The sequence below is a fragment of the Rosa rugosa genome, chromosome 5 (assembly GCF_958449725.1).
Source record: "Rosa rugosa chromosome 5, drRosRugo1.1, whole genome shotgun sequence".
Taxonomy (NCBI): Eukaryota; Viridiplantae; Streptophyta; class Magnoliopsida; order Rosales; family Rosaceae; genus Rosa; species Rosa rugosa.
Genome location: NC_084824.1, coordinates 1,288,707 through 1,427,512, shown reverse-complemented (window position 1 = coordinate 1,427,512; position 138,806 = coordinate 1,288,707). Strand labels below are relative to the sequence as shown.

General features: G+C 38.7%; 9 protein-coding genes, 3 long non-coding RNA genes and 4 pseudogenes across 15 annotated transcripts; 10 read left to right on the top strand and 6 right to left on the bottom strand.

The window, feature by feature from the left end:
• The first annotated feature begins 1,423 nt into the window (after window positions 1–1,423).
• Window positions 1,424–4,180, top strand: LOC133708943 (PHD finger protein MALE STERILITY 1). Its single transcript, XM_062134535.1, has 3 exons — window positions 1,424–1,736; window positions 1,838–2,147; window positions 2,725–4,180. The coding sequence occupies exons 1-3, from the start codon at window positions 1,424–1,426 to the stop codon at window positions 4,178–4,180; spliced, it is 2,079 nt and encodes a 692-aa protein (XP_061990519.1).
• Window positions 4,181–7,082: 2,902 nt separating this feature from the next.
• On the top strand, window positions 7,083–15,255 carry LOC133712037 (uncharacterized). 2 transcript variants are annotated; one of them, XM_062138114.1, is made up of 10 exons: window positions 7,083–7,220; window positions 9,157–9,214; window positions 9,831–9,884; window positions 10,358–10,417; window positions 11,514–11,656; window positions 12,445–12,992; window positions 13,065–13,295; window positions 13,375–13,473; window positions 14,483–14,575; window positions 14,663–15,255. In XM_062138114.1, the coding sequence occupies exons 5-10, from the start codon at window positions 11,515–11,517 to the stop codon at window positions 15,089–15,091; spliced, it is 1,542 nt and encodes a 513-aa protein (XP_061994098.1). In that variant the 5' UTR covers window positions 7,083–7,220; window positions 9,157–9,214; window positions 9,831–9,884; window positions 10,358–10,417; window position 11,514; the 3' UTR covers window positions 15,092–15,255. The 2 variants fall into 2 exon arrangements, with proteins under 2 accessions (XP_061994098.1, XP_061994099.1); XM_062138115.1 differs by lacking the exons at window positions 9,831–9,884; window positions 10,358–10,417; window positions 11,514–11,656.
• Window positions 15,256–18,002: 2,747 nt separating this feature from the next.
• Window positions 18,003–20,860, top strand: LOC133710403 (zinc finger protein SHOOT GRAVITROPISM 5-like). Its single transcript, XM_062136472.1, has 3 exons — window positions 18,003–18,626; window positions 18,699–19,101; window positions 19,876–20,860. Exons 1-3 carry the CDS (start codon window positions 18,467–18,469, stop codon window positions 20,732–20,734), a joined length of 1,422 nt encoding a protein of 473 aa, XP_061992456.1. The 5' UTR covers window positions 18,003–18,466; the 3' UTR covers window positions 20,735–20,860.
• A 13,232-nt stretch (window positions 20,861–34,092) lies between these two features.
• On the top strand, window positions 34,093–35,865 carry LOC133713193 (non-functional NADPH-dependent codeinone reductase 2-like; annotated as a pseudogene).
• Window positions 35,866–37,070: 1,205 nt separating this feature from the next.
• On the top strand, window positions 37,071–38,910 carry LOC133713194 (non-functional NADPH-dependent codeinone reductase 2-like; annotated as a pseudogene).
• A 121-nt stretch (window positions 38,911–39,031) lies between these two features.
• Window positions 39,032–39,836, bottom strand: LOC133713066 (uncharacterized). The gene is made up of 3 exons (XR_009847751.1): window positions 39,656–39,836; window positions 39,445–39,568; window positions 39,032–39,288 (listed from the first exon to the last, which is right to left on the bottom strand). It is a non-coding gene; the product is annotated as an uncharacterized LOC133713066 (long non-coding RNA).
• A 1,558-nt stretch (window positions 39,837–41,394) lies between these two features.
• Window positions 41,395–43,548, bottom strand: LOC133708584 (uncharacterized). The gene is made up of 8 exons (XM_062134057.1): window positions 43,436–43,548; window positions 43,015–43,311; window positions 42,650–42,927; window positions 42,377–42,550; window positions 42,170–42,277; window positions 41,959–42,028; window positions 41,752–41,850; window positions 41,395–41,625 (listed from the first exon to the last, which is right to left on the bottom strand). Exons 1-8 carry the CDS (start codon window positions 43,544–43,546, stop codon window positions 41,530–41,532), a joined length of 1,233 nt encoding a protein of 410 aa, XP_061990041.1. The 5' UTR covers window positions 43,547–43,548; the 3' UTR covers window positions 41,395–41,529.
• A 17,023-nt stretch (window positions 43,549–60,571) lies between these two features.
• LOC133713172 (non-functional NADPH-dependent codeinone reductase 2-like) lies at window positions 60,572–73,366 on the top strand (annotated as a pseudogene).
• LOC133713173 (uncharacterized) lies at window positions 61,889–64,377 on the top strand. Of its 2 annotated transcripts, XR_009847851.1 has the most exons (3): window positions 61,983–62,434; window positions 63,047–63,180; window positions 63,543–64,377. It is a non-coding gene; the product is annotated as an uncharacterized LOC133713173 (long non-coding RNA). The 2 variants fall into 2 exon arrangements; XR_009847850.1 differs by having other exon boundaries at window positions 61,889–62,434; window positions 63,047–64,377.
• Window positions 64,975–66,261, bottom strand: LOC133708440 (uncharacterized). The gene is made up of 3 exons (XR_009845838.1): window positions 66,167–66,261; window positions 65,905–66,003; window positions 64,975–65,201 (listed from the first exon to the last, which is right to left on the bottom strand). It is a non-coding gene; the product is annotated as an uncharacterized LOC133708440 (long non-coding RNA).
• A 6,346-nt stretch (window positions 73,367–79,712) lies between the features above and the next one.
• LOC133710524 (D-galacturonate reductase) lies at window positions 79,713–81,588 on the top strand. Its single transcript, XM_062136612.1, has 4 exons — window positions 79,713–80,202; window positions 80,439–80,682; window positions 80,774–80,953; window positions 81,060–81,588. Exons 1-4 carry the CDS (start codon window positions 79,880–79,882, stop codon window positions 81,270–81,272), a joined length of 960 nt encoding a protein of 319 aa, XP_061992596.1. The 5' UTR covers window positions 79,713–79,879; the 3' UTR covers window positions 81,273–81,588.
• A 2,840-nt stretch (window positions 81,589–84,428) lies between these two features.
• LOC133709071 (agamous-like MADS-box protein AGL62) lies at window positions 84,429–85,097 on the bottom strand. The gene has a single exon (XM_062134676.1). It carries the CDS (start codon window positions 85,095–85,097, stop codon window positions 84,429–84,431), a length of 669 nt encoding a protein of 222 aa, XP_061990660.1.
• Window positions 85,098–85,662: 565 nt separating this feature from the next.
• LOC133709181 (D-galacturonate reductase-like) lies at window positions 85,663–87,863 on the top strand (annotated as a pseudogene).
• Window positions 87,864–88,023: 160 nt separating this feature from the next.
• Window positions 88,024–91,598, bottom strand: LOC133709180 (transmembrane 9 superfamily member 2). Its single transcript, XM_062134846.1, has 7 exons — window positions 91,396–91,598; window positions 91,200–91,240; window positions 90,186–90,771; window positions 89,941–90,078; window positions 89,695–89,851; window positions 89,132–89,616; window positions 88,024–88,606 (listed from the first exon to the last, which is right to left on the bottom strand). Exons 1-7 carry the CDS (start codon window positions 91,542–91,544, stop codon window positions 88,387–88,389), a joined length of 1,776 nt encoding a protein of 591 aa, XP_061990830.1. The 5' UTR covers window positions 91,545–91,598; the 3' UTR covers window positions 88,024–88,386.
• A 10,373-nt stretch (window positions 91,599–101,971) lies between these two features.
• Window positions 101,972–111,500, top strand: LOC133709521 (sodium/hydrogen exchanger 8-like). Of its 2 annotated transcripts, XM_062135295.1 has the most exons (23): window positions 101,972–102,400; window positions 103,157–103,207; window positions 103,373–103,464; window positions 103,733–103,810; window positions 103,877–104,034; window positions 104,215–104,316; window positions 104,390–104,507; window positions 104,938–104,990; window positions 105,065–105,130; window positions 105,526–105,570; window positions 105,707–105,759; window positions 106,534–106,718; window positions 106,870–106,917; window positions 107,086–107,193; window positions 107,787–108,018; window positions 108,175–108,477; window positions 108,770–108,867; window positions 109,042–109,173; window positions 109,266–109,484; window positions 109,562–109,768; window positions 110,029–110,293; window positions 110,458–110,789; window positions 110,999–111,500. In XM_062135295.1, the coding sequence occupies exons 1-23, from the start codon at window positions 102,202–102,204 to the stop codon at window positions 111,314–111,316; spliced, it is 3,462 nt and encodes a 1,153-aa protein (XP_061991279.1). In that variant the 5' UTR covers window positions 101,972–102,201; the 3' UTR covers window positions 111,317–111,500. The 2 variants fall into 2 exon arrangements, with proteins under 2 accessions (XP_061991279.1, XP_061991280.1); XM_062135296.1 differs by lacking the exons at window positions 101,972–102,400; window positions 103,157–103,207; window positions 103,373–103,464; window positions 103,733–103,810 and having other exon boundaries at window positions 103,894–104,034; window positions 104,220–104,316.
• A 467-nt stretch (window positions 111,501–111,967) lies between these two features.
• Window positions 111,968–130,842, bottom strand: LOC133710041 (probable potassium transporter 17). Its single transcript, XM_062136014.1, is given in 10 exon segments — window positions 111,968–112,195; window positions 126,665–127,724; window positions 127,811–128,180; window positions 128,261–128,313; window positions 128,542–128,713; window positions 128,715–128,806; window positions 129,130–129,180; window positions 129,268–129,510; window positions 129,620–129,842; window positions 130,669–130,842. Coding segments are annotated over 9 exon segments (2,079 nt in total). The 5' UTR covers window positions 130,690–130,842; the 3' UTR covers window positions 111,968–112,195; window positions 126,665–126,870.
• Between the last annotated feature and the right edge of the window lie 7,964 nt (window positions 130,843–138,806).

The following is a 138,806-nucleotide window of genomic DNA, read 5'->3' as shown; positions in this document are numbered from 1 at the left end:
ATTGTGGTCTCAAAAAATACTATAAACCTAAAAAATAATGGTTTAGAGGAACATACCTAACTAATTAACTTTCAGAGCATCACTAAGAAGAATTGAGGTGAGTTGTGAAGTTTGGACTCCGTATAAAGCACACGATATCACCACTATAACACTGTCATCAAGTACACTATAGACAATTTTATTACAAACTCAAGGCGCAATCACCACATCATGTTAAAGTCTCAAAACTACCCATTCATTTCAAAGGTAGAGGCTTCAAAAGCATGGGATAATATTTAGAACTGCACCTTTGATAAAGGCTTGGACTTTAATATGACTTTCAAGGTCAAACCACTAATCTAGAAGAATTGGTCATCTGTTTAATCACAAAATGACGCAGGAAAAACTCGACACATGTTTGGGCCTAGCCACCCCAGTCGAACCTCAATTAGAAGCCGCAGTAAACTTAGCCCCAAGTCCCGAGCAGGCTTGGTTCAAACATGGTTGGGCCTATTTGTTCTATCATTGGGTCGGGCTAGGGCTCAATGCTTGAGTTTAATAATTGATTGATTACTCAGGGTTGTTTCTAACCGCTTGATCAAGGTGACTGATTATGATCATGTAAACTATAAGTAAATAAATAAAAAGAGACATGTTTAATTTTTGGTCTCTATTTATTCTCTGCTGATTTTGATAATGTTCGAAACTTTTTGAGCAAGCAATCTACTTGTGGTAATGTTGCCCATTCAAGCTATTGGAATGAAGCAAATTTTCACCACAAGAAAGAAAATAAGAAAGCCAAGTTATCTCATGCATTGAAAAAGGTTGTAATTCTGTTTTTGAATAATAATAATATTGGCTACTCCAATTAAGAAAAGCAGACAAGTTCTCTGAAGCATGGGAAAATGCTTCCGATAAATTAAGAAGAATTGTCTGTATGTCGTAAGGGGTAGTTGGCCAAGCAAATTTTGCGTCGTCCACCTTGGTCCCTAATTAAGCTATTAAGATAAAATGAGCAAACATATCAATCCTAGAAGCTGACCAAAGAAATTGGCGGAGCACAAGTCATTCACCAATGGTGAAACACTTGCCTTATCGAATGCATGCCCATGCTACCTGCTTTAATTTACTGCTCCAAACCTCCTTTTATTCCATCTGTTGCCGCGATAGAATTGCGACCCTATATTGATCCACCCTATTTTTGAAACACAGCACTGAGCTTGTGAACTATATGCTGATGAAGAGTCTCTTTCGGGTGCTCCCCAATTTTATTTACAGGCACAATTCGCGTGGCGATCAGGGACTATATCTAAGCCTCGTTTAGACATGCATTTTGTCTTAGTAAATTATTAAACATGCATACATGCTGATCTTCTAGCTTCTTCTTCTTGTATATATAACAGCCCAAACTACCTTCCTTTCTCTCCATTCTTGCTCGGTTTCGATGTCGTCACATAATCTGGACCTGAGTGGGAGCAAGAAGAGGAAGAGAGGCGAGAGGGTTTTCAGGTTCAAGACTTTTGGAGAAAACGGTTATCCAGTCGGGTTCGTTGCCTCGTCGCTTAGGGAAAACGTGAAAGCGCTTCTCGAATATGGGCATCTGGAGAGTACCCTATGCAATAGTGCTACTGGAATAAAGAGCTGGTCGTTCCATCTCCAGCTTCATCGTAATGCTCTTGTGCATCTCGTTCTCTTCGTCGTCGAAGAACCTATTGAGGCCTCACTGAACCGTCATTGCAAGCAGTGCCAATACGTCGGTAAAGTTCTATTTAACTAGTTCTAGCAATTCTCTTATTGATACATTGCTTTAACTGTTCGTGTTGAACTTGATCATGATTTTATGTTATATATAGCTCAGGCTGGGGGCAGCATATGGTTTGCAATAAGAAGTATCACTTTGTGTTGCCTTCGACCGACACGTTGGTGGCGGTGGCTTGTTTGAACAACTGCAAAGTTGCCGGAGGCAATAACAACTACGATGATATTCCGGCGGGTAAGTCATCGTCGTTGAATTTACTGGAATTAGAGGGGCATATCATGCATGGTGTATTTCACTCTAACGGGTTCGGGCATTTGCTTTGTGTCAATGGGGCGGAAACGGGTTCGGACTTGCCTGGACATCAGATACTTGAGTTTTGGGATCGATTGTGCACGGGATTACGAGCAAGGTAAGAATAGATTAGCCAAACAACTAACCTTCGAATTTTGAAAACCTGATTAATATATTGACAGAAGAAAGATGGTAATTAACTAGATAATTACTGGTGCATATATGCATGTGTTAGTGTGTTTTGCCAAGTAATATATTAATTTGTTATTTCATACATGTTTTGATTAGACTATAGCTAGCAGATTTCTGTAATGTCTCATGTGCGTGTGGATGAGCTTCATATAAGGTTGTAGAATGTATAGGGGAAAAAAATTGAAGCCAATGATCATTTAACAATTTACATCTTTATTATATACGAGTCCGCCAATTACAAATGCCATCCTTATTACTTTTTTTTTTTTAAAGGGCCATCCTTATTACTTAGAAAAGTGAATGTATATTGTCAGCATCAAACCAAAAGGTTGAATTGCAAAGGCTTAATTGGTGTATATATGTAAATGTACTTTTATATCTAAACAATAAACTAGATCTTTAGACCATGATATTTTCCTTTGTTTTGGAATGTCTTAACTGATTAAGTAAGTTACGAAAGACTAATGATCCATGTGAAATTGTGGGCTACTATGTTTTGGTAGGAAAGTGAGTTTAAACGACGTTTCACATAAGAAAGGCATGGAGTTGAGGCTCATCCATGGAGTAGCATACAGTGAGCCCTGGTTTGGTCGTTGGGGTTACAAATTTGGCCGTGGAACATTTTGTGTCACTCAACAAATGTACCAAAGCGCCATTGAAGCATTACAAGGCATGCCCTTGTGCTTACTCATCCACCATCTTGCTGACATTACTTGCAATCAATTAGGCCACGATATTTCCCTCATCTTCTCAAGGTATCACGCATTGTCGGATCATTCATTGGCGACTCTCGGTGACCTATTCCATTTCATGCTAGAGCTCAAGTCCCGGTTACCCACTGACGATCAAAACTCGTGCATTGATTCCTATAACCCGGGAATGCTGGTGGAGACATCTTGCAGATGGTCTCCTAAAAGAGTTGAAATGGCGTCTCGGGTGATTGTGGAAGCCTTAAAGAGGGCTCATTTCAGATGGGTCTCTAGGCAGGAAGTAAGGGATGCTGCTCGCTCGTATATAGGGGACACGGGCTTGCTAGACTTCGTGTTGAAGTCGTTGGGCAACCAAATTGTCGGGAATTACTTGGTTCGTCGCAGCTTGAATCCGGTGACCAAAGTTCTCGAGTATTGCTTAGAAGACCTTTCTAATGTGTCCCCTAACCAAGATGGCAATGTCATGACCAACTCCAAAGTGAAGGGATGGTACAAGATTTCGAGGTTCCAGCTAATGAAGGACATGTTCTACTTGTACAAGTACATCCTCAAAGACCAAAAGCTAAGCACCGGTACTACTACAGGGATCCTTTCAGCAATTCCGATGGCTGTTAGGATCATTCTTGATTCCAAGTACCTTGTCAAAGATTACTGCGGCGAGTTACCGCATGTGAAACTCGAATTAGGACCTGAAGGAAAATCAAATCTCTATTGTACCGTAATGCTAAGAAACAGTACACAAGTGCTTGATTATAACAAGATGATTAACAACAACGAATTATTATTGCCGCCATACGAGTGTGTGACACTGAAAAACAATGCTACCACCAATGATCTTAAGCTCGAAGTGGAGAGGAACTTCAAAGAGATCTACTGGGGATTGAAAAGCTTCGTCGTGGAAACGATTGCGAATTTGAGTATCGATGCAAAGGGAACAGATATGGTTTTTGGGCTGGTTGAGGTGGGTGGAAAGATTGTGCTTAAAGGAAGCAACAAAGATATGAGAGGTGGTGGACTTGGACTTGTTAGAGAGCATGAAGGACCCATATTAGAATGCGGGTCGGTTAACTGCATTGTGGACTGTCCATGTGGTGCCAAAGATGACGACGGGGAAAGAATGGTGTGCTGCGACATATGTGAAGTGTGGCAGCATACTGTGTGTGTTAGAATTCCAAACAATGAACAAGTTCCTCATATATTTATCTGCAATCGATGCGAGAGAGAGATCGTACTTTTACCTTCTCCATAGTTTCTTACACTTTGTGGTCGCATGATGATTTATGTGTTCTATTAATTTGAGAAGTTCTCTGGTAGTATTGAATGAAGAATAGAGATCGTCTTAGTAGTATTGTAATATGTTCATTAGCAACATGGTATCTAGTCATGCTTGAGCTATTATTTTCATTTCAAAAAGTAATAGGCCTTAGATGCAGACACTAAACCGATTGATTAAGCTTTTAACATCATTGGAAACCTTTATATATCAAATCTCTTTCCTCTGTCGACAAAGAAAAGAAAGGAAGAAAATGTGAAAACATGATTTTGTGATCAAATTTATGATTAATATATGGATGGGCTAACCAGGTAGCTTAAGGTCGGAACGATCGAGTAACGTAGTTTAATAGTTTGAAGATGATCGGCACCAAATTTATGTTTGTTGATTGCACGCCTAAAAGTAGAAAGTTTCATATCCCTTCAAATGTAAGGATCAATTTCAAACGGCAACAACTTTATATTGACTTCTACACCTACACTCGACAGAAAAAAGGTGAAAAGCTCTACACTACCAAACTTTAGCTTTTGAAATGTTAATCTGAGATGGCATTGATGCCCTATATGCCAAACCTTGTAGTATGAACACATCAACGTTAATTATCTTTTTCAACTAAAAAAAAAAACAATTAGAGACTGATTTATATAGATTTATACAACTTTGGAAGAGATTTATACAACTTTTTGGGCCTCTTCTAGTGAGTTCCACATGCATAATAATGATGAAATACATGCCATTTGAATATGGTGACCAAATTTTATGAGTCCTCTTCATGTATCATCTGTGTACTCATTATTTACCTCATTTTGAAAGATCCAACAATTAATGTTTTGACAAAACATGAAATAATTATATCCGATAAAAGATAGATTCACTGTAAGATGATCTCTATTTAGATCAAAAATGCCGAAAAGGACTAGAATGGTTATTACATCACTCGATTTAGATATTTAAAATTTTAAATGTTTGGTTTTCTTTAAGATCTTGACTCAGATACAAGTAGGTGGCGTGAAAACCACAACAAACAAGTCGATAAGAGACAGATAGTTGTAACTACACGTCGAATAATTGGAGACGGATAAATTAAAATCTTTACTATTTGAAAGAATAATTTGTAGGGTCTAAAATAGAATATTAGCCCGTCACTAGTGAAGTTGGCTTGATATTATTGGTCTCTAGATAATCACAGAAAGAATTGATGCAGAATATTGCATACTATGCATGCATTAATTGTTGATTGGTTAGATGGAGAGGACTGTATTGGTTGGCAACTTGGCGTAGACAATAGTTTTATGACTGTGGCACTGCTTAGAAACAACTTAAAACTGGTTCAGTCCCTGCTTATATTAAGGTATGAGGTATATTTGTCTCTGCGTACGTCGGGTTAAACTTCCAACACTACCACATCCAGTCCGTGGTCATTTTCTGTCTTTACTTGGTTTTCTTTATCATCTGCACGTATTTTCTTGGGGTTTGAGTTAACTATTTCACTCTCTCCGTGGTAATAACATACAAAAATGTCATCTACTTCAACAGAAAAATAGACGGCAAGTAACAATGACGGAATACGAAGTTAATATATCAAAGCGATAGTTTTAAAAATAGAATTACCAAAATATCGATCCATCGATCCAAAATTTGAATGCTCTTCGAACTTTTTCCCTTTTGCTTATTACACAGGTAACTTTTCCAGTCCCCTGACATTACCCACTAAACAATACAATAAGTCACTCTCTGTCTCTCCCACACTCATTGCAGTTCCATCTGTATTATTTCAGAAAATTAATGAAGAAAAAGAAGGAAAACAAAAAAAGATGAAAGTTCCATGAAGGAGAGGGTTAGAGAAAACAGACAAATCTCTCTGTTCTTCTCTATGCACTGGGAGACTAATTAGGGAATGAAATGATGGATACAGATGGGGCCATGATAGCTTAGCAGGATTCTAACTTGAACAATATATTTCAAAACACCAATTTCTTTATACTTTTTTCCTCTTTCTGGTTTTCAGTGTAACAGTAAAAAAAGGAATAGATGCCAAATTTGGCTTCACTTCTTTGGATACCAACAAGACTAAACAAGACAAATTAAGACCTCTCAGATATCAGTGTAATCACAGAGAGCTCATTTGCCCTGCCCCTACCCACCCCCCATGCCCAATTCCTTCCATCATCAAATTATTGAACGTACTCAATCATACCATATAAACCTGCATACTTCTAAATAATTCATTCCAGATTTTTCTCATCCAAGGAATACTCTACAATGTACTGCATACGTGTCTTGGAATTATATTCAAAATTACACAGGTAATTTGGATGCCCTTTGTCATTTTCTGTTAATCTCAGTGGGTGTTTAAGTAATTTATTTTTATTAATTCAGGAAAGATACTAAGTTAGACTATATTCCACTACAAGGGAAAACCCCTTTAGAGACAAAAGTATAGGTGACACAAGTCATTTGCGTCACTAATAACTATTATGGGTGGCACAATTTTTTAGTTTGTCACCTATAAATTGTCATCTTAAATTAAATTTGCATTAATGTTTGCGTGACAAAATAATAGACAGAGGAGACAAAATCTTTTTGTCTCAACTTTTTATTAGAGACAAAATATAATTTTGCCTCCTATTCTTTTTATAATTTAGGCAGTTGGCCTTCATTCCGCCAGCGGGAAATCAAAATTTTAATTGAGAGGAAAAAACACTAAGGCTTAAAATTTCCAAAACGGCGTAGTATTAAGAAAAAGAGGATGAGGTATAAATACCTTTTTTTTTTCTTTCTTTCATCCTATCCACCGTGAAATTCATAGTTTCCCTACACAACCTCAAACCTCAAACTGCCAGCAACATGAACTCCACCTTCGATCGATAACTACTTCATCTCCTCAAACCTCAAACTACTACATCATCATCTCTCTAATCTCTTCTTTTCACTTCTCTACCCCAGCAGCCCAGTCTCAAAATCATCCTAAATTACGAGCACCAAACTCCTTCATCTTGGGTTTTCAATCGATCAGGTAAAGTTTTAATTTTTCTCTTCTTTTCTTTTTATAATTTGATTTGTTTCAATGGGTATTCTCAATTTTCAATTGTAATTGTGTTTTCTTATCCATTGGTTCTCAATTATCCATTGTTGAGACGATGGGTTCTTATACTGGTAAGAAAACAATGGATAATTAAGAATTAAACATGATGCTTTAGCAGTAGCTGTCTCTGATGGCAAGACCTGTGTTTTTTGTTTCATCTGTTGCTAACAGGGAGGTTTATCAACCGTATATCTGTGCAATGAACCTTTATTCAAATGGTATTTTAGTTTGCGGGGGTTTGTAATAGTGATAAGAAGTGAAGAAGATTTAAAGCTGCAGGATCCCTTCTCAAAGGGAGCTTGCAGATCTATGAAAACTATGTTTTTTGTTTTTTTCCAGCAAAAGGAAGATATTTCTGTGTTCTCATAATGTGTTGCATTGTTTATGATATGGAATGCCTATCTTCTCTCATCTTAAAAAAAAAAAAAATTGTTTGAGATATGAATTCTTGATTTCTGTTGACTTTTCAATTTTAGTGTTGTTAATTTTTTATGATATCATCTCTCCGATTTTGGTTTTATATTAATTGGGTTTTTGTTTTTGTTTTCTCACCCAATTCATAGAAGCTTTGAAGCTTACTGCACCTTTGTTTTGTTCAGTTTCCATTAAAATACATTGACTACAAATGAATCTGTAACTTGATGACTCCATCTATGTTTGTCTGTCTAAATTCTGTGCTGCAATGTATAGATCTTCACAACCGCGACCATGTGCTTAAGAAGTGTATACTGATACTCATTCTTGATTTGATTTTCTGAGTTATGCTAATCTTTGGCAACTGATTTATATAGAAGAATTGAAATAGAGAAAGACCTGCAGCGTATGAATTTGGTGATTATTGGAGTTAGTCCTTACACCGCTTCTTTAAAAATAAAATAAAAAAACATTTGGAGGTCCAACAGATCCATGTTTTATTACTGATTTAGAAATCAATTTGCTGTCTTTGAATTCTATTTGACAGTTAATCTTAATTCATAACCAATAGAGAAATTGGACTTATTACAAATTTAAACGGTTTGTTTTTGTATCTGGGACTAATTAAGCTTATGCTTTATCTACTGTTTGGCTAACTTTGAAGAATCAATTTTTGTCAATTTTGATGAGATTTGATTAAATGGATCAAATATTTTTGTATGTTTGATATGGTTATTAGTTCATGATCATCGCGAAACAAGTAGCATATTGTTTTCTTTGTTGTTTGAATATAGCAGTACGATGTCCTTCTGAAGGGAGAGCACATTTAACTTTAATATATTTGGGGGTAGGGGGCTTGGGATTTTAACACTACCAGTTGAGAACTGAATGTGGTAACAGCGATGGGTAGGGTGCTTATAGCAGTTGAGTATGGATATTTTGTATGCCTAATGTTTTTGATAGAATTCTTTTCTCTTATGGAATTTGATCCATAATGTGGATAATCATATGCTTTTCAAAGCTGTTGCCCTTTTTTGAAACTCCATTGTGATACTTATATATGAATTCTATAGTATGTTCACCACATAATAGGAATGTTTTCTTAAACTCCATTTTGAATATATGAATTCTATAGTATGTTCACCACATAGGAATGTTTTCTTAATCATTTTTTTTTTGTTTGGGTTGTTGTGTTTTGATCTTATTGTTCAAAGTTCGTTCTTTTATACCTCTAACTTATTTTAAGTGTATGATTGATTTGCTGTTGCTTAGCCCCAAGTGAACATACTATGTTCACATTTCTTTTGGCATCTGATATATTTTTGTTGTGTGAGAAAGCGTTAACAACCTTTAATCACAGCTCACTTATATCTTTACTAATTTTCTACAGACCATATCTTTTGGCCTTGATAAGCTGAAATTTTATTTAGCTTTTGTCTTGATTTGTTTTTAGGTTTTGTTGAGCTCACTTCAATCCAAAGTTGCTTTAGTATTACACAAAAGGTGTCGAGGTATGCTCTAAAGTTCCACGTAGTCTATTAATATCTTCCTCTCTCATTTTTTATTTTTCTATGGTTTATGTGAGCTAAGACCACTCTTGAAACACGATGGTAATGGACATGTATATAATAGAAAAATAAGGAAAGACATTATATGATTTTGGATGTATAAAGTGTTTGTTAAATTGCATATTTGTTGGTTGAATAAGGATTATTTTGGTAATATGGATCAAGAGGCAAGCACACACACGTCACTGTTATAATTCTTTGCAAAAAAATTATACCAGATACTCATACCTACTTATACATGTATAAGTTCATGATGTATTTACATAGGTACATCGATACATTTTGATGGGAAGAGAATAATGTGATCTGTACATGTCTATATATAAGCTATACTTGAACCAAAACACTTTTAATCTCTTCCACAGCTAACAAACAAGGCTTTAACCCTTTTTGTTGTTGTCTATTCTACTACATCTGCAACTTTTTCTTTTTCTAGCTTCTCAGATGACTTCTAACTTCTTCTTCAATTTTATTTTGGTAGGGTCTGTAGCATTATAACAATGTTTCCAGGTTCATTTGGATAACCTTTAAACTGGATGTTTGACTATTTTAATTTCAGGTTTTGTTGATCTCCAGACTTCAACCCAGAAATTGCTCTAGTATCATTAAAAAGGTGTCCAGTTATACTCTAAACCTCCACATATAGTATATTCTTTTTATACTTTTTCTTCAATCTTATTTTGAAAGGTCGGTAGCATTATAATGATGTTTCCAGGTTCACTTGGATAACCTTTAAACTAGATGTTTGACTATTTTAATTTCAGGTTTTGTTGATCTCTAAACTTCTACTTGGAAATTGCTCTAGTATCATAAAAAAGGTGTCTAGTTATACTCTAAAGCTCCACATATAGTATATAGATGTATATGTGTGTGTGTATATATATATATATATTTTTTGTAACATAATATATTGGTTAATACTCGCTCCATCTTCTTCTTCTTTTTCCTTTTTCTTTTGTCTTTTTTTTTTTTCCCTTTTGTCACACAGCAGCAGATGAGTCAATAACACTTCATTTTCAGGTTTTGGTCTTTTTCATTTAACAACAAGCTGAATGTTATTTTGCTTTTGTCTTCATTTGTTTCCAGGTTGTGTTCATCGCCACACTTCAACCAGAATTGCTTAAGTAGTACTGAAAAAGTGTCCAGGTATGCTCTAAAGTTCCACATAGAGTCTATTATTTCTTCCCTTTTCTTTTCTCTTGTTGATGCATGGTTTTAAGACTAGTAGTGTATGTAATAGACATGTATATATAATAAGCAAAACATGATATGATTGTGGATATACAAAGTCTCATTAAATTGCATCTTTGTTAGTTGAATAAGAATTATTTTGCTACATGGATCAAGAAGCAAGCACACACCACTGTTATAATTCTTTGCTAGCTATTTTAAGTTGGAAGTGATTTCATTTGGTTGTCTAGTGCTTATCTTAAGGTTGTCTAGTCGTTGCTTAACAGGATACAGATGGATAGAAATTGGATTCGTAATAGACATATTAGACACCGTCAGGAATACATAGATGGTATTGAATCATTCATTGAAGTTGCTACACAACACGTGAATGAACAAAACAAGACAGTATGTCCGTGTGTTAAGTGTCAAAATAAAAAAGACCAAATCATACCTGTTATCCGGATGCATTTAGCCAAAGATGGTATGTTAGAGACATATGAGATATGGCATAAACATGGTGAGAAATTAGATGCTCCACCTCCTCCAATTGTTCAAGATGATCTTGAACCTAATGCTGTCATTCAGAATATTTTGAATGATGCCTTCCCAATTGTTCAAGGGGCTAAAGATGTTGACATGAATGAGGATGTAGAATTAGCAGATGATGCATTGGGTGAGATGGCAGATGCTATGGGGAATCAGGGAGCCAATGTACATAGGCTACAAGCTGATAAGTATGACGAATTGCTTGCTGAAGCCCAACGCGAATTTTTTCCTGGTTGTGATAGTAGTGTTTTGACAGCTATGGTCAAACTCATGCACTGCAAGGTGCTTAATCATTGGACAAATAAGTCCTTTGATACAATGTTGGAGACTTTGAATCAGCTTTGTCCTAAACCTAATAACATTCCTATGTCATTCTATGAAGCGAATAAGATGTTAAAAAAATTGGGTCTGGGTTATGAAAAGATCCATGTGTGTAAGAATGCTTTTATTTAAATTCTTATGATACTCTGTCAGTGTGTGTGTTAATATTTCACATGTTCTCTTCTTAAATGCTTATGCTCAGGATGTTTAAAGCAACTCTGAACAAGACCAAGGAAAACAATAAGCGTGCGTACCAGCCACCAACGCGTCCTCTATCATGCCCTCAACCTCAACCAACCATACAACAGTCATTGCTCACTCGAACTAGGGAGAGCCGGTCTGCAGGTAAGTGTTAACTTCAGGATATCTGAAATTTAATAAGGGTGGAACATTTGGTGGATAAAGGCTTGTGTTAAAATCTCAGTTCGACACTCAACCTTTATCATATGCTGGTTATTGTGTGATTAAGCAATCAGCATCCTGATCAGATAAAGTAACTTTCTTTTTTTGGTTGGAAACCTTAATTACTGTTTTTTTTCTTCTATTTTTGACAGCTACATATTTCAGATTTTGAATGAACAAAAACAGATGAATTTTGCATGGCTTTTAACCAAAGAATTGACCAGTACGGTCTGAACATATAAGTAGATGTATTTGTTTTAGCACCTAGCAGAAATACCAAGGTTTCATGTGCATGATAATAAAAGTTGTTTTTCCTAAATGATAATTTCTGGAACTGGTTGTGTAGTTGCCTAAACAACTTGTAGGTTTATGTAGTTATCTCTCAAGGACAGAGTATAGTTGGATTGAGAAGTTTGCATCTTTCAGAGTTGGAAAGACTCTATATTTAGGATACATAATAGATAGTATTTCAGTTCGACCGTACTTGCTATCTTTATATTATAATAGATAGTTCATTGCCTTGTTGAGAAGAATCCAGAAACAATAGTAGTTATGTTTTAGAGACATACAATAATCTATTACCAATTTTGCAGGTGAATAATGTGCTAATTTCCAGCTCCACCAATTATAGATTTTGGCTTTAAATAAAGTTATTTTTATCTCATATTGTAACCCTTGGAAGGTGCATGATCATTTCGTTTTTAAAAAACTAGCTTCCTTGTTTATCATAGGTGGAGTTGGCCATTCTGTGCCTGTTTCATCTCGACGACATATGAAGAAAACTTATGGCAATATTCTACGGTTGGGAACTCATGCTGCAACCAATGCCACAAAGAAGATAAATCAAATTCCGATGGATGATGAGCAATCCAGTCCAAATGAGAACTGTCATGAACCTGTGAAGAAGGCGCGTGGCATTACAAAGAATAAGTTAGGAACTCCTAGTGTGATCAATCCAAAACTAAAGAGAGTTCAAATCCCAATGGACAATGAGGAGTGTATTCCAAATGAGAATTCTAACCCTCCTTTAGATCCAGAACCTGTAAAGAAGACCCGTGGCATTACAGTAGGGTTGAAAGCTCATGCTATTGTTAGTGCGACCAAAAAGAGAATTCCAATCAAGATGGACAAGGATCAAAAGCTCCCTGAGACCATTCAAGCCAATGCTATGTTTGTTAATGAGATTGGGTCATTCACACGCAAATTAGCTCCACTCAAATTCAAATGGTGGAGAAAAGTACCCAAGGATGCCAAGAATGACATCAAAGAGGCTCTGACAGTGAGTTATATAATATATCTTTTTTGTTTAGTTCTTGTCTAATATAGTAACTTCTTTTTCACTTTATTGTAGACTAATTTCGAGTTTGATTGGACCGACCCGGAGCTGAGGCTATTTGTGGAGAAGAAGATGGCCAAGGCATTTGGATCTTGGAGATCCAAGTTGCATGGACATTTTAAAAAGTATGCTCATGATTTAGAATATGCTCGAGCACACCCACCCGGAGAAAAGCTCTTTGGTGAAAGATCAATAGATGAATGGGAGTGGCTTTGTGACGAGCTGTTCATAGATGAAACCTATGTGGTATATGAATTCATCTTTATTGATATTGTTTAAAGTTCTTTTATTATATTAACTGTACATTAATGTCCTGTTATTGCAGAAACGAAGTCAAGTTAATGCTGCAAATCGAAATCAGAAAGAGTATAATCATTGTGGAGGTTCACGGCCTTACCAAAAACATATGGAAGCTGCACTTAAGGTAATGAATTATTTATAGTCTTTATTAGAATAAATCTGTTGGTAACTAGACTTGGTGGTGACTTGCTTGTTGATGGTTAAGCTCTTGGTTTAACTTCATGTGTGGATGTTGATTTATTCTTTGAGAATAACAGAAACTAGGATAAACACATACATGTAGGTAACTCTGAATTCTGAACTGATTGATTGCAGATTGTGCAGTTTTTCTTTCAAATTTATTGGTAATTAAGTAATTTCTTCCCATGTTCTTTGTTTATTTGACTTTTCTTTCACCTCATGTCAAACTCGATTCTTATAGTTTAGTGTGTTAAATAAATGGGGTATCTCCGTACATTTATCACTGCTCGTATATTGAGAAGCAAAATTATGAGTTTTAAAATGCGCTGTGAACCTGCTATGTGTTCATAAGTATTATATCTTGTTTGATCAAATAATTAGTATTGCTTTTTCTATAGGTTTCAGTCATTGATTCTTCTATATGTTTCAAATGAGACAGCTTAAGGGTCCAACCTGAACATTGAAGTTGTCACTTCTCTAGAATTATGAAAGGCTAGTTTTAGATATTGCATCCAGCGAGGTGCACTTCAACTGAACCAAATGGTTAGAGTTAAGGAGGTTACTACTGCCTATTGAAAATATATTGTAACATGAACTATCAGCAAAAAGAAGGGGCATGTCCTTGGTCCTTATTTTGATGTTTTGGTTGGAAAATTAATTGTTAGTACGCTTCAGTCATGTTAGGTTTTATTGTGATTTACTTTTACGAATCACTAATGAGTTATATATTCTCACTGTCTGAGTGGTTTTCTGCTTGGTCGTAATCTTACTTGAGCCTGAAATCTGCATGTGCCCTTGCTCTTGCAGTCTGTTTAATTATTAATCTGCTCATGTGTTTATGGTCTTTATTGGCATAAATCTGCAGGTTTGAGGTCTAGTGCTTATAATTGAATATTTATAACATGTACTATATGCATACTGATCATATAACTTTTTATTTTGGGCACAAACAGAAAGGTAAAAATGTGTCTTTTGTTGAGAATTGGAGCACTATGCATCAACATCATGACGGTCAGTGGATCAACGAAGCAGCTGAACAAACTGGGGTTAGCTTTTGTTATAAAGATTTTCAATTGGTAATCTTATTTTTATCACTTTTTAATTAGTTAATTTTTTCTTCTTCAATTATGTAGAAGAAAATGTTAGCAGAATTGAATCAAACAAAGGAGAAGTTAGCTGAAGTCCTTGGGGCTGCCTCACTTGATGAAATAGAAGTTCCCGTCTCTATGCAGTTGGATATCTTGGCAAATGGCATTGGGGTTGCAAAGGGTAGAGGCATTCGCGGTCTGGGCTATGGTCCACGGAAGGAACCCGTCCGTTATTCTGAGAGTGAAAAATCTGCAAATGCTTCTGTGACAGAACAAAAGGTGATTGAGCTGACAGCCACGGTGGAAAAGCTTTTGAGGCATATCAATCACATAGAAGAGCAACTTGCTACTGTTGAAGGGTATACTATTCATCATTCCAGTGATGATGATGATGATGGTGATTATGATGATGGGGATGATGGAGATGATGATGATGTGAATATCTATGGGGATGAAGAAGAGGGTGCAGACTAGCTATTAGGACCTTAATGTTGTTTTCTGATGGAACTTTAGTTTTATATTATTAAACTAGAAAACTTGATTTCGCTAGCTATTGTCTATGTAGAAGTGTAGAAACGCAAAACTCCCTTTCTCAGTTATACGATCTTTCATTTATTCAATGCAATTAAATACATTTTTATTAAGTTTTATTCAGTGCTGAAATTTGTTATATGAAATTGATAATTAGATATTATGTCGCCAAGAATGGGTGTCAAGGTGACATTTTGTCACAAATAATATATAATCAATTAAATATGAAAATAAAAATTTAATTAATTTCAAAATATTCAAAGTATGGGTGACAAACTTAGTTTGTCATCCATTCCGAACAGTTTGTCACCCATTCCCAACAATCCCGCCATCTTATTCAAATTACCCGCCATTACCCGCCATTTATTGAATTTCTGCCCAATTGTGAAATGTTTTAGGTGACAAAATATAGGCGTATAGGAGACGAAAAATATTTTGTCCCCTTTATTTTTGGGTGACAAAATTTAGCTTTTGTCACTAATAAGAATCTGTCACCCACTATTAGGGACAAAATTAGAGACAAAATGATTTTGTCACCCATACCAATGGGTGACAAATTTGTATGAATGGGAGACAAAATAGGTTTGTCACCAAAGGGGTTTTCTCCTGTAGTGTTCGTTTGTCATATTAGTTCAGTAATCCGTCCTTTTGACAAGATATTTTTCTTAAATTTAAATCTCATACATAGACATACGGTTTGTTTTTGAATAACAATAGTGCAAGCGGATAATTTGTTCCAAATCTAAGAAACTTCAAACCTTGTTTCTTCCCAGGATTAAATTCCACAATGTGACAAAGAGTTGGTCACTAGCTGAGAAATGAACTTTCTTTTTTCCTGCAAGTACTCCGGTGTAATTCATTAATGCATCTTATAAAGTAAATTTCCAAGCTTTATACTAATGCTAAACTATGCTTAATTAAATAATTAATTGGACTTTTTGGCTTAAGTCAACAGAGTTTTTTAAAGCATGGGGGCGTTACCACGTTGGATACATATATAAATGGGATTAGTTTTAAGAAAAAGTGATTAGATTTGGAATCCGCGACACTTGGGAGAGATGATTGCTTTGTATCTTCGCCTTTTATTTTTTTTATTTTTTATTTTTTTGCATCCTAGCATGTGATAGGAATCCTTCTTCCATCACCCTCCCACTCTTTCCAACTCATCGACACAAAGTATAAGCATCTTCCCCTTTTCCTCTAATATTCATTTCATCCTTAATTAAAACATTATTTTGATGTTCGCTTTCTGAAGTTTTCTGTAAAAGTAGTTCCAAAAGATCATTTGATGTTTTTGCCTTTTATTTTTACTGTTTTGAAGAACCTAAAATCATTGGAGACGAACGCGTTTTGGTCTATTATTTGTTCGATCGGTTCAGACTATAGTTATTGTACATTTGTTTGAATTTTGTAACTCTAGTTTATATGTTAGTTTTGTTTTCTAATTATGTATCCACTATTCTATGTAATGTTGATTATTTTCGTCATTTCAACATTACATACTAAAGTACTATTTCAAACAAATTAGATTGTAATTTATTTTTAGATGAGACATATATTGAAGTCACATGAAATAGCGTAATCAACAAAAAGAATGTTTTGCATTACCTAAAAACTAAAAAGAATGTTTTTGTTTATATTGATACATGGTCTAAATTATAGAAATCATAGAATCTAAACACAATTGTTCAAAATATTCACCAAATTGTATTTCTTTTTATGGTGTTCATAAATGTGTAGGGTAAGTATTAATAATGAGATGATCTCAATTTTCTTGCAAGGGTTGGTGTCTTGGTGATATTTATGTGGTGGGTTTGCACTTTAATCACCACAAATTTTGAAGACGTAAAAAAGGACAAAGCTTGGTCTGCGTTTATGTGGATGCTTAAGAGCGGCAAATATATTTGTCTTGATCCAACTAATTAAGATGGCTAAATAGAAGTTAGAGAATGATTATTGCAGCCCGTCCTCGTTGAAAATGACTAAACGTGTCACCACCTTTCACCTTTTCAAAAGCTAACTAGTTGAATTAAGAAGAATCATGTCAATCTAGATTAGCTCGCCATGCCATCATGAATCACCCGGTTCAAATTAACCAAGCTTAAACTTTTCCAGCATTTTTTGTTCTTAACAGACAGAGCATGCAACTTTTATTTAAATAAAAGAAAATGATAACCTCTTGGCAATATCAGTAGAAGCAGAAAGTAAGAAGATATATTCGGTCCCAATTATAAAAATCTATAAATGAAATGTAACCAAATTCAACGAAACTAATTAGAAGTAGTAGTTTAAAAATCTGTTAACATATGCATCAATAGCTTGAATACTTTGACAAAATATATGAGTAATTTTACATTTTGAAAATACCATACAAGTGGCACACGCGGAATTGGCAAGATAAAGTGAGGAGAATGAAAAACATTTAGAACAAGCGCAGTCAGAGTCCGCCTCTAACTACAAGAACTCTCCGGCTTCTAAAACCCTCGTAAATGTTTTTTTTCTCGTTACTGTTTAGAGTTTTGACCCTCAAAATTTACGGTTGGTGGTTTTGAGAGAGGGTGAGCAGGTCATGTGAGGAGGGATATGATGTCACGTGCAAGAGGAGGTGGTCTGGCCTGCATTGCATTTATTCATGCAAACAAGTAAGTTACTAGTGTGACGAATAATGACTGTTTGTTTTCTTATGGGAAGGATGTTCTTTTGTTTCTGTCTAATTCTGCCTCTCTGTGGGCCTCCCTATAGTTTCAAGTGTGCGACTCTTTCCTTCTCTCTCTTTTTTTTTTTTTTTTTTCTCCCCCTCCTTCTTCTATTACACACAACACACATGTACACCCACACACCTCTTTCTCTCTCCCTCTCTCCATTCTATATATCCATCATCAGTCTAATTCTCTCTCTGTAGGAAAAAAAAAAGTAAGGAGCTTTCTAAACAAGACTGGCCACAACCTTACCTGCTCAAGGGTGGTCAATGAAAAAACAAACCTACAAAGAAAGAAAAAGCTCCATGAGAGAAAAGGAAAAAGCTTAGCTAGCTATAAAGCTCTCCCTCCTCAAAAGCCTCTTAAAGCTTAAAGAAAGTTGATTGCAGAAAGCAAGAGCTTTCCCCCCTCCAACCTCTCTCTCTTTCTTTCTCTCTCCATTATCTCCTCTCCTCCTCCTCCTCTTCTGAATCTCTCTCTCTCTCTCTCTCTCTCTAAAGCTGAAACCCACCCACTAGCTTATTCCAACTGCTGGCTGTACAAGTGTAGGGATTGATTTGCTTCTCATCCCTTGGTTAGTTTCATATAGTGGACTTTCACAACAAACTCATTCCACCCTATGTTGGCCAACAACAACCACACCAACACTACTTGTGCCTCCTCTGCTGCTCCTTATTCTTCCTCTGATCATCATCATGCCTTCACTCCCTTAGAAAATGGAGCAGCAGCAGCAGCGACAGCCACAAACAAAAGAAAACGCCGACCGGCCGGCACCCCAGGTACGTACCTAATTGATCAATTTGATGAATCAGCTAGACACATGCATCCCTAACTAATCGATTAAATTTCAGATCCGGATGCGGAAGTGGTGTCTCTCTCCCCGAAAACGTTACTGGAGTCAGACCGTTACGTGTGCGAGATCTGTAACCAGGGGTTCCAGAGAGACCAGAATCTGCAGATGCACAGAAGAAGGCACAAGGTGCCGTGGAAGTTGCTGAAGCGGGAAATACAGGATCAGGTGAAGAAGAGGGTGTTTGTGTGCCCGGAGCCGAGCTGCCTCCACCACGACCCTTGCCATGCGCTCGGCGATCTCGTCGGAATCAAGAAGCACTTCCGGCGAAAGCACAGCAACCACAAGCAATGGGTGTGCGACAAGTGCTCCAAAGGTTACGCCGTACAATCCGATTACAAGGCCCATCTCAAAACCTGTGGCACCAGAGGACATTCCTGCGACTGTGGCCGTGTGTTTTCCAGGTTTCAAAATTAATTTCTCATTCATTACAGATTAAATTCTATTAATTTCGTTCCCAAAACGCCAAAATTATATAATTATTATGTAGTTGGTGTTGGTCAGGTTAATTTGTATTTTTCAATTATTTACAAAACGCCATTACTCCATATTGTAGGTTTGATATGTTAGCTTGAAATGGCTATATAGTCTTGTCCTTCATTGAAACCCTAAACCCCCCCCCCATAAAAAGCAGGTGTGCGAATAAGAACAAATCTTGAAAACCCCCATAAACTACTGTAGTAGCTTGTTGGTTGGTTTTCCTCGAAAATTGCAGCAGTATGCAGAAGGTGACCTCATCCTCATGGTTTGGCTCTGTATATGATCTGGGCTACCCAATGGAAGCTCAATGACTCTGCAGCAGCATTACTGTGCAGTTCCCAAGAACAGTTTCCATAGATTGGCTAAAATTCAAAATTCCTTATCAAAACCTTCATAACAGTATTTAGTATTTTAGTTAATATTTTATTTAGGTGAGTAATTAATTAAACCTAGTCATTTATAATCCATACCTGAGAATGTGAGATCCTCTTTCATTTTATATAGATTTGCTTGTTGGTAACCCTGCATGAAGAGGCTATGTTCTTTCTTTGAGATTATGGGCGGAGGTCTTGTTGCTCGTAATTAATTAGTATTTAAAAAACACCAAGATATGGCTATACATTATACCATGTTTAGTTTTAAGGATGATCTATATAGCCAGTTTTATCATTCTAATTGTTTGTCGTTTGTTTCGACAGAGTGGAGAGTTTCATTGAGCACCAAGATACTTGCAGCGTGCGACATGTTGTCCGGCCAGAATTGCAGGCACTTCAGCCGGCGGCGGCCTGCTCATCACGAACAGCGTCGAGCACCAGCCCCTCCAGCGACGGCCATTTCAGCATTAATAATAACAACAATGCAGCTCCTCCATTGCCCGGATTACGAGTAATCCCAAAGCCAAATGACCAACCTGTTGTGTTTATTAGCTCTCATGAGGGGCATGATGGTAATCCTTCCACTTCTAACCACCAACAGCCACGAGAACAAGAACAAGAGCATATGCTGGAACTTAAACTCCTTCCATCGTCGGACACACAAACCTCCCCTCGAAACGAAGACGAAAACTATGCAACGCATTTGAAGCTTTCCATAGGCGGCTCATCACGCGGTGGTGATCAAAAGAATGATTCGCCACGAAGCTCATCAAGAGAAATGAACACAAACATTGGTTTTGGTGGTAGAGCAAGTCGGGAAGTGGCGAGGTTGAAAGACTTTGCCTCCGAGGAGTTGAAGTTGGCCATGGCGGAAAAGGCCTACGCCGAAGACGCCAGACGAGAAGCCAAGCGGCAAATAGAGATGGCCGAGCTGGAGTTCGCAAACGCAAAGAGGATCAGGCAACAAGCGCAGGCGGAGCTTCAAAAGGCTCAGCTACTAAAAGAGCAATCCACCAAGAAAATCAGCTCCGCCATTATGCAAATCACTTGTCCATCTTGCAAGCAACACTTCCATGCGAGTAATCCTATTAACGCAGTCGGAGTGGGACCCTCCGACGAGACGACCTCCCTCGGCATGAGTTACATGTCCTCCGCCACAACCGAAGGAGAAGGAGAACAATGAATCAGTGATGATTACCACCACAACATGCACTAGCTGTTAATTGAGGGCATTCAATTTGTTTGTTTTTTTGTTTTTGTTTTCACATGCAGCAAGGCTTATCTAAGCAGATCTCATTATCTTTTTTCCTCTACTTTTTGTCAGTTAATTATTGTTGCTGTAGCAGAGTAGGGGAAGGGGGTCTTTATTTTCTGACCAAGGTTGGGGGACTCCGTTAAAGTGTTTGTAATTGGGTCCTCTTGTATTTAATATTTTTCAAAAATTCAGATAAAAAAAAGGGAAGCGGGTGACTTTTACAGGGTTAATTTGCTTCACGTACGTACGTTGAGGAAAACTAATGCTTAGTTATGTACGTAGACTAAGAATGATCGAAAACAAAGGAAAGTAGCTAGTAAATGCTCATGGGTCCATCCAAAAATAGAGTGAATCATAGGATTGAGATCATGTAGCTAGCTCAAGAAATTTGAAATGTATAGTAGCCATGTGGCTCTCTACTGCTTCTTATATACATTCCAAAAATTAACCATACATGCACAACCACCCTAATTATAGCCCTATGACCTAATCTCACTGGTTTTAGACCCTCACTACTTTTAATCGGTGTTCTGAATCCGTTCCCAATCATTGCATGGTTAAAATGTCTTGATATTTTCAATCCGTCCAATATCGTGAATCGCTCGGGAGTGTATTCCATGCACCGATGGTGCATGGGTACTTACAATATGAATGGATGTAATTTTTTTGATATTAAAATATATAAAGGAGTGGATTAGATGAGTGGCTGTTATTTTTTTAGAGATTAAAATAACTGACAGTGCACTTGCACTGTCGGTGCATATAATCCTCTTCCGAATCGCTTCCGCTATTATGTTTAGTTTGTCGTTGACAGAGACTATATATATATATATATGCATGTCATAGTTAGCTGGGTAATTACCGGCCCAGCTTACTTGGAGTTGAAAATTAGGAAGACGAGATTATAGAATGACTGTTGGATTAATGGGGAATTTTGTTGCGTTAGTTAACTGATTAAATTGTTTGTTGGGACCATTTTTGCCAAATGAAAGGGAAAGCCGGAAAGGAAGCAGCTTTCAACGATTGCTGACCTACATACACATACACATAAAACCAAATTGAATTGAATTGAATAGAGAGAAAGAGAGAAAGCAGGGTAGTACTGCAAGTGTGTGAGAGTGAGAAAGATGGAAGGTCGTTTTCTGAGCATTTGTAATCCTTATAAATGCTTATAAAAAGGTAACCATGTTTTTCAGTGCCACTGTTGGACTTGTTCCTCTCAGGCACTCGTCCCTCTCAACCTAATTAAAACAATTCACACTCAAACTCCCTCCTTCACTCACTCCATATATCTCCCTCGACTGGATCATGTGCATCTGTATTATCATACACTACGTACGTACAACTTCACCCGAGAGAGAGAGAGAGAGAGAGAGAGAGTTACTTCTACTTTATCAGATCAATCAGTAGAGGAGGAGGGTCGTGCAAGTGAGCAGCTAGCTAGAACAGTACGTTCTAAACAAAGTTGAATGATATACATGGCTAGGTCAATAACAGAGCCATAGACCAGTTGACCCAATTCAATGATATAGAGGAAATGAAAACTGACTGTATGTGGTTAATTACTGGTTTTCCTTACACGATTGAAAGCAAAGCAAAAGCGAAACAAATTAAGACGAAGGTGCAGAAAAAGGGTACTCTTTTCAGCTTATGCATATCTTCTTTCTTTGGTTTTCTTCTGCCTTGGCTAGTATAGCTAGCTTTCTGCCAAAAATTTCAACTTTGGGTTGGAGCTTTTGTTCTCCCTGGGATCGCAATGTTAGGACTTAGGACCACGTGCACTTCATCTCAGCTTTGCTAGCTTAGGTTGGTGTTGGTTTCTTTCCCACCTTTTAATGTTGGCTTCCTTTTTTGTCTAGTGGATTAGCACCTACAACAGTTACCGGTACGGTACATATATGGTAACTTAGCACGCAGTTAATTAGGAGCAGGACTAGCTTGGAGCCTTGGATGGATATGGGCTTTGCTTTGCAATTGCCCTGCTTTTGAAATTACCCTCCTGGCTCTTTGCGTGTACCTGCTTCCACTTTGCCTTTTATCGCCTTTCAACAGTAAAGTGAATGCAGCTAGAGACAGGAATAATTACAAAAAAAAACAAGATATGTGCTTTAACTTGGGTGAATAAAGGTGTCATGCTTACCTCATATATACTACATGCACACCATTTGTGGATTACAAATATAATTAAAGCAATATGTGTGTTGAGATAAAGTCATAAGATGTCAAAGACATACAGTGCAAAGAGATTATTCAACGAATTGCTTCAAATAAACGAAAATTTTAACAATTAAAGAATTTAAAATAAGTTAAGGAAATTCTCTTTCATTTAACATGTAGGGAAGAAATATCTAAAGAAAAATTCACATCTATGAATTTGACTCTTGTCGGCTTGTATCAAGGACTGAAAAATCAATAATATCCTCGATATTTCCGTTTTTTTAAGATCGATATTTCTAGAAATATTCAAAATTTTCACGATATTTCCGAAAATCTTCGAAAATTTCTTGAAGTTCCTGATATTCTCTCGAAATTCTGAGATTATTGTCTCATCTCGCGATATGTGAGTTGGTTAGAAAGTACTTTGACTAAAATTGAAGCCAAATTTTAACGAGGTTGGGGTTCGAACCTGATACCTCGTGAAAACTAGCTCTTGTCCTTATCCAATCCGACTAAACTGTATAAATTTTTAGGGTCTTCTTTGACTCTTTTCCCTCCATGCTTATAAATCTTTTGATTATCTAATTTGCTAACTAGTGAACATTTGGCTCTATTAAAAAAAAACTTTTATATGTATTTCTATGGACCATTTTCTATTTTTTTTTTCTGTTTGTATGAAGACCGATGTTTATTTTAACATATCTATATTAAATGTATAATATTATTATAATTAATAATTAACTCTCCTAATCTCCTATTTAAGAACCATGTGGTGTGGTGTGCTGGTCGAGCGGCCTAGTCTGGAACCCCCAGCTCTAGCGTTCGAATCCCAGTTCCATCCTGTGGCCAACAGATTTGAGGGACCCTTTGAGTTCGTGCGTCTGCGGTGCAGTAGATTAGTCTGGCTTTCGCCGCAATGACGGTGTAGGTGCTGGAATACCACTGCATGAGTGTGTGCGTTACTAACCTAACTTCCCGATAAAAAAAAAAATCTCCTATTTAAGTCATTTTGAAATTTCTCATTTAGAATTTCATTTCCTTGTCATGTCGGTTTATCTTATTATACTCTAAATTACTACAATCATTATATAATTAAGTTTATCAAACATTATTTTTGAAATACTATAGGGAACTGATCATGTAAACATTTCATGAAAATTCATTGATGATTTCCATGTTACTTTCTAAATTTCCATCATTGTTTTCGAAAATTTACTTAGATTGAAATTTCCTCGACATTTCCATCGAAATTTTCATTTTTTGAACTATCGATATTTTCTCGATATTCGATATTTTAGTCTTTGGCTTGTATAGAAAATAGGGTTCTTGACCCAAAGCACCAAAATTGGCTAAAATTATCTCACTTACCCCACCAACAGATTTTTATTCCCACATACCCAATTTAAAACGAAATGACAACTTTGCCCTTAAACTAATTACGAAATCACAGCCACTACCACTTATATATCTCTCTCTCTCATCCCGCCGGCCGGAGCCCCTCTCTCTCTCTCTCTCTGAGCATGCAGCAGTCGGCACAAACCTAGCTAGCAAGCTCCCAACATACAAATCGAAAAGACTATATTCCTTCCTTCTTCGATCTTTTGCAGAGTAGCACAACAACAACATTGAAATCGGCGATCGATCGGCGACTCGTTGACGTCGTAGCAGCAGAAGGAGGCTTCCGGCAATGGCGTCTGATCAGATTTTCGATCACCGCCCTCTCCGCTCGCGAAACGCTGTCGTTGGACATCGATCCCTCCAAGCTCAAGGTCGGTACTCTATTCCGTCCTCATCATAGTCAAGTTCGGCTTCGCGGTGGCGATGATAATGTTGCAGAGCTCCGTGACTTTGGTCTTCAAGAGTCAAGACGGTTGGTTTTCAGGACGGTTGGATCCAAGAACTGTTTTCACTATGGGATTCCATCTACTGCATCAATTCTCGCACTTGATTGCACACATAGCTTGCTGGCAATTGGAACCCTCTGAGTTTCCAATTCACCATCCCTAGTAAAAAATTTCCGAATTTCGTATATTATAAATTTCCAGAATGCGCTTTATTTGCCACATTATCTTGTGCACTTTAGTTGAAGCGTTCATTGATCAAATAGTAGTTCTCGAATGATGAGGTGGTTTCGCAATTTATTGGAAACTTTTGAGTGTATGGACTGTGTAGAAAAGCTAATGAGTCAGGCAGTATTATCCAAAAGATAGAAGTTTTTTAACTTTGTCGACTTTATTCTGGACTGAATGCAGAGATAGCATGATAAAAGTTATCCAGCGGTATTATATTGAAGGGCTTCTGATATCTCCTTAGTCGTTGCCATTTAAATACTTAGTGGTTAGTGTTATAATTGCAGTTAGTATAGCATGTTGTTTTCTTCCTCCCAGTAATCTCTGTTCAGTGTACCATTGTTGTCTTCTATGTGACTATGTCTTGCTGCCCATTAATTTTGGCTTGGTTAGTGGTGGTGCAGTATTTGCTGCAATTTTGAGTTTAATCTTGAGCTTTCAGTTATTTTTGCCATTTATGTGTACGCATCTTTATGAATTGGAGGTAGAGTTTTAATTTGGAGTTTAATTAACTCTCAATAAAAGTTTTATTAGAGGGCAGTAAAGGGCTATTGGAGGGCAATAGAGATCTGTTAAAGGTTTATTGGGGGGCAATATACGTCTATTGGAGGGCAATAGAGGTTTTGAATTGACGTAATCTCCTTGTTTTTTTTTTGTAATCAAACTTTTATTTGTCTAAATTTAGGGAGATTAGTTCCCATTCTAGCGACTGAAAGTCCTATTGGGGGGCAATAGACGTCTATTGGGGGGCAATACATGGCTGATAGTCGTCTATTGGGGGGCAATACATGGCTGATAGTCATCTATTGGGGGGCAATACATGGTTGATAGTAGTCTATTGGGGGGCAATAGACTATTGGGGCAATAGACGTCTATTGGGGGGCAATAGAGGCCTCTATTAGGGGGCAATAGATGTCTATTGGGGGCAAAAAAACTTTCCGGTGAGATTTTCAGCAAATTCCGGTGGCCGGTAGCCGGTGACCGGAATCCGGCGAAAGTTGACCGGAATCCGGTGGCCGGTCACCGGATTCCGGCGGCCGGTGACCGGACTCCGGCGAAGTCTCCCATGGTTTCTCTCTCTCTCTAAGTAACAAAGGGGTAAGGGTAAAATGGTATTAAAAAAAATTAAAAAACAAAAAAAAAATCTTAATGGTGTATTAGGGAAGACCTCCTTAGAGTGTTTTGGGTAAGAGAGAATTAAAAAAACTTAATGGGGTAAGTGGGAAAAAAATCTCTAAAAATGGTGTAAATGGACAAAACCCCTAGAAAATATGGTTTATGGAAAAGCCAGTAGCCTTGATTTTACTCTTTCTATTCCTTTTCACATAGCAGTTATGATTTTTCCACTCATTTGTTTATCTTTCACCAAGCTAGGGTAATCCCTTTTCTTTCTTTGAGAAAAGAAATAAAAGAAGGCCACCACACACATGTTATCTTGTTTAAAGAGGCATGGCATCTTTTTCACACAAATGGAGACAAAAACTTTTCTCTGGTTTTCCAACATGTAGCGAGTGGATGGAACTTTCCATTTCACCCATGCCACCTTACATGGATCGATCGAGTCAGGTATAATACGAGTCGTTCTTCCTTTTTCCCAGTATCCAAAAAGCACACTACCAAAAAATGTTGGCTTAGTCAGCTCCATGAAATTCAAGATTCATGGAAGGTTGAAAAAACCGGAAGATGGAGATAAAAAGATAAGAGCTAGTGATAATGTGTAAAACCACTAATTTTGTGTGGAGAGTGGCCCATTCTGCACTGTGCTCTGTGCTCTTTGCTCTCTGTATATAGATAGATAGAGGCACTATGTAGAATGGTAGATGTAAGATGGGGGATCGTGGGGTCTTGTGACTCTAGTCGTCTCAGCTAGCTGACTGCTCCTAGAGCTACCAGTTATAATGCAGCTCTCAGAATTATGATTCTGATTTCTGGGGAATACAGTACTTGCTCAGATTCTTACAGATTTGTCCGATTCTGAAACTCTCATTCTCAAATCTAACCCAACTAATAATTTTCTTTAAAAAGAAAGACCTAGCCCAAGAAAAAAGAATACTCGAAGACCCAACACTATACCATTGGTATGGGCTAGGCTTATTTAGGTGGGTTCCGGATTGGGCCTTCCTCGTTAGGAAGGATTAGCCCATTGGATGCGGTCATAAGACATATGATACTTGTAAATAGTTATATGGCCTCGTGAGTAATTTTTATTAAAAAAAAAAAAAAAAGGTTAACCCCTTCCGATCTTTTTTAAAAAGAAAATAGGTGTTGTAAATATTATTATCTATGTGGAATTGTGGATATCCATGTAAATACTCATTAGTTATGTACTTTGATGTAAACCTTACCTCTATATAAAAGAGGCTAATGAGACTGAATGAGAACATTTCTACTTCCTCCCAACTATTCTCTCTCCATACTTTCTCAACTTTATTACACGTTATCAGCACGTTTTGCTCTGTTTTCTTGAGTGCTTTATTTATTTATTTTTTTAACTCTATGATGATCCATGAGTCATATGGTGCAACGTTGTTGCTTGACCCTAAATCTTGATCTATGAGTTTTGTTTGATTGATATTTATCATCAGCCCTATGATCCTTTTTTTGAAGTAAAATGATTTTCGATACAATTGAACGATTATCGTTTGCTCTTACCTATATAGCTTCATCAGCTATTTGGTTCTCTTATTTGTTGTTATCTATTGATTAACGTGCAGGTATTTCAGATTGGTCAAGATTTAAAGGATCATGGTATGATCAACCCGATGATTCTATCCAGCCTTCATCAAATAAATGCTTTTATTACTTATTTGACTCCAAAAGTCGTTATCATATAAAATATGATCTTGATATGCAGTCTAATTCAATTATAGTTTAAATGTATATCAATATTGATGCTGGTATTAACACTTACGTTGCTTGCTTTACCAATTTTTTTAATGAAATTTTATGGCTCATGTTTTACAGATCTGATTGTTTATAGATGATATATATATACCGATTCGAAACAGATTTGTTTTTTTTTTTTCTGTATCATAGATATATGCTTTGTTACGGCTAGACCACCGTTCACATATGCAAGATTTGCAGTGAGGAAATAAATTTGTTTGGTTTGTATCAAAGCAATTGATTTCCTTTGGTCTACAAACCGTATGGGTGAACTTAACTGATCGAACAAGGTAATTTTTATTTTGGCCTCTATTTTATTGATTTATTGTTTGATCTGACCACCTTATTATGGTAATTAAAATTGATCGAGACCTAAAGTCTCTTGATCTGATTACAAGACGACTTGATTGATGTTCTTCAGAGATTGCGACATGAAGTCTCTCAAATTTATACAATTACGAGGGCCAGAAGATCCTCAGAATTATATAATCGAGTATATGAACTCACATATTTTTGATCCCCAATAATTATAAGAGGGCCAGAAGTTCCTCAATTTTTTTTTTTGGTATTGGGGTTCCCTCCTCCGTACGACAATGTGAATTTGAAGTTCAATTTTGAGCACTTGGCTAAAGCTAGCAGCTACGTTCTCCACAAGATAAAATTATGTTCTTGTGTGATTAGAGGAGAGAAAAAAGATTATCATTTTGTGAAGTTAAGCAGACCAGAAGTTCTGTGTATTTTCTTCATTAATGGAACCAGAAGTTTCCACAGTTAATTTTATTGCATAGTTTATCTATTTATTTTTCTTCCCTGCAATTTTTCTATTTTGTTATGTACTTTCGTTACAATACTTATCTTTTAAATTAATTTTTTTTACTCATACGGACCAGTAGACTTATACCTCGAACATATGAATTTCGAATGTAATTTTTTTTGAACCAGAAGTTCAAAATTTCATAGTAGAACCTGAAGTTCTAACAGTAAAACTCAAACCCGAAGCTTTGAGTATAAAGTATAAATTAGTTCAAAGTGAACTTGAAGCTTCACTTTAGTCACCTCGAGCCTGAAGTTTCGAGCACCAAATTTATTTGAACCCGAAGTTCAAATTACAAAATCTTAGAACTTGCAGTTCATAGAAAAAAAATTCGAACCTGAAGCTTCGATTACACATATTCATAGTTTATTTGACTTTATGTCAACTCGAACTAGAAGTTTCGAGTAAATTTTCATATGTCGATTGATACATTCTTCTTTATGCCTGCTTAAAGCATTCCTCCTTAGAACTTGAAGTTCTAATTGTGCAGACTCGAGCCTTAAGCTTCGAGTGGATATATGGACAATTTATCGAAGAGTTTTAATCTCGGTCAACCTCAAACTGAAGTTTTGAGGGAATTATATTGACACCAATTTAAAAGTAAGCAGATATTTAACAGTTGGTTTATGACGAATGAGTATGAGTATACCCCAAATTTGTGATCGTGAATTTTGTAATTAAAAGAGATCAGAACCTGTAGTTCCTTGATCCTTAATTACATGAGGACTTGAAGTTCCTCAATGATCAACCTAACTAGAGATGACCATCTAAAGTCCTTCACTCATAAGTTATGGTCATAAAGTTTAAACTCGGTATTTCGAATAATCATTTTGGCCAGAAGTTCAAAATGCATTTGTTGTTATTAATCTACATCAAACAACAATACAATAATTGAACGTCATGTTTTACATGTATAACACGAACCAGAAGCTTCGTGTATATCCTATGAGATCCACTGTTCAATTCTTGCAAATTTGATTTGTGTCATCTTCAAACTTTATGTTTTGAGTGACTTTCAGGCAATGCAATTTTATTCATGGTGTCCAGAAAACATTACTAAGGCTTATGCTTATGAGGCTAATATAACAATCATCTCAGATCTTACATATCTGATTGATGGCTCCAGAAGAGCACACATTATTGTCCCTTTGCATTCTGTGCCTCCAATATTACTAGAGATGTATGATCTCCCCGTCTCATAGATCTCATTGTATAGTAAGAAAACCGATTGACATGGCTATACCATGAAATGCCACAAGAAGTGGATCATGGCAAGAGAGAAATCAGGAGTCAATGTAAATACTGCCCTAACACCCAGACATGTGAGGAAATTGTAAATTAGGCGTGTGTCGCCTATGGTACACTATATGGTGGATGATTATCAAGCCACTTTCGAAAGGGCACTGGTCAAATTAAATTGCATTCACTAATAAGAAGATTGCGATTCATCACATATGTCTTATGTCTTTTGCTTACAATAAGCAAATTGAAAGCACTATTGTGTTACTCCACTGATTTATTGTAACCTCTTGATTTTCCACTGAAACTAAATGTTTCTTAATCCGATTATCTAGGAACCTGATGTTCCTTAAGAGGTTTTTATAAATTGAAAAATTGAAACCTCAAGTTTCTTGGATCTCCAATTCTATGAGGGCCTAAAGTCCCTCCTCTTTATGACTACACATTTATATGTGTGAGGTTCTCCACATGATAAAGTTTTATGAATTGTAGTCTTTAACTCGAAATTTTGAGTATATCATTCTGGCCAGCAGTTCAAAATAAATTTGGTCCATTGCAATTGTTGATATTTCACAATTGATGTTTACTAAATTTAAGGTAACACTCATATCAGGAATTGTAGATCTTGTTTTGTGGCTCTGAATGAACTACTATCATGTTACCTAATTTGAAGTATTGTCGCACTAAGTTCCTCCAATGTGGTTAGAGAATACTATTTGCTCTCTCATGTCAAATTTGTATAGTAAATTGAGGCATATAATGTCATGAACCAGAAGTTCATTAAATCAAATACACTATTTTGGCATGTAAAGTTGCGTCATCTTTTATCTACCATGTTGCGTGGAATCACTTACAAGTTTTGATGACTGCTAACCTTACACATAAGGAAATTGTTTATTTATCGCATATTTGCGAGTTGTCACTTTAATGAGACAATCCTCCTGCCATGAGGGAGAGAAAGATTGTTCCTGAAGAACGACATGAATTGGTGTGAGATATTTATCCACCGTCTCATTTTGATTTTGGGAAATATCTAAGCTAGTGATTTGATAAAAGATAGTGACAAAATTATATGCTAAATGCAAAGGCATCTGCCTGAGTTAAAGTCCCAGAGACCAACCATATTAATACAAACAATGTAGACTCCATTTGATTTGTGGGATGCAAGTGTATCCAATTGACATGATTCTCCTGAAGAGAATGTCATTAAACAATATCACAGCTCCTAATATGGCTACACATACAAATGGTGTAGGTACGCCATTAGGAAATGATGTCTTGGTGATACAATAATAAATCAATATGGTTGATGCTAATGAACAAAGCATGTTTTGACCTAAATCTTGGTTTGAGTTCGCCACCAACCAATGAACATCTTCACTCCAAAGAAAGTGATAGATTTTTGAACGCATTTTTTTAGCATGATCCAAATAAGACAGTCTTCCCGCCGTTAGGGGAAGGAAAGACTACTGTCATTTGAATAACGGCGTGAATTTGTGTGGATTATATCCACAAGGTCTAAAGTTTTAACCTCCCAAAAAGGGAAGATCATACAAGCCCTATAGTGCTCTATATGAGATTATAAGTAAAAATATCCACATTCGCTACATAATTCATCTATGAGAGATGATTGTCCTAGAAGCGACAATGTATGCCCCAGAAGTGGCATGGGTACCCAATATCAATAAGCTTATAGCTAATGCATGCATATAAGAATGTGTAGGATCTATGATTGTTGATCATCGATGATAATTTACATTTGGTAGCTACCAAAAATCTTTAAGGGCTGTATGGATGCTATACCACGTTTCACCATGAATGTCGACAAAGTATATTATTGGCCAAATTGGAAATAGGCAATTCCAATGAAATTGAATATTTGAAACGTGATGAAATACTTGGACCTTTTAACCCTACATGGTACAAAAAGATATTTATCAAAAGTGAAGATAAATCACTATGACACAATGTCTATTTATAGAGACATGAGATTGTGAACATCTTTCCTTATACGAATGACAATTTTCTATAAATACAGTGTTACATATAGCTGTTATATTGACGAGAGATTTATGGCACATTGTCATCGTATATTATGAAGATCTTAAAGACACATTGCTAAAAGCAAAATCTCAAAAGTAAAGTGTCATTGTAAGCGTATTGCTTATCAAATCCTCAAGGGACTCAAATACATGAATAATTCAAATGCAAGTCCATGAAAGGTTGAAAGAGCCTGAAGCTCACTCATGGAATCAAAGAGTCTAAAGCTAGCTCATATGTACTCATTTCGTTCTAGTCAACGAGATCTAAATTGCCTTAATGAGTACTATGACAAGACTACGAAATCGAATTCGAATTATGATTATAGTGTTGCAACATATTCTAACTTTTGCAAAGTTTTGAATTACTTAGAGCTCTTGAAGAGCTTATAGAGCTTATATGAGACATATCAATACATAAAGATATTGATATTTATGGCTAGGTATGCCATAGTGATTTTTCAATGTTTTAAACTATAGAAAGTTAAATGTGTCAAATTCTTTATATTGTTTAACTATTACTTTGTGTATGAATTTGAGCATATGAGATTGTTTCTAACCTTATCATATGAGGTAAGGCTTATTGAAAATCGTCTAGCTTTGTTGGTATTGCTTAACCTTTGCAGGTATGAAAATTTGTGATGAGCCCCTATATGCAAAGCACACATGGTCTCACTTCTGTGATAGACACATCAAACCACTATACATGGTACATGTAGCTTATCGCATACATAATTAAGGATTGCAACAATCAGGGGGAGCATCCAGAAGTATGCAACCTAGGACATATGCGCGTTGTGCTCTTTTTGTCCTTCGACCAGGGTTATTTTTGTCCCACTGGGTTTTTGTTACCTGGCAAGGTTTTTAACGAGGCAACAATAAGCGTGTCCAATACCATCATTCATTGGTGGACATCCAAGGGGGAGTGTTGTAAATATTATTATCTATGTGGATGTCCATGTAAATACTCATTAGTTATGTACTTTGATGTAAACCATACCTCTATATAAAGGAGGCTAATAAGACTGAATGAGAACACTTCTACTTCCTCCCAACTATTCTCTCTCCATACTTTCTCAACTTTATAACAATAGGAACCTTATCCGCGAAAAATCAATTTTGAAGGGAAAATTTGCTAGTATAGGTCAATGCTTCATCTTATATAAAAAAAATTAACATGAAATGCTAAATTTTAAGATATATTGATTCAAACAAATACAATTTAAAATTACAAAGATATATTAATTTGCGATGAAAAAGTGAATGATATATGCGCAAACATCCCTTTCTGTATGACAACAATTTGTATGAATTTGAAAACAATGCCGTAAAGATGGATTGACAATGTCAATATAACACGATATATGTTAAAGAAGTACATAGCTCAAAATGAAACATGAAACATCCTAATTCTTTATGGAGGACTGTAGCATATTACTCATTGAAAACAAAACATATTCCATATGTAAAATCTTACGTACGTTGATATATATATAGAACTTGAGTGTAAACAAAATTGATAAAATTTGGCATATGGAGAGTCATAATTTTAAGATGGCTTCAAGGGCCAATTTACTAGGACAATATATGATTATCAAGTTCCTCCTTGGCCCGGCGCTGCGGCTGCGGCCGTGGCCAGGGCTGGGGTTGCGGTTGGGGTACTAGCTCGTTGATAACAATATATTGCTAGCTGGACAGTGCCAAAGGTGAAATCATGGATGATGCTGCCATACAGAAGAATGCCATGAGCAGGAAGGATGCCGAGAGTATATATATACATGTAATTACATGTTAAAGATCAGAATCGGATACCTCTGAACTAAATTATACTTGGGATACAAAACAGTTTGATCACTAAAAGTAATCGATCGTCACGTAGCTTGTATTTGAACTTAATGACTACACATATGGCTATAAGTCTATAATCGAGATAGAGATAGTGATCACTCATCTTGTCCAACATTTGGAAAGGCCAGCTTTTTCTCGATCATCTTCTTTGTGTGAAATAATTCATCAGTCACCTTTCATGGACCATGTAAAGTTGTCACATATGTAAAGGACAACCTACCTAGCTCGTTGACACATGCCGGCCACTGCTTTATAGAGCAGGTAGTAACTTACTGCATGTGGATTGTGGTTAGGATCAATCATCAATGGAAAGCATAAGCATTCCGGAGTTGCCACTGCTAGCCTCCCCAAGTAGTTACAGTATTCCGGTGCAAGGTCTAGGAACGGCTGTATATCCTTTTCCTGCCTCTGAACAAAGTAGAGAAAAAGAAGCCATTCTCAGTGCAATCAAAATTGGTTACAGACATTTTGATACGGCAGCGGCTTACCAGACTGAGCAAGTTCTTGGTGAAGCTATCGGCGAAGCTATTTCTCTTGGCCTCATCAAATCCCGGGATGAACTTTTTGTTACTTCCAAGCTTTGGTGCTGTGATGCACACCCTCACCGTGTCCTCCCTGCCATTCAGAACACCCTCAAGTATATATATGTGTATTTCATTTTCAATATTAATTAATGAATTTCATTACAACTGTTAATACCAATTAGCTAGGCTATTATGACATGTATTTGTTTTCCTGCATGCAGGAATCTGAGATTGGAGTACCTTAACCTTTATCCGATTCATTGGCCTGTGAGTTTGAAGACAAGAAGCTATGACTTTCCTGTTAACAAAGAGCACCTTCTTCCTACAGACTTTAAGGGGGTGTGGGAAGCCATGGAAGAGTGTCAGAAGCTAGGCCTCACCAAGTCCATTGGAGTCTGCAATTTTTCATGCAAAAAGATCGAAACCTTGCTTGCCACTGCCAAAATCCCTCCTGCAGTCAATCAAGTAATTAATAATAGTACTTATTTGGTAGCCAATTAATTAGTTGAGAGGCTTGATCATTCTATGATTTTGCATGCTTCTAAATTTAGTACTGGATCATGCATGCATCTACATATCCATGCTTAGCTAATTTGTTTTTTGTTAATCAATTAATTTGGTAATTGTTTTGTTAAGGCGGAGATGAATCCAGTATGGCAGCAGAAAAAGTTGAGAGAATTGTGTAAGAGAAAGGGTATAGTTGTCACGGCCTACTCTCCTTTGGGGGGGAAAAGGAACACCTTGGGGATCAAACGCCGTAAGGGAATGTGAAGTCCTCAAACAGATTGCAGATGCAAAAGGAAAATCTCTTGCTCAGGTTTGTTTGAGGTGGCTTTATGAGCAAGGGGTGAGTTTTGTGGTGAAGAGCTTCAATAAGGACAGGATTAAAGAAAATGTGGAAATATTCGACTGGGAGCTTAATCTTGAGGAGCTGGAAAAGATCGATCAAATCCCGCAAAAAAGAGGATATCTCGCATTTGAATTCATAGCAGATCAAGGCCCTTAGAGCAACTCCAACAGCTTCCCTATATTTTGATTTTTCTCTACTTTAGGGAAAAATAAGCCTCTTTTGCTCCAACAGATTCCCTATAACTATCTCTATTTTAGGGAAAGTGAGGAAAGAGAAAACCAAATTCCCTATATTTACAGCAAGCTCTAAAAATTTAAGGAAGAATATGGAGATTTTAGAAATTGCTGTAAAATAGAGAATCTGTTGGAGTTGGAGAATAAAAAAATGCTAAAGCTTTGACTTTTACTTCCCTATTATACAAAAATTATAGGGAAGCTGTTGGAGTTGCTCTTACAAGTCTCCCGAAGAGTTTTGGGATGGAGAAGTTTAACATCAATACTATCGTAAAGTTTATCTCTTGCTCTAATTTATTTCTTTCAACTTTTCAAGTTCAATGCTCAGTAAATCTAAATGTCACTTTGTGTAACGGTTTCTTTTTTTATATTGAAGGGAACAAAATCAAATTTAGCCAAATCATATCTCAATCTTTACGATTATTGACCAATCACCATTAGTACCTAACCCCACAAACATAAAGAGTTGAATAAATTATCATCAAGTCTTTGATAATAGAGAGCTAAACTTTGTAACTTATTGGGCCTTTGTGAGCGGTTATGTTAGGCGTTTAACGTTTTGCCAAATGATAGATTATTGGGCTTACATTTGAGTCTGGGAGGGTGGGAGGTAGAAAAACTTTTGCCTTTGGAACTTGTTAAGATGAAGAGCGAAGCTCCATCTATCAATCAAGCTCAAGGTCAATCAGATCAACGTACAGCATTGCAAAATGATCAAGAAACTACACGTGTCACACATTCAAGACATGACTCAAATGATGAAAGTCTAATCGTATCAGTTACATACACAAGCCAGTGAATACGTGTCATTAATCCAACCGTTCTGTTAAGAGTTAGTGGAAATAAGGCAACCTGTTTTGCATGAGTAGTATATATCTCCAATTAGCGTCTGCAATTAGTTTAGCTAAGCATTTGTAACAAACACTCAGAGAAATAGCCAAGTCTGTTTAGCTCTCTCTTCCTTTCCTTCATCGTCTTCCTCACCTTCACTGGTTCTAGGATTTTTGGTTCGCATCACCATAGCCATTTTCTTCATGCTTTCTGATACTTAATCACCCCACCATGATTTCTAACAGAACTAAATTAGAAATTAAAGAATTTGAATGTGCTAATTAATAAACACCCACCCCCAATTCCCCCATGTTACTAAATCTTAGAGATCACCTTTCAGGCTGTCACCCCCATCTGACAGATCTCCTCCCATCTTTAGAGGTCAAGATTTTAATGCTTAATATGAAGTTCATTGAGATTTATAATGGTCAATTTATAATGCAGGAATAGCTGGAGCACACGGGAATCAACAAATTTTTTTCTTAGACTTAACCCAAAGGTCGAGTTAAGAATAATAGTTTAGTCCAAAGTTCAAGGTTAGTGCAGGTGTGAGGTGTTTATTTGGGAATCACAAAGGAATCCGAGTTTGCTATGTATTATATATTGAAGTCCTCGTATCGATCAATTGCCATACTCTAATTTGAAGCTAAGAGTGGTAGTGTTGAGAAAAATGGGAAGCTTGCCAGTAGTCGAAAATGTCTCATCACGTTCTATCTGATAAAGTAATTTGGGGTTCACATCCAAAACCAATTGGCAATGGATGGAGTGGCCCAAACCCTTATAAACCCATAGGCAATGTCCCATTTTTTCCATGTGGGATGACATATATTCTCAACACGCCCCCGCACGTGTGACGAATTTTCAAGCTATACACGTGGACAACTTTGGGTGACGTGGAGCCCGTGTGGCCGTTAGGCATGCACACGTGGGTAACCCGCTTTGATACCATGATAAAGTAATCTGGGGTTCACATCCAAAACCAATTGGCAATGGATGGAGTGGCCCAAACCCTTATAAACCCATAGGCAAGGTCTCATTTTTCCCATGTGGGATGACATATATTCTCAACACCATCAACATTCCAGTGTTGCCACTGGTCTCATCATCAACTGGGAAAACAAGCAACATTCCTGTTCTAGGTTTCGGAACTGCTACATACCCTTTTGTTGGCTCAGAAATCGTAAAAGAAGCCATTCTCGATGCGATCAGAGTTGGCTACAGACATTTTGACACAGCCGCTCTTTACCAGACGGAGCAGAGTCTCGGTGAAGCCATTTCGGAAGCTCTTTCTCTTGGCCTCATCGAATCCCCGCAAGACCTCTTCATCACTTCCAAGCTGTGGTGCAATGATGCTCACCCCCACCGTGTCTTACCTGCAATTCGCACTACGCTCAAGTAAAATAACTACTACTATAGGTGAGTTATTCAGCATTAATTTGTGGAATTGATTGATAGGTTAACACGCAGATATCCATATGCATATATATGTTCATGCAGGAACCTAGGACTGGAGTACCTTGATCTATATCTCATTCACTGGCCGGTGAGTGTGAAGCCGGGAAACTATGACTTTCCGTTTGACAAAGAGTACCTTCTTCCAATCGACTTCAAGGGTGTGTGGCATGGAGGAGTGCCAGAAGCTAGGCCTCACTAAATCTCTAGGAGTTAGCAACTTCTCATGCAAAAAGATCCAGAACCTGCTAGCTGCTGCTAAAATCCCTCCTGCCGTCAACCAACCAACTATTGATCCGTTACATGCATCTCTACATAATATTGTAAAAATAGTTTAGAATCTTTAGATTCACATTATAGAACTGTTAATAGTAAAAATTATACCTCTGTATATCTATACATATATCCATATATGCTGGATCTGGTGGAGGTGTGCAAATTTAATTTTTCCAATATACGTAGCTCTTTATTTTTGGCTTTATTTTGCAAAATAATTCTTGTATGTAGAGGGTCTTAGAAACAAGTTCATTTCATTTCCTTCTTTCCAAAAAATCATTCCATTTCCTATATATTTCTACGTAGCGGTGAATGCTCTAATTGGTTATACAATCAATTCGCAACTTTAGGTGGGGATGAACCCGCTTTGGCAGCAGAGAAAGCTAAGAGAGTTTTGCTAGAAAAATGGTATACTAATCATGGCCTACTCTCCTTTGGAGCAAAAGGAACACGTTGGGGCTCAAATGGAATCATGGAATCTGAGACGCTCAAGCAGATTGCAGATGCAAAAAGGAAAACCCTTGCCCAGGTACGTTAGCTAATCTAGAGTAATGAAATTTTTTTTGTTAAACATTCAATGTGAACTTTGAGCGCACATAATTTGTGATATGAAAGTTTGATGATTATATCTAGTTGAATTGATCGATTTGCATGCATGTAGGTTTGTCTGAGGTGGGCATACGAGCAAGAGGTGAGTTTCGTGGTGAAAAGCTTCAGTAAGGAGAGGATTAGTGAAAATAGTGATATATTTGAGTGGGAGCTTTGTCCAGATGAGGTGGAGAAGATCAATCAAATTCCACAGAAAAGAGGATTTCCTGCATTCGACTTCGTTGCGGATCATGGCCTTTACAAGACTCTTGAGGAGTTGTGAGATGGAGAGATTTAACAATCACAATTCACACTACGTGCATGCATTAGTATAATTATTAAATTATATATGAAACGACTATTAATGCACCACTAGTACAAACAGAGCCGTCTCAAACTTTTCGGAGGCCTGTGCGGAACTTAAAATGTGGCCCTCCAAGCTTTAGTTTTATATTTATAGTCGAACAAACTCACAATATAAAATCAAATAGCCAACAATGATCAATGATAGCTCATTAGATGAGCCTACAACAGAGGCTAAATAGTCAATACAATTATAAAGTTTGCAACAAAAAATATTACAAAAAGATGTTTGATCTAAAACCCTCAAAATAATACATTCTTCCAGTAGTGTTGATTGATATTCATTTGAAAATCCATCTCCTTGCCTTCTTAGCTGCAAAATCATCAATTAGTTTATCGTAATTGATTTTTCCAAGATATTCATTCTCAATCGAAATCAAAGCAAGTCCATTTAATCTTTCTTGAGACAAGAAGCAAGTCCATTTAATCTTTCTTGAGACAAGAAGCAAATGAATGTAAATTAGAGAACCTGATTTCTTGAAGATCAAAGACTCGGATGACTGAGATGAGAGTCTCGTCCGCAGTCCGCTGACCACTCCTTCTCCAATTTTCTCAATTCTTAGAATCCCAGAAAATTGCTAAACAGCCACAACCTTTACAATTTGAAAACCAAATTAAACCATTAGGAATACTAAAGCAAACATTAATTTATTTGTAAATCACAAATCAAAAAATCATACCTAAGCGGCTGAGTATTGAGGTACTGAGGTCGCCAGGTCGATGAGAATCAGATGGAATTGAGGAGGGGAGTTTGGGAGAGAGAGACAGAACACAAAAGAAACAAAAAAAAGTGGAGAGGTTTCGGACGGATGGAATTGATGAGAGGAGAGAGAGACACATTGCTAAAAACAAGGAGAGATGTTCTTTTGGCCGGATGGGCCTCTTCCATATTATTTAGCTTAAATATTAAATTTAAATATAAAAAACAAAAATTGGGCCCTCTCAATCACATGTGAACGGCTCAATCACCAGAATGTAGCAAAGAATAAAAAAATTGAACGCAGAAAGAAGAAAAGAATATATAGGTTGGTCTGCTTGGGGCCTAATTTTTAATATTTATATGTGTAAATATAAAACATGAAAAAAAAAATTGGGGCCCTCTCACATTGGGGCCCTGTGCTGTTGCACTCATTGCACACCTTCAGAGCCGGCCCTGAGTACAAAATCAAAAATAGATAACGGTTGCGCACCGTTGTCTGAAAAAATATATTTTCGTTGTCTAGGTGAGTGTTGTCTTTTTACGCTTCACTCCACAACGGTACTTCACCGATCACTATGCCAAAAAAGCTATCAGACGACAGAGGATATCTGTCGTCTGATTAAAGAAATTTCTGTTGTCTAGTACGGTGCCGTCTCTTGGGGAATCAGACGACAGATTTCCTCTGTCGTCTTATTTATCAGACGACAGAAATTTTTTGGGTCTTCTGTTGTCTGATGAAATCGAGACATGAGGTAGTGAATTCAAACGACAGATAAATGTCGTGTGAACTAGAAACAAATAACAGTTCCTTATAATTTATGTGGTCTGAATGGACTTATAATAACAGTTAAGTGTTGTTTTATTCTAAGTTCAATAACAGTTAACTGTCATTCGTATTCAGTTTAGAATACAATTATCTATCGTCTTTAGTCTCCTACGATAACATTTATATGTTGTTTTATATGCATTATAGTCACAGATAAGTGTGCATTAAACTTAGTTAATACTATATTTATTTACCGTTTGAGTTTAGTCATAGATGACAGTTAAATGACGTTTAAAAGGAATACAAATAACAGTTGTCTGTGGTTTTTATTAACTTATAGTAATAGTTATCTGTTGTGGAATATAACTTGGAGTTACAATTAAGTGTGGTTTGAAAGTTGTTAAGGTTACATTTATCTATTGTTGTGATTTATACTCTACAACAGTTAACTAAAGGTTGAAGAGCACAGACAGGACAATTATTTGTTGCTTGAAGCTAATTTGAGCGATAGTTAAATGTTGTTTCATTTTGTTTGTAACCATAGAATTTTGGTTCTATCGACAATTATCTGTTTTTTGAGTGGATAAAAAACAACACACTTGGATTTAATTCTGTTGTTACTTTCTATTTTAGATGACAATTTTCTGTTGTTTGAGTGTCCAAATATGAACACAATTTTTCTTGTTTCTGTTGTTCTTTGACGCGTCCAACAACATCATTTTGTTGTTGCTTTCTATTCCAGATGTCATACTCGTATCCCTGTTGTGCCATAATCATGTAAATCTGGGAACAACACAATGCATTCATCAAATATGAAATCCATTCACAAAAATACCAATATTTGATCAATCTGTTCCTGGAGCTATACATACATCCATCATGGAGCTAAACTTAATAAACATCAGTTCAATAACCCATAGCAGTTGGAATGATCAACAAATGTAACCCAAAAAACCACTGATATCTCATACTAGCTACTGATCATAAACTGTACTTGCAGGCCAAAAATAGATACTTAGACCAACTGCATAACTAGTTAATATGGGTTATAGATGATGCATGTCCAAAATTAGAATCTTCTCGACACACTAGCTTTGCTGAAATTGGCTGACATACTTTGCCCACTCGGCCCGGACCTGATCAATGTCTTTTTGTGTGTAGAAGTGATTTGCTTTCCTTTCCCACTGCAAGTATAAAAAAAAATACAAGTTAATGTGAATGGATATGTTTCACAACATTAATCAGAATTGGAAGGAGTTGATATATATATATATATATATATATATATATATATATATATATATATATACCTTAGCACTCCACTGTTGATTTTTGTCCTCCGCTATGTCTTTCATGTAATGCATAATCCACAGTCCACAAGTTTTATCGCCCAATTGCTCCGGAATGCCCTGAAACATCATAAAATTATTGAATACCTGGCTGATGCTATGGAATAAAAAGAACATTTGTTGAAGTAAAATCAACTAGCATATAGTTAGCTGGTTTGCAACTCGTACCGCACAATTTTTCCATTGAACTATTTTTCTGCCTTTCTTATTTTTCTGTGCATTGTATATTCTGATGGAACTGAAACAAAATGACGAGAACAACAATCAGCCAGAAACTGAACAACTTACAAAGTAACATTTAGATATAAATAATTCCAGCAAAATGCAAGTATAACAACCAATTTAACATTGAACCAAACTGAATGTAGAAGCCGCTTACTCGTCCACAATAGTTTTCCATTCACCGGTGATGAGTCGCCTCTTTAATGGATCCATGAAGTGCACCACTTCTTCACCGGGGTTCACAACCGTCAACATCCAATGACAACTAACATTAAAATGTTCAACTCAATACCCAAATTAATGAAGATAGCATGCATTTATACTGTAGATATTAGGAGGTAAGGTCTAAATCAAAATTGCTTACCCTGAGTTATATGGAACTAGAAAAACCTGGCCAGGCTTCCCATTTCCATACCGAACAGCTAGAGAACGAGCTCGTTCTGTTGGATTTCCACACGCAAGTGCACCAGTGTGATCAGGGTCTATGAAGGCGATCATTTCCAGCATCTTTGTTTTCTTCAAAACCTGATAGAGGTAGCTACAAAAACAGCAGATTTAGTTTAACACCAATTACAACATTGAAGATGGCCACCATACAACCTAATACAATTTAATAGATTTAATATGCACTACAAACCTCATATACATCACTAATGAGCCGTTCGATATCTCCTTCATGTTGGTCATGGCATACACATCCCTCCTAAAGATAGCTACCTTCTTTGGATGGCCTAAAAGCTCTTCTCCCAAAGTGGTGTGGATGGTGAACCCATCCTTTAAGAATGTGTTGGCCCATTGGCACAACATCTTTAGGGGTAAAGGCAACTTGGCTGGCAGGTTTTGAAGGTCATCATGATCATCATCATCATATATGTCTCTATTTCTCTTCTTCACAATTTTACGCTTTACTCCTTCCTATATTTATAAACAATAATATGCATCATTATTAGATCAAAATAGTTTAGGGTTTCTGAAAATGTACTAATGAACAAATGAAATTACCTTTTGCTCAACTGTGGGGGGTATAATCAAGTTTTTAGGCCAAGCAACGCATGTGCCAATCGCATCGCGTATTTTGACAATCTCATCTTTGATAGGAAATGGTAGCAAAGCATCTTCAACAATAGCTTTGGTGACTGACACGCGCACATTTTCCTCTCCCATTGGAACACCATGGATTGTTTGTTTGCTGGCCTCAATATCAACTTCAACGATGGTTCCAAGAGCAACTACATTATCCAATGAATTTATTGCTAGCTTAGACTCCAACTTGACCGTATTGGTCATAACCTGAGATTTCTGAAACAGTTGCATAAATCAGATTTCAGAAATCGGCATGCATCAGTAAGTATGATCTATCAATCTAACCATAAGGGTAACAGAAAGTAAAGGAAGGAAGGTAAGGTAATAGGGTGTAGTTTACCGGAACTTCTTCCCAGAATTTAGTCTTGATGAGAGGTCTACCAACTATCCCAACATCATCCTCAATAACCGATGCAAATTTGCTGCTCAATTTACTATCCAGAAACGGCATAGCAGTCTCCTCTTCAACATCCACTTGTGCAGCATTGTTCAAGATTAACTTATTCTTGACATTTCTAGCAAGCTCAGTTTGACCAACCTTCATACCCTTGTCATTTTGCCGGGAACAGCTGCCTTGTCCAGAACCAATATCATTCAATGGTGTCAACGTTTTCAATGAATCATTGTCAACCTCTTTCCTCGCAACCTTTTCTTCCAACTTCTTAAACCTATCCTCCCAAACAGCTATTTCCTTGGCAATGTGATGTTCCATCTCCAGCTCCCATTTAGCTCTTTCATTGGCAATGATAGTTTCTTTCTCTTCAGCTAATATCCTCTTCACACTCACCCTCAAGGTGTCTTGTACAGATTCCTTTCGGCGTTTTGGTATATTAAAGTAAGCAGCCGGCTTGACAAAGCCACCAACACCTCGTACCCTGCCAGGGGCCTCGGGGTTTCCCAATGCCAATGTTAGAATATCATCTGATCCAGAAGAATTCACTTCACCTTCACACAATTTTTGCCTTAGTTTGTCCTGTAAATATAAAATAGAAGCATCAGATGCATGAATGATGCAAATTAAATATAAAAATTCAGAAAAAATAATTACACTTGTAATTGAACTTACAATTTTTTCAACTGTCTTCTTGACTTCCGGCCCGTTGAAGTTGCCGGTCTTGTCTTGTCGTGCCTTTACCCACATTGTCGCACGATCAAGTTCTTCGATCGGTATTGTTTCAGACTATATGAACATAGAGGGTATAATGATCATTACTTTGTCCTAAATCCAAGGAAGAACAATTATACAGTAAAGTACTCTAGAAAAGGCTATACTAACCAGTTCTTCTTGAAGATTAGCATATCCTTTTCGCGCCATTCGATGAGGGTACTTATTCTCCTTTCGCTTTTTTATTTGTGCCTCGCGAAGTTCCTTCAAAGAGTATGCAGAAGTGTCCACAATATTAGAGCGTCTTGAAGATTTTAACAGATATAGACATAGAATAAAAGCATTATCATCTGTTCTTGGACTAAAATTCAGTAGTTGCCAAACCTTAAATTTTGTGGTAGTCCTATCAGCAACAAACTTATCCCAGTCACGCTGGTCAATGGATCGATAATCATCGGGAGGGAACTCCAACAGTTCAGGGTTATCCAAATATGGCATAATGTACCAGTTTGTCAACTTGCTCTTGAATTCTCTCCATTTATTGGCGGCTGATGTAATAACCAATTTCTTCCACTCCTTAGGCACCACAAATGCTTCCTGCATATGTTCAAAACCATAAGCGGGAACCTTTCTTTAATATTTGCTCATTGTTAATGAAAATAAGTAGAATACAAGTAACACAGCTATATAGAACAACATTATCATACAATTAAACATATAGTCAGATTAATTACCTCAATACTTTCCCAGATTTTGTCTTTCTCATCTAATTTCACTTCTCTCCAATCCTTTATAGATATCGGGATCCTTGTACGTGCCAATACCCCAATATAGGACTGCATCTCCTTAGCTGCCTTTCCAATTGGTTCCCCTTGAGCATTACACTCAACTTTCAGCCTCTTTCCACGAATAAGTCGCCTTGAAATGCGATTCATCGTTACCATCCCACGCTTAAGTAACTGTAGTCCACCGGTTAGGTTGTCCTCTTCATCAAGGGCCTTGCTCTTTCCAACATTACGTGCATATGCTGCCTTCTTGGACTTACCAGCTTGCTTGGATACACTTCTCTTTGGGGATGCAGATTTGTTAGAGTGAGCAAGTGTCAACATTGTTTTTCTTGATGTCGCTTGAGCTTTCTTGGGGGTTGCAGCTTTATTAGGGGCTGCATCTTGCTGAGCGAAGGTAGATTTTAGTGGTACATCCTGCATATGTTCAACAGCTGGTTTTGACACGATCTTTTGACCTCTTTTCATTTGCAATGCCTTCATCCTTAGTGCTATAGCTCTAGCTTTGGCTGTGTTGTTAGACCGGGGAGCCATGACCTAAAAGAAACAAGTCAACAGTTAGCAATATGTATAAATAAATGGTTGAAAACAAATAGCAGATCACAGTACACAAAAGTACACAACACATTAGCAGCTAAATTGAACCTAGTACTAACAAAACAACTAACATATTAAAAAGGTTCATATATTTCATCAATAATCACACAGTACAAAGACGGGTGAAGCAAACAAAAGTGCAAGGAAACAACCCTATTATCTAATCCTATAAGCGACGATGACTATTTTCATTCTCAACCCATATGGCTTCATCTCCAGGTCGCATATAATTGATGTGATCATCACCAACTATGTCATCAAAAGTCTCAATAGATGGCAATGTGGCATTATATGGCTGCTGTTCCACTTCAATATCTTGTAGCTCCTCATCATCATTAGCCTCTTGGTAGTCTTTATCTGGACACCTTACTACCACTGACCATTGCACATCAAGGGGGTCTTGTATGTAAAATATTTGCTTAACATGCGTAGCTAAGACAAAAGCATCATTTAAGTGCCCTATCCTATTCAAATTCACCAAAGTAAACCCAAGTTCGTCTACTTTGATGCCCCTAACATTCTCTACCCAATCACATTTGAATAAAGGTACCCTAAACTTGTAGTAGTCCAACTCCCATATATGCTTAATCACACCGTAAAAGTGCATATCATCTGTTCTAGGGTTTTTATCCCTTGCATTAGAAATCTGCATTGCATCAGCAAGCAAAAATACCCCACTGTTTTGAACAGATCGAAGATTGTCACGCTCCTTGGTGTTGAAATCAACACCATTAACCTGGTATCCACTAAATGTTGGCACTTCATTCTTTGGTCCAGCTGCCATCCATCTCATTGTATGTGAAACATTATTGTCAGCAAACATGAGTTCATTTGAAACCTGCAAACAGTACATACATTACATAGCCATCAAAACATAATATTTTATTGTTGCAAATGTATCAATAATGAAGAACTTACCCTCTCTTTTAACCAGTTCGAAAAGGTCTGATTCTGTTTATTCTTCAACCACGTTTCATTTTTTGAGAACTTAGGATAAAGCAACTTTAATAACTCCAAATGTTCACTGGATGGAGGAGAAAAACAAAACACTTAGCAAGAAATAGAAAATAATGAAGGGAATTTGCTGACATTAATTATAATTATTAAAAAAGAAAAAGAAAAAAGGAATAAGTAATGACTTACAGGAAATATGGCAACGCATCCTCCGTATTCTGCAATACACAAAGATGTGCTTGATGCATTTCTTTTCCATAAACAGAAATCATGGAAGCACCTGATAGCGGTTTGGATGCATTCTGAAATTCTGCTTTGCTACTTTCTGGGATTCCAGCAGTACCAGCATCATCAAGCATACGTTCAGCACAAAACTCAACAGCCTCTTCGACAATATAACACTCTGCTATGCACCCTTCAGGGTGCCTACGACATCTCACCCATCCTTTGAACACTTTCATGTATCTCTCAAATGGATACATCCATCGAAAAAATACTGGACCACAAAGCTCTACTTCTCTGACAAGATGCACAGTCAAATGAATCATGATGTCAAAAAAGGATGGTGGGAAGTACTTCTCAAGCAAGCAAACTGTAATAACTAGGTCAGCTTGCATTTTTTGTAGCTTGGAAACATCAATCACTTTGGCACATATAGCCTTGAAGAATAGGCAGAAGCGAATGATTGCATACCTAACAGGCTTCTCAAGAACAGATCGTAAAGCAACAGGGAGCAGAATTTGCATGATAGTGTGACAATCATGCGATTTAAGACCAACAAGTCTTAAATCATCCATAGAGACAAGGCTCCTAACATTTGATGAAAACCGCACAGGCACTGTCATATTGAAAAAAGAGTTGCAAACTATTTTCTTTTCATTTAGCAGCAAATTCCAACTAGCTAAAGGTAACTTGTCTCTTTTGGCACCAATTTTGGGATTCAAACCAGTCCTAATGCCCATTTCAACCATGTCTAAACGAGCAGCAACCCCATCCTTTGTCTTCCCGGGAATGTTTAGCAATGTACCAATGATAGCATCACAACAGTTCTTCTCAATGTGCATTACATCGAGATTATGTCGTATAGGAATATATCTCCAATACTCTAGTTCAAAGAAAATTGACTTCTTCTTCCAACAAGGCCTGCTTCGGTCTTCAACACTCTTTGCAGGACGACACTTTTTGCCAAATGCACAGTTCATACCCTCAACTCTAGCAAACACCTCCTCTCCGGTTAATGGTACAGGAGCAAGCTCCTCCTCTACTGTATTGTCGAAAGCAGCACGCTGTTTTCGATAGGGATGATGTCTAGGTAGGTATCGACGATGCCTCATGAATGACATTTTATTACCTTTCTTCAACCTATATGGTCCACTCTTATCAACGCATATCGGACAAGCATTGTATCCTTTCACAATGCTGCCTGACAAGTTCTCATAAGCGGGAAAGTCATTAATGGTCCAGAGGAGTATAGCTCTTAGTTTAAAGTATTCCCCTCTAAAGGCATCATATACTCCCTCAACCCCATCCCACAAGACTTTTAGATCATCTATTAAAGGTTGCAGATATACGTCGATATCATTACCAGGCTGTTTTGGTCCGGAGATCAGCAGCGTCAACATCATATACTTCCTCTTCATACATAGCCATGGCGGAAGATTATATGTCACAAGTATAACAGGCCAGCAAGAGTACCTGCTACTTAGAGAACTATGAGGATTAAACCCATCAGATGAGAGGGCTAGTCGAAGGTTCCTAGGCTCACTTCCAAATTCCGGCCATTTCTTGTCAACTAAATCCCAAGTCGGGGAATCAGCTGGATGCTGCATCATTCCATCTTTCTTTCTACCATAATCATGCCAAGTCAGATTCTTAGCTGTATTGGCCGATTGGTAAAACCGTTTGAACCTCGGGATTGGTGGAAAGTACCATAAAACCTTGGCAGGTATCCCTACTTTTTCAGTTTTATCCTTGCCTAATTTCCACCTTGAAGCACCACAAGTGGGGCAGATAATAGCATCTGCATGCTGCTGTCTATACAAGACGCAGTCATTTGGACAAGCATGAATCTTATGGTACTCCATACCTAATGCACTAAGTGATTTTTTTGCCTCATATAAAGATGCAGGAACCTCATTTCCTTCAGGAAGCAAACCCCCGATCATTATCAGCATGTCAGAATAGCAGGAATCAGTCATTCCATGCTTTGCTTTCAGATTGAATGTCTGAATCAGACCATTTAACTTGGTTGTCTTGGTACAACCAGGGTACAAAGGCTTATCGGCATCCTCCACATACTTCAGAAACTCATTTGAGTCTTCTGAAATCTCCTCATCCTCACTCTCTCCTTCTACATCATTCTCTCCCATCCTACTACCCCCATCCCAATCTACAGTTTCAGCTTCCCCTCTTCTATTGCCAGAAATGGCAGCTGTATTAGGTTCTCCATGCCACCTCCAATGCTTATAACTACTATCAATACCATTCCAAAAAATATGGTCCTTAACAACTCCAATGGAAAATCCATCAGTATTGCAGCATTTTAGGCAAGGACAACGTATTTTTGCTTGGTTGTTGGCATTAGCAGAGGCAAATTTCAGAAACTGTCCTACTCCTACCTCAAACTTGCGTGACCTTCTATCAGCATTCATCCATGATTTATCCATCTTACACAGAAAAAGTAAAATAATCAAGATTTGTACAACACCTTACATACATTTATATATCCCAAACACAATACATGCTATACTGCTCAGAACTAACTAACTATAGAAGTAAAAAAGAAAAATGTACAAGATCAATCCTCAATCATCTATATTTAATGAAAAAACTATACAAGAGCTGCAAGTCATGCATTGAGATACGATGTTAAGAAAAACTTACTTGTAATTGCCTGACGATATGCCTGAACTACGACCTTGCTGGAATACCAGACCCTTCACAATGAAGTTAGCAACAATCTCAGCGACCTGTACAGATGTATCAAAACATTAGATACGCCGCACAATGTAATTATCAAAGATAAAAGAAATATTAACATCATTTAATAATTGCATTAGGCGGCCAGAGACATGCAGTTGTCCAAGGTGTTTTCGATCAGATTGCTAGATAGTAAACTCTTTGGAACATTGCCTAAAGTTAATGAATGTTGTTTTATTATCTGCAGCTACATGATTGCTTTATGCAAGTAAAAGATTACAAAGAAAGACTTAAAAGAAGTGAAGATAAACTTTGGGTTGGTGATTTTGTTCCTCTTGAGATTAATGTACAGGAAAAGATCAATTTGAGAGGGGAAAAAAAAAGGTATCATTTTAGAAAATGTAATGGTGAAGAATAATAATATATATTTTTTTTGTCTATCCACAAGCTGAAGTCAAAACTATCTAGAATTTTGGTCAACTTCTTTTGAACCGGCCAGTTTTGAGTATCAAGTTCTTTTGTACCTTAAAATGAACGCGGAGATCGCTGCCTCTGGCTTTGCAGGCTGATTCATCATTGCAAAACAATAAAAACCATTAGATTTTCAAAAACACTCAAACTCATACTAATAAGCCCACGAAACAAACACATTGGTTAAACTACAAATTACTTACACTTGGTATTGTTGTCCGGCTCTTGCAAATACTTCACCTGCAAAAAACCCAGTAACCCAATCTCATAAGAATTTGAATCCACCAACACAAAACCACAGATTCAATGACCCATACATTTTGATTTCGGACTAAAAACATATAAAACATGCTTCATTTTCACTGCTTCTGAAACCTAGAAAACCAAAACTATCTTTTTTTTTTGGTCGACTTTTGAGTCAAAGAAGCTATCAAATTCCTGTTTCAGTAATAGAACAACTAGAGTTTATATTTGGTCATTTGGATGCCTAAAACACAAACATGCTATCAGATTGGTATCATTTATGCTATCCTAATTATGCTATCAGATTGGTATCAATTATGCTATCCTAATTATGCTATCAGATTCACAGCAAAACACAAGCATCCTATCCTAATTGCCTATTCTGTAAGGTATGCAACTTAGTTGTTGTAGTTCCTAATGAATATTGATAAGTCCACATCAAGTCTTACAAACAATTCATACAATGAACCAAAAAAAAAAAAAAAAAGCAGCCAAGCTAAATACAAACAGCAATATATGAAAGAATGAAAGATCAAAGACCATGTTTAGATCTCAAGTTCTCAACTTCAATCCATCTGTTACCAAAATATAGGGATTTCATGTTCATGTTTGTAGGTTGACGATCAATAACTATACTAAGACTAAAATCAGATTGTGGAAGAATATATATAGAGGAGGCAATAACAAATATATTTACCTGGCCGGTAATTTTACTTTCTGGAGATCAAACCGGTCAATATCAAGTTTGAGACCCTGTAAACATGCAATTGTACATAAGACTATAAAAAAGTTTTCGTATTTTGTAATTTTCACTTCTCAGCACCCAAGTAGCATAGAATATAGCTTCATATATACCTGATAAATTTTAAGCCCCTCAAAACTTCACCAGCAAGCCAATTGACACCAAGCTTATATGCTCAAACCTGAATTGCAAAGCCCCATGATAAACTGAGTTCGTCACTCCTGAGACATGTCAAAACATACATGTAAGCAAGAATGCTTCTTAAATGAATACATATAACTAATTCAAGCAATATATACTTAACTGTTAACGATAAAGAAGAAAACAAAACCCTCAACAAAGAACCAAAAGGGAAAAAGAAAAAAAAAAAAAACAGCCTTAGCAAACAAATAAAGAGGAAGTAGAATCACATCTATAATTATGACACTGTAAACAACAAGTCCACATAGTGAGATGGCAACGGATCAATTCCTAAAACCTGGAATCAGAATTCAATAAAATATATATATATATATATATATATATATATATAAAATAAAAAAACCAAAATCAATTGCTAAACCAATAATTGAAATTATCAAAGTAACAATCACCTTCTTGCAGTGATGTTGTTCTAGTGAGAAATCCAAACCTACAATCATGAAGACGTCAAGTTAAAGAGAGATCATTTATGTTAACCAAAGAAAGAGGTTTAATAGATGTGCTCTATATATATATATATATATAGAATCTATTTCCTACATTTCTATAGTACTTCAATTCCTGTCAGACATTAATTTGACATAGCGAGCTCATCGCTCAATCTCCTTGTTTCCAAGTCATTCCAACTCAATAGAAGAAACTCTTATCGAGCTTATTCGCTTTTTGTTTTCCTCCGATTTAAAGAACAGAAGATTCATCAATAATCAGAAAACAAAACTTAAATACCTGATTCACAGCAGCACAACCAAGTAAAACCAACTAACAACACCAAAAGAACAAGCCAAATACTCCTTTGCATAAAACCTACACAATAAGAACAAAATAATCATCACCATTCAAACAACAAAACACCCAAACATCTATAAAAACTAACAATCCAAACCTCAACAAAAACCACCCACTGAAAACCACAAAACCATACCCAAACACATAGAAACCAAAATCATTACCTCAACAAAACATAAAAACCAAGATCAATTGAAACCCAACCACAACAAAATCCACCGATTCAAAACCACAAAACTACAAGCATCAATAAAACATCACCTCCGATGAAAAACCTCTTCTCCTCCGATGCTTTTCTCTTATCTATAGATTTGGCACGGTAAACATCTAGAAGTCATGGAACTTCTGGAAGGGTCAGTGGAGGCTAAAAACAGAGCAAGTACACGGGTGGGTTACGATTCTCTGCTCTACGGGTTTCTAGACTTTCTGTGGCAACCCGAAAAGAGATGTGTCGCTGCCCATCATGCAACCGCCGTCGATCATCGATTCGTCAAGGAGATTAGGAGAGAAATCTGGGTGAGAGAGGACTGGGTTTCAGAAATTAGATTTGATTTGAGAGAGGGCTGATTTTTGAGAGGTATAGAGTTTCTGGTTGGCGCAAGAGAGTTTTAGACATAGAGGTTTGTGGGAATGAAGAACACGAAGCTGCTAGGTTTTGTGTTATGTTTTTTTTTGGTGAATAAAAAAAAAAAAAAAAAAAAAGACATAACACGTGCTTTGTGTTATGTACGTCAAAACAGATCGACTTCAAATAAAAAAAGTCAAACACTCCTTATTCAAACAACAGAATTTCTTAGCTCTGTTGTCTGAATAGTTTTACATTTACTGGTCACCGATAGGGTTTGGGCAATTAGGAGGGAAAAGACTTAATCTTGTTGGAGGGAAATCTAAACCTTTTGCTAAAAAAATTTTCATCTTTTCAGACGACATTTAAGTGTCGTCTGAGTCTGACCATATCTTCAAAATGAAACAAGCATGGTTTCTCATTGTATTCAGACAACACATTTAATTTTTGTGTCGTCTGAATTTAGTCTGAAACACTCAGACGACAGAAAATGACTATTCTGTCGTCTGAACTCTGTTGTCTGATAGCTTTTTTGGCATAGTGGATGTTGAACATAATAAAGTACAACGGCTTTTAGTTAGAAATCGTTGTAGATATACTTAGCATATACCGTTAGCACTGAATACACCGTTGTGTATTTAATTATTCAATAACGGTTTTCACTCAGATACCGATGCAGTAATATAATTAACACATCAATAACGGTTTTCACTCAGATACCGTTAGCCATATGCATTATCGCACGGCTTCATGTAGAGCAATAATCTCTGCATGATTTGAGGAAGTAGCAACAAGGGTCTGCTTTGTAGACCTCCAAGATATCGCTGTGCTTCCCATGGTAAAGACATAACCCATTTGGGAGCGACCTTTGTGAGGGTCAGAGAGATACCCTGCACCAGCAAAACCCATCAAGACATCGTTGTCATTTTGATGGAGGGGAGGAGGAGTAGGACGCCGGCCACCATGGGTAGTGGCGTCGACGGCTACATTACGGAAATTGGCATTTTGCCTTATGGGGTCCGATCCCAAATTCCCGTCATTTCTTTTCTCTCTGTAGGGATAGAACAAACTCATATCTATCGTACATTTTAAGTAACGAAAGATTGCCTTTATACCAGTCCAATGGCGTTGCGTTGGCGCGAGGCTATATCTAGCCAACAAGTTCATAACAATTGAGGTGTCCGGTCTTGTATTGTGCTAAGTACAATAATGTGCTTATTGTACATAAGTAAGCACTTCTGCTATTAACACGTCTTCGTCATCATCCCTGGGACGAAACGGATCCCTTTTAGGGCCAAGACTACGGACGACCATGGGAGTGCATTTTTGACTTTATCAGAATGCCAAGCATTTATTGACATGGTATACAAGTTCTAAATCTAGAAAAAACCGTGTTCTCCCAAGGTCCTTCATCTCAAACTCGGATTTCAGGTGTTCAACGGTTTCCCTTAACTCTCAAGGGTTCCAATTATGTTTATCAACATAAACCGCGACAACTGCAAATTCGGAACTTGTCATGGAAACGTGTGGGCATAGTTCATCATATCCCTTCCCAATCAAGCAGTCACTTTAGTTAGCGTTTCACCCTTATTGCAAACGCGCTCCGTGGTTAAGAGCCACTTGATTTGGGTAAATGAAGTCCACAAGAACCTTCATTATATTCCGTATGTAGATCCCCATAGAGATACGTAGTGACCACATTCGTATGCTGCACGTTCAGTTATTTGGAAACTACCAAACTGACAAGGTAGTGGAGTGCAATGACATCCATTACGAGAGAATAGGTCTTCTCGTAGTCGATTCCAGGGCGTTTTGTGAGAAGCATTGCGCCATAAGGCGAGATTATCATCTCTTTTTCTCATCACGCTATCTAACGAAGACCTATTAATGTCAACAGGTTTTATGTTAGGAGGTGTTGGCATCTCAGGCCCGAAATCCTTCCTCTTCGTTAGTGAATCCAATTCAACCTGGATCACATCTTTCCATTTAGGCCAATTTTCTCTACGTTGGCATTCTTCAACGGAGTAAGGTTCGATGTCATTGGTCTCAATAATTCCACATCCTCATGTACACTAGTGTAGTTCGTAGAGATCTCTATATTCTCATGAGACAGATTTTGAGTATCAATGATCAATGGATCAAGTTGTGCCAAACTCGCTCTCTTCCTAGGGCGAGAATCCATCGAACCTATGGGTCTCCTACGCTCTCTAACGGAACCCATGGCCTATGATGCCACTATGCCACCTTGTGGCATCACCATACCACCATCCATGGTAGTGGTGCCGTACCCATCTCCTCTGGGAGGCACCATGTCCTCTTGTAGGGACATCAATCCTTGCAGACATGTTTGCAGCAGGTATATGTGATCTCGTCACTTTTAGGGGATCAAGATGAGACATAGTGGGGACAGATCACGACAATTCATGTCGTTTCTGTTGAACGTTGACGTTCTAATCTCCCCCTAACGACGGGAAGACTGTCTCATCAAAGTGACAATCCGCAAATCCAGCGAAAAAAAAGATTGCCTGTCAATGGTTCTACATAGCGGACTTATAGTTGGAGACTCATGTCCAACACAAATATATATATATATATATATATGTGTGTGTGTGTGTGTGTGTGTGTGTGTGTGTGTGTGCATTTGTTTCAATGACTCATGTTGATGCTCTGTGGCGGCGCAATTGGCACATGAACTGCACACTCAAATATGCATAAGTACGACATATTAGACTCGAACCCAGTCACTAGCTGTAACGCAAATAAAAGTTGAGTGGCTGCTATGAGTCGTAGACGAATTAGCATAGCTGCATGCGATATTGCATAACCCAAGCGGAAATATTGGTGCGCATTACCAATGTCCGGGCTACCATCGTAGTCTTTTAATGGTGGCTTTTCCGCGAGATCAATTGGGTGTGTACATGGGAATATAATACTTGATATCAATACCCAATGATATGCAATAGTCATCGAAAAATTGCGATGTAAACTCTCTAGCATTATCAAGTCAAATTGACTGAATGGGATGATCTGGGTAGTGAGCCCGTAGCCATATGTTCTGGGCTAGGAGTTCATCATAAGCAGCATTATGAGTGGATGATAGCGCGACACGTGACCAGCGTGTCCGCACATTAACCAACACCATAAAACATCTAAGCAGTCCGCAAGTTAGTTGAATCGATCCACAAAATCCCCTTGGATTCTATGTAAGAATGGAATTATTTCTTTAGTGTCCTTTGCATAGGATGGTCGTGATCCTTAAAAAAACATGCTTTACAGAACGAAAAATTAGCCTTATAATCAACCAATGAAGGTTTTGGTTGAGCCAAAATGTCACAATTTACTTTGAGAAGTAGAGAGAGGAGCCAAGTCTCCATACATAGCGTCAATGCCATGTATAGGCCGCAGGGGGTAGGCGGTGCTGGCCATGTGTGGCCAGTCTTGCACAATCATGGCGCCATAAGGCGCATGTGCAGCTCCTCGAACCAATTCTTGGTTCTTACTTCTTTTCGTTCTGAAAAATGGATGTCCGTGTGAAGTCTTTAATACACGGAGCATCATGTCACGACCTGGGTGTCCCAAACGGTCATGCCAAAGCCTATGTGTGTCAGAATCTCATAAATCATCTCTCATGACATGGTTGAATTCAATGACTCGAATAGTGGTTGCATACAACCCACTAGAGCGACACATAAGTTTCTCTAATACTCGTTTATGTCCGTAGTCATTAGAGGTGATGCAAAGGAACTCTTGTCCATTCTCATAATGTGTTTCCACATGAAAACCATTGACTCTTATATCTTTCAAATAAAGTTCGAATTAGGTATGTCCAAGACATTAAGTAAAAGAATCGACACTTTATTAATAGCCAATGATTACATCAAAGTTTCTTAACCAAAGTCTAATCCAAAAATAAAAGTCAAACTTAGAGAGATTGTAGTCACTCAATCCGTTCGGTGACTCCAATCAAATATGACCAGGAAAGTAGGAAGAGATGTCGGTGGAGCGAGGCTCTCTTAAGTACCACTAATCTCAATTACTTTCCTAGACATCATACTTAATTAGGCGAGCCAAGTGAGAAAGAGTTAAAACAAAATGTCATTTATTGATTTAAGGCATAACTGCCATTACATAATTCTTGGAAATAAAAGACTACTCTAAATAAAAATCTGCGGCATTTTGTCTTTATCGCCAGATTTAAAGTCTTCTTGAACTCGATGTCTTGATCACTGTGAGGCAACTACCTTCTTAGGTACATTGCAAACTCAGGCCCATTGATCAGACGTTCCATATCAGAAATAGATACGATGAAGAGGATTCTCCCTTGATTGAGGCGCATTGGCGCAATGTGCATGGTCCCTAGGACCTGAGGCGTTGGAAGATTATGACCATGGCCAACGTTGGCTCTATGGTTTCCAACCCTTAGTCCCTCAAAATTACGGCTCCTACGGTGGCGTGATTGTTGCCTTTGGCGACTACCTTCATGAGCATTTCGATCATATGGATCATGACGTCTATGGCGACTTTCTCTAGCCATGGGGTGATGCTCTGGATAGCTATCTCGAAGCCTATCAATTTCTCTTCTCACAAGCTAATTGTCTTGCCTTTAAGCAATTTCCATAGCTTCAATAAGCTTTTGAAAGCTTGTGATCCGTCTTGCATTTATATGAGTCCGAAATAAATCACAGGACCTCATAGCATAGACAGGGAAGGTATTGAGGGTTTTCTCAATCAATTGTTCTTCTATGATCGTCTTGCCACAGAAGCGCATCATTCCTGTGATGCGGAGAGCTTCCGAATAAAATTGTATGACTGTATCAAAGTCAGAGAAGCGAAGATCATTCCATTCTGCTTCTAAATTCGGAAGGATGGAGTCACGAACATTGCCATAACGTTCACGAAGTGCTCGCCAAAGCTTTATGGCGCTATCCTCATTCATGAACTCAAACTGGAGGTCTCTATCCATATGACGCATCATTAGGGCAAGTGCCCTGGAATTGTCAATCTCAGTTTGAGGGTCTGGAGCAGTTCCTTCAGAACAAAGCTCTTGGATTGTGTGCAATAGATCACGGGAAATAAGATGGAGCTCAACGTCCTGAGCCCACAATAGGTATCTTTTGCCTGCATAATCCAATGGAACAAAATCGAATATGTTCGAGTTTGACATCCTGAAAAATGGTGAAACAAGAACCAATTAGTTTCGGAGCTAAACTTCCACGAAAGCTAATTATAATAAGATTTCCAAGCTATGCTACCAAGAAATCAATTTCCAAGAATAATTGGATTAGACCAAACAATGATGTTTTAATATGGTCACAATTTGATGCTTGTGGACGCTCTTAGTCCGAATATCATGAACACTCTTAGTTTATTGTTTACGAACGCTCTTAGTTCGTTAATTATGAACACTCTTAGTCCATTGGTTATGAACGCTCTTAGTTCGTTAAGCGTGAATCCCCACAATTCCGCTTATTAAATACTCAAAACCATATTCATATATTTCAAAATTCTGTAGCAAATAAAGGAATTTAAAATACATGAAAGCAGTAACTTTAATTCACAAAAACTTACGTGATGGTTTAGGGCTTGAGAACACGCGCGTGTTGGAGCAGGCGTGTTTGGGGCAGCAGCAACAATTGGCAGCAGAGCAGCAGCTAGTGGCAGCAGCAAACAGCAGCAGCAGCGGTAGTGTGCGGCAGCAGCAGTATCGGCAGCAGGCGCGCGGGGCAGGACTGCAAGGTGAGGGACGCTGGCGGGCTGATGCAGGGTCGCGGGGACTTGCAGGGGAGCAGGGCAGGGCTGCAGGGGCAGCAGAGACTTATGACAGGAGGCTGCAGGGGAGGGCTACAGGGGCAGCAGAGACTTGCGGCTAGGGCTTGAAGGCTGCGGCAATTTTAGGTTTTAGGGTTTTTAGGGTTTTGTTTTTTTTCTTATGCTAGGGTTAGAACTCGTGTTGATAACGTGTTGTAGAGAATTGGAATTGTGTGTTTATTATTGATAATAGGAGCCATTTATATAGGGAGTTATAAGGTACACAAAAGGTAATAGAATCCGAATACAATTGAATACCTAGAACCTTTTCCTATTACAACTCTAAACCCTAGTTTGTAGAGGCACACATGATGTCGACATCCTTCAACATACCTATATATGTTTCTCTATCACCAACAAGATAATTAAAAAAGTGACTTGGCTAGGCTTGTTTGTTAACAATATGGTAAGTGACTGAGTTGAATCTAGTGGGTGCACGTGATCTTGTGAAACAAGTCAAACAACTGATGGGGTAAGAGAGAATTGTTAGATAGCCAAAAAATAGAATTGACCAATCTATATATTGTCTTTCCAAGTCATTCCATACAATAAAGTGTTTGTTGCATCTTACATTCAATTCTTACAATCTAAAGCTTAGTTCCCTTTCATTTCAAAATTGAGTGTGGGTAGAGTGTACCATTAATTCCCTTGGTTGGAAGCTTAATTCTCTTTAACACCGATTAATTTTTTTTTTTTTTCCTTTCTCTGGTACTAATTTAGTGAAGATAAAAGGGATAATGATCATTTACACAATTTTGGGGTTAATTAACCCCACTTACCCAAACACTCTAAGAGATTGCCCACTTACACAATATTATATATATATTTTGCCCTAATACCCAATTAAGTTATTTTTTATTCTTTTTTGTTTATTTTTAAGACAATTTTGCCCTCTCTTCCTTTATCACTTAGAGAGAGACTTTGCCGGACTCCGGTAGGCTGTCGCGGGATTCCGGTGACCGGCCGCCGGATTCCGTTGACCGACCGCCGGATTCCATTGTCCGGCAGCCGGACTCTGGTGATCGGACCGGAATCCGGCGTCCAACTTTATTGCCCCCCCAATAATCTTATTATTACCCCGCAATAATATTTTTATTGGCCCCCAATAATCTTATTATTGCCTTCCAATAATCGTTTTTTTGCCCCCCAATAATCGTTTTTTCGCCCCCCAATAATCTTATTATTGCCCAACCAAATCATAATAAACAAAACAATCACTACTAGCAACATCCCATATTGAAATCGGCCAATTTTTTGGAGAAACAAACCACCGCAACAACATGGACGACGTTGGAGGCCTCCTACGCATTTTACCAGAAAGAGGGGGGGAAAAAAAAAAGAAGAAAAAGAAGGGAAGCCTGAACGACGGCGTCAGAGCCCCGACCCGAACTCCAACCCGCCGGAGCTACTCAATTCTCTGGACAAGGCACACCCAGCCCCCCTCTCCTCAGCTCTCTCCTCGAATCCAATCACCGACGTCGGCGAAACCGTCGCCGATTCTGACCCTTCCAACTCCTTCATCGTGTCGTCCTCGCCACCGAAGTCGGAGACACAGTCGACTGGGAAGCCTTGAGCTCTTTCGAAAACGTTTTCATCAGCGAAACCATGAGCTTAGAGGGGGCGAAATCCAAGGAAACTTGGGAAAGCAGAGTAGGTGAGAGTGGAGTGAAGGAAGAAGGAAGTGGGATTGGGGAGAAGGAAGGAAGGAGGCATGGAAAGTCTTCAGTGAGAGAAGAAATCGGTGAGGGGGGAGGAGAGAGAGAATAGATTGAAAAGGGGAGGGGAGAGAGAGAGATATATATATGAGTGTAAATTATTAATTAAAATGAGGGCAATACTGTCAATAGATGTTAGATTAGGTAAATGGGAGTAAAAAACTCTTAGTGAAGTATGTGGGCAATTTTTAGGCTAAAATTGTGTAAATGGTTATTATCCCTTTAGAATATGAGCTATACTACTAAAGGACTAAAATATCCTCGATATTTCCTCAAAATTTCCATTTTTAACAAGCACCGATATTAATTTTAACATTTTTCTGATATTTTATTTTTAGTATATTTTTAGCTGATTATACAACTTTATCTAAAGTTTTGGTAAAATTTCCATTCATATTCGATATTTCCTTCAATTTTTTTTTTTGAACTATCTATATTTCCATAATCTTCGATATTTTGGTCATAGAGTCTTCCAACCACTCAACTTTATGTGTACAATGTAGAAAGTTGTAAGAGAGATGCAAACTTAAATGTGATGGATGACGCTTTCAAAAATGGATCACTTACATAATCCTAACTGTGGATCTTGTATGGAGATATCTCGAAAATGGAGAACCATAAGCAATATTCCGGAGTTGGCACTAACCATCGTCCCAAGTAGTATTGCAAGTGATAAAAGCAGTATTCCGGTGCTAGGTTTAGGAACGGCTGCATATCCTCTTGTTCCCTCTGAAGCAGTGAAAGAAGCCATTCTCACTGCAATCCAAGTCGGCTACATACATTTTGATACCGCTGCTGTTTACCAGACGGAGCAAGTTCTTGGTGAAGCCATTGCCGAAGCTCTTTCACTTGACCTCGTCAAATCCCAGGATGAGCTTTTTGCTACTTCCAACTTCCAAGCTTTGGTGCACGGATGCACACCATCACCTAGTCCTGCCTGCCATTCATAAAACACTCAAGTACGTATACAGATCTATATATTGATTTATCTGTAACGGACAAGAATCCACGTTAATATATTTGAAAAGTGCACATTTCCTAGCTATACTCAGTCGACCATCCAATCATAGACTTTGACAAATCGAAATCGTTCATTTTTTTGGTTAACCCTTATGCCTAACAAAGATCACTCGTGCCAAAAATCTGAGAAATATTGGGCGTGGTGTTTGTACTTAGATGTCAATATTAATAGTAATCAAATAGCTAGATGAACGATTTCAAATCTGGCAACTACCTTAGAAGAGAAAAGTAAAAATCGAAGTCTCCAATTATTGGGTAGACTTCTGCAGTAATCGAATCTGCAAATGTTCACATTAATTAGGGGGATCTTTTGATTTAGCATATGTCTAGCTATACCCCTGCAGAAATCTAGGATTGGAATACCTAGATTTGTATCTCATTCATTGGCCTGTGAGTTTGGAGCCGGGAAGCTATGACATACCTGTTAAGAAAGAGGATCTTCTTCCTATGGACTTCAAGTCTGTGTGGGAAGCAATGGAAGAGTGCCAGAAGCTAGGCCTCACCAAGGCAATAGGAGTCAGCAATTTCTCATGCAAAAAGATTGAAATCTTGCTTTCCACTGCAAAAATCCCTCCTGCAGTCAACCAAGTAATTAATAAAGGTTGGTTATTCTTTAGTTAATTAAATATATAATTGCAAGCATGCTTAATTTGGTTACATTAATTTGGAATTAATTAAGGTGGAGATGAACCCGCTATAGCAGCAGAAAAAGCTGAGAGAGTTTTGTGAAAGAAAAGGTATAATCATCATTGCCTGCTCTCCATTGGGGGCAAAAGGGACACCGTGGGGACAAATGGAGTTATGGAATGTGAGACTCTCAAACAAATTGCTGAAGCAAAAAGGAAAACTCTTGCTCAGGTTAAGTGTTTACATGGAAATTATTCTATGCACCGACGGTGCATGGAATCCTCTCCGTAAATACCAGCAGTGTGCAAGTCACGTGCATTAACAGACGTTGCCATCCGTTGGTTAGTGAAGAAAACGGAAACGAAGAACCAAAAAACCAAAGTGCAGTAAAAACAAAATTTACCCTGGCCACTCAGCGTTGTTGAGATCGGCCTTTGTTATGCCCGACCTTTCAATTTTTGTTTGCTTGGGAATTGCAGCTAGCAGAGAGCCAGAGACTGTTCTTTTCACTGATCTTTATGCAGAACACAAAGGAAAGATCAACAAGAGCGAGATTCGGAGTGCGCATGGAGAAGACAGAGCGGTTCTAGTCTCCGAAGGGTCCCTCCGAACAAGAAGAATTAGAAGAACAGCAATTGTTGATTGATAGTTCCTGAGGCGAAGACCAATTCTTTTCTTTCAGGTTAAGATGGGTGTCCCTCCGTTTCAGGTTATTCTTCACTCTGCGAAACCCTAGTTCCCAATTCAATACCGAATCCGGAGTTCTTCTTAGCATTCACCCCACGGAGCTCAAATTCCCCTGTAAGTCGTTTGGTTTTGGGTTTATATTTGATTCGATTTGATTTTATCCAGGTGATATTTATTGATAGGTGAATAAAATTTGACACGCGACTTCCTTCTTTGAATGGGTCTATTGTTTGGATTAACTGATTGGGTTTTCTGAAATTATTGTTTCTTATTGATTGGGTATATGAAATCCATGTTTGGATTGCTTGTTTGGAAAAAATGCTAGGGAGGAAAAATGTTTCAGAGTTGACGAAGAACTTGATGTTTAGTTGTTAATAGCTAATGCCGTAAGAATTTACAGGGCTTCCCCTATTTATGTACATAACTTTGATCTGATTTTTAAGTGCAGTTTTAGGATTTTCTATCGCCAAAGCCTACAGAAGCACTATACAGATGGATTCGTTCATGTTTCTGTAGGAGTTCTTATTTGGTTTGGGGCACAGTTTTGCTGCAATAGTGAAAAGCAACTTCCTTTATTTTTTTTTTTACCTTAATCTGTGTAAGTTATGTTATCAGAACTAGAGTTGGATTTGCTTTCATCAGGATGTTGGTTTTATTGAATGGGGAGTGCTCAACTTCATACTTCAATTTTATACTTTGTGCTTATCAAATTTATTGTCTGTGCAGTTGAACCTCCAAATCCAAAGGAAGCTGTAAAGTGGTTATATCTTGCTTCTTTTCAGGGCCATGTCCGAGCTCAATACCAACTTGCAATTTGTCTGTATCAGGGACGTGGGGCAGATCGTAACATGAAAGAAGCGGTATGTTACTACATCACTCTTGAGTTATCTATGAAATTTTATATTCTTATTTTCTTATATATTTCATTCAAAACTTTGGATTTTTTTTTTTTTGAAAGAAAGGAGGGCAGTGCAACTGCTCTTACACCTTATCCATTAATGAAACCATAGAATACATGAGGGGGACATAGTGCCTTAACCCCAAATTACACCTTATCCATTAATGAAACTTTGGATTTTATGAAGTCACAAAATGAAGGGTTTATAATTTAAAGTAACATAATTTAGGGGAATTTAGTCCAAATTACAGTATAGGGGATGAAGGGATGGCACTCTAGCTAACCCTAAAATTTCTGCTGAACATTATGTTTTGTGTTTTGTAGCTGGTTTTAACTTACAGTTTTGACAGAAAATAGTAGGCACTCTCTGCTCCTCTACTAAAATGATTTGGAATTGAAGAACTCTACATTTTCTTTTTGGGTTTTCCTTCTGCGTTTTGGTTTTTCTGGTATCCAAGAATTCTACATTTTCACTCCTGGTATCCAAGAACTCTACATTTTCGTTTTGGGTTTTCCTTCTGCGTTTTGGTTTTTCTGGTCAGCACTTGCACTTGAAATTGTCAATAATTCGAGCAATGAACTATTGAAATCGGTGATGAGAGCTGCCATGAAAGGTGAAGGTTGCGGAGAAGGTATTTCTAATGCTGCGGAGGCCACAAAATCCAATGTGGAGGCCACACAGTCCAATGCTGTCGTTGCAACTGACTGTGACACAACAACGGACATTATCCACGAGAAGGTTCCTAACGGTCGAAAATGTCGCAGCCATCGCAGGAGAAAATCCCGAGTCTGATGATGATTTGGACAGTATTTAGCCATCTGAATTTGTAATGACTGACAAACTCGGTTTCACTTGTGTCACCCTTCTACTTGCCAATACCCAATAGTGTACCATCCTCCAAAAGGGCTGAAGAATTGGCCTATGCTATACAATGTTGTCGAGAGATCACAGCGACACTTTGGAGAATGTGATCACAAAAGCAATGTTAAGGAAGATAAAACCAGATCATCTTGCACTTGGACTGGCTGTTTGAGTTCAGATATTTAAGATACAGCTTATTATTTGTATTGGTTTTCTGTATATGTTTAAATGAAGCAAAGTTAACCTGATTACCTGAATGAGATTAGTTTTCTTATAATTGAAATATGTTATATGTTTTGCAAGTTTTAATACTGTATGTGGTTGATTTTTGGGTCTGAGGCTGTGTATCGACTTTGGATATGAAATTAGGCCTGTTGGTAACATAAACAAATATGAAACCCCTGGCTTCACTTGTATTGTCAATCAAGAAGCCCCTTTTCATATTTTAGTTTTTCTTGGAATGAAATTCAAGGTACTTCTCTGAATGTTATAACGCATGTCGTACTTGCCTGCTCGGCCTATCAAAAATCCGAAATGATTGTTGTACATGTAAGGAAATGAGGAACTAAACGATGTATTCATGCTACCTGAAGGACAACTTAAAAAGATTGGAGATAGAGGTGAAAAACAGATTAGAAGCTAACCGCTCTTCAAGTAATATAGTGCAAGGTATGCCTATTTGATTTTGCTTTTCCACGTGATCTAATGTGAAAAAGGTATGCCTATTTGATCCATCAACTTGGGATGAGAAGATACTAGGTATACAGCCCGCGCAATGCCGCAGGTTATATTGTTTTTTCCCGAATTTTATGTGTTAAAAGAGTAATAATCATAATCTAAACAATGTTAATTAAATTTATTATTGTTTTACAATATGTAAAATCTAGTGTTTTAATCAGACCAGCATATATACATATTTCAAAAATTGGAAGTTTCAGCAGGAGCTGGCATTCTAACCAAGCCATCCATATGCATTTTTACAATTTTCAAAAACTTGGCATCCTAAGTTCCTAACCAAAGATGATGTTTATAAACAAATTACACGTGGTTAGTTCTTAGCTTGTGAGGCTTCTTCTGTGCTGGTGAGGACCTCATTTGCTCTTGAATGTGATGGACATCAACTGAAATAGTAGGTATGAAGATGAGAGAAAATGTATCAGAATACAAAATATAGAGAATAGCAGGATATGGAATATAAATTAAACAGGTTACCAAAGACAGAATTATAGTAGGTAAGTAGCTAAATAAGTCAAGTTTTACTTAGGCAGATGAATATGATAAAGTTTAGTATTTGAAAAGTGTAGATATCTCACAGACATAAGTAACGAAACACGTAATGAAGCAGTCTCCATATGGAGGTTTACAAAAAAGATCAAACTACCAGAATGTATTAAAACCCAGAATTCATCAATCAAATCACAACAGGAGTTCTCATGCTGGTGAAAATAAAATGCTCTAAATAAATTTGTTAAAAATAAAAAAATAAAAAGAACCAAAAGAGGCAGTATATCTCACTCCTTAAGCTTTCCTCAATTCATAACACAAAGGAGTCTATGAACATAGGTTCAACTTGCACTATATTAGATCAAATAAATGGAAAGCACTTTGTAATTAGATAAAATGTTACTAAACAACCTGCATTTTTGAACAACCATATCTCTTAGTCTCTTCCAAATGCATATCAACCTCATAAAGCTAAAAAGAAGACATCAGAGGATTTAAAAACAGAGTCCACTATTTCAATTGTAAGTGATACGTATCTACAACAACTTCCATTCCAAATTCATTAGATACACATAAGAAGGATGTTTATTTCACACGCACCTTGTTGCGTAAGTTTCTAGCCATTTTAGCATGATCAGCCCCTTTAGTGAGCTCCATATTTAACTGTGCTTCTGCATCTTCCTCTTCTAGCCTCTTTTCCTGCAAGTATATTGCTCAGAAGTTAAAGATTATCAAGAAATGATTAACCAAGATGCTATGAATACCTGTAATACCAAATTACCAACATTACTGAACCTTGAATGATAAAGAAGACTATCATTGTGGAAAGTGTAACTCAATAGTACATCATTTTGGGATATACCTATACAGTAACTTTAGTCAGAAGTTGCATCCACATTTCCTCAAATTTTGCGATCAAAGTTTTTGCTGTAACATGAACATCTACACTCTGAAAACCAAGTATAACAGCTAATTTCGTCATAAACTTTAATACAAAGGACAGCAAAGCAAGGTGTAAGTGCCAGATGCATGATGAGATAGAAGAGTAATAAAGATGTTTAATGGAAATCTCAAATGTAGAATGCATAGTAATGCATTACACACATTTAACTAATGCATAATGTATCCTTTAGCCAAATTGTTCAAGTCCTTATTATTTGCTAGCTCGATATGTTGTCTACAGTATTATGGAGGGTTAGATTAAGAGGATATCTCTGACTAAGCCAACTGCGAAGAAGTCCATCCCCTCTAAGAAGATCGGCACATATCCAAATATTTAAGAAAAGAGAATTTAATGGTTTGAGGAAATAATTGATTGTCAGACCATCTAATTCTGAAATTTATGGATGATTAGTCGACTGACATGAACAACCATTGATGGATATGAATTCACAGACCTCAAAGTCAAAGCAATATATCACAAATTGATCCACAATGGCAGAGGCTCCCCTAATGAATGAACAGTCAAAGCAATATATCACAAAAAACTATTGAGTTCCTACTTGTACTTATACTTTGGGATGAGAGATTTAAAGAAACCTTTACAATACAAACCAGATCTAAATACTTAAGACCCTACATCATAATCTAGACTATTCTCACAAGTCAGTACCTTTCATGACTCCCTCTAGGAAAAGGAAATAGCCTCTTTGGTCTCCATCTGATAAACCGGAAACAACCCCATCTCAACCGCATCTTTACACGTAATATGCACCTCCGTCACCAGCTGGCCACTCTAGTCTCAATCATTCCCGTGATGTCTAGTTACCCAAATACTTTAATACCTGGTAATTGAGATCAATCGCTAGTGGCATAAGACAAAAAGACCAAAACCTGCTGTAGCTTAAACCCAAAGTCTTAAACTGAAAAGAAAGCAATTTAGAATCATTTTGTCGAACAGCTTGTGTGCATAATATTCGATACTGAATAATATAACACCTTGTCTGAGTGAACTGATCCATGTCCCCCTATCGCCGCTCGAATCGAACTGTGTCCCGTCCACCAAATTCCCGGTGTGATGTACTGAATTCAAACATAATCGCAATCAATCCCAATCCAAAAGAATCAATAAGCACAAAGAAACATAGTGAAGCTCGTCACCGTACTTCGGGGTATATCCCAGCCTTCACCTTCCTTTAGGAGTTTCTTCTTCAATCCCTGCTTTCCGATCTCCTTCTCCTCCCCGTCGACGGCTTGGTGCCCCTGATGATATCGCTGAAGACCTAATGATGTCGTTTTGCTCCTCCCTTACCCAAACCCTTGCCTCCAAAGATAGATAGAGAGAGAGAGAACCAGAAATTGGATGCGTCCAACAATGACAGAGCTGGGGGAGACCTCTGAGACCGACTCTCCTTTTCTTCTCTCCCCCACTTTGTTTTCCATTGACTCAAATTTAGGGAGCGGGAGAACAAAATTCGTGGCGGAATTTTTGAGTTTTAAAATTTTAATTCAATTTTTCGCGGCCTCAGAACGAAGAGGATGAATTACAACATTTTTTTCGCCGTAAAATGATATATATATATATATATATATATATATATATATATATTTTTTTTTTTTTTTTCTCTCAAAATAATATTTTCATTTAATACATTAAAATTTGTTTCAAATTTCTTGTAGTGCGATAAATATATATACAATGACAAATTTCAAAAGAACGATTATATTTCTGCATTACTCATAATAGTGTATGCTTATAACAGCTCAAATATCGAATTTTTTAAAGTTGTTTTAGTGACAAGATATTTTGGTAAAGATAAAATCAAGAACCAACCGCCTTAATTGATGCCGTAGGGGTCATCATGGGCCGGGCTAGGGCCGGCCCTACCCTAAATTTTAGGGCTTAGGGTCGGGCCGGGCCGGGCCTAGTCAAAGTCAACAAAATTTAGGGCCGGGTCGGGCCGGCCCTCAAATAGGGCCAAATAGGGCCGAAATGGGCCAAAAAAGGGCCTTATTTTGTTTAACAAAAAAAAAACATTATTTTTTTCTTCTCAAAATATGGCTTAATGGTATATATTGGTAATAAAAGACTCATTGTTTTTTATTGAACATATTTAATACACACACCGAAGGTGGAAGTCACTAAATTTTTTACCACTACCATATATTCATATACGGACGACATCCAACGGTGCATTTTAAAAAATTCCATTTCGTCCCCCATTTTGCTCATGGAGGATAACAAGCCTAATAAACGAGTTATACTACATTAATAGGCATATAATGATTATGTGCGATCCAAAAAATTTGAAATGGAAATCGACCAATCTGAAAATTCTCATATGTTTATACAACATTGATAGGTATTGTGTAAAAAAATTAGGCCGATCTGCCATGAATAAGGCGCCCAACGTAGCGGTCAACACTTTGCACAAGCAAACTTCCCTAAGGGGAGCGGCACCATGTGCGGACAAACGTTGCGGAATTTTGACATCCGTAAGTAGACCCCCTACTCATGAGAGTGTGGGAGCTGAAAGATCGAAAAAAGTGAATTGCCAAGGACCGGTTAAGAGCATATTTGTTTTATGTTCTATTTAGGGTATTGAGTTGACCGGGTAGATCGAGGTCCAACCGAATGCGAAAATTGTTTAAATTTCTACCACTAACATATATTCATATGCAAACAACATCCAGCGGTTCATTTTAAAAATTCCATTTCGTCCCCCATTTTGCTCATGGAGGGTAACAAGCCTAATAAACTAGTTATACTACATTACAAGACATATAAGAATTATGTGCGATCCAAAAATTTTGAAATGAAAATCGATCAATCGGATAATTCTCATATGTTTATACAATAGTGATAGGTATTGTGTAAAGAAATTAGGCCGATCCGCCGTGAATAAGGCACCTAACGGAGCGGTCAACGCTTTGCACAAGCAAACTTCCCTAAGGGAAGCGGCACCATGCGCGGACAAACGTTGCGGAATTTTGACATCCATAACTAGACCCCCTACCCATGAGAGTGTGGGATCTGAAAGATCGAAAAAAGTGAATTGCCAAGGACCGGTTAAGAGCATATTTGTTTTATGTTCTATTTAGGGTATTGAGTTGACCGGGTAGATCGAGGTCCAACCGAATGTGGAAATTGTTGAAATTTCTACCACTAACATATATTCATATGAAAACAACATCCAGCGGTTCATTTTTAAAAATTCCATTTCGTCCCCCATTTTGCTCATGGAGGGTAACAAGCCTAATAAACTATTTATACTACATTAATAGGTATATAAGGATTATGTGCGATCCAAAAATTTTGAAATGAAAATCGATCAATCGGAAAATTCTTATATGTTTATACAATAGTGATAGGTATTGTGTAAAGAAATTAGGCCGATCCGTCGTGAATAAGGCACCTAACGGAGCGGTCAACGCTTTGCACAAGCAAACTTCCCTAAGGGGAGCGGCACCATGCGCGGACAAACGTTGCGGAATTTTGACATCCATAAGTAAACCCCCTACCCATGAGAGTGTGGGAGCTGAAAGATCGAAAAAAGTGAATTGCCAAGGACCGGTTAAGAGCATATTTGTTTTATGTTCTATTTAGGGTATTGAGTTGACCGGGTAGATCGAGGTCCAAACGAAGGCGGAAATTGCTGAAATTTCTACCACTAACATATATTCATATGCAAATAACATCCAGCGGTGTATTTTAAAAAATTCCATTTCGTCCCCCATTTTGCTCATTAAGAAGTTAACATTACATTGGTAAAATGGTTTCAACTCGACCAATTGATTATTTTTAGTTATGTTGATTACTTGATTTATTTCAAAATTGGTATTACATGAATATATTGTCCAATTTGAAATAATAGCTTTGTAATTATTACAGTTAATTAGTTAACAGTAATTATTGGTAAATATTAAAATACCCATAAGATTATATTAAAACGGCGGCGTTTTTGCCAAATTAACGGTTAATTCTTTAAAAAAAATTATTTTTTTCTTCTCAAAATATGGCTCAATTTAAAAGACTCATTTCCTAATATGGCAGATTGAAATAATTTTCTACACTTCCATAGTTTTATACATATAACACATGTAATAGAAAATAACAAAAATAAAATATAAATTTTAGGGCCGGGCCGGGCCGTAGGGTAGGGCCGGGCTTTATTTGTGTGACCCATACCCTACCCTAAATAAAAAGGGTCGGGCCGGCCCGCCCTAATGGAAGGGCCGGGCCGGGCGGGCTTAGGGCCCAAGGGCCATATGATGAGGCCTATGATGCCGGAATGAAGATGTACAAGACCAATTTTTTCACGTTATGCATATTGCTATGACAGATTTATTTGGACGAGATGGAATCTATCATTTTTCATTAATTGCACGAAATTATTAATGTATCTACTAAAATTGTCTAACTTGTTTATTAATTGTATAGAAATAAATACATGTCAAAATCAATTGATCAAGAAAAAGGAAATTGGTCAAATCAACCGTTGGATGTGATGATCGGGATGTCACAAGCACATGGTAAAATTCCTAGCCGTTGTCGTCATCTTTTCGATCTTGATCCACGTGGTCAATTGAATATACATGTATACTTCAAAGGTCAACCCTATCAACACATGAAATTTGGAAAGTTGACCGATGGATATGACAATTGGAATATTTTATAGTTATTGTAAAAATTTTAGCAAGATTCGTTTACAAGTTGACTTGGATCCATTTGGTCAACCTATGTGTTCTTTATAATCCTATATTTATTTATTAGATTTTTCAAAGGACAACACCTTCACGGGATATGAAACTTGGGAAATCAACCATATGATGAGATGATTGGAATATTCTATGCTTTCTGTAAAAATTTAGCTATAGTTTCAACTTCGATCCACTTGGTCAACCAAAGTAACTTTTATAACCATTTGGTAAATCGATGTCATATCGACCATGAACGATGCCAATTTTTCCATATTGCGTATATAACTACATGGTGGATACTTGTTAAGGGGTGAAAACAAAAATTTTCAATTTCAAGTTGGCGAATCATAAGAAATACCGATGTGTCTGCTAGTGTTGTTTAATTTATATATTGCATATAAAGTGAATTTGACTTCTAAAAGTGACGATGCATAGAAAAATGAATCTGGCCAAACCAACCGTTGGATGAGAAGATTGCAATGTTTTGTGGTTGTTGTAAAAAATTTGGTCAATTTCGTCTTCGTTTTGACTTCGATCAACTTGATCATTGTTAACTTTGTGTCACTATGTTTATATATTAGATTCCTTAAAGGGCAACTCCATCGAGATTAATGAAATTGGACAAACCAACCGTTGGATGAGATGATTTGAATATTTCATCCCTGTAGTAAAAATACAACGAATTTCGTCTTCGTTTCAACTTCAATCCCTTGGTCAACCGAAGTTACATTTATAACCATATAATTTTCAATTAGATTCTTTAAAAGGAGTCCTCATCAACTCTTAATGAACTAGGAAAACCGACTTTTGGACGCAATGATATAATAAATCAGCCGTTGAAATGTGGTTTACTTCCGTACTCTTTCTAATTAGTTTGGTTTTCATAGTATTTTAATATATAAAGGGTATTATCTAAAATAATTATGATTTGATTGACAAATTCTTTTATTTTTATTGATTAAATATAGTCCTATTCAAAAAATATATATATATAAAAATAAATATAGTATAGATAAGCAAGTAGTTTATAAAAAGTTACAAATCACGAAATTTTATTGAAGTAGTAGTTTATTAATGCTTGATAAAAAAATAAAAATAAAAAATAAAATAAGTAGCTTACTAAAGCAAAGGTTAGAAAATATATTAAAAAAAAATTAAAAAAAAAAAAAAAAACCTCAAGGTTGTTCGAACCCATGTGAAGCTAGCCACTAAAGCAACAATAGCATGTAAGCCAGTACGCTAGGCACGGCTGCAGGTTATGCTGTGATTGATTTTCGTTCTTATATGAATACACTTAAAAACTAAATGGAAAACGCAGGTCGTTCTGAAACCTCTTCCTCCATCACTTACTGTACCAATTCGCCGGACCAGATCTGATTACCCTCTGCTTCAATACCAGACCCGATTACCGATTCACCAATCCAACTCACTGGTGGATAAATTCCTCCACGTTGTTCGGAGTCTGAGCCGCGGCGACGAAACAGATCCCAAAAGCTTCGACCTTTCCGGCAGGTTTCGGCAATTTCAGGCGATTCCGGCTTTGTATTGCTTTATTCGACTTTGTTCTTCCCATCATCAACCGGCTTAGGATTAGCCTCAGGTTAAGAAGGCTGAGGTGGAATCGGCACCGGAGAATCGGCGTCGTTCTTCTCCATAATATCTGACGAATATTGTTTAAGAAACTTTACCCAAGCCTATGAATCTACCCAAACTGATCTATTTTTACCTCATAAAGTTAACTAACAGAGACCATTTCAAAAAAAAAAAAGTTAACTAACAGAGACTTAACGGTAGGCCAACGGCCAGATACAATCAACGGTTCAGATTTAAAATACATGAATAAAAAATTAAATAAATTGATGGTTCACTTGCACCGTCGGTTCAGATTTAAAATACACTTTTTGTTTATTTTTAATAAACAAAAAGTATATTTAATGCAATCTAACCATTCATTTATGTTGGTGCAAGTGCACGGCGGTGCTCTGAATAATCTCTCGTGTTTACATGCTAAATTTCTGATTTCTATCCTTAAAGATGGACGTACGTTTATTCAGATGCAGATCTCTCATTTCGATTTATTCCCTCATTTTAATCAAAACTGTGGCTCAATTTTTTGCGTGTGGATCATGATCAGGTTTGTCTGAGATGGGCATATGAGCAAGGGGTGAGTGTGGTGGTGAAGAGCCTTAACAAGGAGAGGATTAAGGAAAATATGGACATATTTGAATGGGAGATGCTGCCTGATCGAGGAAGTTGACAAGATCAATCAAATTCCACAAAAGAGAGGATGTCAAGCATCCGACTTCGTTTCAGATAATGGCCCTTTCAAGTCTCTTGAAGAGCTTTGGGATGGAGAGATTTAAGTAATTATAGTACCAATCAATCAGGTCAATCGATGATCGAGATTTATTAATCAATGCGGACATAATAATATGTCGTAATTAATTTGCTGCTTTTGGCTAATCAGATCAACTTTTGTTCGATAATGCTCGAAGCAATATTTCGATTTTTTTTTTTTGGACGAACTGATGAGAATGATCAATTATGTAATAGTAGTCATTTTATTATTACGCCAGTTGCCTTTCAGGTTGGACGTAATTTTTTATATTTCTTTCTTAGAGGGCACAAACATAATCAAGGGTAGGTTTATCGAAAAGGCACATGCATGTGTATTTAGTTTTAGCTAGAAGACTCCCAACTGCTCTTTGAATTTGATGGTCCTATGCAGCAAGAATTGAAATATGTAAAACGGTATTAATTATGGTTTGGTTTATACAAAAAAAAAAAAAATCTATTTTGGTGAAACTAACTCAACTTTAATGGCTCTGTTGTACTGCTTCTGATTTAAAAGCTTAAGTATATATTCTTTGTCCTTTCCTAATGACAGAAAGAAAGAGAGACCATCAAACACGTTCCAAAAACCGTTAGGTTCAAATTAGGTTCTCCTAGTTGATTAACAAGACCGTACGTACTTAATTGAAACTTCGATCAAAGTGGGTTTGAAAATTAAGTTTTCAAGGAAATCAATCGATCCCATGAAACAAATACATGAATATAGACCAGTATTCATATGAATAGGTCCCATGTATGTGTATTTAATTGTTTGTTTTGGCTAGCTAAGCTACAACAGTACGTCCAACTGGTTATGATTGATTTTTACGATCCTATGTATCAAGAATTGAAATATGTTAGAATATACCAGACCTAACTGCGGCACGCGGTTATATCCCTTAGGATTTGGCCATGGGAATTAATTTATGCGTCCAAGTTTTACGATTTGACCGTGGAAATATCACATCCCTATCCGTGACAAATAATTAGACGTGAGGCTCCTGAGCTTGAATCCTCTAAGCCCATATTAATGCTTATAAAACTGAGGTAAACTTTGTGTAACTGCACGGTCTGCACCATCCTTAGCGGTTGCCTCTTTTTTTTTTTTTTTTTTTGGGAATGGCCTATTTTTCTTTTTTCTTTTATTATACCAACAAATTCATATTATAACTAGTTTTTTGTGATTCGAATTTACAACCCCACTTATAAATTAAAAATTAATATCAAATAAAAACTAATTTCACTCAATCAAATGGTAGTGGACAGATTGCCCCCTTTTATTTTTTAATTTTTTTGATAAGCAGTTTGTCAAATGGTTGAGGGCGGTAGGGAGTTCACCTTCACGACTACTGACTAATTGACTATTTGACTATATTAAAAATTAATATCAAATAAAAACTAATTTCACTCAATCAAATGGTAGTGGACAGATTGCCCCCTTTTATTTTTTAATTTTTTTGATAAGCAGTTTGTCAAATGGTTGAGGGCGGTAGGGAGTTCACCTTCACGACTACTGACTAATTGACTATTTGACTATAGGGTTTTTCCTCAATGAAGAAGAGAACCATTGGCAGTCTACCAGTCAAAATATTACACGTGTCCATTACTGGTAGCAGGAGGTTTCTGCTTCCAACAGAAATGATGTTTAGTGAATACATTTTCTTTTCACTCGGAAAAAAGAAATGATGTTTAGTTTCCTTCAAAAAAAAAATGATGTTTAGTTGACCAAAAGTAAGAGGACTAGAGGAGAATGATATTTACTAATTATTTGTGGGAATTAACAACAAAATCAATGGGTGGGCGGCCTTCCTTTCTTTCTTCTATACAAGTTCTAGAATCAGATAAGTAAAAGTTACTAATCATTAAAATATATTGGGTGAGCAGCCCCAATGCCTGGGCAACTACTAGGTCGTATCGCTTTGTAGACTTGTTCTCGTAAAACCAAAAACCCACAATCTGGGAAAAATGTCTCCCATTATTTTACACATTGCCTCAAGGCGTAGCCCACCTTTCCAGTTTCAATTGATACTCGTGTTCACAACATGTATCTTTCAACATAAAGTGATCGTCATGTGTGTTGCGTTAATTAACCACAAGTCCACAACTCCTGAATGTATACGTACCATTCGGACGGTAAAACAATTGATAAAGTAATTTGTGGTTCACATCTAAAATCAATTGACAATGGATGGAGTGGTCCAAACCCTTATAAATCTATAGACAAGGTCCCATTTTTCCCATGTGGGATGTATATATTCTCAACATGCCCCCGCACGTCTGGCGAATTTTTAAGCCATACACGTGGACAACTTGGGTGACGTGGAGCCCGTGTGGCCGTTAGGCATGCACACGTGGGTAACCCGCTCTGATACCACATGGGAAAAATGGGATCTTGTCTGTGGGTTTATAAGGGTTTGACCCACTCCATCCATTGCCAATTGGTTTTGGATGTGAACCCCAGATTACTTTATCAACAATATCATTCAAATAGTACGGCCAACACCGTTCTAATAACACCCGTTCGTATGGTCAGGCCGAAAAGAGGGTTACATATCTACATGGAAGAGAAGGGGAGATAGTTGGAGATGGGTAATTTGGTCAGGAAAGAAGGCCAAACTTCATCGATCTGTGTCGGGTCGTCTCCGGTGATGTCAAAACTCTTAAATACAAGATAGCTAGCTAGTAACCAATACTTGCAATGGATGGAATACAAGGCATCAAAGTCATTTAAAGTAACAAAGAAACAGCTATCGCTGACATGAAAACCCCAACACGTTTAACCTGGTCTCTTTTTAAGACTATGAATATAATTAGGGCTTGCTTGTTTTATCTAGCTAGCTAGTCAATCGATTATTGTTGATAGCTACTTCTATGATCACGACCGTTTAGTTTCAAACATTATCTGCTGCCTGTCAGCCGACTTTAATTGATTTCCCCGATTGATCTTTTTCCATGTCGCTAGCTATGACCATCTAACTGATCAGTGTCCAAAAGTTTGAAACAATCAAGATAAAAGAAGATTGACAACGAATTTCTAGTTTCGCTCACAGGGTTTGTCTGACCTGAATCTACATTCTGTTCGACCCTAGACCTGAAAGTTCATGTAGGTGAAAACATGTCCAATATGCATTGCGATATGCTTTTTGTATAACGTAAATGGTAAAACGTTTACTCTGTCATATATTCCATCCCATGTGTCAAGCTCCTCCTAAAGTCTCACAAGGTTCACGTACAACTGCGAATTAAATTCAAGTCAGCAACAATCCTACCCAGATATTCACCCCGCAATTATGTTTTGAATTAAATGAGGTCATTGACCACGTAGCCTAAACTTCCAACTGATTAATAAGTGATCGAAAGTCTTCGTAATGAATTCTATACATTATTTTTGGCTTGACTTTAGTCACTTTACCCCTTCCCGTCTTAAGAAGAAATCAATTTCTAATTTTCTATTATCGAGTATCACTGTTACGATTACGAATAGTTTCCTTATTTTTAGCATCTAGATGGTCAAAATGTACCGCGTTATCATCCTCACACAATCCAAAGCGATCATTCCCCATTTAGTTTTCACTTTTTTTTTTTTTTTTTTTGCTTTTTAGTTTTAGATTATATATATATGTATATATATTTTATTTTATTTTTTCACGCTTACTTTGCCAAATGATAAATGTGATTATGTGTCAATTCAAAAAAAAAAAATGTGATTATGTGGAGATGATTCACTTAATTTTTTAGGTCTTTGGCCCAAAGCACCAAAATGAGTAAAAATTATCTCACTTACCTCAGCAACAAATTTTTGTTCCCACCTACACAATTTAACAGCAAATGACCATTTTGCTCTCAACCCAATTAATGAATTCCAGCCACTCTCTCTCTCTCTCTCTCTCTCTCTCTCTCTCTCTCTCTCTCTCTCTCTCTCTCTCTCTCTCTCTCTCTCTCTCTCTCTCTCTCTCTCTCTCTCATTTGCAGGAGTGTTGGTGCAAGCACTGAGGCGCCGGCGAGCTGATTTACACTCCATCGACGACGAGACTAGACTCGGCTTAATCGGCGACGACGAATCGGACTTCAACTTCCGCTTCTAAGGAGCCAAATCACCACTGGATCCGACTACCTCCTTGACTCTCCTCTCCGATTCGACCTTAACACTACATAATTTCATGACAGAAGCAATTGCGACGCGCTTGCATTTCATCGGACTCAGCTTCATCGACGACCAATTAGATCTCAGCCTCCATTTCAGAGGAGTAGAATCTCTGAGGGATCCGACGGCAGTAGATTCGAGTTCGACGCTGCGGTCGGCTATGGTAGGCATTGTGAAACAGCGAGGGAAAATAGGGCAAAGCTTTTAGAATAAGTGAAGATATGGCGGGGGTGGTGGTGGAGCTCCGGCAAGGTCGATGGCGACATCAATCTCTCCCTTCCCGCAGCCGGCGACATCAATCTCTCCCTCCTTGGCGAAAGTTTACCAGTGAGCTCACCTGAGGCAATTTTTTGGTGAGATCGAGCACGTCTTCACAGCTTCACAGAAGAGAGAAGATGTGTGGGTGCCCAGAACATTTTTTGGGTGCCTAAATCAATTTGCATCACCTGCTCCGACGACGAGTACCTCTAACAGCTCAATCAAGCCAGCCAATCCTTCTTCTTTTTTTCTCTTTTCTTTTTTTTTCGCCTTTTAATGAGAAATTTAATTTGGTAATATAAAATGTAAATTATTGGAGTAACAAGCTACAAAAAATGGTGCTATGCCAAGGGCAATACAAGTCTATTAGGGAGCACTAAATGTTTTTAATTGATGTAATCTCCTCGTTTTTTTCCTTAATCAAAGTTTTATTTATCTAATTTTAGGGAGATTAGTTCTTATTCCCAAGGTTCTAAAAAACGCTAGGCGCTAATCGGGCGGTGACCCGGGGACTAGTGCCTAGGGGCCTAGGCGGTTTTTATTTTTAAAATTTTTAAATTATTTTTATGACCTATAATAATAAAAATAAAAATATTTAAAGTCTAAAAATTAATTATAAATATAAAAATAGTCAAAATATAGAATAAATTAGGGTTTAGGGCCGCCTAGTAGCCCAGCGCCTAAGGGCAACGCCTAGGCCAAAATCTGATCGGTTCCTTACCGCCTAGCGCCTAGGCGGCCGCCTAGGCCGTTTTTTAGAACATTGCTTATTCCAGCGATCGAAAGGTCTATTGGGAGGCAATAAACTTCTCCGGCCCCATATGAGATATCTGACAACCTCCTCGGGGATTTCCAGGGAGGTTTCATAAACCTCTATTGCCCCTCTATTGGGGAGCAATATTGGGGGGCAATAGTCAATACATGTCTATTTTGGGGCAATAAACATTTCCCGCAACCTATGAGATCTCCGACGACCTCTTTAGGGACCTCCAGCGAGGTTTTCAAAAAAGTCCGATGAGTGGTGGCCGGTGACCGGAGTCAGGCGATAGTTGGCTTGAATCCGGCGGCCGGTGACTTAACTCTGGTGAAGTCTCCTATGACTTCTCTATCTTCCATTCTCTCTCTCTATATATATATGTAACAAAGGAGTGAGGGTAAAATAGTCTAAAAAAAAAACTAAACTAAAAAAACTTACTTAGGTATTAGGGAAGACATTATTAGAGTCTTTATGGGTAAGAGGAAATTAAAAAAAACTTGATAGGATAAGTGGGATAAATGACCCTAAAATTATGGTAAATTGACAAAAACTCTAATTTTTTTTTCTAAGTTCCTTTAAAACATGCAATGCATATTGGACATGTTTTTACCAACATTAAAATGATCGATCCATCACATAACAATAACAAGTGTTCCCAAAATACAGTATAGTGATCAAACCATCACATTCATCTAATAAAATAACCTACACGTTTACCGTATATGCATAGTTTTTTTTTTTTTTGGTCAAAGTATATATGCATAATTTATGGATTGCTCTTGTTTTTCAAATTAATCACATGATATATCATAGATTGTGGGAATTATGACCGTTTTATAAATGTCGAGTATATTGCTCCTAAATCAAGGGGAACTCGAGATATTTGCTCCTTAATCAAGCAGACACACTTGATCAGATTATAATTAGCGATCTTGATCTTGTTTCGCAATTAGTGCCTACAAAATGTTAATTTAGCGTACGTAATTATCTCTCTTTCCAACTTATCTTGACAAGCTATAACCACATGAAACATTTTAACAATAAAAATGATAAAATTGAAGAATGAATTATTCAATTAGATACCGTATGAACAAATAATAAAAAAATATCACTAAATTAATAATTAATTAGTTGCGTGATACTTATGTATTTTATTTGTTAGCAATTGGCAAATTGAAGACCAACAAAAAGTATGATTTCTCTTGTCCGGTAGGGCCAAATCCACGGCATCATTTTAACTCTTCCAGCTACCTACACAAGCCAAGAAAAGAAAAAGAAAAAGAAAAGCATGGTGGCACTGCCTATATAAACGGAAGGCGTTGGTGCAGTTGGAAACCACCTCGGCACAACTCATCTACCTTCTGAATCTGTTTTTCTTTGAAACCGAGGTATTTAACCGAAGACATCCCAAATCTAATCCATCAGTTTCAATTCAAGTAAATTCAATGGCAAAGGTTCCTTCAGTTACCCTAAGCTCCTCCAGTGATGAGATCCTGACCATGCCAATCATCGGCATGGGAACTTCATCGTACCCTCGGGCCGACCCAGAAACCGCCAAGGCTGCCATTCTCGAAGCGATCAGAGCTGGTTACCGACATTTTGACACCGCCTTTGCTTACGGGTCGGAGCAAGATCTCGGTGAAGCCATAGCCGAGGCTCTCCGCATCGGACTCATCAACTCTAGGGATGAGCTCTTCATCACAACCAAGCTTTGGGCTAGTTTCGCCGAGAAAGACCTTGTGCTGCCGTCCATCAAAGCCAGTTTAAGGTAATTTTGAATCGGAATCTACTGCCTCTAACTAACTACGTAGGTAACCAGCCAGAATATTAATTAATGCACATTTTCTTCTCTATATATATATATATATATATATATATATATATATATATATATATATATATATATATATATATAAGGCCAGATGGTCCAGTTTTAGTTCTACAATATTAATGACAAGTCGGTATAAACGGTTTGATTAGAGTTGACTAATTAATTTGATGCAGGAATCTTCAACTAGAGTGCATTGACATGTACATCATACATTGGCCTTTCAAATTGGGAAAAGAGGTGAAAAGCATGCCTGTTGAGAGAGATCTGGTGCAGCCCCTTGATATCAAATCTGTTTGGGAAGCCATGGAAGAGTGCAAGAAACTTGGCCTTGCTAGAGGTATTGGCGTCAGTAACTTCACATGCAGTATGCTCGAGGAGCTTCTTTCCTTCGCCGAAATCCCTCCGGCCGTCAACCAAGTACGATTACTCGACGATTCATTTTAATTAGTTCACTAAGTCATTAATCCTAATTCAGTTAATTAACTCAAAGTTCTTGAAATATGTATAGTTGGAGATGAACCCAGCTTGGCAGCTGAAGAAATTGAGGGACTTCTGCAAGGCAAAGGGTATTCATGTCACGGCTTACTCTCCGCTCGGAGCAGCTAGGACTAAATGGGGTGACAATAGGGTTTTGGGGTCAGATGTGATAGAAGAGATTGCCCTAGCCAGAGGAAAAACAACTGCTCAGGTATGTCGACGGTACAAAATTTACTAGAGTTTGGGAAATGCAATTTTAAGGATTGAAGTATAAAATTTGAAACTAATGCTGATCAATTAATGGTTGATGGTTACAGATATCATTGAGATGGGTGTATGAGCAAGGTGTGAGCATAGTAACAAAAAGCTACAACAAGGAAAGAATGAGGCAGAACCTTGACATCTTCGACTTCTGCTTGACCGAGGAGGAATTGGAGAAGATGAGTCATCTTCCACAACGGAAAGGGGTTACCTTTGCCTCACTTCTAGGACCCCATGATATCGTTCTGGAAATTGACGCAGAATTATGAGCCAGACTTGGTCACTTATTATTAGAAGTTTCCGGAACTTTATCCTGGCATATATTTGCTGATGCAGTCAAATGTTTGTTGGAAACATATATAGGTTAAACAAAATAATGTAGTTTATGTAGGACTATCCGACTATATATATATATACACACACACAATAATATTAGTTGATGATGTAAGGCTTGCGGCATATATTGTCTTTCTTTATTTAATTCATAGCTACGAGCACCTTTCCTTTGTTTTGTGATTTGTAGTGATCGATGTTCTCAACACCGTACCGTACCGTATATATATACTTATTCCCCCTTTATATGCACCATTCTTGTCATTTTCAAAATTTTTTGCACAATGAAATTTCGAATATATTTTGTAAGTTGTGAACGTTTTGATGAAGCCGGCCGTGTAAGACACCAACAATATATATGTGTACATCCATTACAAAATGCATCGTTTCAAAATATTCGATCGCAGTTAAAACCGGAAAATTATCACGCAGTTCGCTGTAGATTCCAGCAGGTGATGGTTGAGTGGCTGAATGTTAACCAAATCTACTTTGATTATATGCCATGAACAACACGACAGAGAATTAGAGATGGAGATGAGGCTTTGCATTGATGTGATTAGTAACGTTGGCCACTGTGGGGGTAATCGACGATTTTTGGACTCATCATTATGCCAACTGACCCTTGCCATAAGTACGCGGACAATGGCGGTCATGAATGCGGGTGGCAATTACCGTTATTAGTGCCACAATGAAGAAGGCGGCGCGGACGTGATAACGTGGCATGATGGCGTTATTCAATAACGCGGAGTAATGACGTTATTCAATAACGCGGAGTAATGGCGTTATGAATAACGCCATAACGCGGAGTAATGGCGTTATTCAATAACTAACGCGGAGTAATGGCGTTATTCAATAACTAACGCGGAGTAACGGCGTTATTCGCGTTATTGAATAACGCCATAACGCGGAATAATGACGTTATTCAATAACTAACGCGGAGTAACGGCGTTATTCAATAACGCCATAACGCGGAATAACGGCGTTATTCAATAACGCGGAGTAATGGCGATATTAAACGCGACTTGTGGTGCAAGCTCTCCCTCATCTATAAATAGGGGGCATACTGACCAGGTAAACCATCGAATTCCAACCTGTTTGACTCCACTACTGAGAAACGTACTGACTTAGGCATCAGAGGGTTTTCTGTAGGTACCCCCCCTTCTCCTCGAGCCGACGGCCAAACTCCAGGTCAACACTCCAAGGAAGCTTCTCGATTGTTCCAGGTCAGCTCCCGCTCCAATCCGCATTCATTGGTGAGTCAAACTCCTCTACGGAATTTTTCTGCACCAACAGCCACATACTTTCACATCCAAATTGATCGTTCTACGCGTACTGTGTTGTCTTGTCATCACATTGCATGTTCAAGAGTCCAAATCATAAAGACTGAGAAAGGGAGATGTCTGGAATACGCAGGCCGTAACTTACACCTCAGGGTTATGTGCATTGCTGGGGGAACGTTGTCCACACTTTAGAATGATAGTGGGGTATTCGGTAATTTCCAACAGACGGAGGTTGGTCATAGACGGTTTGACATTGGAATCCAAAAAAAAAAACTATTATTTATCCTTTTATTATTATTGTTACTATTTCTTTTTGGCAGAGTGTTACCTCTATCCAGATGCTTCTGCTTGTTCTTGTTCATCACCAATCCTTTACACTTTAACCCCATACAATATGAGACAAGCTGCTGTCTTTTATCTTTTCCTCTTTCAAATTCGCTGGCTTGAAGCTTTCTGGGCTTTGAAGAAATTCAATGTCATTAGATCGAGCATGATTACATAGGCTATTCAGAATTGATAACATCCTTATCGTTTTCAGGATTATGCAGACTAATTGATCAAATCCTTCAATAGCTGGGAGTGTTTGAACTTTTTTTTTCTTTTTTTTTTATCTGTCCTGTGCTCATGCATAGATCGTTAGTTAATGAATCCCCGGATATGAAATTTTTTCAAAGATTGACATCGTTCTCGAGATGAAGGCAAACAATAGATAAAGTGTTTGAATTTCATATCTGGTTATTCTTCAAGATGAAGACCTTGATCGAATTCATTGCTTGAAGAAGCTTGTGTCGGTGAGAAAGAAAAATTCTTCTTTCGGGTCTTTGCCGGATTTGCAAGTTTTAAGGCCAACAATTTGATGTTTGGGACACACCACTGGAGTTGTGATGATTCAATCCAAGATTGTAGAAAAATTATATGAAAGACTGTACTACAGTTCCTATTCTTCTGCAGTTGTTTATGAAAGAGCGGTGAAGTGTTTACTGTGGGTATTTCAGACTTATCATAAAATTTGACTCCGTTTTAGAGGTTGTAAGTTACAACCTGAGAAAGAAGTTATGTTCCATCACGATGATGAATTATTAGCTAGCTAGCACCATGATGATCCCAATGTTAGGTTGAATTATTTTTCGGTTAGTACTTACGTATACTGTGGTACGGCTAGCCAGTTTGATCGTAATAGGAATCATGCTCAGTCTTATAGAAAAGTTCATCCAAACAAAAGGAATACAATAGACCTAACGAATAAATATGTCACAATAAAAGCAAACCAAGTTTTTTCTCCCTATCGTCCACACAGAGCCCTAGCATAGTCGCGCACAGTCGCGCGCAGTCTCACCATCTCTAATACCCACTCACTCACTTGGGTTTAGGGTTTCAATTGGAGTAGTATTTAGGGTTTCTTTTTTTGATTAAGATTGAAGGTAGAAGAGCTACAATGCTCTCCATCTCCCCTTTATTTCAAAAGAAAGAAAAAGAAACACATAAGGGAGGAAGTAAAGCCTTACCCCACAAAAGCAAACGGAAATCGAAGTTAACTCTAACCCCAACTAAAGAAAACGAAAATTGGGAAGACCCAAATAATCTCTATTACGTAACGATGAAACAGAATCTGGAGGGAAATCCCACCAAACCAAACCTGCTGAAGAAAGGCCAAAATTTGCAAAAACATCTGCAACTTGGTTTCCTTCCCGAAAAATGTGTGAGGAGTGGAAATGTGTTAGGGTTTCAATTGGAGGAGTAGAAGAAGAAGATTTTAACCCAAAATATGTCATATATTATAAAGTACTACAATGGAGTTTTCTCTATAGTAATTTAAACCCCTAAATCATGATAACCAGAACCAAATTGGACGTCCTGACAATTACCAAAACGATTATTGGTGGTCATGAACGGCACATGACAAAGTCGATGATGAACCGCCGGGACCGGCGGCCCCATCATAGTCCCATTCAAAATCTTCAACTCATCAACCCTAGCAGCCACCTTTCGCCTTAGCTCTTCCAACGCCTTGAAATACTGCTCCCCTTCCCGTTCATCCATCATTGCCAAATCCACAGCCTCATCCCACCAAAACCCCTCACTCATGTTCATTTTCTTCATCATCTTCTTCTTCTCATCCGCCATCTGTTTAATCCCCGTGGCTTTCCTCTTCAAATCCTCAAACTCCTTCTCCGCCTCCACGTACTCTTTGTTGAACTCCGCTACCAGCAAATCGCCAGCTTCCTCATTAACTCTGACGACTGAACTAAGACCGTTTTGATAGCTCTCGAGCACCATGTTGATGTTCGGGTGTCCATAGCAAAACACCTTCCCTGCGCCAGAGAACACTATAATTGCCACATGGGCGCCACAAAGCACACTAAGCTCGCCAGCTTTTTTGAATATGCCGGCGCGGCGTTTTGAGAATGTGACTTGTTTGTTGCTAGAGTTCTCTAGCTTCTTGATCTCAATTTTCTTGCGGCCTTGGGTCTTCTTGGACATGGCTATCGATCAAATTGAATATCAAAGAGAAGGTTATAAATAATGAAGATACTATTCGGCATCCAAGGGAAATTATCATAATTTTTCCTTGATTTATCTTAATTTTAGCAAACAGCTAAAAATCAGGATAGAAAATATATAATTAGTAGTGATAAAATTCCTAAGTTAAAACTATTTGTTTGCAAATCATAATTACTTCTCTCTTGCAGAATCATTTGGCGTGGTGGTGACTATGATATAGACCTGATTTTTTGTTACATGATTGATATGAACATGTCAATAATTATGTAACTTAAATTACATAGCTAGAAACCTAAAAAGGTTATTGATTGAGACGTCATTGCCTTATTTTAATTCACAGTGGACATATTGGTAGATAGCTAGATTCTTCGGATCTTGAAGAGTAGATAGACAATTTTTTTTTTTTTTTGAATAAAGTAGATAGACACTTTTTGTGTCAAATAAATGTAAAACACAATTGACAAGCATATAATTACATGACCCAGCAATGATCAATTATATGTACAATAGAAATAAAAGCCCACGCGAATCATGATCTTGCAACACAAAAGCAAAAACAAAAATAAGAATCCTTTTGTAGCTTATAGCCAAGCATGCAAGACATAGGTGGTAGCTGCTGTGTCTACCAAGTTAATTTAGAAATGGCATCATTAAAGGTCTCTTCAGTAAAACACTAAAACTAGGATCATGTGGTGATGAAATTACTATGCCAGTAATCGGCATGGGAACTTCATCGCACCCTCCGGTGGACCGTCAAACGGCCAAGGCTGCCATTCTTGAAGCAATCAAAGTGGGTTACCTCCACTTTGACACCGCCTTTGCTTATGGTAATTCAGAGCAACATTTGGGGGAAGCTATTGCTGATGCTCTACGTCTTGGACTCATCGAGTCGAGGGATGAGCTCTTCATCACAACCAAGCTTTGGGCCAGCTTTGCTGAAAGAGATCTTGTGCTTCCTGCAATCAACACCAGTTTAAGGTAATTAGGATCCTCCCCATTATTTTTCTACACTTATCTTTGGCTACTTAACGAGATATATATGTTGATCGAGTTTCTGTTACAGCATCATCAACAACCCAATTAGTTATTAAAGGCAAAGAACAATACCACAAGAGGTCTCTTTTTACATGGTATTGCAAACTCACCAAACAATTACATGTACATATATATTTTGGTAGGAATCTTCAAATGGAGTATGTTGATATGTACGTAATACATTGGCCATTAATTCAAATTGGGGCGAGAGATGACGGGTATGCCTCTCGACGAAGATCAGGTACAACTCCTCGATATCAAATCTGTTTGGGAGGGCATGGAAGAATGCAAGAAACTCGGCCTAGCAAGGGGCATTGGCGTCAGTAATTTCACCTCCAAGATGCTCGAGGAGCTCCTCTCCATCGCCAAAATCCCTCCTGCCATCAATCATGTACGCACATATATATCATCGATCCATTACTAGCTAGTAACAATGGCAGTTTACTAGCTAATCAGCGAGGTCGATGTTTTAGGTCTGTTACTGATAGAAATTTGGTGTTTGTATGTATGTAGGTGGAGATGAGCCCAGCTTGGCAGGTGAAGAAACTGAGGGAGTTTTGAAAGGCAAAAGGGATACATGTCACAGCTTACTCTCCACTGGGTGCATCTGGGACTTCATGGGGAGACGATAGGGTTTTAGGCTCACAATAAGTCCTACATGCAACAGATTGCCAAAGCGAAAGGGAAAACAACTGCTCAGATGGGTACATAAAATCATAAATTAATTAATCTTTTGGCACCTATATATCTTTGTCTACCTGCAGCACTTTAATAACTAACCTTATAGCTTGATTGATTAATTAAATTAAGCTTTAGTTAATTATTAATTAATAGATTGTATGCATATGTTGCATGTGTGAATTGCAGATATCGTTGAGATGGGTATATGAGCAAGGGGTGAGCATGGTAGCGAAAAGCTACAATTTGAGGTGTTAGAATAAAAGTGGACCTATTATCATCTATATTCAGTTTACAAGTTGGATTTGAACTTTGATCATTAATAGGAGATGTATGTCTAGTACAACACCTAGAAACCTATTGAGACAATTATATCAGCTCATAGTTTAGGAATCCATTAGTTCGATTGCAATTGTAATCTGAATTAGTGTTGCATTAGGCTTCTTGTGATTGGTGACTTGTTTACTAAGAAACACCTTTATGGGAGGATTCTTAGGATCATAACCAATATATATAGGAAGTGTTGGTCCCTGCTCTCTCTGTTACAAAAGCCTTAAGTCCTGCCCCATAGAAGGAGCTTGAATTCTGAGTTGAGGAGAAGATCAATACTAGTTGCTGCCAAGTCGTCTGTTGCAATGGCACCTAACAATGAAGAAGGTATGTCTTGAATATCATGTTGTTTGGTTCATGTTGTGTTTGATTAATATTAAGAGTGTTTATGCTTTTTGTGAATTGATCTTGGATTATTGCTCATTCAGTCTAACATGAGGCAGAACCTTGATATCTTCGACTGGTCCTTGACTGAGGGGAGTTGCAGAAGATAAGTCGTCTTCCACAGATCAAAGGCTTCGTTTTTGCTACACTTTTGGGACAGCATGATCTACTGCTTCAGATTGACACTGGATTATGATCGAATGATCAATTATTCATTCCATCACGTCAAGATAAGATCCTAGTTAATTGATCGACACCCTCTATCATAATGTATAATGGTGTTGAAATTCAGATTGCAGGATAGTGGTCTTTCTTAACTTCATATTGTATCACGTTATGAATAAAATCAATCAAAGCTGATCTTTTGGATGCAAGAGGCTAGCTATACAGTCGGGCTTTCCCCTGCTTTTATCTCTTTACAGCATGTATTCTCTCATATCTTTGACTAAATGTAAGTACCGAAAATACTGAATACATATAAGTTAAAATACTGAATACATATAAGTTAAATAGCTAGATAAATAGTGAGCTAAATTACTCGAGAGTACAAAGGAAAGAGCACTTTCAGAGAGTACGTAAAATGTGGTTAATACAAGTTATTCCCGTGTCACATAGATACACTAAAATAGTGAAGAAGAGTTCAGGAGCACCACATCTTCCCAGAGCCTGAAGCAAGAGCCGTACTGAGGGTTCAAAACACCTTTTAATTTAGGAAACCTTGCGTCCTCTGCTGCTTCTGAAGGCACTCTATCTGATACCTTATACCAAAAATCGTAGATTTTTTCCGATGTTTTAAAGGAAGAAACAAGGACCAATTCACCAAAAAGATCCAGCTAACCCGCTATTCACACTTGATAGACTTGTAAATGTGACGAACAAAGAGCAAAGCAGCACGAAATCCAACAGTGCCAAGCATGAGAAAGAAGCCATAGCAAATGCAAGCCATGTAACCAAAGAAGAACGATGTCTGCATAAAACCAGACATATCTGATCTAGCATAGTAGTAATACAAGCAGTAACCATAGATAAATAGGCCAGTCGATCCACCGCAAAGAAAAGACCTGCCGCAAATCAAGAACTCTGATTAGTCCATAAAAGTGGATTGACAATATATCAATATTTTCTTGCTTTAAATAAACTGCATCGAGTATCGTAAAGAAAATACATTTGAAAAAGCATATGCTCTGTTAGAAAACAATGAAAACCCTTATTGTCATTTTTCTTTTTCTGTTGCTTTTTAAACTCCAGACTCCCAGTAAATTTTCAGTTGCCCAGATATATAGGCATGATCAGTAGGAAATTTTCAGTTGCTTTTGTAACTAGGAAACACATTAAGAACATTTCTTGGTACTCAATGATCAGAATGCAAGATCAGCATACACCGATATAAACTTTACTCACTGACTTTTAGAGGCCTTTAATTTAGCAAAAGTTTAACATAGAAAAAAGTATGTTTGGAAAACTCGTAACAAAGCAGACAACCTAACTCTAGATTTAGGACTAAGCAGTATAATGTCACAAAAACCGCAATACAAATATGATCACACACACACTATAATATTATGTGGAAAAAAAAAATTGTTTACCTCCACCACCACTCATGATCTTCAGCAGCAAGTTGGAAGTAGGTCAAAGCCACAGTTATAAAGGCAGTGACAATCAAAAGAATAAGAAAAACAATAAACAGAATGCTGTAGATGGTGTAAATCCTGTGACCCCAGACACTGGCAAATATGTAGTAAAGCTCAATGTAAATCGCACTGAAAGGGAGAAATCCTGCCATTGCCATCTGAGGAACAGTTGTCCTGTACCATGGCAGAGTTGGAATTTCTCGAGGATACTTTGTGGTGCGACAAGGAGCATGGAACTCAACCTTACTGTTCTTCCCAGCAATACCACCCAAGACAAGCAATGGTGCTGTTACCAATGTCCAGATAAGGACAATTACCACAATAGTACCAAAAGGAAGAGCTGCAGTTGCACTATAAGCAATTGCAACTGTGTTAAGGAAGCAGAATGTCAGGAACAGAGGCCCACAAAAAAGGCACCCAGTGAGTAATAAATTTCTAACCTGTCAATCAGAAAAGGAAAGTCATGATTCCAATAAGCTACAATTTGTTGCACAGGGAGAGAGAGAATCTTTACTTACCCAATTTGTCCCTTCAAGCTGACAGTAGAAAGAGGTTGAAGTATATCCCGCAATGCCAGATGTGAGTGCGTATATGACCACAAGAGCAGTGAACAGAGCTCCTCGGTTGTATGGATAAAATACACCGACCAGTGCAAGCATAAAAATGAACACTGTGCTGGAAATGCACAAAGTAAAAAGACAGTAAATTTACTACAGAAATGTATTTAACCAAAACTCATATGTGAGCTGCAATAAGATCCTTACAGGGTGAACAACTGGGTTCCAGAACCATGGGCAGCAGCAAACAACGATTTGTACTTGGGAAACCGGAAAACATCACCATGAATGTACTTCCATCCTGTCTCTTCTTGGTCATCGGCTGCTTCCTCATCTTGGGCATACCTTTATGAGAAATTAATAATATGATAAGTGAAAATACATTGTAAACCCAAAACCCAAAGATTTGCAAATGAACTACTAGATATCAGGCTCAGCTCACGAAATCTCACTTCATGAAATCATTCTTCAAGACTCGCATGAGAATTGTTGCAAGAAAACCCGTCAAAAGGAGAACTGTGACACAGGAATTTATGATTGAGAACCAATGAATTTCCAAGTGATGTGGCAGTGAAGAGGACTGTGAGTACTTATCCATTCTATTCTCAAATGGAATATTTGTCTCTCTCCATTTCACAGTGTACATGAAATCCGCATCAACGTCCTTGTCCTCTGTCAAGTCCACAACTGAATGAGGATCCATCTTGGCGCCAATTTCGATCACACGATCTTTATTGTAGAGAATTTCAAATTGGATGTGCTTGTACAGGAAATATTTGTATTCACTTGGATCAGTTTTTCCTTCCTTGTCAACCTTTCCTAAGAACCCCCAGATGGGCAAGTCGTCATAGTACATTTGAAAGTAGTAATCCTTTTTCACAGCCTTTCGAAACTGCGCAACTTCCTCCTTGGTCAGCTTCCTTCTACAAGCAACTTCGGTGTCTTTCTCTTTCCTGAACTCAAGTTTATAAGGAGCACTCACTAGACGATCTCCATTCAGCACCTCCCCGAGAGCTTCCCTCTTCTCCTTCACATCACCTACCACCATTACAAATCATTCTCAGCCAATTCAAGAAACAAAAGACACAATGCTTAAAAAGTACATCTCATCTTATATGATACAGACTCGCTCAACAGTATCAAATTCTACAAACACAGCTGCATCAATTACAACCATGCAGACCTTAATTTTATATTTAAAACACAAAACATTCAAAACCTTCAACATGCCCTTCAAAAACCATAGCAATGTGTACGAAATTCAAATTGGTTATACTGACCGAAAATTCTACATAAATATAACAAATGCTACAACTATCGAACTTCTACTCCTGAGAATTCACCGATTCCGGTTGCATGTACACATTTCCTAATTAAAATTTAATTATCACAGCTAAAACTAATGCATTGCAAACTCTTCTTCTATGAAATAAGGAATGTAACAGCAAAATGCTAGAGATACAAACCTGGTGAGCAAAATGGCAGATCAAAATAGCGATACGTCTCACTGAAACCAAACAATGATACACATTAGTCATCAGCACAACGTCAGCAAGGGCGTGTTTGGAAAATCTTCCACGAATCCGAAATTGCATACAGAATCTCAGAAATGCGAATCGAAACAAAGCAGAGATTACCAGATCGGAGATTTTATAGGGTTACCTGGGGTTGTGGAAGGGGCCGACCTTATTGGCGTAGAGGGGGACGACGTCGCCTTCATTGTAGCGGTGATCGGAGCCGTCCGATCTGACGAAGGTCGCACCGCAGGTGATTAGAACTGCGAGGACGAGAATGGTGAAGAGGTTCTTCATGGCTCTGATGAAGAAGAAGAAGAAGAAGAAGAAGGATGAGAGTCGAGAGAAAAGTGAGACCGAGACCCCACTAAAGCAGCAACCGGATAACTTTTTTTTTTTTTGGTGGGCTTTTCTTTGGACCCAAAAACTACGGACCAAGCTCATGATAAGCCCGAATCACACCTCAAAGGCCTTGTTGTTTTCGGTTTGATACATGTCACACCTGAAGGACCGGCTCAACTGAAGGCCCAGCTTTTCAATGCAACTGGGAAAGTCAAGAAGACTAGTTTAATATAGTAGTCTCAGACTAGCATATTAATAATCAATGCATAGAGTCAATCTGTCTTTGAATCAAACTAAAGTATACATCGTAGATGAATCCTACAACTAGGAGGAAGAGAATGACTTTACTTTCAAATTTGTGCATTGTGGCAAATTAGGAATCCAATTTTTTTCGAAAAATGAAGACGTGTAAATGGCTTTTTCTTTCAAACATTTACTCGTATCTCTTTCGTTTTTCATCTTTTGATCATTCTTTTGCCTCACAATATCTAAAATGAACCTAGCATTAAATTTCAGGTTTGAAAAATGAATATTTTGAAGTTGAGATCCTAGTTAGTAATTTTTCGTATTATACCCGAATAAAACACGTACTTACGTTTTTTTCAAAAATACTTCCATACTTCGTATTTTTTAAAGGGACTCGTTAAATTTCCCGTACTTTTGAAGCCAAAAGTATTATACACGATTTTTACTCTTTTTTTCTTCTTCGTATTTTACACATATTATTGAACAAAAATGAATATAAATTAATATTTTTAATTATAAAATTTAATTATTTAATTAATTAAAAAAAAATTGCTGAACTTTTCAACGAAATATTTGATAAAATGTCTGAATAATACACGTACGTATTTTTCGCGTACTATACACGTCCCGTTTTTTACTAACTATGGTAGAGATCGATATTTTGCATTACAAAACAATTGAAAGTTATTTTTCTTCATTTGAAACTTCATTAAATTGATACGGATGGGCAAGCGAAATTTACATTTCATAAATTTTAGTGAATTAGATCTCAAGACACAATAAACACATATCTCGTTTGTTGGTATGAAAAAATTTGGTATGGGATCTCCTCACTTACTTTGCTGACTATAGTAAAAGTGAAGGCTTCTTGGTCAAGAGGTTGTTCTTATGTCCTTATGATTTGGATCTGTGTAGGTAAGTCAAGTTAGAATAGGGGGGGTCTGCAAAGATTCTCCGAAGCTTAAATCAGTGAGTGTTTAAGTTGTAATAAGTAAAGTAGGGATTGATTGTTTACCTCGATTGTTCACCTTACCAAATATTAACTATTTATAGGTAAGCCTGAACTTAGATCTTGGTTAGTGTGCGTGGTGGTATGTAACCTCCACAAGTCACACATTAGTGGGTCCATAACATCATTTTTAAGATGACGTGGGGAATGGCTTCTCACTTGCTACAGATTCAGTCGAGCTGACTGACTCTACTTTACCTAAATCCACCTCGAAGAATTTCTCAAATCGGTTGGATGTCCTCTCTCAGCCCATTTTTTGACTAGAATCTAATTCCCGCCTTATCTAAATTCACTTTGAGTGGACTCGTCATTAAGGAAATTTTTTGATAGGTCGGGTTGGTTCTCATCCAGTCAATTATTAATTAAGAACCTATTATTTTTCATTTCTTAATTAGAAATCCATTCTAATATTTTACACCTCACATCGTTGCTCATGGGTCACGAAGACAAAGAATTAATATTATATGGCTCATCCATATTTAGTAGAGGGGACTAGATTAGATTAGGAATTCAAATTAGATTAGACTAAACTAGCTAGAATCAAATCAAATATATTGTTTATCAAAATGAAAAGAAAGTTAATTCTAATCCTGAATGCCCATGCTAAGTGACTACCTATAAATCCCCATTGACCACTTTTATGCTTTTGGGCAATGATATGGGGCATCAATGAGGCCTAAGATTTGTGGTCTCAAATCCTAAGTGTCATGTCATGTAAGCAAATGCAATTTTTTTTTTAATTCCACATAATATATCTTGCCACATCATATTATTGCAACGCCAACTTTACTCTTTTATATTTCCTTTTAGATGTTAGGGGGTGAATCAATTACATTAATGAATTTAATTAGGTGATGAAAAAAATATCAACTATTAATTATGTACTAATTTAGATATATGTCTACAAATTATTTGACCAATATTTTTCTTCATTTAATTAAATTTTTTCCTATAATTTTTCTTTTCAAATAGCATTAATATATTGAATTAGGTGTCAAGAAATAGGCATTAAATTTTCTTTCCAAATATTGATTAATTTCATCCAAAAAAATAGCATTAATAAATTGAATTTGGAAAATATGTATGTTGTTCAAGTAAATCCAGAATATGTGTCTGGCCCAAACTCGAGGTTACTTCCTCTAGTTGAAATAGGGTATAAGAGATATTCTCGGAGAATCTTAGGAGATATCCAATCAATGTACGATTATGTTTCCATGTACAACTCTATCTCTATGCTTGTAATCCTCTATATCAAGAGGACCCCTATTATCAATGAAAGCACGATTCAATTCTCTCCAAATTCAGTTTCTCTAAAACATGTCTAAATTAAGAGGTAAAAAAAAATTCCATGTTAGTAGCAGTCATTAATTATCATCTACAATCTAAATATTAGGGAAAAAACAAACAAAAAATAATAAACTCAATTTTAATGTTTAAACCCTAGCTACATAAAGAGAAAAAAAATGAACAAAAGAATATATAATAATCATATGAATATGTATTTTTCACGTACATTATATTTTCAAAATTTGCAGGAACCCAATAAAAGTTGAATTTATATACATGTGTTATGCAAATCTTTTGTTCGAATGTATGTGCAAATCTATTGATTGAATTACATGAAATTTTTTCTGTTCTTGATTGAAGAAAAAAAAAAATGTTGTTTAAATCAAAGCATGAGTGTAATGAAAAGGAAAAATGAAAAAAAAAGCCAAAATAATTTTTTTTTTAGAAAAAAACCAAACTAATTTAGGGTCATTAGATTTTAGAATGATAAGATGGTCTTTTTCTCAAGAATTATATAACATGATATAACAAATAAGTGACTTGTGTAGGTGACATGACATGACACCTAAGATTGAGGCCATAAATCTTAGACCTCATTGAGGCCACAAATTATTTTCCTTACGCTTTTATGTTGGCTAATTTAGGTAAACAAGCGACTGAAAATGTCTGCCATTTCAGATGCTTTATGCTTTGTGATACACTCGTTCAGGCATGAGTCGCATGACTGAATGGATGGTAGGCGTACTGACTAGCTAACTAAATCTTGCCAGGACAATATACAATTCCAAGATCCGATCTTGATAACATGCATGGCGGGTAATCAAAATTTATACCATCCTTTTCTAACTTTATGCCACCATGCCACGTGTATCATCTCGATTCGATGATTACAATGAATAAGTGTTTTTGTCTGGCTAAGATTAAGTTTAGGGCCAGCAGATTTGAGGGACCATTTGGGTTCGTGCGTCTGCAGTGCAGTGGATTAGTCTGGCTTTGCCAGGCTTTCGCTGCAATGTCGGTGCAGGTGTCCTGGCGCTGGGATACCACTGCATGGGTGTGTGAGTTACTAACAACTAACCCGATCAAAAAAAAGAAAAAAAAAAAAAAAAAAAAGATTAAGTTTAGAGATTAATTAATTAATGTATAATTAGTCTATGTTCTAACTTCTAAAGTCATCACCTAACCATTACCTTAATAATCTTGTTTAAGGGCCCCAAATCTTGTTTGTTCACGTGGTACTAGCTCCTTAATCTGATCTCAGTCGGAAAAAAAAAAACTCCTTAATCTGATCTTCATGGCTTTTTATATTCATATAATGACAAACTTTGTTTTGCTTACGCTTAGTACGTGTAGATGGCAGCTGGGTTTGAGTTTGATTGATCGGAGAAGGCCGGTAAATTAAGAAACAGAGTAGTTTTGATGAGATCATGTATAGAAGGCAGTGGGAATCACAGATTAAATTGCAAACAATCTACAATATGAAAAGTGATGCATGCATGGGCATACTCTAATGGGACAAATGATAACTCGTTTTCAACCTTGCTTTTTTTTGTTCTGAAAAAAACTTTCATTAAACAAAGCAAAGAGTACAAACAGTAGGAAACCAAGAAAACATCTTAAATAAAACAAAGCCAGCTAACAGTACTACAAGAGAAATGATCTTTTCTGACCACGTCTTTCTGATGGATGCTACTTTTAGTTTGAAATATCATTTTTTCTGACAAAAAAAAAAAATTGTCCGTCAGAAATACACATTTGTTATGGCCATTATTTCCAACGGCCACCAATCTCTCGAAAAAGGTATAGATTTTGGTTGGAAATAATTATTATTGGCAGAAAAACTTCCCGCTAATTACTTTTTTGACCACACTGGATATCGTCGGAAAATAATCTATTATTTTCCGACGAGACATTTGTGTCGTTGGAAAATATATTAATATTCCCGACCAAAACACTCACCGTCAAAAATAGTGAGATTAGTTAATGATATAATATACGCCCAGTATTTCTAATGAATTCCTTAATAAATTGTAAAACTCATAGTGAACGTCTTGATTTAACATAATATAAATAAGGAAATAAAAAATATATATTTGTGCATCACTAGCATGCAAGCAAATGTAGGTACACAAAAACTACCTAGTTCTACAAAATAATTATTACTATATGACAAGAAATAAAATAGAATATGTCCTTATTATAAAATAGCAACAACTTTCTTAATTTTGCCTGGCGGCTCCCGCGCCGAGCCTGGCCTCTGGCCTCGTCGGAGTACGGTGAGTATAGCCGGGCAGAGAATTTTTTTAGGGGAGCTTGGTGGCTCCTGAAAGAGGCTGTTAGGTAGGGACAGAGGGGGAGGCTGAACCGAGGGCAGGCAGCACTGTGGTGCGATCCGGTCAAGGCGATCCAAGGGGAGGTGTGGTTGGCCAGTCGGGCGACCCGTTTTTCCTCTGGTCTCGAGTTGATGATGGTTGTGCTGATGGTGTTGACTGGTATTTGGCTGAACTAAGTTGGGCGGGGAGGATACTAGGCGATCTTGACGGCGATGGGTGCTTCGCCGCCTTGTTGGGCTGCGGGTTGGTGCGACGACGAGAGTCTGATGTTGCTGCTCCGGCGACGAGGTTCTGTCACGGACCTGTGTTGGGTCTGGGCCTGAGCTAGGCCTGTTTCTCTGTTTGGGCCTTGGGCTGGATTTTGGGTTTTTAGCTTTTTTACAGATATAGTTTTTTCTAAATAACTCCCTACATTTTGGGGAACCTAGTGGGTTTCGGCCCAATCAGGACACTTTGTGTGTTTCTAGTCTACAAGCTATGGGTTCTTTTTACACCTAGTTAATGAATCTTCCAGAGTACCACAATTGAGTGCATTGACGAAGCGAGATTCACAATAGTTTTCTTTGTGTTGATGGAATTGTCATAGTTTGTAGGCTTTCAAATAAGTGAACTAGTGGATGGTACCAGTATTCCCTTACCTGCTTGACCACTGATGTAGGGTACAAGCATATAGAGCTTATTTGTATGTGCCGTTCTGGCTTTGGGATTAAATGAAATCTCTATTACTCTGTCAAAAAAAAAAAAAAAAAAAACTTTTTTAATTTTCATCAGATGAATCAAAAGAGTCATCAATAGCAATGATAGATTTTGGACAAGATGGGTCGACTTTAGGTTTTTCAATCTTTATTCGAGTATGTGAAACACGAGGCTGTACTTCAGAGTCATCAACAGTGAGATCAATAAGGTAACGAGGGTCTTTCCCAATATAAAACCAAACTGGTAAAACTCGGCCTCCCGGACAAGTAACCCCTGAATGTTGAGGTTTCACCTTTTGTAGCCGGTAATGGAGGTGCAACAGGTTGAACACCATTGATATACTCCAGTCCAAGTGATGCGTTAACTAGATGCACTTTTACATCAACATCTTTTTTGAAGTTATAAAGATAATCAACATCTGGAGGAGATGTAGAGCGAATATGAGTTGGTCCATGATAACATCGACTCTTACTTGGATGCCCAGCAGATATTGACAAAATTATCAGAAAGATTGCGGTCGAAAATGCTTGTTATTCCGACGACTGGTCGGTAGTAGAGCATTTATGACGAGAATATTCCTGACCACCACCGACAAAAATTTTTGGTCAGAAATACGTATTTCCCACCAAAAAATGCCTTTTCCAACCTAATTTAGTCGTCAAAAAAGAAGGTTCATGTTGTAGTTGTAGTAGATAGGGCCATAGGGGGGCAAGGGAGCCCATCATTTCGCAACACTGATAGGAGAGAGGTTGGGGGATGGTTTCCCCATTTTTGGGAGAGCAACCTCTGTTTAGCTAGCTTGGCCGCAGCGTCTGCTGCATGGTTAGCTTCACCAGAAATCCAGACACAGGAAAAAGATTGAAAGAAGCTATAATCACATAATCGTACACCTTCATCCTAATAACAAACATAAGTTCCTCCATCCCAATAAGAAAGCAAGAAGGAATTTATCTCGTTGATTTGTTGGGTTGCCAATCTGAAATGGCCATGTCATCCATTCATGAATAAGAGAATATGATAGGAATTGATATAGTTGCAGTCAGTTTGGTTTGGTCATGTTGAGAATTCATCGTCTTTTATGTCTAAAAATGTTTTGGTACGAAGCAAAAGCTGTTTTGTTAAAGGGAAGTGAAATTCACACTCCTCATTTTACAATCCACACTTCATGTTTTCTTCTTTAGTAACTTAAGGGCACGTTTACTTACCTGAAATGTGAATGAAAATTAAGAGAATTATTTCAGTGTATGAGATTTCCTACGTTTACTATATAACATATATAGGTACGAGAATTATTCTAATGTATGAGATTCTTGTGTTTATTAACATATCTAGGTATTGGAATAGGTGTGGGTCCCACCTATCAGGAATCGATTCCTGAATATGGGGGAGTTTGATAACCAAGGGGGACATTGGTTTAGGAATCATTCTCATACCGATTCTTTTTTTCTCCCATTCTAGTTGTCTCCGATTCATGACTCTTTTCATTTCAAGTAAGTAAACGTGCTAAATTTTATTCTTTTGTAGATTTTCAACAAAAAAAAGGAAAGATAGAGTGTGGATTGTAAAATTAGAAGTGTGTGTTAAAAATAGTTTTCTTATAAAAATTTTATCGGATTTTGTAGTGGATTGTTGGCCTGTGTAACATGTGTAATAAATTTTAGGGAAAATTTCGCAAACAGTACACCAAGTAAAGGCCACTAATAATTCTTATACATAAAGTTCCAAACCAAACATTTCGGTACACGAAATCTGAAACTCGACCCACTATCAGTACACGACGTCAATTTTTGACACCAAAATGTCCATTATGCCCTCATTTTTTTTTTTAATAATTTTTTTTTTCTGTTATTTTTTTCTATTATTTTTTTTCCTTCTTTTTTTCTGTTATTTTTTTTTCCTTCGTTTTTTCTGTTATTTTTTTTTCCTTCGTTTTTATCTCTTTCTTCTTCCTTCGTCCGGGCTCACTCCCTCACTTCCAACGCCGCCTTCCTCACCTCCACGCTCACTCCCTCGCTTCAAACGCCGCCCTTGCCCTCCAATTGGTGAGATTTATGGTCCTACAGCTTATATTTGTAACTCAGCCAATATTTAGTCATGTGAAAAGAAAGAAAGAGATAAAAACGATGGAAGAAAAAAAATAACAGAAAAAATGAAGGAAAAAAAAATAGAAAAAAATAACAGAAAAAATGAAGGAAAAAAAATAACAGAAAAAACGAAGGAAAAAAAATAACATAAAAAAAGAAGGAAAAAAAATAATAGAAAAAAATAACAGAAAAAATGAAGGAAAAAAAAATAACAGAAAAAACGAAGGAAAAAAAATAACAGAAAAAAAAATTTATTAAAAAAAAAAAAGAACTGAGGACATAATGGACATTTTGGTGTCAAAAATTGACGTCGTGTACTGATAGTGGATTAGGTTTCAGATTTCGTGTACCGAAATGTTTGGTTTGGAACTTTATGTATAAGAATTATTAGTGGCCTTTACTTGGTGTACTGTTTGCGAAATTTTTCCTAAATTTTACAACACAAACGTCAACATTTCAAAAATTCTTTAAAACAGTAAGTATGGTTGGAGGCTTGTGGCAACATTTTCATGTCTAAAGTAACACTATTTTCAACAAAATCATACGAAATGATCATTTCACCACGATTCTTTGCTTTTTTACGAGAGAGAGATTCTTGCGTACGTCAACCGTATCACGTAAGGGGATATTTTGCATATTTCACTTTTAAAAAGCAAGGGTAATTTGAGAATAAGAATAAAATTTTCTAATTTTTAACTAGTGAGCCGCACTGTTAAGTGGTATAAAAGAATTTCTCTTTACCATAGCATCTCTAAACTTTTAAAGTCTTGCATTCAAAATTCTAATCCAAAATTACCCCCTCAAAGTGTGTTCTCTCCCGCCAGCCCCATCCCTCATGATCTGTTAATAATATGAGAAAAATTCAATCACCGTCCCCAAACTATGCTGCCAAGGCCAATTTGATACCCGAACTCTCAAAAGTATCAATGTGATACCCAAAGACATATTTTGATATCAACGTGATACTTCCGTCAAAAATTCCTAACGGCTCCGTTATTTGATGACGTGGCAAGCACGTGGAGACAAAAAAAAGAAGTTAAATGACCAACTTACCCTTTTGTTTTTGTTAATTCATTTTTATTTTTCTTTTTCTTTTCATTTCTTCTTCTTCTTCTTCTTCTTCTTCTTCTTCTTCTTCTTCTTCTTCTTCTTCTTCTTCTGTTCTAACTAAACCGCCGCAACCTCCGCCACCAGCCACCAACCACTCACCCCAAAATGAATTCCGATTTCGGTCTCGAACGTGAGCTCAGCCCCAACCACAGTTACGTACCGCCCCCAACATCAAGAATCTCACATTACATGCAAATGCAGCAATTTGACAACTTCTAATCCAATTCAAATTGAGAAAACAAGAACAAACAATGTCTGAAAACAAGAACAAACAATTCAACTTCTAATCCAAAATTTCAATCTCCCATCTCCACTCCCAAAATTGGAATCCCACCTGAAAACTTTCACGGTCAATCTCCTCATCACCACTTCCATTACCTATCTGCTCTGCACCACTTATCTCACCTTCTTCAAGTTCACAAGCCTCCTCATTGCCCTCCTTCTCCGCCTCCGCCTTCACATTCCCTTCTCCATCCTTCTCCTCATCCATATCATCACTCTCTCTCATCCTCCTCCTCCTCATCACTAGAGCTACTACTCGAAGAAGATGATGCTGCTGATGAACTCTCACTCTCCGACTCCGAACTTTCGCTCTCAATCCCACTCTCCATTTTGCTCTTCACACCCTCCACACCTTCGATTTTGGTCTCCAAATCCTCACTCACTTCATTCCCACTATCAAGAACCAAACTTTCTTCATTCCCTCCAACCAAACTAACCTTTCCCAACTCTTCTTCAATAGAACTCCTCAAATTTTCTGAAACTTCAGACTTCACGTTCACCACACTACCAAGCCCACAATCAATTGGGTCGGACCCATTAACGATTTGGCCTCCACCACCTACCTCAGACTTCACCTCCACCACAGTTACACGCTCACAGTCAATTGGCTCGTCGTCGCCCTCAAATTCGTCGTCGCCTTCTCGGTTATCGCCAAATTAGAATCCTCCCCAATCAAACCAGACGAGAGCTTCGTTCTTATCTCATCAATCCTCCCCACATACACATTCACCAAGTCGCCTCCCTTTGTAATCGTCTGCAAATCCGACGTCGTACTGGCGCCAGAGCTTGAAGTCTGAGGTGAGCTGCGCGGTGGGTTCGACTCCGGCGTTGAGGGCGAATTTGTCGGGGGTTTTGATGGTGACGTCGACGTTGTAGTATAGGCCGTGGGCGGTGAAGATGGTGATCATGAGATGAGGACCAGATAAAGTAGTTGGTGGATTCGAGGCGGATGGGTATGAGATATGATGTGTGAGGACCAGATTTGGGGTTTTTGGGTAGGAGGAAGCGACCATGGTGGAGAGAGAGAAAGGAGAGAGGATCAGATTGCGAAAGGGGGAGAGAAAGAGAGAGATCTGTTTTGTTTTGTTTTTGTTTTTTTAATTAATTAATTAGTAGAGAAAGACAATTTTACTCTTGATAAAAATATCACATAGGACCCACGTGCTTGCCACGTCAGCAAACAGACGGTCCCGTTAGGAATTTTTGACGGAAGTATCACGTTGATATCAAAATATGTCTTTGGGTATTTGAGAGTTGAGGTATCTACTCTGACTATTAATATCTTAATCGCCGGTTTCGTGAACTAAACAAAGAAAAAAAAAGATAGAGTGACACTGCATCCGGAACACAGACGAATCAGAGAGCTCTCCCAAGGCGCCAATAGAAGCCAACGAGACGTGACAGGCAGTGACCTTATCAGTCAATACTCGGATTATATATTGGGCACCCGAGTGTCCAACTCCGAGCTCAAGACGACTGAAAACTCTGAAGCTTTTTTTTTTTCAGAAAAGGTTTCGTAAAACTCTCGGCGGGCGGTAACTAAATTATAGGGCTCCGATTGAAAAATGGCGACGGTGACGGAATCTGCCATGCCGTTCAGATTGTTGGCCGAGGAAGAAGACGATAGCTCGAGTCCGTCGGACGCTGTCGCATTCGTCGGACTGTGCTTGGTGTTAGGAATCGCATGCAGGCATGTGTTGCGTGGCACCAGAGTGCCCTACACCGTCGCTCTTCTAATTCTCGGTATTGCCATCGGTTCCATAGGTCCGTCTTCTTCTTCTCTATCTCTCTGCTTACTCAATTTGATAGTGATACAGCTAATTTCTGTAGTGAAATTTTGATGTAGTTTATAGTGAAATGTTAATACGTTTGAGCTTTGCTTTGTTCGGTGATCTAGTTCTGGAAAAGAGAGAGAGAGAGAGAGAGAGAGAGAGAGAGAGAGAGAGTTGATGAATCGAGCATGTACTATTCTTGTTTTTATTGTATTTATTACTATTATTAATTTTTTTTTTTGTTTTTTTTTTTTCTAAGTTTTGATAGTGCACTGGTTGGTGGTTCAAGAAGAGTATCATAAATTGAGTGTTATTTTTTTTTTCTTTGGGGATTTTTGGATGCCAAGAGCCCAAGAGGTGAGAAAACTAGCAAGTCCATATTAGAATGGCGGATACTAAGTTGGGAAATGTTGAAAATGAGGGGCTTCATTAACATGTGGAGGATATACATGCCAGCTAAAAAGAAAACAGTTGCAGAAAGAAATTTGCTTATGTTAATTGTCGCTACTCTTTTTGTATTTTGGTGGTTAGAATACCATTCTTCTGTGATAGAAGCTGCAAAATGATGAAGTGATAGGGGGATAGTGGTGCCATGATAAGTTATGAACAATGCTTGTTGGGATAGAGAGTAAATGACATGTAGTATAATGAAGAATGCCGAGTTTAGTTTTGTAAGGAATTTTGGTGTTGACCATAAACTGTTTGTCTCCATTAATAACTACTTAACTAATCATTGAGTAACATGCAGAATATGGTACACACCATCATTTGGGCAAGATTGGGGATGGCATTCGAATTTGTAAGTTCCAACTGCATCTTTGCTGATATAGGATTGCAACACCTATTACAGGATTGGCATCCTATGTTAGTCTTTTACTAATTTTTTTGTTTTGTTTGCACACTTGGTGGACCTTCTTATAGTTATACACCTCTGATAAGCAGCATGATTTTTTTTATTTTGCAGGGGCATCTATTGATCCTGACCTTCTATTGGCCGTTTTTCTTCCTGCCCTTCTTTTTGAGAGTTCATTTTCTTTGGAAGTGCACCAAATAAAGGTTTCTTTTCTTGCTCATACATTTTTAATATGCTACAGGCATGTAAAGCTCATGACATTTATCTACAACTTTTTGGATATAGAGCATCGGCTTATTGTATACTTAAGGACATTGCACAATTGCTAATAGTCAGAAACATATGTATAGCATAAGCAAAACAACCTTTTTGCAATTCTTGCTTGTGATTTTGTGCAAACTCACTGGCTGATTTGAAATTATGGTCAGACATGAAACGAACCTGCTGATTTTTGTCCATTTTTTCATGCAGAGGTGTATTCTTCAAATGATTATACTAGCTGGCCCAGGTGTTTTGATATCAACCTTCTGTCTTGGATCTGCTTTGAAGGTATTCTACAACTTGCTTAGGTTATATTTTTGGGTTGTATATTTATGCTGTGGCATATTATTGCAGCTCACTTTCCCTTATGGCTGGACTTGGAAAACATCATTGTTGTTGGGAGGACTTTTGAGTGCTACTGATCCCGTGGCTGTTGTTGCTCTATTAAAAGAGCTTGGTGCAAGCAAAAAACTGAGTACAATAATCGAAGGAGAGTCCTTGATGAATGATGGGTATATATTTTCAGTAATCTAGTACTATTTCTTGCCAGATGCTCTCTATTCTATACTAATTCAATATATTGTCAAGGAGAAACCCATGGTGGTTAATGTGTGGAATTATTGTTGTTTTCATTTATAATGTTAACTAGTACATGTTTTCTCTCCTCTGAATTTGTTTAATGTCATGTTCAGGACAGCAATTGTGGTTTATCAGCTATTCTATCAAATGGTCCTCGGAAAGAGCTATGACTGGGCAGCCATAATTAAATTTCTATCTGAAGTTGCATTTGGAGCGTATGTCTCATATTTTCTTTGAGCAAGGAGGACTGTTTTTCTCTGATTATATAACTTTTTTTAATTGGTCCAGTGTAGGTATTGGTCTTGCTTTTGGTATAATATCTGTCCTGTGGCTTGGGTTCATTTTCAATGACACTGTGATAGAGATCACACTAACAGTGGCTGTGAGCTATGTGGCCTACTTCACTGTATGTTCCTCTCCAACATTGGGATGCTTCATTGATTATGTTCATATGATTGGCATGCCTAATTTCTGTTCCTGTGTGTCAAAATGTGCGTACATTGCTTGCAAATTATTAGTCTAGCAACCTGTCATAAAAGGGATAGAGATGGTTCTGCAATTAGTTAACAGATGACTAGTTAGTTGACTACTTTTATGTCAGATCCTTTTTTGATGGTTCTTTGTCTCTGTTTGTTGTTGTTTCCATAATATATATAACTCTAAAATAACCAATGCCTGCAATAAGCTGTCTTTGTCCCTCCTCTTTTGCAACGCAAAGATATTTCTGAGGTCTCAGTTACACTGTTGAATTTGTAATTTGGTTAATAGTTAGTGGTTTCCCTGCATAATATGTTTATGGAGACACTGAAGATGGTTCTTTTTTCCCTGTGCAATAGGCTCAAGAGGGTGCAGCTGTGTCTGGCGTTTTGACAGTGATGACTTTAGGAATGTAAGCTAAATGGTCTGAAAGAATTCCGTTGCGCAGTTTGGATACATCATTTTAATAATATACTCTTCTGACAGGTTTTATGCTGCGGTTGCAAAGACAGCTTTTAAGGGTGAAAGCCAGCAAAGCTTACATCATTTCTGGTATATCTTTTAGTTGTGGTTTTCAATTGGAAGTAGCCTGTTTGACTTATGAAACAAGGGGCCAAGTGATTGATAATAGATATTATTGTTATTAATTTCTAAATCAGAAAGACACTGATTATCAATCCGAAATAAAGTAGCCTGTTTGTTTTCATAAATCAAACTCCGGTGATCAGTGGATCCCTATTCTTCTTTTTAATTACTGAAACAGAGAGCACAGGAAAGTTGTGAATTGTTCATTTCTATTAAAAGAATTAATTTAACCTGGAGATTATTGGAGTATACTTGTAAGTTGTTGATGACATGCTATTGAAAATTGAAGTGCTAATTGAGTCAGTGACTAATTTTCTCTTTTGAAATGATGATCTGCTCATACTCTACGCATCTTTTGGCAGGGAAATGATTGCCTACATTGCTAATACATTAATTTTCATCTTGAGGTAAGAGCATTTTTATTTGGTGGCAGTAAGCCAGTAATAAAATGGAAAGCAGCATAACTAACTTTTAGTAATTACTATACCATGCCTTATGCACTAGCTACATACATTAAGAAGCAATTTCTCTTTCCCTTTTCAGCGGAGTTGTTATAGCCGAAGGTGTTCTAGATACTGATAATATTTTGGGAAATGGTAAATGCTCACTATTCTTATAGCTATATATACAAGCGCGCACACACACACTATTCTTATGATATGTGTGTGTGTGTGTATTTCTTCCTGCATGCACTGCAAACCCTTTAATTTATGTTACGGTGTGGTCATACTTACTTAGATGGAATTGCTGATGTATGTGTCTACAACTCTGAGTGTGTTAATGGTGAACTAGCAGAGTGAAAAAAGAAGAAAGTTTTTACCAAAAACAGTAAAGAAAAGATAGCAGATAAGCGACATGAAGAAAGATGAATTAGTGAGAAAGGAGTTGAGAGCATAGTCAGCCTTCCACCCTGTGGCTTTATTCATGGACCAATGTGAAAAGAAACTATCTTAGGCAGTTATATGAGAGAAGTATAATCACACTATCAGCCATGTCTGTGATGAATGCTTAAATTATGAACTAGGTTAATTGAGGCATCAAATTGAAGATGTCAGCTAAGGACAACATTCAAAGTGGCTTCATTAGTAAATTATTGTAGCAATTGAAAATTTGCAAGACTTAAAATGAGCCTTATCTGCCAAGGCAGATGAGAATGAAGTGTCGAGATCTATACATATTGTATATTTGATATTCTGCATAATTGTATACTAGTCTGTTTGAAATTTAAGATTATTTATTTTCATGTTGTATTTCACCCTTTTCCCTTACTGTATTCTTATCCTTCAAAATAGGTCCCTAGTATTAATGCTTCCTTACTTTATATGTCTATTTTTACCAAATTTCTGTAACTCTAACTAGTTTTATTTCAGGAAAATCTTGGGCCTATCTTGTTCTTCTGTATGTTTATGTACAAATTTCGCGGATTATAGTTGTTGGAGTATCATTTCCCTTGCTTCGGTATTTTGGCTATGGTTTAGATTGGAAGGAGGCTATAATCCTCATATGGTCAGGTCTGCGAGGCGCTGTAGCATTATCACTTGCACTATCGGTTAAGGTAAGCTGTTACTAATTTACGTTTGTACTAAGGGAACATTAACTTTACCCCTAGTTGGTTTTTGACCCAATTCACATTAGCACCCTGTGAACCTTTCCATTTTTTTTTCTTTGGTTGATTGCTTCTAATTGATTTACTTTTGTTTTTGTAGCGTACTAGTGACAGTTCTACGCTTCTCAGTTCCGACACAGGAGTCCGGGTATATGTTTGGAATTTCATGCTCACACACACACACACACACACACAGATTTATATATGTTCTGTATGATAGGTTTGCAAACAAATTAATGAAATCTGGGCACCAGATGGTAAATATATTAAGGGTGGGTTGCAGGTTGCTGATATATTATTGTTTTCATCTCTGCAGTTTGTTTTCTTCACTGGTGGAATTGTCTTCTTGACACTTATTGTGAATGGTTCAACCACACAATTCGTTTTACACTTTCTAGCAATGGATAGGCTATCAGCAGCTAAGGTGAGGATTCTACTATTCCTGAATATACCCTGGATTGTCTTTACACTACAACTCGATATTTGTCTCATCTGACTCTAAAACCTTTTGAATATAAATTATAACTTCAACCTTAGTAACTTGGGCACTTTTTTCAACATCGGAATTGGAGGCTACAATCTCAAAACTTCAAAACTGATTCTAGTATTAACTTTTAGCAAAACCAAGATTTACAAGTTGGTTAGCACAACATTGTATCAGTGACCTAAAATTGATCCTCACATTCTCTCGGGTAGACAAAGCTAAGGTCCAACACTCAAATAAGATATGATCTCAAACTTTCTGTTACATGTGAAAGGGCAGTATGGTATTCATGTGCTTAACTGTTTGAAAGGGATACTAGAGTTTAATAGCTTCAAACAATGCTAGGCATCACCAATACCAACTTTTGGAATTTCATGTCAGCTTGGGCTGCTCTAACACTCAATATGTGTCCCATATCATTTCTAAACTTTTCTGTTAGATGCCAAGAAATTTTTCCTTGAGGACCATATCAATGTTTCGGAAAAAGCTTCCCTCTATTTATACCCATTTTTTATTTATTTTTTATATAACAGAGGCGCATACTGCATTACACGAAATATGAAATGTTGAACAAAGCATTAGAGGCTTTTGGTGATCTTGGAGATGACGAGGAATTGGGGCCTGCTGATTGGCCCACAGTGAAAAGATACATTACAAGCTTAAATGATGTGGACAGTGAACCTGTACACCCTCATACTGCAGATGAAAGTGATAATAACCTGGACATTACAAATTTGAAAGATATACGTGAACGCCATTTGAATGGTAAATTTAATAATTTTTATTTAATTTTGTATTTTTTTATTATTTCGCTCCTACCACTTGTTACTAAATTTGTGTTGGAAAAGCCCTGGTATAAATTTAAGGTTTCTATACTGACTGTGACATCATTTGCTAGTAACAACTCATTTCTAATATCAGGAGTTCAAGCTGCTTACTGGACCTTGCTTGATGAGGGAAGGATTACAAAATCTACTGCAAATATTTTGATGCAATCTGTAGATGAAGCATTTGACTTGGTTTCAAATGAGCCTTTATGTGACTGGAAAGGTTTAAAATCTCAAGTTCATTTCCCAAATTACTACAAGTTTCTTCAAACAAGCATTTGCCCTCAGAAGTTGGTAACCTATTTTACTGTGGAAAGGTTGGAATCTGCATGTTCCATTTGTGCTGCCTTTCTTCGTGCCCATAGAATAGCAAGGCAGCAACTCCATGATTTTATAGGTGATAAATCTTTCCTAGTATTTATTACAGTCTTTAGTTCTTTACCCATAAAAAATTGTATTTAATCGTGTCACATCTGACTGCCAGTTCAAACCAATTCCTTTTGTTTTCAGTTTTAATTTCCAATGATATTGATTACTGAATACTAATAAAGCATTTAAAATTTGGGGTGTTTTAAACTGGAGACTTTTTATGTATATGTTGACTTGTTGAGTTCTTCAGAACGGTTTTGCAAAGGAGGTTGATAGTGAATTAGTGATAATGATTTGCCTACATCTGATTACGCACTTAGGTGATAGTGATATTGCTTCTATCATCATTAATGAAAGTGAGGCAGAAGGAGAAGAAGCAAAGAAATTCCTGGAAGATGTTCGTGTTACATTTCCTCAGGTTTGTTAGTTAACTTTCCTTCTGTTGTGCTATGATACTTGTACTGGATTCCTTTTTGTAAGTTCTGTAGCCAGTCCATTGGACCTCACAATTTCTGTTTAAAATACTTGCATAGGAAGAATATATGGTCATGAGATTATCTTTGATGTAAAAATTTTGTACGACTGTTTTCAGGTTTTGCGCGTTGTGAAAACAAGACAAGTAACATACTCGGTTCTGAACCATTTAATTGATTATCTCCAAAACCTTGAGAAGGTTGGCCTGCTGGAAGAAAAAGAGATGCTCCATCTTCATGATGCTGTCCAGGTGCCTCTTAGTGATGTTTTCGTTATCTATAATACTTGTTTCATTTGTGAATCATTATCATGATGAAAATTATTATTTTGTTTTTCATGCAGACTGACCTGAAAAAGCTTCTAAGGAATCCCCCGATGGTAAAGGTTCCAAAAATAACTGATTTGATTAATATCAATCCTCTGATGGGGGCTCTGCCTTCTTCAGTTCGTGAACAACTTGAAGGTTCTACTAAGGAAACAATGAAATTACGTGGTGTGACACTTTACAAGGAGGGCTCCAAGCCTACTGGTATTTGGCTTATTTCCACTGGGGTAGTCAAGGTAATTAAAGTCAGTTGTGGCACTATTTTCTGACGTTACTGATGAATAATATGATGAATGAGAATTATATTTGGCAGTGGACAAGTAAGAGCATGAAAAACAAGCATTCACTGCATCCAACTTTTACTCATGGGAGTACTTTGGGCCTATATGAAGTGCTTACTGGAAAGCCCTATATTTGTGATATCATCACAGATTCAGTGGTTCTGTGCTTTTTCATTGAAAATCACGAGATACATTCAATGCTCAGGTCTGATCCTTCAGTAGAAGACTTCCTATGGCAGGTATTGGGACACTAAACTTTCGTTCTTGTTACATTTGCCATCCTCTTTCTTGTTACCTACTAAAACGGTGTAAGGGAATTATGGAACTGTTTGCTTACATGTGCGAGATAAATATCCATCACTGTCCAAATAACAATATAAAGAATATCGAGTTTGATGTGTTAACATGGCAAATGTAAGAAGATAATATGATAGGAGTTTCGGAAATAGAATGCAACTATTATATATCACTAATTTGATCTAGTTTAATTTGCTTTTAGGAAAGTGCTATTATGCTTCTGAAACTTCTCCTTCCACAAAAGTTTGAGAAGATGTCAATGCAAGATTTAAGAGTTCTTGTTGCTGAAAGGTCAACAACGACTGTTTACATAAGGGGAGAGTTTGTCGAAATTCCTTACCATTCCATTGGGTTTCTATTAGAAGGATTTGTCAAGACCCAAGGCATCCAAGAAGAACTGATTACATCACCTGCACCTCTATTGTCCTCACGCAGTTACCAAAGCTTCCAAAATCTGGAAACATTAGGTAACATTAAATCCTATTTCTTGATGTATTCTCCAAATTGAAATTTTAACATACAGCATACTTTATATGACTACAATGAACGCACCTGGACCAAGAGGAAGAATACAGGCCCCAAGTTACTCATTACTTTTTTTCTTTTTCTTTTTGCTTGTTGATGTTAACAGGCACCATGGGATCCCGAACCAGTTTTTCTCGTCAAGGAGCCAGTTTTTCCCATCAAGGATCCAGTTATCTTGTTGAAACAAGATCAAGAGTGATTGTATTCAACATGGCAGCATTTGAATCTGACAGTACTCTAAATAGAGGGACGTCCTCTTTTTTGTCACATGGAGTTGATCATCCACTCAGAAGTCTTAGTAGAGAAATAAGACCACTTATGAGTTGGCCTGAACAGTTCTTTAAGCCGAAGCAACAAAAGCAGAGTCCTGAAGGGACTAACCAACAAGCTGACAGCTTATCTACAAGGGCAATGCAGTTGAGCATATATGGCAGCATGGTATGTTTGGTCAATTTATGCTGCACTACTTTGGATATTCGTAGCTTTGCATTGAACCTGCACCATTCTTTGTTTCGAACTTATAAAGTCGTCATCCAAAATAATTAGTGCACGTGATTTTGCTTTTCTTAATCTCTGGAAGTGTGTAAATTTTCAAGTCTTAGCACTTCTTAATTACTCTCTTCTTTCCTTTATGTTGTCCAAATTAGGTGAACGTCCGCCTCCGTACTCGAAGTTTTCCGAGAAGTGGTCCTACTAAACCATCACATACGGTGTCATATCCAAATGTTCCATTATCCAATTCTCGTCCGCTTGTTTCTGTCAGATCAGAAGGGGCGTCTACTGTCAGAAAGAATCTGGAAGTGAGAAAATTCGCTGAGAAAATAACTCCTCCAGGACAGTCTAGTACAAACCCAAAAGGAAGTCATGTGGTAATAGATGATTCCAGTGATGAATCTGGTGGTGAGGATGATGTAATAATAAGAATTGATTCACCAAGTAGGCTTTCTTTTGATAAAGTAATCTAGGGTTCACATTCAAAACCAATTGGGTGGTGAGGATGATGTAATAATAAGAATTGATTCACCAAGGGTTCACATTCAAAACCAATTGGGTGGTGAGGATGATGTAATAATAAGAATTGATTCACCAAGTAGGCTTTCTTTTGATAAAGTAATCTAGAGTTCACATTCAAAACCAATTGGTAATGGATAGAGTGGCTCTCCCATTTGATGTATATATTCTTAACACGCCCCCGCACGTGTGGCGAATTTTCAAGTCATACACGTGGACAACTTTGGGTGACGTGGAGCCCGTGTGGCCGTTAGGCATGCAGACGTGGGTAATTCTCGGCATGCACACGTGGATAATTCTCAACATGCCTCCGCACGTGTGGCGAATTTTCAAGCCATACAAGTGGATAACTTTGTGTGGCAAGGTCCCATTTTTTCCATGTGGGATGTATATATTCTCAACACGCCCCCGCACGTGTGGTGAATTTTCAAGCCATACACGTAGACAACTTTGGGTGACGTGGAGCCCGTGTGGCCGTGAGGCATGCACATGTGGGTAACCCGCTCTGATACCATGATAAAATAATCTGGGGTTTACACCCAAAACCAATTGGCAAATGTCTCATTTTCCCCATGTGGGATGTTATACATCTTTTCGCCACGCTCATTTCACACCCTAAAACTTAAAAGCCAACAGAGTAATCACTCCTATATGTATGGAAAGCTCTATAAATAAGTACAATTGATTCTTTCGATTTCATCCAATTTCGTTGTGCCTCCAAAATCCGATTAAAGTATGGAAGTAGTGATCCATTGTTAATTCGAAGCTTGTAAAACAAAAACACCTAAAAAAAAGTGTGTTTTTTAGGTGTTTTTGTTTCCAACAATCTAGACCTGTTTGGCACCAAAACCAGTTGGCTTGCAAACTGTCTCTTTTGAGCGAGTGATTGCGCAGGCGTGCCAGCACCGCGGGGTGCAGTCGTTGGGGTAGTCCCTTGACCTGACTTCTTCTTCAAGTGCTGTGGACGAGGAGAGCACCAACCTCGTCACAGGGTTCTTCTCTAGCCTTTCGGAAAAGGACTTTTGCCTTACGGATAAGGACTTTGGGTGTGATCTCTTCAGTCACCAAAATCGATACTTAGTATTGTAGACTAAGCAGAGCAATCACTGGGAAGTTTGGGAGAAAGCACGGGCTCGTGCTAAAGCGTGACTTTAGCTTCGCTGGGTTGCGAGGGCGTTACCCTTGCTTCGCTGGTAGTAACGGTGGCAGTTGCGCTAGCAGTCGGCTCTTGGGGAGACTAGGACTGATAGTACGGTCGCCGGGTTGATCTGGTGATGCTGACAGTCGGCTCTTGGAGAGACTAGGACTGGCGTGCGGTCACCGGGTTTCAACGAGGTTGAAGGTTTGCTCCGGGGAGGCTTTGTAATCGCTGGGATTGATTGATTTGAGAGAGGTCCTTCTTTTGTCCTTGAAACCTGGTATATATACCTAGGGTTTCGACTGTTCCTTGTCATAGAAGGGATATTGATTGAAGTTTCCTATTCAATCCTCGCTACCTGACTCCAATAAGGTTTCGTTTTCCTCATGGATCACGGAATGGGTGAAGATGAAACCCAAACCCGAGTAGGCTTATTTTTGGGCCGCAGGTATCGGCCCGTTCTGCTAAATCCACTAAAGGATCTTGCCAAAATTACTTTTGGGCTCAAACATTGCCCCCCAGGCCCCGATATCAGGCCCATATTTGTAACTGATTGAAGGGGACTAAAACGACACGTCTGATGATCAAAACGATGCAATTAATGAGGGTTGCGTCTATTCGCTTGGCAAAACGTCTTTTCGTCGCATCGTTTCCCTCACAAAATCTTTTATTTAAATACCGCAGCCACTCTAGGCCTGTCACATCAGAAACCCTTCCAGTCTCTTAAACCCAGAAAGACTCCTGCTCCAAAACCACTTTGTAGAAACCCAGAAATGGCTCCACCAAAGAAGGTGATCATCGATCAGGAAGAAGAACTCACTGATGGCATCGCTCGCACCTGGGGAGTCAACATCGGTGCCCGCTGTCGCGCTCATACTTCCGTTCAGAGACCTTTGCTTCTCAGGCTTTCAAACCATCACGCCGGGCTGGGTCCGACACCGCGAGACTCCATTCCTGACGACGCCGTCGTCCTCTATAGTCTGCCCATTCGTCGACCCGCCCAAGTCCTCCGGAGGACCCCTGCAGATTTCAGCAGTTGGAGTGCGCACAATCATCGAGCAAAAATAGGGCATTGGCCGTCCCACATCAATCCAGAGGAGCGTTCCTGGTACCGTGGAGTAAGAGCACGAGATTTGGCTCGCTGGGATAGGGCATGTATTACCCACACCATCGATCTATACTTTCGCCTTCCTCGCGGTGGGAATCGCTCACCACTTGCTGCCTTTCTTTGTTTTTGGCATACTGCCACCAACACCTTTGATTTTCGATTTGGCCAAATGAGTATAACATTGTTGGACATCCTTACCATTACTGGGTTACCCATCGATGGCGAGCCCTACCTGCATGGTCAATTCGATTCTGACACCTTCACCGCCACCATGGCCCAAACCGGTCGCAGTGCTCACAGCGGCTCCTATCCGCGGTGGGTAACCCACTATCGCAAAGAGCGCAATGCGACTGGTGGTATTGCTTTCCTTGAGTACTGGCTCTGCAAGTTCATTTTATGTACTTCTGCTTGTAAGCCCACTGGCGCTTGGACTCTTCTAGCAACGACCCTCTACAACGGCCGCCGCGTGGGGCTAGGACAACCAGCGCTGGGTGCCCTCTATCGCACTTTATACCAGGCCACAATGCATCCCTTCGAGACTAGCATTTCTGGCCCCTTTTGGATTCTTGACTTCTGGATCCAAACCTACTTTCCATTCTTCCGCCGCGACGACATTCCTCTATTACCACCATCTGATGCCCTTCTTGGTCAATGGTTTTGTCGTGAAGCGAGGTACATATCTCCACCATATTCTGAGTGCTTCTCATACTTGTATCTCCTGCATGAAATGTCGTACTGCGATTTAATACTTAGTAGGAGATTCCCCGCTCCTCTTGAAAATGGGTTCCTTCCCGGAGCACCTGGTTATAGCGATCGCGCGCGCTTGGCTTTTCGCCGCGCTATCTCCTGCTCAGATATTAGGCTCGCTGTTGATAAACTCACCTATAAGCTTTATGCTCCCAATTACTTTGCTCGCCAGTTTGGCCTCGTCCAATTGGTGCAATTTCCCCTCTATGATGCTTGGAACTACAACACTTCTTGGCGCCGGATTGGCCCCTTAACTGGACCTCCGCCCGAACAAAGCATGCTCGCGCTGGTCGATCTCCCTGACTGGGCGGCTGATATCGTCCCCATAGACGGGACCGCTGAAGATTATGATCAATGGTGGAGGGAAGTCTCTGTTAACTGCTGGAGGCAAAGAGACGACGAACTCTTCGCGGCCATCTTCGAAGAACTGAGATATCCTTACGATGTTAACTCGCTCACTTCCATGAAAATGAAGAAAGACCTCCACCACCTGAACCGGCTCCGCGACCCACGCGAGCCCCACGCTTGGTTCAGGTTGGAATTGCAATTCGCGAGCCTCCTCCAGAGGTAAGTTCATATTCGTTGTTTCCTTGATCATTTTCAACTTCAAACTCTTAACTCAAAGTTCATAACAGGGGCGCGCACCGCCTTCAAGCCATCGCGCCGCAGGTGTTCCTTCAGCCACTGGCCCGGCCGCTAAACAGAAAGCAAAGCTGAGCAAGCTTGAAGTAGAGGACTCCTCCTCTGATGATGATGATCCTCAAACTGTAAGGACTTTCTTCTCAACACGCATAATTTGGCAGCCTTCTCAAATTCTAATTTGGTTTGTTTGCCAGATCGCTGCTGCTTTGGCACGCAAACGCAGTCGCGCTGAATTCCGGACTGGTCCTTGGGCAACAGATGAACCAGTCGCTGATCGATCGGAAATATTCCTCTCTAAAGTGGGTATTGACACTTTGTTTTGCCATATATGACAACTTTTCTCTGCTTCAGGTTCGTCGTAGGCAAGTTGGAGAAGGCTCTTCTGCCGCCAGCGAGGGTGTATCTGGCACGCCAGCCCAAGAAAACACTGATGATCCTCCCTCTGCAATCAATGCTGCAAGCAACATGCAGTTGGTTGTAGTTTCGGCGCAAGTCATAGACGACAGTTCGCATGAGCCTGAAGAAAGTCTGCCACTTCTCCATATTCCCCCCGAGCAACCACTTCTCCTTCTAGAATCAGGAGTACCCGACTCAGTTCCAACTTCCGGTGAGCCTGCCCCAATATCAACAGCAGATTCCCGCGAGCTACCAGCTGAAGAGGTACTTCTTTTAACCAGAAGTTTTATCTTTACCTTTGATTTGGTTATTCTGAAGATGTTTCTTTCCAGGGTCCAAATGCAGAAGCGGTAGTCAGAGAAATAGCGGATGAGGCTCCTGCTGAACCTGCTCCCAATGTGGTTGGTGAAGAACCTGCTCCTCATGCCCCCCAAGTCATTGAAGTCGAGGAGATAAGAGTACTGCCTGAGCCAATGCCAGAGGCAGTACCTGTTGCGGAGCCTCTTGAGGCCCCTGTTGCTGAGCAAACTACTCCGTCCACTTTAGAACGGTTAGCTCGCGTGCTTGAAGTGACCCCACATGGGGTTGTAGACGACGCCAGAGAAGGGCTTCGCCGCCTCTTGGGCCCTGACATTTTAATTCCTGGGGCGCCCGCGAAAGTTTTGGAATATCTGAGAGTGCTTCTCCGCGAGGGCGCCGTCTCTGAAGATCAATTTCGCGAGGTTGACCAGCTGTTGCAGCAACTCCCACAAGGGCTCAATGAGAGGGCGGTCGCGAGCGCTCAAGCCAGGCAGACCGAAGCACACTACCAGGCCCTTACTCATCGAACAGACAACGCGCGCGATTTCTTAGGTGACCAAGCTGACCTCATCAGAGATCTGACGATCAAGAGGAACCATTTAAGGTCCCAGATTCAGGCCCTTCAGGCCCGGTTGACTGATGTCACTGCTAGGCTCGTCCATGCGGAGCCTCAATTAGAACAACCCCTTGCTGCCTTCGAGGTGTTGTCCCAAGAACTGGCTCAAGCTCGAGTAGCTGCCCAACAAGCCGCACAAGCCGCCGCGGATGCTAGTTTTCGCCTGGATAAGCTCTTTCTTCGCTTGACCCATGCAGGTCGAAGACTTCTGGGCCTCTGATATTCTAATCCCAAGCCCATATTTGTACGAACAATATAATTATTAATAATCTAAATATTTAGCCCACATTGCTTGGCCCAAATATCTGTTCAACTTATTTTTCAAGCAATTTAGCATTTAACTTGCTTTTATTGCCTTTGAAACTGTTTTGCAAAGATAATCTCGAAACAAAGCGGTTACCTCCTTGGAAACTGTCCCGCTTCCCACGCGCTTTCAATTATCTCCATTTCCGAGATCTTTGCATTCAATTCCAACGATACTCATATTGATGGCACTGAACATATTCCAACTGCCCATCGCGCAATCAAGACCACTGAGACTGGTCCTATAAATACCTGCACTTCGAGGAGAAAAAACTCAAGCAAATATGGCCTCGCCAGTAATAGTTTCACAAACCCTACTTCTCTTCCTTTTGTTTCTGAAATCTTCTCCTCACGATCTCAGCCTCAACCTCAAATCCTTAGGTTTTATGGCTTAATCTCACTGCCTGGGTAGGTCTTATGGCCTAATCTCAGGTCCATCCGCATGTCTTTGGTCTCTGGGAATCCGGCTGGGATTCTTCGGTTTCCAATAGGCCGAAGAACACGCGGCGCTCCTAACGCGGCGGAACCTGATTCTGAGGGATCCCTCTCCTCAGATTTCTCGCGTTGGAGCAAGCGGAAGAAGGGAGGAAGGCCACTCGAGGCCGACTGTTCTTCTTTCGCAGCCTACCTCCGGGAACAGACTGTCAGACTTCTGTCATTCCCCTGGAGGTAGATGTGGTTGTGAGTCGCGCTCTCCTGCAAACCATCTCCATCTCGGAGGGTAATCCACTAGAAGGTTTAGGATGGATTATTTCCTTCCATCTGCCTCCAGTACAAATGAGAGCAGCTGTGACTCACATCAAAGGAGCATGTGGGTGAAGAGAGGAAGAGTATTCATGACCAAAGCTCAACCACCCCCTTTTTTACCACAAGATCACAAGATCCAGAAATTTTCAGCAGATCTACAACTCTTATGATTATTAAGCCACTTTTGGCCTTGTAAACCGCAAATGTAATCATCTTGATTTGTAATGCTTCTGGCCGCAAAGCCACTTTATGAATGAAAGTTTCTGAATATTCTTCAAAAAACTGTTATAAAATAAGGCCTCATGTATAGGCCATTATATATATATATATTCTCGACACATATTGTCTATGAATTTGAAAATGTAAACTGTTCACCAAAATAAGGCCTCATGTATAGGCCATTACATATAATTCTCAACACATGTTGTCAAGGGATTCTGTAAAATAAATGTATAGAGTGTTGCCCCCCTAGTATTCGTAGGCGAAGCAAATCCATGAAACAAAGGCCACAGGAAAGGCCTAAAGGGATGATGGGAGCCGAGGAAGACTATGGTTGCCCCCCAGTCTGGAAAGAAAGAGGATCTGGAGGATCCTCGTATTCCCAAACACTAGGGTAATACTTCTTCAGGAAGCGTCCGTTAATGGGATTGCGGTGGATGGCGCCGTCCAAATCCTTGAGATGGAAAGCCCCGCGCTCCAGAATGCGGTGAACAACAAAGGGTCATTCCCATCGCGGAGTCCATTTACCGCGACCAGTCAATTTCTCGCCAAAAGGCAGAACTGCTTTCCAAACAAGGTCGCCTTCCTTGTAACTGCGGCCACGCGTCCTCTTATCATAGGCGCGGGCGATACGCTGTTTCTCCATCACTAAAGTGTCCAAAGCCGCTAGGCGCTGCTCGCTCAAGTCCTCATGCTCTTGCCACATTGCTTGAACATAATCTTCGCCAATCAGGTGATGCTGATCCTGGACGCGCAAGGATTGAACGTTGAGTTCTAGGGGTAAGACTGCGTCATGCCCAAACATTAGTGCATAGGGTGTTGTAGCAGTAGGGTTTCTCTTGGATGTGCGATAAGCCCAAAGAGTCTCATACAACGTTGTGTGCCACAAGCGAGGGTTTTCAGCAAGCATCTTCTTGATAATGGTGATAATAATCTTGTTACTGGCCTCTGCTTGACCATTGGACTGGGCATAATATGGTGTACTGTGGACAAACAGGATGCCCAAGTAGTTGACGAGCTTCTCTACCGCACCGCCCATGAACGCTGCCCCCCTGTCTGAGACAAGCACTTCAGGGATGCCAAACCGGCAAATGATGTTCTGAAAAATAAATTGTCTAATAGTGACACCTGAAGCCTCTGTCAAAGGCTCAGCTTCGACCCATTTGGTAAAGAAATCAGTGGCCACAATGATGAACTTGTGTTGGAGGGAAGAATGAGGGGAATCATCCCAATCAAGTCCAATGCCCAGCCTCGTGCAGGACAAGGCTTGATAATAGGCTGCATGGGAATGTTGGGAACGTGTTGCACCGGACCATGTGCCTGGCACTCTTGACATCCTTTCGCGAACGTGATACAGTCCTTCAAAATGCTGGGCCAATAATAACCATGTCTGCGAATAAGCCAGCGCATCTTGGGACCCGCTTGATGGGCGCCACATACTCCTGCATGTGTTTCTCGCATTAAGCGCTTTGCTTCGCGGCCATAGACACATCAGAAGTCTATGCCATCTTCCCCACGTCGTCGCAACTCGTCACTCCTGAGGAAATAGTTTAAGGCAAGAAAACGTATCTTCCTGTCTGTCGTAGGGTCTGGTTGCTTGAGGTAACTGATCAATGGAACTCGCCAATCGACGTCAATAGGCTCCAGGACTGCGACTACCGGATCGTCTAGCGGGTCAAGCCGCGCAAGCCACGAAGGCAACGTGCGACGTTCGACTTTCAGAATGCGCTCGCGAACCCCATACTTCAATGTGATGCCTGTAGCCAGCTGCGCAATCTCATTGGCCGCAAAATTGCGCTCGCGAGGTATGTGTTCCAAATCCGCGTCATCGAATTGATCCAAAAGCTCGATGGCGCGATTCAAATAAGGAATGAGCAGACAGCTTACGCACCTGTACTTCTCTTGGAGCTGACTTATCACGAGCAGAGAGTCACCGCGTACCTGAACGTCCCTCACTCCCAATTCCAGTAACACCTCTAATCCAATGATAAGGGATTCATACTCGGCTTGATTATTTGTGCACTTGAACTCCAATTGGAAAGAATAAGAGAAACGATCACCTGCTGGGTTTTCCAGTACAACCCCTGCCCCTGCTAATGTTTCGGTTCTGGAACCATCAAAAAATAATACCCAGGGTTGCAAGGAGATTGTAGCTTGATGCCAGATGGCATATTCTGGGATGCGCGCCAAATCTGGTCGAATTGCGGTAGCGGTAGCTATCTCTAACTCCTTCACTGGGGGAATATCCAGCATAGAGTGATGGGCCAGAAAGTCTGCAATAGCCTGTCCCTTCACTGCACTCTGTGGAACGTATTGTAGCGAGAATTCAGATAGAGCTAATACCCACTTGCCAATGCGTCCTCTCAGGATAGGTCGCAACAACATGTACTTGACCAGGTCAGTTTAAGCGATGATGCGCGTAGTAAAGGATAACATGTAGTGTCGCAATTTGCACGCGGAAAAGTACAGCGTGAGACACAGCTTTTCCATAGGAGTATACCTTGTCTCGCAATCCGTAAGTGTCCGACTGAGGTAAAAGATGGCATGCTCGACACCTCCCTCATCATCTTGGGCAAGTAGGCTACCAATGGAAGCCTCAGCTGCTGAAAGGTATAGCTTCAATGGGAATCCAGCGCGAGGAGGAACAAGCACTGGTGGGCTTGCTAAATAGGCCTTAATCTTGTTAAAAGCCTCTTGATGTTGAAATTCCCAGACAAACTCTTTCTGTCCTTGCAACTTCAGCAGTGGAGAAAAGGGCTGGATCTTACCTGCAGAGTTAGAGATAAAACGTCGCAGGAAGTTAATTTTACCCAGCAAGCGTTGTAGCTCCTTCTTCGTTGGTGGAGGGGAAGCGTTGATGACTGCGTTTGCTTTATCTTCAGGGACCTCAATTCCCCTTTGATGGACAATGAATCCCAAGAAATCTCCTGCTTGAACCCCAAACACGCACTTGGCGGGATTCATCTTAAGTTTGTGTTGTCGCATGCGCTCGAAGACTTTCCTGAGGTCTGTGATGTGATCCCCTTTCTTCTTAGACTTCACCACCACATCATCTATGTAAACCTCCAAAATCTTTCCCAGGATATCGTGGAAGATCAGGTTCATGGCTCTCTGATAAGTAGCCCCAGCATTCTTCAGCCCAAAAGGCATAACCACATACTCGAAAACGCCCGCGAACCCAGGACACCTGAAAGCGGTTTTATGTCTATCCTCCTCGGCAACTGGAATCTGATGATACCCTGCGGTGCCATCCATAAAGGACAACAACTCATGTCCTGCCACGGCGTCTACCAACATATCCGCCACCGGCATGGGGTAAATATCTTTAGGGGTCGCGAGATTGAGGTCTCTGTAATCCACGCAGACCCTCATCTTACCATTCTTCTTGCGAACAGGTACTATATTGGAGAGCCACTGATTGTACTTGGCCACCCTGATAATGCCTGATTTATGCATTTTCTCGACTTCCTCCTTGACGAGAACTTGCGTTTCTGAATTCATTCTTCGCGGTTCTTGCTTCACAGGCCTCTTGTCAGGGAGTGTTGGCAGCTGATGGCAAACCAAATCCTGTGACAGGCCGGGCATATCTTCATATTTCTCTGCAAAGCAGTCTTTGAACTCCAGTAATAGCTCAATAAGCCTCTGCTTTTCGCTAGGCTCTAAGTAAGCGCTGATAGCCACTTCCATAGGCTCAGCTGTTGTTCTGAGATTGACCTTCTCAGTAGGGTCTCTGACCTTAGGGGGTGTATCGTCCAGCGCTGCCGGAGCGAGCTGAATTTCGACCTCATCTGCGTGATCAAGATCAGAGAATTCTTCATTGACAGTTTCTAAGGTTGCGATTCGATCATAGGCCTCTCTTTCCACTAAGTATGATGATAATCGTTCATACAACGAGTGAAGGGCCTCTATCCCTTCCTCCGGAAGGTCGTAATCCATTAATCGTTCAAGGGTTTGGGCACAGCGTGGCCAGGCCTCTCTAGGCCCTCCTTTGCGAGCGTGAGCCCCCACTGTGCCAAATCAGAGGCTGTCACCCCTGTGGGGCGGCCTTTGTTATCGATGCCACTCACCTGCAATGGAGTAATAGGCTCCAAGTAATACCTGGCATCTACGTAATTCGCGGACACTGGGAATGGACGAGGGTCCGCTTTGATCACCTCAGCCTTATCTGTTTCCCTGTTCCACATAACGAGTTCCTGATGGAGAGTTGACGGAACACAATAGCTCCGGTGGATCCAGTCTCTGCCCAGAATAGCGCTATAAGCTGCATAACAATCTGTCACAAAGAAAGCATAAACCCCCTCTGCAGGGCCGACCTTGATGCGCAAGAAAAGTAACCCTAAAGTCTTTGTCACGGTCCCCGCGAAGTTCTTGAGTGTAAGGGATGTAGACTGGATCTTCTCTTTCTTGATCCCGAGCAAGTGCATGGTCCTGGTAGTGATGACGTTCACGGTAGCTCCGGTGTCAACCATGATCTTGCTAACTTTGGTACCGCCAACTTCTGCTGTTATGTATAGAGGTCGCATGTGTTGGACCATAGCAGGTGTTGGCCTGGTAAAGCTCATGAAGAATTCGCTGCTGTTAGCATCTTCTGTTTCAAGAAAGACAGCCTCTTCTACAGGTGCCGTAACTGCTGAAGTAATCTGCAAGGGTTGTGCGCTACTTTCCTCAGCTTCCACGCAATCCTGCGCGGCGACGGGAAGTGCATACCTCGCGAGTAGTACGTAAACCATGTTGCAGGACGTATCAGTTATAACTGTTTCATCCATGCCCTCATCTAGGTCCAACTTGAGTGCGTTGACAGGGATGTCAGTGTTGAACTGCTTAGCCAGCCGGTCCACCAACGATTCTTCAGTGAGACCTTTTACCTCACATTGCTCATGTTCCTGCATTCCGGTAACCCGCTTAGGAGAAATTGACTTTGGCTCCTTGACTACATTCAACTAAGAAGGGATGACTACTACACTCTGGACCTGTTTGGGTTTCCACTGTAAAGTGTCGGAAGTCCTGTCCTTGCCCCCCAGTCTTTCAAAAACTGAGGATTTGACCTCCGGGTCTTCACGAAACAGTTTGCGTCTGACAGGTGGTCGTCTAGTTGGCGAGCTCACCTTTCGAGCTGGGGGAGGTCTCCTTTCGTTGGTGATCCTGCAAAAAACACTAGGCTTTGATGCCCCTGTTACCGAGCTCGCTTGCTTCTGGAAGCTACGGGGAGTTATTAATGGTTTAGCAGCTAGCGCCTCCATCTCTTTCTGATATTGCTCAGGTGATTTGACCAACTGCGACGGTTTGATCAGGCCCTGGTCGAGAGCCTCTAGCGCGCACTTGGCTTCTCCAAACCTGCGCTGCAGTTTCCTCTTCCTGGAAGGACTTATCTCCACTGCCTTTCCCTTCTCCCGTGTGTACCACTTAACTTCCTTGATGGTGGCGGTGGAAACAGGTGGAATATAGGGCTTAGTCAGAGCGTCTTGGTGCTTGATCTTAGTCTGCTCCTCTTGTTTTCTATCCACCGCGGCCGCTCTCAGCTTCTTGAAAAGATTGGAATCCTTTGGAGATGGCGGTGGTTCCACTTTCTCCTTTTCTCTTAGGCTGGCAGGTTGATAGTTTCGCGATGGCGAAGCCCACTTGATGGACGGGAGAGAACCAAAACGAAATGTCTGCTCGACTTCTTCGTGTGACACTTGAATGCCACATTCTTCCTTGCATCGCGAGCATATGACCACAGATGAAGCTTGGCCTGCTGGTTCAGCCTTTCTCTTTGTAGGGATCTTGTCGTCATCAGCTTGGACTCCTTTCCCCTTTGTGCTCAAATCCAGGGTTGGTTTCCTGTGGTGCTGCTTGGCCCAGTTCACATCGACCATGTTGATCCCGGTGTCAGGAAAAGGGTTCAAGTCAACGAGCGCTGCGGCCATTACTGGAGCTTCCACCTGCAAACTGCCATTATTAAGCCATACCTGAATCTGGTCTTTGAGCTTCACACAATCAGCTGTATTATGATTCCACAGGTTGTGAAATTTGCAGTATTTCTTCCCTTTCAGCTGCTCTGGTCGCGGAAAAGGTCCAAAGTTGGTCTTCACCATCTTCGCGGTGATCATCTCATCTAGAATCTCATGTGCCTTATTGGCATCATATGTATATGTCGCGAATTCAGGTTTAGTGAAGGCCATTGACTTGAGCTTGACAGGCTCCTTGGAGATTTTCAATTGTTTCAAGGCTGGATTCTTCCTCCCTGTCAGCTCATAAGCAGCGATATCATTATCCTCTTCTTCATCTTCTTCCTGCACTAGCTCTTCTTCATGATGATGGTAATAAGGATCATAGGTGGCTGGCTGGTAATGCAGGGCTGCAACTGTGCGATGCTTTCCTGGCACATATGTCCCTTTAGACGCATTCTTTCTTGCATCAGTTTCCCTAAGAAGATGTTCAAAGCTGCCTACTTCTGTGATAAGCTCTCCCATTGACTGGATCATGCTGCCATGTTGTTTCTTTCGCTGGCGAGGCTCCAGTCCCTTGATCGCCAACTTGATCAACTCTTTCTCAGGCAGGATCACGTTTAGTTTGGCCTTCTGAATCTGGAAGCGCTGAAGGTATGCGACTGCAGACTCAGTAGGTTGCTGGGCCATCTGAGTGAGAGAAGCCAAATCCACCTCAGGCTCGATGGCTCCAAAAGTTTCTCGGAAGAGCTTTTCCATTGCGGGCCAATCTGCCACTGTCCCTGGTCGGAGTTTGGAAAACCACCTAAAAGCAGCTCCAGAGAGAGAGGTGCCAAAGATCCTGCACTTGAGGATATCATCGTTCTGGTACTGGCCGCATTGCACCTTGAACCTGGCCAAGTGGGTTATTGCATTCTCGGTGTCCTCCCCTGAAAAAGTAGAAAATATGATATTTTTATAGCCTCTAGGGAAAGGCGCGAGCATTATATGCGGCGGGAAAGGTCCCTCATAGACCCCATCCATATGGGCCCTAGGGTTAGCCAGTCTGATCATCTCCTCTACCTCTTCTCGTCTCACATATTCTGGACCCGGAGGAGGAGGAGGAGGTGTCGCCACTGTATGGCGAACAGCCTGCACAGGTGTTGCTTGGTTTGCAGCTGCTGTCCCTCCTCTTATCTGTACAACGCGGGTTGTAGCTGGTTGTTGAAGAGTTACGGCTGGCATAGGCATCTCTTTTGCCAAAGCTGTTATTTTGACCGGATTACCAGCTTGGTCAATCCCATAATAGCTTCCCGGCAGCTCTTGATATACGTTCTCTGCTCCATCGCTGTCGTACTGAACGAACACGGCGGAGTCGGACGAAGTTTCAACACCCTTTGATGCCTGCTGCTTCTGTCTAGCAGTCTGCCCACCTGACAGCGTGGTCTTTTCCTTGCTGCCGCCAATGACCAGGGCTTGTTCCTTACCTCTCAATTGCGTGGCAGCGGCGGTTGCAACAGGCGCAACGGTATTGCTGCTAACCTTCTCGCGCTGATTTGGCGGCACATATTTGCCTGAACCGGATGGTTGGCCAAGGGAACCAAGGATAGCGTTAGGATCTCCTAACGTCTTATTCAACACTTCTTTGGCTTGGTTCAACTCAGCTCTTTGCATGGCTACCTCGGTTGCGAGAGTCGCTCCATCTTTGCGAAGACCTGCCATGTCTAACGCTGTCTGCTTGGTATGGTTTGCAAGAGCGTCAATGATTTTTTTCTGCTGCTGACTCTGGGCATCTGCGATGCTTGTAGCATGAGCCCTTAATGCACCCTCAGTTTGTGACATTAGTTGCTCAGTTTCCACAGCTTGTTGGGAAATACGCTGGTTTATTTCGCGTAAGATCTTGTCTGTTTTCGCGTTTTCCCTTTTCAGATCAGCAGCCATCTTCCTGCGATGGTTTTCAATATTTTCCGAGATGATCGCACATGCAACCTCGACAGTCGCTCCCTCTAGAATAGGCTTCTCAACGAAAGCCTCTTCTTCTTCACTCCCCACTGTATTGGAGACAGTGGCGGTGATAGGCTCACTGGCCTGATTAGTAGTGACAGTTTGACCTTTAGCAACGGTCGAGTGATCCTCTCCCTGTTCAGTTGACATATCGGAGAATTGGAGATGAAGAGAGAATCTTTGAGTCACTTGTTCTTCAGAAAGACCACGACAATCCGCGCGAGGATGCGGTTTGTAACTGGAGGTCTTATGCTTGGAGCAGTTAGCGTAGCCCTTTTTGTAAGGGTTTTCGCTTGACTTCCCAATGGCTAACGTTCACGAAGAGACACTTAGTTGGTCCCACTGGGCGTGCCAAAATGTTTGGCACCAAAACCAGTTGGCTTGCAAACTGTCTCTTTTGAGCGAGTGATTGCGCAGGCGTGCCAGCACCGCGGGGTGCAGTCGTTGGGGTAGTCCCTTGACCTGACTTCTTCTTCAAGCGCTGTGGACGAGGAGAGCACCAACCTCGTCACAGGGTTCTTCTCTAGCCTTTCGGAAAATGACTTTTTCCTTACGGATAAGGACTTTGGGTGTGATCTCTTAGGTCACCAAAATCGATACTTAGTATTGTAGACTAAGCAGAGCAATCACTGGGAAGTTTGGGAGAAAGCACGGGCTCGTGCTAAAGCGTGACTTTAGTTTCGCTGGGTTGCGAGGGGGTTACCCTTGCTTCGCTGGTAGTAACAGTGGCAGTTGCGCTAGCAGTCGGCTCCTGGGGAGACTAGGACTGATAGTACGGTCGCCGGGTTGATCTGGTGATGCTGACAGTCGGCTCTTGGAGAGACTAGGACTGGCGTGCGGTCACCGGGTTTCAACGAGGTTGAAGGTTTGCTCCAGGGAGGCTTTGTAATCGCTGGGATTGATTGATTTGAGAGAGGTCCTTCTTTTGTCCTTGAAACCTGGTATATATACCTAGGGTTTCGACTGTTCCTTGTCATAGAAGGGATATTGATTGAAGTTTCCTATTCAATCCTCGCTACCCGACTCCAATAAGGTTTCGTTTTCCTCATGGATCACGGAATGGGTGAAGCTGAAACCCAAACCCGAGTAGGCTTATTTTTGAGCCGCAGGTATCGGCCCGTTCTGCTAAATCCACTAAAAGATCTTGCCAAAATTACTTTTGGGCTCAAACAAGACCTGCAATTATGGGACTATGGAGCTCATCGATTATCAAAGTTTTTATCAAAGTTTGTTTAAATTTTCCATTGCTATATAGAATATTCTCTAATTCGGTCCTCTATCGTGAAACTAATGCTTCATTATGCTTGCATCTTCTTTCATGTATCTGCATCTGTATCAATTGAACCATGACAGGGTGATATGAAGCAGAATGAAACCATTCTTCAAGCCTCATAGAGCATTCCAACCTCGATACGCTGACGCAGTGGCACCCCAAGAGCAGGCAGAGCAGACCTACAGTTACTGTGCAGAACTTCATAAAATGCGAGCATAATTTTATCAAACCAGCCACAACTCTTGCTAATATAAAACCTCGTCTTTCCTCGAATATGAACTATTCCAGCACTCATTGCTTCTTCCAAATTAGACATCTCTTGTTGGATCTCTGCAGGATCAGATGGCCGACAGCCCGAGCTGTCCTGTATATGTGCCAGCAAACTATTTGTAACTTGGCTGACAAAATCTTCTCCTTCGAGGTTTAGGGGATCTGCATAGCCATACTGAATAACACACCCATAAACCCCTTTCAGGCCAAGTTTGCTGATAACAATCCTCTCATGAGGAGCAACCTTAGGAACCAATAAGTATCGAAGAGCAGTGAACATGGTGACCTGGTAAAGGGATTTCATGTTTTTAATATAGTGTCCGAGAATCGGAGTAAGCCCGTCTTGAATGTTGGAGTAAAACAAGCAGAATCCAGGAACCCTTTGAACACTGGGATTAGATAATAGCAGTCCAAGTTTGTCTAGGGTTATTTTGTGAGTCAACTCGTACTCTATCTTCCTTTGTCTTCCATAGTACCAACCGAACATAATGAAGGCAAGGATAAAAGATATGGCAAAAGGAATCCATCCACCTTCAGTGATCTTGGTGAACACTGCACTCACATAAACGCCTTCCATCACAAAGAAGATAGAGAAGTAGAGAGCCACCAGCACCGGTGGTGTTCTCCATATTATGACCATTACCAGTGTTAGTAATATTGTGGTGATGAGCATGACTAAGCTGACAACAACACCTGAAACAAGATTTTGTTGCAATAATTAGAGATTAGTGACTCTTGAAGAGAAATCTAAATAATGGACAGCTTCGAGTTTAACATACCAAATGCATTTCCTATGTCTTTTCCATCCCCAAATATAAGTATGACAGCAACACAGAGAACCATGAGAATGTAATTGACTTCAGGGGAGTAAACCTCGCCTTCTTTGCTAGGGGATGTGTGCACAACCTTCACTCGAGGGAAATAATCAAGTACTACAGATTGCTTGATTACCGAAAATGTGGCTGATATCAGAGACTGGCTTGCAACTATTGCAGCTAATGTAGATATGATAAAGATAGGCCAGTAGATAGTAGTTGGTATAAACTTATAGAATCCATCATTATGATCATTTGGATTCTTGATCAGGTATGCTGTCTGCCCCGCATATGTCAGAACCAGAGAAGGATAAATGGTAAACAAGAAAGCTATCTGTTAAGGAAAACACATCAGAATTACAGAAGGAAAAATATAGGGAACCTTAAAAGACAGAAATAATGTTGAAACTAAACCTGAATGGAGCTTCGGTTGAAATGACCAAGATCTGCAAACAATGCCTCGGACCCTAAATAAGAGAGGTGACAAGGATTAGATAATTACTTTATACACTGCAACGTACATGAAATAGTATCTGCATGATCATTTTCACCATTTTCTGCATTCAATTAGTCCAGTTTTGTTTGTGTAGTTGAGATTAAGGATCACTTAATATCTAAAAGCACATGATCCACATATAATCAATTCTATTTTCTCCACTAAATAATCATGTAAAATACGCTAACATGATATTCACCTGTGATGCAAAGGACAGTTCCACTAAGCAACAACCAGCCTTCCTTACCGTTTCTCCAAAAGAAACGGAAGATATAGTGTGGTGATATGGCCTTGAATATGCTTGGATAATGACTTATGATGCTATAAATTCCTACGAGCGGGGTACTCAAAGTCCATGCACCCATAATATATGGGGGAAAATAGGAAGCTCACTCGAGATGTACCAAACTTTTGTAATAAAAAAAGAATGATAAGGACTACTGCAGAAAGCGCTTCCACAACAGCTGCAACATATAAACAAAAAGAAAATTCATATAGATAGATTAATATTAACTTAAAGAAGTCAATATCATTTAACCACTAAGGCTATCCCCTTGCAACATCCCTTTTTCATTTCATTCCACCTCCATAGTATCTCTTTTATCTGTTTGTTCTTTCTATCTAGTTTAAGATTGTTGTCACCAACATCTACTGCATAACATAATATGATTCTCTTCCCAATACTTATAAGTTGAATTAAAATAATACTTCCAAACAACTTGGACATCTAAGGATTCCTATACTCCCTAATTGTATCACATTTCCAATGACAGAAATGGATACTTACATGATTTGATAGATGGAAAAGGTGCCCTTACTCCATCTATTGCTGACAAGACTGGAAATACATTGATTGTAAAAGTTAAAAGAATTCAATTTATTTTGTCAAGGCAATAGAACAACGAACGCATAGGGAAATAAGTACCAGATATTGCAGGTGTAAGAATGCCATCTCCAATAACCATGCACATGCCTAACATGGCAATAAAAAGCAATAATCTTCTAGCAACTATACTTTTCTTGAAAAATTTTGCAAGCCTACTCTGATTTTCAGTGCCCTCATCATAGATAGAGTGTGAAAGACTTGAGTTTGGATTTGAAGGTCTTGAAGAGAGGATTCCAATATTCATATTCCTGCAAAGTAATGAATACAAGGCAAAAGTCCCACCTGCAAGCAATCAGTGTCCCACAACTCAAAACTTAAAACTTTCAGAGATCAGTGAATTGGATAGCATTAGCAATGTATGTCCAAGAAATCAATATAAGCCTATATGTACCTTCGCCTTGATCATCGGCTTTGAGAGCAATGCCAGCATATTTGACAACCCCAATGAGGGTAAGAGTCCAAAACATAATGCTGTAAATGCCCAAATAGTCATCTTCGGTCGGAGACTTGAGTGGCATGGAAGGGTACACATACAGTGGGGATGTAACAAGTCCTCCAAACACTACTCCCAGTGTCTTGTATGCAAGTAGCAAATTCTCCCTTCTACCTTTTCCCTGAATCAAATTAACCAGTTTTTTTTTTTTTTTTTGAAAGAATACAAATTAACCAGTTATTCATAAGAACAAACATAATTCCCCACATCACTTAACCACAAAATTAAACTTGGCAGCGAAAGTAAACAAAGAAAATGAACACACAAAACAGATCCCAACTTGGCTAAACCCTGCCTAACCCTGAAATATTGAGTTGGTTATATGGATACATATCAACAGAGCTGAAATTTATAAACAACAATCCATATATATATATATATATATATATATATATATATATATATACAGATTCAATCCAGAGCGGAGCTCCGCTTTGAAATTAACGTGTGAAGTTCGAGTTTTGGTCCACTTTTCGGTCGCATATCCACATCTCGACCGTTCAATTTTAAGGTACTAGTGTATAGATTATCTCTGCAAATTTTCAGCCAAATTGATTATCGTTAAGGTATCTAACTCGCTTAAACCAATGGACGGACTGAATCTGTCAACCTGAACCGTACTAGCTTTAAGGCAATTATCAATGCCTTAACGATCATCATTTTAGCTGAAAATTTGCAGAGACGATCTATACACTAGTACCTAAAAACTGAACGGTCGAGATGTGGATATGCGACCGAAAAGTGACCCAAAACTCGAACTTCACACATTAATTTTCAAAGCGGAGCTCCACTCTGGATAGAATCTGTATATATATATATATATATATATATATATATATATATATATATATATCAATTTCATGTATAAAAGAAAAGAGCATGCAGAGATAGAAAGCTGGGAAATCTAAACCAATATAAATATATTAATAAGGCCACGTTTGGCACACCTGACTGGAATGGATTGGCATCGATGACTGACTTGGATTAGATTGGATTTTAAAATCTCAATCTTACTTGGTGTTTGGACTTTGGAGCAATAGTTGGATTGGAAATTGGATAACTAAAAATTAAAGAAAATAAGAAGCTCAGCTCAGCTTAGCCAAAAATTGTTTGGGAGCAACAATGAGCAATTGAGCACAATTAGACCAAGAAAAAGACTTGGCAGTTGGTACTTGGTACCTTTGGCTTCTCCCACACACTGTCAATTGCTCGATTTGAGTGAAGAGTTGAAGCTGAAGAGCGAGCTCCACTGCCTCAACAACAATGGCGAAAATCACAAATCCTCTCATCCCTGCAAATCAAACACATCAAGCAGAAGCAGATGAACCACCTCCAGACTTCGATCCCGAAACCATGCGAGGCCTCCTCCTCCACCTCTTCCTTCTCCCCCCTCAAAATCGCGTCTTTCAATTTGTCCGCCACCATCAAGGCCGCTCGACCACTTTCGCCACCGCGACTCCGACGCTAGCAGCCGCCCATAACCCTCGTTGCATTCTTCGGCGTCAACAGCACATTCCGGCGACTCTCATCTTCTCTGATCGCTCTCGTGATCGTCGAATCAGAACTTCCTCCAATCTCTTCTTCTTCTTCTTCCCTGCTACCACCATTATCACTCTCGACATCGTCGTTTAATCTGAGTGACGACACTCCCCTCTGCCCCTGGTTCACAATTCGCCATTGGGAAGCAGCTGTGAGTGGGAAACAACGGCGTCGTTTTGGGGATGGTGATCCTCGTCGTCTTCGGAATCGACGGCTGCAGTGGCATCGTCGTCGTCGATGTTGGTGTCCGAATCGACTAGTCGTGGAGGAGTACCAATAGCTACTATGGATATGAAGGCATGGTGGATAGCGAAGAAATCAAGGATGAAATTGGTGAGAGAGATGAGACGGGGGTTGAGAGAAGGAGAGAGAGCGAGAGACTGATAGCCTCCAAAGCCATCAAAACCCAGAAACCCGAAAACCAGAACCAAGAGAGAGGAGAGAGAGAGAGAGAGAGAGAGATGGAGCTTTGTGCTCCGTTCTGTTATTTTATTTATTTATTTTTAATTAGTTAGTAGTAAAAGACTATTCTGCCCTCGATAAAAATATTATATAGGACCCACGTGTTTGCCACGTCAGCAAACAAACGGAGCCGTTTAAGATTTTGGAAGGAAGTATCACGTTGATGTCAAAATAGGTCTTTGGGTATCACATTGATACTTTTGAGAGTTCGGGTATCAAATTGGCCTTGGCAGAGTTTGGAGACGGTGACTGAATTTTTCTCTATTATTTTCTGGTTGCAACTTATCCAAGACTCCAAACATACTGACCAATCAGATTGGAAATATTTTAAGAGTAAAACCTTATCTGCATTGTGAATAGGAATAGAGGCATGGGAGGTGTGTCGGTGGTGGATGCGTGTAAGCATTGGTGTCGGAATCAACAACAACCTCCAACGTGTCAGACTCGGTCGCCGGCGAGTGTTCAAGTTGAGGTTGGCGATCCATTAGTATTTAGTAGTGTTTAACGGCTCTGACTCCGAGCCGAGAGAGAAAAAGAAGAAGAAGAATGGCTTTTTTTTTTAGGGGGAAGACGTCAATAGAACCACACACGCACCCTCATGCAGTGTATCCCAGCTTTGCCAGACTAATTACTGCACCGCAGACGCACGAACCCTCCTGTTAACAAACAAAGGTTCCTCAAATATGCTGGCCACGAGATGGAGCTGGGAATCGAACGCTAGACCTGGGGTTTAGAGCTGCTGACCATGGAATGGGTCCCTCAAATAGCTTGTTGAGTTTTCTCCAATTGCAGATTTCAATTAATAAGAAAGTGAGGAGTGTGGGTTCCATGCATGTACGTCTGTTATAAAATCTCGTAAAACCTGCTTCCACTTGTCAATTGAGGTGGAACTCTGTGGTTTGCTTTGCCTTTGCTACAAGGCTTTGAACGGTCATGTGCACGACGGAGTAATTATTTTATGGTTTCAGACTACCAAGTGATTTTTTCATATAGTGGTTCGGGCCAATAATATAACTCGAATTTGGTTGGGTTCTTGCAGGAGTGAATAAAAAATTAAATTAATATATAGACCAATCAGAAATAAGTACAATGTATATGGATAAAAAACATCAACCCGGACCACCACGTGTATCATGGTCTGTGACCGTATAATAATTTTCCTCACAACCCGATGTATTTTCTTGCGGTCGTTAGATTTAAATCAAATGGTGGAGAAGAATAAAGTAGAAGGAATTACTTATTTTATTCTCTATCATCCACCGTTCAATTTAAATTCAATGTTAGTTAAATACAACTGAACAAAAATTCACTCAGTATGTAAACAAAGCTTAGAGTTTAAAATGTCTTTGAAACAATTTAATTTTTTATCAAAATTTTTGTAATGTCTTCTTACAAATATGACAATATCTGAAGTATCCGTGAGACTGATAGAAGCATTTTAATGTGATATTTTAATAGTTAATTCCTCACATTTTGCTTAGTTAATTCCTTAACGAATCGATTTTTAATTCAATTTTTATTTTTAGGTACATTGGAGTAGATGATGATGAAATAAGTGTTAGGTCCATAAAATGATGGAGAAAAATGGAAATGCACTAAAAAGGTCAACTTTACACATTTTCCTACTCCGGCTAGGAGAAACCAAGCCAAGCAAGGAAGAAGAAGCGACCACCTGACCAAATGAACTTCAAATGAGCTGAAACCTTCCAGATCCATTCTAGACATCCTAAGAAACATTTCTTATGAAGAGTGCAAGAGCCAAAAAGAAGTGGAAGGCCTTCAAACAGTCAGCCCAATTTTCTGCAGAAGCAAAACTGGAAAACTGGACCTGTAAGGAGTCCAGCAGAAATTCCGGCCCAAACACATGGAGATAAATTCTGAAAATTTTACAGAATGATCTACACTCATGATGGATCATTTCATATGAAGAAGTCACGGGCAAAATCTGAAGTCTTGGTGGAGAATTAATTGAAGGAAAAATGAGTAGAAAGTGACTCAAACCTAACAAATTCCATTAGTGTTTAAATATTCAAACCTAACAAATTCCATTAGTGTTTAAATGCTCAAACCTAATAAATTCCATTAATGTTTAAATGCTCAAACCTAACATATCATCATTTGTTTAAATCCAAATAGTTTTGCTTGGTAGCCTATAAATAGAGGCTACAACAAAGAAGAAAAAAACATTCCTTCATCCATTCCATTTTCTTTGTCTCTCCATTTCCTTTCCATTTTCCTTTCCATCCTCTAGTTTCAAGTTTAGTCATCTCCACGAGTTCAAGCAAGGCCAAAGAAGAAGAAGAGAAGCCGTGAGCACTTCCATCCATAGCCATCCTTGAAGCTTGCTTTCGAGTTTCAAGAATCCACAACGTGAATCATCCATCTCATCTTCATCCACGGTGTAATTCGATTCTCCTTTGTAACCTTTGCTTTGAATTTCGTTGGTTATGAACTAGTTGACATATATGTTTGAACAAAGTATTATTTCTGGAATTTTTATGATTAATTGAGAATTTTCAGATTCATATATTGTGATTCGAGAGTTGCTTATGTGGGTTTGTTTAATTAAATTTGCGTTATAGATAACTTTTGTATTTTAATCTTATGTGGTTGCAAACACTTAGGTTTCGATATGAATGGTGCTAGGTTTAAGAACATGAAATCGACTTTTCGTTTTGTGTAAACTTGAATCAAAGTAGTAAAGGTTTTGTACAAAGATCGAATTTAATTAAAGAGAATTGCAATTAGGTGGACTTTTCCATACTAAGTTGTACACTTGAGTTGATAGCCTTTCTCTATGTGTAATGCGTTAAACATGACATGATTGACTAGCTTTCTAGGGTTTGATTGCATGTTTGATAGGATTAATCTAGGTGCTTTCGCTTAGGTTAATTAGCATTGAAAAGTAAAAAATGGGAATTCATTTGCTTTCGAATGTTTCACATGATCAACTCCTTTCTCATGACTTAGATGAACAATATTAGGGTTTGAATCAATTTTAATCATAAGTTTCGGTTTTGATCTTTGTTCCTTCATTCCATTCGTATTTTTATGTTTTTGCATTTTAATTGTTTTTGTTAACTTAGTTTCATTTTCGAAAAAACCAAAAACAAAATCCCCCCTTTTCGTGTAAAATGTTTATATTTTGTGAATACATTTGTGAATATTATACTTTGTTTTAATTTTAATTGTTTAATTGTTTGACAATGACAGGTGTACCCTCAATCCCCGGAATAGAACGATCCCTATTTGCTTATACTACTAACGATCTTTTCAGGGTTAAATTATGCGCTTGCTTTGAGCGTATCAATTTTTGGCGCCGTTGCCGGGGAATTGAAAAATCACTTGTTTTTGTTTATAATTGTTGTATATAAACTGTTTGATACTTAGTTTAAATTAACTAGGTTGTTTTTTTTTATTGTTGAATACGAATTTAATTGTAGGTTGTAAATTAAAGAAGGAATAGGTGAAGTCGTGTTTATTAATATTGGCCTAAACCCCTTATTGGTACCTAGTTCAGGTCCCTTAAGGTTGAGGGCGGCCTTTATTAACATTCATTGAACTGTCTAACACACTTAGGACCTTTTACATCCTAGTAAGAATATCCTATGTGAGATGGTGTCTAGGAAGGGGACAACGTTCATGACGGGTTTTTGAATCCAGAAGTGCTTATAAATGGGCTTAGCTCATGCCAAAATGGATTTTTCCTCTCGTGTTCGTCCTCCCCTACCTGGCCATTTCAGTAAGGTTGCCCAACGGATGTAGGAGGGACTTTGTGTCTAGACGACTATACTTGGGCCGCACGTCCACTTGATTTACCGCTTGGAATTAGATTTGATATCAATAATGTTTATAACAAAAGAAATACTTGTGCATACTCTTTACGTGTAAATTATTTTGTTGTTTCACACTTTATACTTGTAAAAATACTTTTTACGTTTTATACTCACTTGTGTACTTAACTTGTGTCTTATGTACAAAATACTTGTTAATTATACTTGTAGTTTGTAATTCATAGTTACTTGTTTATTATTTTTTTTTTTTTTTGTATTTCTTTGTTAATATTAAGTTACTAACTTTATTTAATGTAGGTACCGTCTGGCTGCAAGACGTAAAATACAAGCGCTGCTTGGGAGGCAACCCAATTCAGAATATAATCAGATTTGCTTTCTCTTCCCCTTTTACTCCTCCATTTTCTTTTTGTTTTAGTAGTTATTTTCGTAAATTCCATCCCTATATGCTTACTTATTTCATTGCATGCTTTTAATTGATTACATTGAGGATAATGCAATATTTAAGTGTGGGGGAAGGGATTTATATTTTTGTCTTTCATTTTGAATCCTATAAATATTTTTGTCTTTCATTTTGTGTCCTATAAATATTTTTGAGTCCTATATTTTTTAATAATAATAAAAAAAAAATTAAAAAAAAAAATAAAAATAAAAATAAAATAAAATGCATTCATTCAGTCTTATTAAATTCAGCTTTTTACAAAAAAAAAAAAAATAATAATAATAAAAAAAAAAATTTAAAAAAAAAAATAATAATAAAAAAAATAAAAAAATAAAAAATGCATTCATTCAGTCTTATTAATTTCAGCTATTTACAAAAAAAAAAAAAAAAAATAATAATAATAATAATAATAATAATAATACTCTATACTAAGCTATGTCTGCATCTCTGTAGGAGTTGAGGCTGAGCTCAAGGGAAATGTGAGAGCCACCGCCATAACCGCTACCTCTCTCGGAAGTAGTCTTCATGATGCCCAAGATGTCCTCACCATGCATGGGGAACAATGGAAGGGTTTCAATCTCCTGGTGATCTCCTCCTCGTTGTTGCAGGGATGTTTGTCCTCCTGTTGTGCCAAAAGAGTTGTACTGGTATTAGTGTTGAAGTTTGAGGAAGAATATGAAACAAAATTTAAATCAAGAAATCCTTCATTACCAGTAGAATCGGTGGAACCAAAGTTGAGATTAATGGATCTACCATCATCAGTAGAACTAGTGGACCCAAAATTGATGTCAATGGATCCACCAGCTGGCCCAAAATTGATGTCGATGGATCCACCAGCACCAGTAGAACCAGCTGGCCCAAAATTGAGATCAATGGATCCACCAGTACCAGGAGAACTAGTTCCCATGGGCACTTGAGCAGCCTGATTGCACCTCTTCATCTGCTTCTCTCGAGCCCTGACATTCTGGAACCAAAAATAAATGTTCTTGCCCTCAACATGTCCATACTGGTTCAGCTGGAGACAGATCTCGTGAATATGCTCTGTAGTTGGGCGCTTAACTCCCTTGTCGTAGTAAAGATCCTTGAGGATCCTTATTTGATCTGGAGTAGGAACCCACCTGGCACGGCTTCGCCAGAAATCTGTGTTGGCACTACTCCCGGCTGCTTGGTTGTTTCCTCCATCCTCGATTTGTTGCTGGGTTTGTAGCTCCATCAGTTGCAGAGTTCGTGGTTCCATGGTGATGGGTTGAGGGGATGTGAAGATCGAAGAGTAAAGTTGTCAAGTGTTTGAAGGAGTTGTTGTTAAAGGGATTAAGGATGATGATGGTGTGTTGGAGATCTGAAAGTTCAGAGGAAAGATGAGATTGAATCAACTAGATGGGAGAGAAGATCAGAAGAGAAGGATTGAATCGAAGAAGAAATATTTTGAGTTTTGAAAGAAGAGGAAAAGCTGAAGAGTTGGGAGAGAGGGGCTGGAACTCAGGAGAGATTTTCGTTCCTTTGGAGTGAACAGTTGCGCCCTCAGAATGCACCTATTTATAGAGCGAGGTGAGCAGATCTCCACCGTTGGATGGACGATTCTTGTGATTCATTCTACGCGTTGGATTAAAGTCGCCCTGAAACCCGGAAAAGTTGTTGGCGCGTGGAGAGCGTGTAAGGGGACCGAGGGAATCTCGAGGCGCTGTGGCAGACAGCTGTAGCCGAAAGCAGATTTGACTGCCGTAAATCACGGAAGGGATAAGCCGTGACACAAGTGGGCCGTACTTGGGCCTGTCTCGGATCAAGGCATCACTGTAGCTGTGGGTGGAGGCCTGATGGGCCGAGTTTCTGAAACAGTTTTGGATGAGTTGGGCCGGATTTCTGCAACAGTCTTGGATGTTTTGTGCCGAATTGTTGAAACAGTTGAAACAGTTGGTTTAAATAAAAGGATTGGTATGGATAATAACGTGAGCAGCCGTGCTCGAGTGGTTGAGTGTAAAGTTCGTGTACAAGAGGTCTGAGGTTCGAACCTCGCCTCTCGTTTATTTTTATTATGTTCGTTTATGACATAATAAGTATAAAATTTGTACACATTATATTAAGCACAGCTTGTGCTCCAGTGGTTGGGGACAAAGGTTTCGTGCAGCAGGTTAAGGTTTCGAACCTTGCCTCCCCCGTTTTTTTTTTTTATTTATGTCACTCCATCAGAACCCTCCTCCGAAGGCTGAAACCAGCAAGAAGGCTGCCACTCGCCCGCATACCGCTCCTCCAAAGGAGTAAATGGAGGTACAAGTCTAGGCTGAAAGACTTTAAACATTAAGCGCTGCATGGGAGGCAACCCATTTCAACCGTAGCTGTGGAGGAGCCATCAACGCAGATTTGCTCTCTTAAACTCTATCTCCTCTATTACTATTTTCTGATTGTATCTTTGTTATTTGCGTTTTTAGTTTTTGTTTTTAGGTTTTCTTGAGTTAATCATTCCATTCACATGATAATTGTTCATTGCATGCTCTAACTTGTTTAACATTGAGGACAATGTATGATTTAAGTGTGGGGGGAAGGATTAATGCTTGTAGTTAGTTTTTGTCATAAAAAGAAAACAAAATAAAAAATCAGAAAAATCAGAAAATTAAAAAAATTAAATTAAAAAAAAAAAAAATCGTTAACTTTGTTTTAGGTTTTATATTCATGTTTTGGTTTTTGTTTATCTTTGTTCTTTAGTTTGTTTATTTTGTTTGTTTGTTGTTAGAGTCAAAATGAATTTTGGGTAAATATCTTCTTCATCGTAGGCGCATCCAATGGGATGTGATGTCTAAAGGTCTAGTTTGGATATGAGAAGTGCTGACAAAGGGTCTCGTCCCCTGTCAATCAA

Excerpts from the sequence above, each read along its gene's own strand:
- LOC133710524 (XM_062136612.1), top strand. The coding sequence starts at position 79,880 with ATGGCAAAGGTTCCTTCAGTTACCCTAAGCTCCTCCAGTGATGAGATC. Across the intron at positions 80,203-80,438 it reads TCCATCAAAGCCAGTTTAAG|GAATCTTCAACTAGAGTGCA; the intron begins GTAATTTTGAAT and ends AATTTGATGCAG. Across the intron at positions 80,683-80,773 it reads TCCCTCCGGCCGTCAACCAA|TTGGAGATGAACCCAGCTTG; the intron begins GTACGATTACTC and ends AAATATGTATAG.
- LOC133709180 (XM_062134846.1), bottom strand. The coding sequence starts at position 91,544 with ATGAAGAACCTCTTCACCATTCTCGTCCTCGCAGTTCTAATCACCTGC. Across the intron at positions 90,079-90,185 it reads TTGAAGAATGATTTCATGAA|GTATGCCCAAGATGAGGAAG; the intron begins GTGAGATTTCGT and ends TTTCTCATAAAG. Across the intron at positions 89,852-89,940 it reads GGAACCCAGTTGTTCACCCT|CACAGTGTTCATTTTTATGC; the intron begins GTAAGGATCTTA and ends GTGCATTTCCAG.
- LOC133710403 (XM_062136472.1), top strand. The coding sequence starts at position 18,467 with ATGTTGGCCAACAACAACCACACCAACACTACTTGTGCCTCCTCTGCT. Across the intron at positions 18,627-18,698 it reads CCGACCGGCCGGCACCCCAG|ATCCGGATGCGGAAGTGGTG; the intron begins GTACGTACCTAA and ends ATTAAATTTCAG. Across the intron at positions 19,102-19,875 it reads TGTGGCCGTGTGTTTTCCAG|AGTGGAGAGTTTCATTGAGC; the intron begins GTTTCAAAATTA and ends TTGTTTCGACAG.
- LOC133708584 (XM_062134057.1), bottom strand. The coding sequence starts at position 43,546 with ATGCCGTTTCTGGATAGTAAATTGAGCAGCAAATTTGCATCGGTTATT. Across the intron at positions 43,312-43,435 it reads AATTCTGGGAAGAAGTTCCG|AAATCTCAGGTTATGACCAA; the intron begins GTAAACTACACC and ends CAACTGTTTCAG. Across the intron at positions 42,278-42,376 it reads CTAGTTCCATATAACTCAGG|TTGTCATTGGATGTTGACGG; the intron begins GTAAGCAATTTT and ends TTTTAATGTTAG.
- LOC133709071 (XM_062134676.1), bottom strand. The coding sequence starts at position 85,097 with ATGTCCAAGAAGACCCAAGGCCGCAAGAAAATTGAGATCAAGAAGCTA.
- LOC133709521 (XM_062135295.1), top strand. The coding sequence starts at position 102,202 with ATGGCGACGGTGACGGAATCTGCCATGCCGTTCAGATTGTTGGCCGAG. Across the intron at positions 103,811-103,876 it reads GTCTTGGATCTGCTTTGAAG|CTCACTTTCCCTTATGGCTG; the intron begins GTATTCTACAAC and ends ATATTATTGCAG. Across the intron at positions 110,294-110,457 it reads CCAAAATCTGGAAACATTAG|GCACCATGGGATCCCGAACC; the intron begins GTAACATTAAAT and ends TGATGTTAACAG.
- LOC133708943 (XM_062134535.1), top strand. The coding sequence starts at position 1,424 with ATGTCGTCACATAATCTGGACCTGAGTGGGAGCAAGAAGAGGAAGAGA. Across the intron at positions 1,737-1,837 it reads CAAGCAGTGCCAATACGTCG|GCTGGGGGCAGCATATGGTT; the intron begins GTAAAGTTCTAT and ends TATATAGCTCAG. Across the intron at positions 2,148-2,724 it reads TGCACGGGATTACGAGCAAG|GAAAGTGAGTTTAAACGACG; the intron begins GTAAGAATAGAT and ends ATGTTTTGGTAG.
- LOC133712037 (XM_062138114.1), top strand. The coding sequence starts at position 11,515 with ATGTTTAAAGCAACTCTGAACAAGACCAAGGAAAACAATAAGCGTGCG. Across the intron at positions 11,657-12,444 it reads TAGGGAGAGCCGGTCTGCAG|GTGGAGTTGGCCATTCTGTG; the intron begins GTAAGTGTTAAC and ends TGTTTATCATAG. Across the intron at positions 14,576-14,662 it reads AAGCAGCTGAACAAACTGGG|AAGAAAATGTTAGCAGAATT; the intron begins GTTAGCTTTTGT and ends TCAATTATGTAG.